This window comes from Bufo gargarizans, chromosome 6, assembly GCF_014858855.1.
Source record: "Bufo gargarizans isolate SCDJY-AF-19 chromosome 6, ASM1485885v1, whole genome shotgun sequence".
Classification (NCBI taxonomy): Eukaryota; Metazoa; Chordata; class Amphibia; order Anura; family Bufonidae; genus Bufo; species Bufo gargarizans.
This window is the reverse complement of record NC_058085.1, coordinates 326,947,678-327,091,856: the sequence shown is the minus strand read 5'-3', so window position 1 is coordinate 327,091,856 and position 144,179 is coordinate 326,947,678. Positions and strand designations below refer to the sequence as shown.

At 43.5% G+C, this 144,179-nt stretch overlaps 1 protein-coding gene across 2 annotated transcripts; it reads left to right on the top strand.

Annotated features, from left to right (window-relative positions):
- Positions 1–34,721: 34,721 nt before the first annotated feature.
- On the top strand, positions 34,722–123,665 carry TRIM8 (tripartite motif containing 8). Of its 2 annotated transcripts, none has more exons than XM_044300209.1 (7): positions 34,722–34,907; positions 35,605–37,239; positions 110,886–110,981; positions 115,694–115,927; positions 119,427–119,458; positions 120,648–120,763; positions 121,539–123,665. In XM_044300209.1, the coding sequence occupies exons 2-7, from the start codon at positions 36,670–36,672 to the stop codon at positions 122,144–122,146; spliced, it is 1,656 nt and encodes a 551-aa protein (XP_044156144.1). In that variant the 5' UTR covers positions 34,722–34,907; positions 35,605–36,669; the 3' UTR covers positions 122,147–123,665. The 2 variants fall into 2 exon arrangements, with proteins under 2 accessions (XP_044156144.1, XP_044156145.1); XM_044300210.1 differs by having other exon boundaries at positions 34,722–35,160.
- The last annotated feature ends 20,514 nt before the right edge of the window (positions 123,666–144,179 follow it).

Genomic DNA, 144,179 nt, shown 5'->3' with positions numbered 1-144,179 from the left:
CGCAGACTATGCATCTGGATCCAATCGGGCACGTCATACGCATGTCGCCGTGTGGTGACGTATGCGATGACGTATGCGGACATGCGCATTGCCGACTAGGGGACGCTGGATGGACGGATGACTGTGCATGATGACCCCACACAGGTATGGATTGCGATTCATTGCAGCTGGCTTATTTGCCTCATCGTGTCAGTGCTCATTGATTATTCATACAGGTGTGTTACACATATACTGAGACTCCATTGGTTACTTAGCGGTGTGGGTTGGTTTGTCATGTGCTTTTTATAGGCTGTGATTTTAATTGCTAACATGCTTGACAAAGGCTATCTCTAGCCGAAACGTTGCCGCAAAACATTTTGTATGCCTTGTTGTGAGGTGTGATCCTGAATAAAGAAGATTATTGGCGATACGCTGCTGTGGCCCTCCATTTCTATGCTCAGGATAGGTCATCAATATCAGATCGGCTGGGGTCCACCACCCGCCACCCCCTGCTGATCAGCTATTTGAAGAGAAGGCGTGCACCGTGCCAGTGCCTCCTCCTCTTCGATGTTTACCTGCTCGCCGTTGCATCGAACCATTGAAATGAATGGGACGGCTTGGGTGTAATTACACTTGCTCACCGCTGCAGATGCAATGGCGAGCAGGTAAACAATGAAGAGGCGGCAGCGTTGGCATGGCGCGCGCCTTCTCTTCAAACAGCTGATCGGCGGGGGTGTCGTGTTTCGGACCCCAGCCGATCTGATATTGATGACCTATCCTGAGGATAGGTCATCCTGAGGATAGGTCATCAAAAATATAACTTGGACAACCCCTTTAAGTAGAGATTAGAAGGGAGAGGAAGATGTGATTTGTGTGCCCTCTTTTAGGCTCAAAAAGCTACAAAGACTAACCGATCTCTGCATGATCTACAGAAGAAGAGAAAGGATAAGACAAAGGAGAAAACTAGAAAGTTTTGCATGGCCAAGCACTGGAGTCAGTAATGTAGTCTACTACCAAAGGCTGTTAAGACTTTTCTGCAGTGAGGGACATTGTTAAGACACCCATCACACATGAACAAGACCTGGCCAATCGTATCACTAAAGCCTTGTATCGCTCAGTGGACATTACAGTCACCATTACAGGAGTATGATTGTCCGCCATCAATTCTGCAGGAAGAGACTTGAGATAGATAGAGAGGGAAGAGGGCCACAACTCCCATCCTTGCCTAAATCCATACATCTTTATTTGGGAAGAATTGCACTGTGTACAGTTGGAACTGTGTTTTGCTTTTGTTGGGAGTACTACAACACCTATTTTGCACTTCAGTAAGACATCTATTCAAGTAAAAGACGTTTAGTCAGCTACATTTGGCCTGGTTACTGACTCCTGCACCTTACTCCGGCCATTGTACTCTACAGTCCCTGCCTTACACTCATACAAACACTTAAAGGGGTTGTCCATGTTCTGGTTACTGTTGACCAATGTGTTTGTTAGATAATTATATGACACTTACTAATATAACCTTTGTTGAAATTCTATACCATTTTCTATATTTCATACGGTATGGCTCCATGTTTGCCAAGACTTTTGTGCTGTCCACATAGAGGTCCTATCCTGATCATGTGACCAGGCAAATCACCTTCATATGATGTCTCCTCAATTCAAATGCCCTGCTCCCGCCATCTGTACTTTTTCTGTTGGGAGTTTAGTGCAAGTGCATTATGGTTGAATGGAGGAGACATCACATGGAGTTGATTTGCCTGGTCGCATGACCCTTCATCAGTGGCCATTTTATAGACAGGACCTCCATGAGGACAGCACAGAAGACTTTGTAAATAAGAGGGCATACCTTATGAAATATAGAAAATGGTGCAGAATTTCAAGAAAGGTTATATTAGTAAGCATCATGTAATCCTATCACAAGTACATTGGTCAACAGAAGCCGAAAAGTAGACAACCCCTTTAACATCACAGACACACTAACTACCATCAAGAAGGAGCCCTAGAACCAGTGTGTGCCCCGGGGAAAGAAAGGGTCCTACTGCCACATAAGAAAACACTAATATTATAAATATTATAACTGGAGGGGCCAGTTATAGATTTTTGTATTGGAGTCCTGAAGCTTTGTTACACCTATGGATACACATATATCTGTGGGAAAGATGGCTGACAAACTAGTCATCTATTTACATTACATTATTACATTATTATCAGAAACTTTAGCTATGACTGAGTCACTGAGGAAGGGACATCAAAACTAAATGTCACTCTATATAAGTGGGTCTTTGTAAATCAGAGAAGCCTGAACGCCCCAGATCTCAGGTGACAGAACTCATCTGTAACACACCTGTGCTCCAGATAGAGGTTATGGAAAAATAGAACAGTCTCTAGGCCCTAAGCACCAGAGCTTTGAATGGGAACCTAGTCCTTCACATTCAAAGTAGACTTCAAGTCAAGGCTCTCTATAATGTGCACAGAATTTACATGGCAGAAGTTTTTCTGCTCGGCTTCAGGCAGTCACACCGACTTTGGTAAATGTTGATTATTAACAAATGACTGATGAGTGCACAGTGTATGAAGATATTCCAGTCACTTGATAGCAGCCAGCTTTTGTTATTTTAACACTAGTTCAGAAACTGGTAGAACAGGTTGAGACCCTGGCAGGTGAGCACTGAGGTTCTGCACCTGTGTAATGTCCTGAGAGATGGGGAGCTGTCATTGACTTTAGGACAACATACAGCTCATGTCAGCAGCTGTAGACTGGCTTCGATAAACTACTTGTTATCATTGCATTTAGAAAATAGAAAAGAGTTCTACAGTACTACTAACTATAAACCTGCTATTACAAAATTACAGGGGTATGAAGATAATTCCTGATAAGGGATGTACAGACTAAACTACAGGTGCACGGAATGGACATGCTCGTAAAAGTACATGCATTGGATCCATTTTTTTACCCCAGGGATTCTCATATATGGTTGTATGATATGGCGAATTAGCCTGAGGAAGAGACCGTCATTGCGTCAGTTACAAATATACCCAATAAAGTGAGTTTATGTGCAATATGAAGCATTGTGGAGTTCTTCACCCAGCAGCACTGCCCGGTCAGATCCTTCACTTTTTTGCATCCTCTGCACATGTAACATTTCATGCTCAGTATGGAGCCACACAATTATTATAATCTTTATTCATATAGCGCCAACATTTTCTGCTGAGCTTTACAATTGGGGAGACGGCACACAAGTAAAGCGACAAATCATCACAACTAATGAACAAATAATGAGACAAAATTAGAGAGGCCCCTGTCCAAGAGCTTACATTCAAACTTGTATGGGCACTGTATTCAGGATACATGTAGCAGATCCTGGATATACGGTTGTGTACATGCGACAGATCTTAAACACAGCCGTGTATACTATCCTGGATATGGCGGTGTGTACATGTGACAGATCCTGGATATGTCTGTGTGTACATGCAACAGATCCTGGATATGGCTGTGTGTACATGTGACAGATCCTGGATATGACTGTGTGTATTTGTGACAGATCCTAAATACAGCCGTGTATACATGTAACTGATCCTGGATATGGTTGTGTGTGTACATGTGACAGATTCTGGATATGGCTGTGTATTCATGTGTATTCATGTGACAGATTCTGTATTCATGTGACAGATTCTGGATATGGCTGTGTGTACATGTGACATATTCTGGATATGGCTGTGTATACATGTGAGATTCTGGATATGGCTGTGTATACATGCGACATATTCTGGATATGGCTGTGTATACATGTGACAGATTCTGGATATGGCTGTGTATTCATGTGACAGATCCTGGATATACCCGTGTGTATTTGTGACAGATCCTAAATACAGCCTGTAACGGATCTCCTGGCGCCCCGACCGGGTACCTCCGTCGATGGATGCTCCTAGCGCTTCCCGAGGACTCCAAGCACTCCACTCGACACCTTAAGCACTGCAAACCCCAGGAACCGCCGAAGCTTGGTTGAGGTCTCGCCGTCTCCTACCCACTCTGGACCTACGACAAGGCTCCAGGCTCCAGTGGGTGAACCTCTCTTCATTCAGAGAGCGATGCAAGAACAAGTAACTGAAACAAGCTCTTACAAGAGCTAGTAGTTATAACCAGGGGAGTATAGCAAATCTTCAGCGTATAGCAATCCCCAGTGTCGATCAGTTACCCAAACACCAGCCTCAACATGATGAAGGGTAAAACAGCAACTCTTTATTGAACACACAAGCATTGACTTATACATATTTTCCAACAAGGTTACCACCCACAGGGTTTGTAAAAACAACTGAAATAAACATCCAGCAAATTGGGATACATGTAATAATGATGGGTTAAGTATTCAGAATTGATCAGGTCCAGCTATAACCTAACCCTAGCAAAAATATAAATGAATAACGTTTATTATTAATTACGACAAACACATTGTCCACTAAATGTCCAGGCGTACACCAGACCACCCAGATGATTCAGCCTTAGGGGATGTTGGAGACAGCCCTAAACTATAATCTCTAACACTAGGCCCTGAGCCCAGGGGCGACTCCTGATGGTGGAGGCCCCCTGTCCTCGAACCTAACTGGACACTCCTGATGTGCCCTATCAAGCAAAATGGTTGGGAGTCAGGATTAAGTGTGGTGGGCTGGTGTAGGCGTGGACAAAGAGGATCAATAACACGCAATGCACAGTGTATACAGCCCTGTTGATACAACTGACCAGCAGGTACACGGTGCAATAAACTACAATTAAATGAAGACACCAAATAAGTGATAATAAATAATGTCACAGATCTAGTCTGTGTAAAGCCCCCTGTGACTAGTTAGTAAATGTCCTTTGTGAACAAAGGAAGCATGGCTGATTAGAGGGCCCATAATCCTGGGGCAAGAGGCTGGCAATCAGGCCTCTCCACCACCCAGTGGCGAGGTTGGTTTCACCACACAGCCGTGTATACATGTAACTGATCCTGGATATGGTTGTGTGTGTACATGTGACAGATTCTGGATATGGCTGTGTGTGTACATGTGACAGATTCTGTATATGGCTGTGTGTACATGTCACATATTCTGGATATGGCTGTGTATACATGTGACATATTCTGGATATGGCTGTGTGTACATGTGACAGATTCTGGATATGATTGTGTATACATGTGACAGATTCTGGATATGGTTGTGTATTCATGTGACAGATTCTGGATACGGCTGTGTGTACATGTGACAGATTCTGGATATGGCTGTGTATTCATGTGACAGATTCTGGATATGGCTGTGTATTCATGTGACAGATTCTGGATACGGCTGTGTGTACATGTGACAGATTCTGGATATGGCTGTGTATACATGTGACAGTTTCTGGAAATGGCTGTGTATTCATGTGACAGATTCTGGATATGGCTGTGTATACATGTGACAGATTCTGGATATGGCTGTGTATACATGTGACAGATTCTGGATATAGCTGTGTATTCATGTGACAGATCCTGGATATACCCGTGTGTATTTGTGACAGATCCCCAATACAGCCGTGTATACATGTAACTGATCCTGGATATGGCTGTGTGTACATGTCACATATTCTGGATATGGCTGTGTGTACATGTGACAGATTCTGGATATGGCTGTGTGTACATGTGACAGATTCTGGATATGGCTGCGTATACATGTGACAGATTCTGGATATGGCTGTGTGTACATGTGACAGATTCTGGATATGGCTGTGTATACATGTGACAGATTCTGGATATGGCTGTGTATTCATGTGACAGATTCTGGATATGGCTGTGTGTACATGTGACAGATTCTGGATATGGCTGTGTATACATGTGACAGATTCTGGATATGGCTGTGTATTCATGTGACAGATTCTGGATATGGCTGTGTATACATGTGACAGATTCTGGATATGGCTGTGTATTCATGTGACAGATTCTGGATATGGCTGTGTATACATGTGACAGATTCTGGATATGGCTGTATATTCATGTGACAGATTCTGGATATGGCTGTGTATACATGTGACAGATTCTGGATATGGCTGTGTAATCATGTGACAGATTCTGGATATGGCTGTGTATACATGTGACAGATTCTGGATATGGCTGTGTATTCATGTGACAGATTCTGGATATGGCTGTGTGTACAAGGCCTCAGATTGTGAATTCTCAATTGTTGACATAACAATGAATGTATTTTTAAGTTTACAACTATGCACATAGAACTGACTTTCATTTTCAATATCATTCCAATCAGCATCTTATACCCGACCACATAATACGAAGACCACATAATAGATTCGGGTAGACTCGTCATTATGCCACTAGAGACAGTTTTCTGGCATAAAAAAAATTCACAAATTAAGGTGCAAGCAGGTTTGTAAGCGCGGTTTCATGAAAGGTCATGTTCCTCCATGACCCAAAATATTTGCTTTAATATATGCCAAGCACTGGCACAAATTTTAGTGCAAATATATGCCAGCTCATAGCCTGTGCCTCAATAAACTTGGCGCTCTTAATCCAGTGCACTTATGATTAAGACTGACATAACACTGGTCTTAATTCCCTCTGTAATATTAGCATTTAAATACCTTATAGGCACCAGCAGAAGAAGATGAGGAGGAATATGCTATTATGCCAAGTAATACTGCAACAATGGCCATTGTTATATTCTACAAGCAGATTGATAATTAGCAAAATGGCCAGTAATGTAACTAGTAATCAGTTACGGCGACATTCTTAATCATTAATGCTGGTATTAGTAATACTGTTTTACATTAACTGTAGTAATCGTTGTCTAGTGGTAGTGATCACACTGTTCTTCCCGAGATTGTCTGTTGCTGCCCTGGCTAGTGTTTCGGTGCGTCCTCTCTAATCATATAGCATGAGATTTGCCTGTAAAGATGGCCATGTACACCAGATAATGACCATGTGGCTGACAGCAGTCCTAACTCACTCATCAATATGGCTAAATACAATGTTTTTATGGTAGATCATAGTTAATAAGCAGAAGCAAGACATTTTTGACATCACTTACCTCCAAGAGAATCAATAGGTTTAGAAAATATACAGTAACACCAAGAAACATTAGATTGGCCAACCAAGTTCTTGTAGGCAGCATCGGACTGGGGTTCCTTGGGCCCACCAGTGGAAATTATTCTAGGGGCCCAACCGTTATATCATCTATAAAGTCTAATAAGTTTTGAATCAAACAGGCAACTGATTATCTCCAAAGGCAGCTCTAAATGTTTTTTTTTTTTCCATCATAGACCTTTGAGGCCAACTATAGTGTGAGAGCCTGGGCCCACCGAAGGATCCTCTGGTACTCTGGTGGGCCAGTCCAACCCTATCTGTAGGATTCTTTGGCAAAAACCTATTGGCCCACATTAACTAATGTGAGGACACATAGATGGTGGCTCAGTGGTAAGCACAGGTGTCTTGCAGCGCTGGGGTCCTAGGTTCGAATCCAACCATGGACAATATCTGCTTCCAGTTTATATGCTCTTCCTGTGTTTGTGTGGGTTTCCTCCCACACTCCAAAGACATACTGATAGGGAACTTAGACTGTGAGCCCCATTGATGATAATGTCTGTAAAGCGCTGCTATATAAGTGAGCAAAATAAATACAAAAATAAATAAATAGGTTTAAAGAAATTAGGGTGTGGATTAAAGGGAAAGGAGTGTGGCTTCACAGCAATGGAATGAACATGCACCAAAATTGCTTCACAATTCTGGTGTAAAATTCTTTCTCAAACTAGGCCAACCAATAGTAAGACAAAAGTATCTAGCCGTGCACCACATTTATCATCCGAGCCACTGTGAAAAATGTCATGCAGCCAAGAGTAACAGACTACCTGAGATACTATATCCAGCATAACCAGATACCGCCTCACGTGGCGGTATTTGTCCAGCCGGAAACCTGCTGGATCCCCATCAGATCTCATTATAGTCAATGGGGATCTGCAGCAATGTCAATCTGGTAGTCTGTTCTTCTGCTAGAACAGACTACCAGATTTACCCACCAGAGATTTGAATTTAATCTAACAAAGTGCTGCAACTCTAATAAACCACTTGGGTTTTATAGCAAGTTACATTTTTGGTCATTATAGCCTACCTTACCTTTCTTCTACAGTTTTTCTTTTATAGCCGTCTACTTATTAGTTTGTATGGTTGACTGATCAGTTGCATTAAAAGTTCCTCAAAAGATCATGACCTTCTAAGCAACCCTAGACAATCTTGAAACTTTAACATATGGTATGACAAAGCCGCACAGTCAGCGTCAAATCTCCAGCTGGCACTGCCCTAAATTAGCAATTTAACTCTACACCCCACACCACACATATACATGCTACTGAGGCAAACAGTTGGTAGGTAAATAGCAGCTGGCAAAAGTTGATGTCCCAGGGCACTACTGGCTCATGGAACTTCCTTGTCGCTCATATCTCAAATACAGATCTGTACATTATGATGAATATTTTATTTGCATTGTATAATTGGAATCAAGTACATTAAGGCTAGTTTCACACTTGCAGCATGAGTTCCCGCAGGCTGTTGCAGCAGAGAACAGCCTGCCGGGGCTCTCTGGATCTGGCATTGTCAGACAGTACTGTAATGCCCGCCGGGTAGCGGCCGGATCTCCACAATGTAGAGTTGCTTTCAGGCTTATTTAGATGTGTATTTATCTTGTGAACTTTGCACTACTGACAATGGGTGCTTTTATCATACGATATATACAGTGCAATAAAGACATTTTAGCCGATTTCAGGGTGGGGGTCTGATTGGGCTTGTTCTGAAGATAAGTCAGCCTGGAAGGGGTTTATTCCTTTCTCCTCATTGAAATAAACATGCACATGCAGCTGAATGTTTGACTGACCACTGTCCATCGTGTGTTGCCATCTTCAGTTTCCATCTTTGCAGACACGTTCTTATTGGGAATGCACAGAATGATAAGTCCACAAAGATGCAGTTATGGTCCTCTGAGTTTGCAGGTCACCATTAGACAACCATTTACTTGATTCTGTTGACCCTGTTTTAGATTCTTCTAGCTGTTCTGTGCATCCTTCTCTATGCCTAGGTTGTATGGTTATCACAAAAGTTAATAGTCCCATACCAGTTCTAATGCTACTCACTGACTTTTATGGAGCCGTGAATCACAACTACTACTAATAATCTTTGGAAAAAGAGAATACATGTGACGCACTGGACTAACTATTGACCCAAGAGATGCACTCAGTCGAGTGGACTCACCCAGTCCACTCAAAAAGAGAAATATAATAGAACAAAAGTAACTGGGCACTCTCAGGATATCTGGACCATTTGAAATTTATTAACATATAATAGCATGAATAACTGTACTTACTGACAATGATAATATAAAATGTAATCTAAAATACCTATCTGCTACACCATAAAACACAACATGCAGCAAATCAATATGTCAAAAGGAAAATAGTATATTAAAATATAAAATACTAAAATTCAAGGAATAAAATTGAATATTCGATAATAACTCGTATGAATATTCGGCAAATATTCTTATGGGAAAGTCTTGTATTAAAAATTGCGATAAACCAATGTCCTTTATGTACGTCCCTTTTGATATATATCAGGGATATCCGAAAATAAGCAAAGTCCCAATGAGCAATCAAAGAACAAACACAAGCGGCGTCCCGCTAATAGCATCCACCAGCAGCGTCCCACTGGAATAATAATGCCGTTTTTAAATCGCTGGATATTAATTGCTGGATAAAATCGAACGGTCTTACCGTCTCCTTTGATAAGTCGACAAAGATGCAGTTATGGTCCTCTGAGTTTGCAGACCTATATTTCGTAGTAAACTCGCACATCGGCAATTGTTTGGCACATGTAGTCAGGCCTTCACCATGGAATCAGGCCTTGCACATTCTTTTCTAAGTATGCCTTTCGTGTGGCAGATGATTTTTTCTTTGCGACTTTCCAGTCAAATCTCCAGCTTCCCAAGTGGTCCAAATGTTGGGGTCCTGTCTAGGCTAGACGCATTTCGGGGTTTAGAAGTACCCCTTCTTCAGTGCTATTTGCCGAATATTCATACGAGTTATTATCGAATATTCAATTTTATTCCTCGAATTTTAGTATTTTATATTTTAATATACTATTTTCCATTTGACATATTGATTTGCTGCATGTTGTGTTTTATGGTGTAGCGGATAGGTATTTTAGATTACATTTTATATTATCATTGTCAGTAAGTACAGTTATTCATGCTATTATATGTTAATACATTTCAAATGGTCCAGATATCCTGAGAGTGCCCAGTTACTTTTGTTCTATTACTGATAATCTTTATTTATATAGCGCCAACATATTCCGCAGCACAGTGAGTGGGTACATTTATAGACAAGACTAGACAAAGTAATAAACTAATCAATAATGCAAACAATTGGAGCGAGGTCCCTGCTCGCAAAAGCTTGCAATCTATGAAGAAACTGAGATGACACACATGGTAAAAAGTGCTTGTTTTGAGTGCATGGTGTGTGGGGGAAATATTGGATGAAGGGATGAGGTTCTAAGGACGAGTGTTAGGGGGGGATAAGAGAAAATATTTATGTTAAGGGTGTGCTTCTTATGGTGGTTGGTCTGAGTTAACCCAATTGTCTGAGGTAGTGCAGTACCCCAGACAATGGTCACTGCAAAGGGTTAACTGATGTAATGTTAAGTGTTGTGCTTTACTATATTTGTGTACCTAATAACACTGTATAGACAAATAAGGGTTAAACCTGTTGGGTTGATGGGGAGACATACCCTCGGTCCACCCCTCAGAGGAGTGTAGTCTAAGCAGAGGAAGAAGATAGAAGTGTGTGAGCAATCTCCTCTGAGCTATGTCTTAAGTCCCAGGGAACCAACATCTCTAAGACTTATATAGCAAAAGCACATCTGCTATAACACAGTACTGCAGAGAGAGGGAGAAGGAAGTTAGAAGATTCAAAATCTAAAAAGCCATACACTGGACTCAGCCAGCAAGGTATTGTGCATGTTTATGGTAGAGAGACCTTACTGCTGTGAGAGGAAACATTGCCAGAAAACCCTCCCACACTTTGAGAGGCCAGCCGTATCTCAAATCTGTACCCCTCAGCCTAGGAATTTGCAGAAGCATTTAACAAGAACCTAATTGACTACCTACGTTTCTGCATAGAAAGACTTTAGAGAGAGGCAATGATAAGGAGCCCTAGAACCTCCATCATTGCTGCTGTCCATACACTGCTATTGGGGAAGGATTGCACGTGGAACTGGTCTTGTAATTGTGGTATTTACTAATACTCCTATCCTGCTTTTTAGTAAAAAGAGACGTAATTATTGGTACCAACTGGCCTGGTTACTGACTCCACAATTCGCCAGCCACTTCACCTACTATCCTGCTTACACCCAAACATCTAACACCAAGGGCACCGTAACCACCACCAGACAGGAGCCCCAACTCCAGGGAGTGCCCCGAGGCAAGAAAACATGCACCCTCCCATCACTGCACAGCCCTAGGCAGCACTAGAGGGAGGACTACCACTGTGAACTCTGAGTACTACTCCTCCTCTCGAGCCCCATTACCACTCCCACCCTCCACATAGGCTGCTACGATTTTAAGCTGGCACCATCGCTATGTTGACTAAAGTAGCTTATTTCCAGGACTCTTCTTTTTACTTAATTTTGTTTAGTAGTTTTGATGTAAAAGCGATTTTTATATTATGCTAATTAGGGTCCAAGGTGCCCAGAGGGGCGTTTTTCTCACTCTCCGGTGCCCAGTGACGCCTCCTGATCATCAAATAACCTCCCACAGCCCGGCAAACCGTTCCGCCCCCCCCCCCCCACGTCATAGTGTACCTTATAGAAATGCCCCGTCCTTCTTCCTGTCTGCGGCCAGAAAACTCGCGCAGACGCAGTACCGCCTGCGGCCTGCGCCTGCGCGATCATCAACCTCCTGAGGGCAACAGCCTCAAAAGTCTCACTGAGCGTGCGCTGAGCCCAGTGATGTGACCTGAGCGCTGTTGCCCTCAGGACGTTGATGATCGCGCAGGCGCAGGCCGCAGGCGGTACTACGCCTGCGCGAGTTTTCTGGCCGCAGACAGGAAGAAGGACGGGGCATTTCTATAAGGTAGACTATGACGTGGGGAGGGGGCGGAACCGTTTTCCGGGCTGTGGGAGGTTATTTGATGATCAGGAGGCGTCACTGGGCACTGCAGAGGGGCGTCACTGGGCACCGGAGAGTGAGAAAAATGCCCCTCTGGGCACCTTGGACCCTAATTAGCATAACATAAAAATCGCTTTTACATCAAAACTACTAAACGAAATTAAGTAAAAAGAAGAGTCCTGGAAATAAGCTACTTTAGTCAACTTAGCGATGGTGCCAGCTTAAAATTGTAAAAGGAGGTGACAGAATCCATTTAAGAGAAGTCTTGGAGAAGGGAGTGGAAATTTGGATTATGTGAGATGTTAGTCTTAGATCACTGGCAGAATGTAGAGCATGGGTGGGGTGGTAGACAGAGATGAAGGAGGAGATGTAGGGAGGTGCAGCACTGTGGAGAAATTTGTGGGTGACAGTGAGAAGTTTACATTGAGTTGTATATTGTGTGGGAACCAGTGTAATGTTGTCACAGAGCAGAGGCTTCAGTGTAGCGGTTAGAGAGATAGTTGAGCCTGGCGGCTGCATTTTGGATTGAGTGGATAGGGATGAGATTAGCGGGGTGAAGAACAATTAGTAGTGAATTACAGTAATCAAGAAAGGAATGAATGAGGGCATGAGTTTTTGTTGTTTCCAAAGTAAGAAAAGGACAGATTCTGGAGTTGTTTTTTGAGGTGCAAGAGGCATGAGCAAGCAAATAATTGAATATAGGGGATGAAGGAAAGATTTAAGTCTCCAAGGAAAGATCCCATACCAAAATGACCACAAGACAGTGGATATACTGCCTTGAATTTATGGTAGTACCACACACTAATATAGAAAAATCAGGTTTAGTTATCTTAGAGGGTGGTGTAAACACAAGAGGGAGATTTATGATCCCAATACTCCTTGGTGTGTGACTTTTTAATTTTAATTTGCACAAGAATTTGTGGGTGAGGCGGAGTAGCGTGCGGGTGGTCATCAGCCCTGACAGATCTATCATCATTCACACTATTTTTCTGTTATAAATGATGACTGAAATCTACACCAGCTACAAGCAGGTATAGATTTCATTCTAGACCCATGGATGAAGTTTTTGAAAAATTCGGTTTCAGATAGAGAGAGGACATGATGTTAGCAACAGTGGACAGTCACTGGTGATGTCATGGGATGAGCGAATTGACTTCGGATAAAACATCCAAAGTCGATTTGCATAAAACTTTGTTCTAATACTGTACATAGTATAAGAATGTGTTGGCTCTGATAAGCCGAGGTTATTGCTTTGCGAAGTCTCGCGAGACTTTGCGTAATAACTTCATAAATAAATTTGCTCTGTAAGAAAACATTTCCCGAACTCGGGTTTGGTTCCAAGGTACCACTTGGAACCAGACCCGAGTTCGGCAAATGTTTTTTTACAGTACAAATTAATTTATGAAGTTATTGCACAAAGTCTCGCAAGACTTCGTGAAGCAATAACTTCGGCTCATCGGAGCCAATACATTCTAAAACTGTACAAAGTTTTATGCGAATCGACTTTGGATGTTGCATCCAAAGTCGATTCGCTCATCTCTAGTCGTCAGCATGAAAATGGTACTGAGAACAATATCTGCTGATGTGGTTTAAACAGTCTAAAGCTCAAAATCACAAACAGTTCATACAGCTTGGACTATGAACTTCTAACCAGGCCTAAGGTTTCTTTCACACCACCGTTAGTAGTTCTGGCAGGCTGTTCCAGCAGAGAACAGCCTGCCAGAGCTCTCTGGATCCAGCATTGCCCATTGTTAACAGAATGCCCGGCCCTATTGACTATAATGGGGTCCAGCGGAGATCTGGCCTCTAGTATAACAGTCAATGGGGTCGGCAGGCATTCTGGTAAAATCTGGCATTGCCAGATCCAGGGAGCTCTGGCAGGCTGTTCTTTGCCGAACCAGCCTGCCAGAACTACTAATGGCAGTGTGAAACTAGCCTTAGAGAAGATCATATATTTTTAAAATTATTTTTTGGTTGCTTACATAGCACCAGCAAATTGGGCAGGTAGGACAAATTAACCCCACGTAGATGTTGCTATTGGTATCTTGTGAAAGCAGGACCCTAGTGCTGCGAGGCAACAGTGCTAACCACTTAATCACTGTACTGCCACTTCAGCTACCATCTGATCGGGGCACTTTTGGGTGCATTAAATCTTCAGAAGTGTCTTCTGTATTTATTGGAATCCATACATGTATTCTGTTCCCACCACTGCACTATGAATCCGGATATCTGCTTTAGGAATCTAGCCTTCTAATGAATTTACCAGTTTGTTAGGGAGAGTGGCAGAATACTGGAATTGATAGTCTGGCTGCTGTCACTAGGTGACACAGGAGACCTTTTTCTCCTAAATTTTAATTTTAAATGGTTAAAATTGATTTAAAAATCCCTTTGTGGTCCTCTGATGTGTTGGCAGGTACAGTGCACAGGTTTGGTGATGTTACTATGTCTAGTATCATATAACAAGATCTCGTACACTTGTACTTTGTCTATAGATCACAGGAACACCAAAAGTAATGGTACTTTGAAATAGGTAAATGACCCATCTTGGTATAAACCGTCTTAATATGCCCATACACCTTCAATGTGTAGAGTCAAAGTTATCCATGAGCTCCTGTGCTCCCAACCCACCTGCTGATGATTGGCAGTTCTCTTCTAGGGAGAAAAGTAAGAAGAGAACCGCCAATCATCAGCAGATGGACGGGGAGAGCAGGAGATTATAATAACCAGGACTCTTCTCAGGTAGATTTGACTCTTTTCAAGGCCTGGGCTGCAATGATTATGATGCCGGTTCTCAGCAACCACTTACTTTTAGCTCTCGAGGGACACACCGCTGACATCAGTATTTCTGTCACTACTTTATGCTGCCCTCAGTGAGTTCTGCAAAAAAGAATAACAGGTTCCCTTTAAAATTGAACTTTCCTGATCCTTCTTTAATGTTTTTTCTGGTGAGACCGGAGGCCCCCATACACATAGGATAGTCGGCTGGCCACACAGAAATAGCTGAATTTGGATGATGATGATTTCATTTGTATGGGGGCCTTTAAGGGTATTTTCCAAACCTGTTTGGGTAGGCCGAGTCAATAGGAACACCCTTCTAATAGCTAGAATTGAATGTTCAATCCATTGCATATGTGTGTCCATTGTAATAAAAGGACATCAATTGATTCTATGTAATGCTTTATTTTCCCTCCGACGCTGCATTTATCTTGCAGCTCCTTTAATCATGTTTTCTCCAGAGAACTGGTAATTGGAAAATGCCACAGAGCGATAATGTGCATAGTACGGATGCGGCAAGTAACCATAGGGCTCCACAAGAAAACTTGGAATGAGGCACCATTCCGTTCTTCCCTGCCCCATCCATTATGTACACCTCTGTGTTGGGGTGGCCCCTTTGTCACTTGGGCTCCAACAGATACTGGAAAAGAAAGCTAAACTCCAACCACTGTCGAACTCAGGTTCAAATATAGATTTATTTGAATATGTCCTCCAAATGTCAACTTTATCTCTCTTATTTCCACCAGTGTTTTTATACTCGCCAAGGACATGACCTTCATAAGTGCAGAAAGTATCACTATCTGTCCCATCTTATCCTAACGACGGTCTGGAATTTGTTGCTCGTTTCAGTATGGTGGCAGATAGGATTTATACATTGCTATGTCTAAACAGGGGACAGACAACAGACAAAACTATGTTCATCGACCATGCACCTTTTATGTGTCTGACACAGAAAAACCCCAAATAAATTATTGCAGAGAGAGTGACAAAGAAAGAAAACTTGAGAACAGAATAAAAACTTGCATAAAAGCAGCCAAAATGAAGCCTAGGCTCAGTAGATAAGTGCAAACTTGTAGACTTCCTGCAGATACGTCTTTTATGAGATCAAAAACAGGAAACTTTCTGTCTGTTCTGATAAGTCTCTGAGACGGGGCTGTGTTTTTGAATGCTAATAAAAGATCTTTATGAAGTGACTTCTCTCCTTTAATGGAGTAATCACAACAAATAGTTATTTTGAGGCCACATGGATATGGTGGATATTACGCACAGATTTTCTATGCAGATTTTTGTGCAGAAGATCTGCAGTGTACTACAGTAAAATCTAAGTAGATGAGATTTTTAAAATCTCATTGACACAGGACACAAAATTTTCAATTGTTTGTCCACGTTTTCAGTGCAGATCTCACCCTTTGCAAATCAGGGTAAATCAGTAAACACATGCAGATTTTAATGCAGATTTGGCACGAAAACGGATCACTGGTAACCCTTTATCTTACTGGTGCATCCCTGGTTAGTAAGCATCCGGTAGAGGGGAGCAGGGCGGCCAGAATCTGGGCTGAGACTTAGTGCTACACACAAGGATATAGGCAGAAAGCCAGTGTTCCTGTACACTTACTGCAATTAAAAGAAAAAAGATACACTGCATCACATAGCGCGTAAACTGTAGCGGCAGAGAAGGGAAAGCTATATTATGCTCACCTTGTGAGCAGGCAGAACGCTGAACAAACATGTAGAAGTGTAAGGAGAATCAGCTGCAGCCAGGTATGAAGTGGGACATCAATGATGAGTGCTGAATAATATATCAAGGGTGCAGAAAAAGAACCAGCGCTGCTGATATTCCAAATTTCCAGATTTATTGAAGAAAGGATACACGGCAACGCGTTTCAATGTGGACATCACATCTTCCTCAGGCCATAAAACATGCCTGTTTTATGGCCTGAGGAAGATGTGATGTCGACATTGAAACGCGTTGCTGTGTATCCTTTCTTCAATTAATCTAGAATTTTGGAATATCAGCAGCGCTGGTTCTTTTTCTGTACACTTAGGCCCCTTGCACATCGGCGTCACGTTTTTTTTTAGGATGTGTTGCGGGTGCATTGCGGAAAACCTGCGCGAGTAGGCATGCAATTTCAGTCTGTTTTGTCTGCACGAGTGCAATGCGTTTTGCATTTGCGTGATATAAAACTGAATGTGGTACCCAGACCCGAACCCGGAGTTCTTCACTGAAGTTTGGGCTTGGGATCGGTGTTCTGTTGATTTCATTATTGTCCCTTCTAACATGGTTATAAGGGAAAATAGCATTCTTAATACTGAATGCTAACTGAAATGTCCATTGAGGGGTTAAAAAATATATATACAAATTCACCTCATCCACTTGATCACGCAGCTGGTATCGCCTTCTTTCTTATTCCTGCAGGACCTGCAAAAGCACCAGCGCTGACGTTATCGCGCTTACTCCGTGGTGAGCGCGATGACGTCAGTGCAGGTCCTTTTGCAGGTCCTGCAGGAATAAGAAAGAAGGCGATACGGCTGCGTGATCAAGTGGATGAGGTGAGTTTATATATTTTTTTTTTAACCCCTCAATGGACATTTTAGTTAGCATTTTGTATTAAGAATGCTATTATTTTCCCTTATAACCATGTTATAAGGGAAAATAATACATTGAATTGGATTTAATGGGGTCTGGGGTTGCTCATCCCTATTTACTAACATCATCTACTAGCAACCACACGTGAAAATAAAACCACATCCGCACTTGCTTGCGGATACAATGTGATTTTCACGCAGCCCCATTCATTTCATTGGGGCCTGCATTGCGTGAAAAACAAACAACGGTTATGTACACAGCCCCATTGAAATTAATGGGTCAGGATTCAGTGCGGGTGCAATGCGTTCAAATCACACATTGCACCCGCGCGGAATACTCGCCCGTGTGAAAGGGGCCTTACTGTCAGCACTGATCCCTGGAAGCCCCACTCCTTTCTTCCGAACACTCACTAAGTAACTAGGGACACCCCCAGCAGAGCAGAGTAGAGCTACCAGTGATGGTGCAAATCGCAGGAGGCCTTACTAAAAACTACAGATAAGCAAAGTTTTAAAAAATTCTATTTGGTCAAATCGCCAAAGTTTGCCCAAAAATTAATCACAAATCGCTATAAATCAGGTATATCCGGACGTCATGGTGGCTGAAGGAATGTATGGAGCGGGCTGCTGCAGTGAGCCGCTCCATACGTGTCAGTGACAGTAGTGCCCCATGAAAAAGGAAAAAGTCTGGTGCCCTGTTAGTCAATAGAAAACTAGTTTAGTCCTCTCATTAAGAGAAACAAAATAAGAGTATTGCAGGTTTGATACCTTTTAATGGCTTAAAAAATTTGAAGTAATGATGTTACATAGCGAGCTTTTGAGACATCACAAGTCCCTCATCACGATTCGCTCAAAAATAGTAAAAACCATTGTAAAATATGATACTGTACATACAAGTAGGGAGGCAGCGGCTAAGGCAGGGAGAGGAGGGGCAGGCTGAGAAGCCTACTTCTGCTTTATACAGTTAGCTGTCTTCCGTGTACAATACACCCTGAAGATGGATTCTCCTTTTCAATGCTCACTTAGAGTGTTGCTAAGGGGACCCTTTAAATGCTGCATTTTAATAAAAGTACACAAAATTTACTTAAAAAGTTATTAAAATCCCTGTCCATACACCTTATTTTTAAAATTGAAAATTAGAGTTACACTTTAAAATTAAGTTGTAAAATCATAATAAACCTAAACTATCCCTGTTCTGTTCTTTTCCATTAAAGGGTAACTCATGTTTTCATAATTTTTTATTTATTTTTTAGCATATGTTACTGCTGCAGCAGCATTATGCATAAAGCAATCTTTAGTTTCTTCACACCACTGTTTTACTTAAGTTTTTCCCTTAGTTACGGCTGTTTAAACATTTAAAATATGAGGACCTTCTCAAGATGGCTCCTCTGCCAGTTTTCTGAGGCCAAAACTGCTTTCCCTCACTATCCATACACACTTGCTGTATCCAGCAGCTTCCTGCCAGCCAATCAGATTGGATTACTGAGAGACACGCCTCCTCACTCTGAAGCCTAATGCAGGCATGCAGTGTGGAAGGGCCGCCCCTCCGTCTTCTGTTTATACTAAAGAGAAGACAGACAAGGCATAGCAACGGTCTTTTAAGGGACCAGTGGAAAGGGACAGGGGACATTAATGAAAGATGTTATTATAAGGTAATTACAGATCTTTTGACTAGCATTGACAGACTAACTCAGCTATACATGCCTAGCTCTAATAAACTAGCAAATAAAAAAAATATGACAGTTACTCCTTAATTAATATTGATGACCTATCCTCTGGATAGGTCATCAATATCAGATTGGCGGCGGTCCAACACCCAGGACCCCCATCGATCAGCTGTACTCCATAAGTGCAGCGGCCTCTTCCTACGCTATGTGAGGTCACCATACATCAGTTACATGGCCTAGTTGCAGCTCAGCCCCATTGACGCTGGGTTCACACCTGAGCGTACTGGATGGAGAGCTCTGTATGCAGGATTCTACGGGTGTCTCACATACGCGGCTCCTGTGCAAGCGAACGCCCATTGTCGTGCATTCCCGGAAGCCTATGTACGGAAACGCGCGACACTACGCCCCAAAGAAGCTCCTGTACTTCTTGGGGCGTAGGGCGTTTTACAGCGCATTCGTACGCGCTGTAAAACGCTCAGGTGAGAACCATTCCCATAGGGAATTATTGGCTCTTGCCTGTTGAGCGTTTTACAGCGCATAGGAACGCGCTGTAAAACGCTCAGATGTGACCCCTTCCTTAAATGAATGAGGCTGATCTGCAATACCAAGCACATCCGGCAGACTATGTTCGGCGCTGTGCTTGAAACGCTTGCTAGGAGCCTGCGCGCTCACCAGAGGTCCGGTGACTGAGCACGGCGGCTCCCTGAAAGAACTGATTGGCACGGGTGCTGGGACTCGGACCCCACCAATGTGAAATCACTAAGACATTATCCATGCATAATACTAATACCATATTTGCCAAGTTTTAGAAGTTGATTGAGGCAGATGAAGCAACTAGCATTTAATGCTTTCTGGGAGAATGCAGTCCTCCATGTACTGTACAAGAGATTGACCAACTCTTGTGGGAGTCCTCGAAGTCTCCCTTTTTTCTGGGAGAGTTAGCAAGTATGAGCAATACACTATTGATGTACTGTTGCAGCACTGATGATTAGAGTGAGATTACAAAAAGAAAAGTAGGGGCGCTCCCCTAATGTAACTCCTTTTAAAAGTAAAATATCAGTCCCTGATACATAAAGCTCCTTATTGGAGTAAGGTGTGCCCCACGAGCTCAACACCGGATAATGGCAGAAACATTCCTTCACAGAGAAAGACCAGACTGCTGCATCTTCCTGCCGGAACCATCCTTCAGGGACCGGAACAGAATAGGTAAGTATAATAAAAACACTGGTGTCTTGTAAAATGGTATTTATTTGTAAAAACCATTAACAAATGTACAATTTAAAGAGCTACGCGTTTCAGCAGCATCACCTCTTTCCTTAGGAATCACCCTTTTTATGATTATTGTGTAGAGAGCTCACTGATTATCTTCTATGTATTGTGGCATCGCCTACACTATAACATCACTTTGTTTATTATTCTTGCATTATGATTTGTATTGTGAAATCAGTTAAATATTATTATCCTATTACATCACATGACATCATCATGAGTCGGCTGACACGCTGCTGTTTGTTAGGACATCATCGTGTTTATTGTCTCTTAATGTGACATCACTGTGTTGAGTATCTCTGCATTTCTGTACTATGACATCACAGTGTTTATTATGTGTACTGTGACATCACTGTGTTTATTATGTGTACTGTGACATCACTGTGTTGATCATCTCTATACTGTGACATCACAGTGTTTATTATGTGTACTGTGACATCACTGTGTTGATCATCTCTGCACTGTGACATCACAGTATGTATTATCTATGTATTGTGACATCACAATACAAATTTTCTCATCTAAGCTGGTCTTCTGCACAACCTAGTAAAGCAATACATTACTTTTTTTTTTGCCATGCTGAGGTCTCCAGTGGCAACTGCACATTCAAAGCACAAACCCAATAACATAGTGGATTTATTTAAAGGGCATCTGTCAGCAGCTTTGTACCTATGAACCTATGGCTGACATGTTACATGTGCACCTGGCAGCTCAAGGCATCTGTCTTGGTCCCATGTTCATATGAGCCGCATTGCTGAGAAAAATGAAGTTTTAATATATGCAAAGGAGCCTCTAGGAGCAACGGGGGCGTTACTGTTACACCTAGAGGCTCTGCTCTCTCTGCAACTACTGCACCTCCTGCACTTTGATTGACAGGGCCAGGTGTGATTACATTTTCACTGCCAGGCCCTGTCAAAGTGTAGAGAGAGGACAGGACAGCTGCAGAGAGAGCAGAGCCTCTAGGTGTAATGACAACGCCCCCGTTGCTCCTAGAGGCTCATTTGCATATATTAAAACATCGTCTTTCTCAGCAATGCAGCTCATATGAACATGGGACCAACACAGATGCCTTCAGCTGCCAAGCACATATGTAAAATGTCAGGCAGTTTCATAGGTACAAAGCTGCTGACAGATGGGCTTTGGCTAGTAACTACAGTAAACTAGGTGGGTATACAGTGAACAAGTCATTTGTAATTCTGCATGGTGAGGACTAGGACGAGTAGGATGATGGTTATTCTTAGCAAATGTAATGGAATGCATATAAAAGGTTATTAAAGGAAACACTACTGGGTTTCAATGTCATTTTTGCAGATGGTAAAGTGTATTTTTAACGTCCTCTGGCCTGTGTTGTTATCGCCCCTCCAGCTCCCCTTCATTCTCCACATAGTATGAATATTTATGGTAAAACAAGTGAGATTCCATGTGCTGCTTGTTTATTGCAGGATAGACCACACATAAGATATAAGTAATATGGGGGGGGTGGGGGGGAATAATAGTCCAAATCACTGTCAGAGGTAAAAAGAATAGCTGCCCATAGCAACCAATTAGACTGCTACTTTAAATATCATTCCTACCCTTGATAAATGAGAGCTGGGAATTGATTCGCTGTTATAAGCAATACTTCTACTATTTGCGCTCGTGCTATAAATGACAGTAAGTTTGTCTGCGTCCCCTTTGAAAAAGCTGGGAACCCCTTTATGATGCCGTGCCTGAAATCTGTCTCACAAACCCTTCTTCAGGACACTGAGTGATGCGGCCGGTGTCACCGCTGATAGCTAGGTCGTCTGAGCGACACCATGGATATACTTGAGCTGATATCTAACAAGCAGTGGGCCCTGAATACTATTCACCAAGCGTCCTTCATAGCAGGTTTCTAGGAATTAAACATCTATTCTCAGGATAGATCAACATCAGATTGGTGGTTATCTGACTCCTAGCACCCCTGGCGATCTGCTATTGAAGGGGGTCGTGGTAGTCGGACAAGTGCTGCGGCCTCTTTATAACGCACCAAACACAGCGTCATACATTATATAGCGGTTGTGTGTTGGTATTGTGCCATGTGACTGATGGATGTGATGTCCCAGGCCCAGGTGCCACATCCCTTCCACAGAGGGTGGGTCAAGAAACGGATACCCACCAATCAGATATTGATGACCTATACTCTGGATAATAAGGATCTGTCACCTCTCCTGACTTGTCTGTTTTAGTAACTACTTGCATTTGTCGTGTAATTACAGTCCTGGATCATCTATTCTTATGACTCCATGATGTGCTATTACTTTATTATTCTCTGCTAGAATTTATGAATGAATTGCCAGCAGTTTGCAATTAAGGTCCAGATGGTTGTTACCAGTCGTGGGTGTGTCCCTGCGCAGTCTGACATTATCCAATCAGAGCTGCCAGTGTCAGACTGCGCAGGGACACACCCGCAACTGGTAACAACCAGATGGAGGTCCTTCATTGCAAACTGCTCGAAATTCTTCATGAGCTCCTAGCATGAATAATGAAGAAATGGCACCATACAGTGTGATAAGAATTATGTGGGGAATGCAAGTAGTTACTAAAACAGACATGACAGGAGAGGCGATCGGTCCTCTTTAAAGGGCAACTGTTTTTCTGGTTTATTTTTAATAGCATATAGGGAACATTTTTACAATATACTTCATTAAGTAAAGATGTTTCTTTGTTCAATAAAATAGGGTTTTAAAGAGTCTTCTTACGACAGCGCAAAGGGGGCATTCACACAGCGGCTTTTTCAGTGGAATTTTGGAACGGGCATGTTTCTTCTCTGTGCGGCCACCGCGATCCTCAGCACTGCTTCCCATTGAGCTGTATGGGAGGCAGAAAGGACGCAGCTGACAGCGGGTTTTTAGAGAAATTGTGGTGCAGCTGTCTGTGCCACAATTCCGGGGAAAAAGCTGCCGTGTGAACATTCCCTAACAGTGTTACTAAGGAGTCTGTCTTCAGTTCTACTGAGCACTGAAGATGCCTGTGTGTATCATACAGAGGCTTCCAGCTGACTTTTGTCACTACCCCAGTTGCAAGAAAAAGTATGTGAACCCTTTGGAATGATATGGATTTCTGCACAAATTGGTAATAAAATGTCATCTGATCTTCATCTAAGTCACAACAATAGACAATCACAGTCTGCTTAAACTAATAACACACAAATAATTAAATGTTACCATGTTTTTATTGAACACACCATGTAACCATTCACAGTGCAGGTGGAAAAAGTATGTGAACCACTAGACTAATGTAATCTCCAAGAGCTAATTGGAGTGAGGTGTCAGCCAACTGGAGTCCAATCAATGAGATGAGATTGGAGGTGTTGGTTACAGCTGCCCTGCCCTATAAAAACACACACCAGTTCTGGGTTTGCTTTTCACAAGAAGCATTGCCTGATGTGAATGATGCCTCGCACAAAAGAGCTCTCAGAAGACCTATGATTAAGAATTGTTGACTTGCATAAAGCTGGAAAGGGTTATAAAAGTATCTCCAAAAGCCTTGCTGTTCATCAGTCCACGGTAAGACAAATTGTCTATAAATGGAGAAAGTTCAGCACTGCTGCTACTCTCCCTAGGAGTGGCCGTCCTGTAAAGATGACTGCAAGAGCACAGCGCAGACTGCTCAATGAGGTGAAGAAGAATCCGAGAGTGTCAGCTAAAGACTTACAAAAGTCTCTGGCATATGCTAACATCCCTGTTAGCGAATCTATGATACGTAAAACACTAAACAAGAATGGATTTCATGGGAGGATACCACAGAGGAAGCCACTGCTGTCCAAAAATAAACATTGCTGCACGTTTTACAGTTTGCACAACAGCACCTGGATGTTCCACAGCAGTACTGGCAAAATATTCTGTGGACAGATAAAACCAAAGTTGAGTTGTTTGGAAGAAACACACAACACTATGTGTGGAGAAAGAGGCACAGCACACCAACATCAAAACCTCATCCCAACTGTGAAGTATGGTGGTGGGGGCATCATGGTTTGGGGCTGCTTTGCTGTGTCAGGGCCTGGACGGATTGCTATCATCGAAGAAAAAATGAATTCCCAAGTTTATCAAGACATTTTGCAGGAGAACTTAAGGCCATCTGTCCACCAGCTGAAGCTCAACAGAAGTTGGTTGTTGAAACAGGACAACGACCCAAAGCATAGAAGTAAATCAACAACAGAATGGCTTAAACAGAAGAAAATACGCCTTCTGGAGTGGCCCAGTCAGAGTCCTGACCTCAACCCAATTGAGATGCTGTGGCATGACCTCAAGAAAGCGATTCACACAAGACATCCCAAGAATATTGCTCAACTGAAACAGTTCTGTAAAGAGGAATGGTCAAGAATTACTCCTGACCGTTGTGCACGTCTGATCTGCAACTACAGGAAACGTTTGGTTGAAGTTATTGCTGCCTAAGGAGGTTCAAGTAGTTATTAAATCCAAGGGTTTACATACTTTTTCCACCTGCACTGTGAATGTTTACATGGTGTGTTCAATAAAAACATGATAACATTTAATTCTTTGTGTGTTATTAGTTTAAGCAGACTGTGATTGTCTATTGTTGTGACTTAGATGAAGATCAGATCACATTTTATGACCAATTTGTGCAGAAATCCATATCATTCCAAAGGGTTCACATACTTTTTCTTGCAACTGTACATGTGCCCTAACTATCACTGCCCATCTTCCTGCCTATCTGACCTGTTACACACCGGCCTCTTTAACGCTCAGTAAAATGATGAAGACTGAGTCTTCTTAGCAATGCTCAGTTTGAGCTTAGCTAAGAAAATTCTTTAAACAAAAACAACAGTTACACTATTACCGTAAGTCCCATGACAGTCCATTTAAGGGGTGAATTCAATAGTAGCCATAGGCAAAAAGATACGTGCATATTTATAGTAACATAGTTGGTTGAAAAAAGACCGAAGTCCATCAACTTCAACCATTTAATACTTACAAACCAAAGATGATCCAAGTTATCCAGAGCCACTATAGATTGTAGAGACCAAATTAGCTGTAAAGTGGGAAAAAAATCCTTTCTGGCCCTGGCTTGCAATAAGACAGATGCCTGGATCCACATTCTTAAAGCTATCCACACTTTCAGCCCGACCACTTCCCATGGAAGCAATTCTTTACAATTCGGTCAGTAAGTTTGTGATTAGGGCTGCAACGATTAATCGATGTAATCGATTATATTCGATAACTGGATTCGTTGTCGACGAATCCAGTTATCGAATAATCGCCGATTCGTTGCTATTCGGGCGGGCGGGCGGCCGCTGCATCTTTATTTTACCTTTTTACAATGACGCTCCCGCTCCTGTAACAGCCAGGCAGAGCGGACGGCGGCGTAACGTCACTCACTCACGTGACACGCCTGCTCCGCCTCCTTCATTCATGAAGTGGGCGGAGCAGGCGCGTCACGTGATTGAGTGACGTTACGCCGCCGTCCGCTCTGCCTGGCTGTTACAGGAGCGGGAGCGTCATTGTAAAAAGGTAAAATAAAGATGCAAGCATCGGGGCCGGGGCTCTTAGGGGGAAGGGGGAGGGGGGATCTGTCTATGGCACTGCTATGGGAAGGGGGGGTCTGTGTATAGCACTGCTATGGGGAGGGGGGAGGATCTGTCTATGGCACTGCTATGGGGAGGGGGGGTCTGTGCACTGTTATGAGGAAAGGGATCTGTGCACTGTTATGCCAATAACAGTGCACATATCCCCCTCTCCATAACTACGCCGTCCACAGATCCCCCTCTCCATAACTACGCCGTCCACAGACCCCCCTCTCCATAACTACGCCGTCCACAGATCCCCCTCTCCATAACTACGCCGTCCACAGACCCCCCTCTCCATAACTACGCCGTCCACAGACCCCCCTCTCCATAACTACGCCGTCCACAGACCCCCCTCTCCATAACTACGCCGTCCACAGACCCCCCTCTCCATAACTACGCCGTCCACAGATCCCCCATAAGTGTCGTCCACAGATCCCCCATAAGTGTCGTCCACAGATCCCCCATAAGTGTCGTCCACAGATCCCCCATAAGTGTCGTCCACAGATCCCCCATAAGTGTCGTCCACAGATCCCCCATAAGTGTCGTCCACAGATCCCCCATAAGTGTCGTCCACAGATCCCCCATAAGTGTCGTCCACAGATCCCCCATAAGTGTCGTCCACAGATCCCCCATAAGTGTCGTCCACAGATCCCCCATAAGTGTCGTCCACAGATCCCCCATAAGTGTCGTCCACAGATCCCCCATAAGTGTCGTCCACAGATCCCCCATAAGTGTCGTCCACAGATCCCCCATAATAGTGTCGTCCACAGATCCCCCATAATAGTGTCGTCCACAGATCCCCCATAATAGTGTCGTCCACAGATCCCCCATAATAGTGTCGTCCACAGATCCCCCATAATAGTGTCGTCCACAATTTGTTTTAATATGGCCTTTGAACATAATTTTTCAAGTAAGATCATATAAACCTCTTTTTTGTAATTTTGTCGTTTTTTTCCGATTAATCGATTAATCGTAGTAATTAATCGGCAACTAATCGATTATTCAAATAATCGTTAGCTGCAGCCCTATTTGTGATCGATCTATACTTCCTTTAACCGTAAAGTTATACCCTTTCCTGTCTATAAGGAGATAACTTACAAAATTAGCACAACCCATTCAATTGATATCAACTTTTATTTTGGGTTAAACAAAAAGAAATAATTGACCAATGTTTAGTTACGCTGCTAACTGATCTCCAATAATCGAGTTACGATGATTACAAAGATACCAAATACTGTTTTGTATTTAATAGTAAGTATGTTACAAAAACACATTTATTGGCATGGTTCTTGTGTCATTGTTTTGTTTTAGTAGGAGTAGTGTATTCAAGCAGGTAAGTACATTATGCAGGTAGGCCAGTATTTGCTCCTTGCAGTCTTGCTGCTGAGCTAGTTTTTGGAAAACCTCTGGCAGACCCATGCGAGGTGGGCCAGCAGGGTCCATGGGCTGAGCTTACTGTTACGGACAGTGCCAACTAAGCAGTTCGACTTTGAGCTAATCCTAAGGCCATTGTCCTGCTGGTCCTCTGCTATTCACCCTTTTAAACTCTGTACAAGGATCTGGACTTCACTGTAGGGAACCAACCAGGCCGCTATATCTTGGAGTAGTCCCGGTGTAGTTGGCAGCTGACCCACAAGGATCAGAGGCACCGGTTTGTAGCACCAAAGGATCATGCTGTACTTTTAGTCATAAACAGGTTGTGGTTCGGCTGGAGTGGTTTGTGCATGTCCATGGAAAAAGCCTGAGGTTGAAGCAGGCAGCAATAGGGCAATTGGGTAAATATGCTAGGGTCAGAACAGGTGGCGTGGAACAGACTCAGTAGTCAGTCAGAAGTTTCGGTACACTGGTAGTCAGACAGATAATAGCACCTTCACTTAGTCAACAAGAGACCAGGAACTTAAAGCTTAGACACCAGGCACAGCTGCAGTAAGCCGGATTTGGACTAATGCCCACAGGCGCAATAATAAGCACTGACTGGGTCAGGTGTAGGTAATAGTTAATAGTTTTTGTTTGTGACGCCAATTGCAGGGTGCTCAGGCTTTAGTCTCAGGGCCCTTTAAGGTGTTGCAACTCACGTACCAGGTGAGGAATGCCAGAGTGGGGATAGTGTCTCTGTGTAATGTCAACGGTGTCTCCTACCTTGGTACGGCTGGACTCCTGGATCCTGGCTCACTTGCAATAAATTGAGTGCTGCTAGTAGGAAGTAGTTGAGGAATGAATGAGATCCAGACTTGTAGTATAATTTGGCTTCTCCTGGTCTCTGGATATGTACTCACAGCTAAGCTCACAGGGGATGCTCTTCCTGGAGGCTGGAGGTGACTGTTTGCTTGTCAACCAGCTGATGCTGAAGGCTCAGACTGGGAATGTTCTCTGGTCTCAACCGAGACAGGGTCCTGGTTTGGGATCCCTAGAACTGGGAGCTTCTACTAACACAGCCTTCCCCCAGAAGGGGTGGCTGGTACACTAACTATAACTTCCTCTCCTCTTCATGAGACAGGACATGGGACCAGCCCACTTCTGCTCACAGAGGGGGGAGCTAAACTGGAATGTACTATTCCAGTCTAGCAATACTAAACTGTCTAAGGTCCTGCTACACATTGCTGCCACCTGCTGGTGTACATAGAAATTACAGCATAATACATGAAACAGGCCTAGAAAATGCATATAATGACAATAAATCATACAGACGGACAATACACATACACTTAACATGTGGTAGCGGGGAAAAGAGTTTGGTAACATAACTCCGGGATGTTACACAGCCAGCCATAGGTTGAGGAAGAATTTGGATGTGCATGCTTTGTCCTTTTAAATGGCAGAGAGCGAGCATGTTCCCTAAGGGAGATGCCAGAATGCCTAACAGGAGAGAGCAGGCCATAGCCTGCAGCTGACACTCAGGAAGGCTGACCAGAAGGAGGAGCAGGTCAGCCGTGGGACAGAGGGTCAGAGCCTAGTTGAGTAGCATGGCGCATGTGCCTGCAAAGAAAAGGAGGCCAGTGCAAACAGAAACATTAACTGTGCAAAAAAATATAATTTTAATTTTCCATCATTTCTTTTACTATAAAAGAAAAGTTAGAAATTAAAAGCTCCATTTTATCCCGCAACTAAATACATTATTTTACAGGTCTGTGTTGAGAATTGAACCCCAGACCTTCTATGGGGTAGGCAGCAGGTTTACCACTAGACAACAGAACCATACCTACCTGTAAAGGCAGGATCTTCTTTGCCTAAAATAAAATTATACCTGTGAAGAAAACATTGATTTATTATTTAGTTATGAATACTGCTGTTCAGTTTTTACAAAGGAAAATGAAGGAGAAGGACCTCAGTTAGGAAGGAAGACTAATGAATCTTTGATGCATGTGTCTTTACAGAGGAAGAGGTTCTAAATCAGCTGTCTAAAATTAATACAAATAAGTCACAGGGGCCTGATGGGATACATCCAAAGGTATTTACAGAGCTTAGCGTTGAACTAGCAAAACCATTAACAGATTTATTTAACCAATCACTGGTAACAGGAATCAGAAGATTGGAAATCAGCAAATGTTGTGCCCATTCACAAGAAAGGTAGTAGGGAGAAATCGGGCAACTATAGGCCAGTAAGCCTGACATCAATAGTGGGGAAATTAATGGAAACTATACTCAAGGAGAGGATTGTGGACCATCTAAAATCCCATGGATTGAAAGATGAAAGACAGCATGGGTTTACTTCAGGGAGATCATGTCAAACTAATCTTATCGATTTTTTTGATTGGGTGACTAAAATAATAGATGTGGTGCAGTAGACATCGCTTATCTAGACTTTAGTAAGGCTTTTGATACTGTCCCACATAGAAGGCTTATCAATAAATTGCAGTCTTTGTGCGTGGACTGCCATATTGTTGAATGGATTAGGCAGTGGCTGAGGGACAGGCAACAGAGGGTTGTAGTCAATGGAGTATATTCAGACCATGGTCTTGTTACCAGTGGGGTACCTCAGGGATCTGTTCTGGGGCCCATATTGTTTAATATCTTTATCAGCGAAATTGCAGAAGGCCTCGATGGTAAGGTGTGTCTTTTTGCTGATGACACAAAGATTTGTAACAAGGTTGATGTTCCTGGAGGGATACACCAAATGGAAAAGGATTTAGGAAAACTAGAGGAATGGTCAAAAATCTGCCAACTAAAATTTAATGTTGATAAGTGCAAGATAATGCACCTGGGGCGTAAAAACCCAAGAGCAGAATATAAAGTCAGTGATACAGTCCTAACCTCAGTATCTGAGGAAAGGGATTTAGGGGTCATTATGTCAGAAGACTTAAAGGTAGGCAGACAATGTCATAGAGCAGCAGGAAATGCTAGCAGAATGCTTGGGTGTATAGGGAGAGGAATTACCAGTAGAAAGAGGGAGGTGCTCATGCCGCTCTACAGAGCACTAGTGAGACCTCATTTGGAGTATTGTGCCCAGTACTGGAGACCATATCTCCAGAAGGATATTGATACTTTGGAGAGAGTTCAGAGAAGAGCTACTAAACTAGTACATGGATTGCAGGATAAAACCTACCAGGAAAGATTAAAGGACCTTAACATGTATAGCTTGGGAGAAAGACGATACAGCTGAGATATGATAGAAACTTTTAAATACATAAAAGGAATCAACAAGGTAAAAGAGGAGAGAATATTTAAAAGAAGAAAAACTGCTACAAGAGGACATAGTTTTAAATTAGAGGGGCAAAGGTTTAAAAGTAATATCAGGAAGTATTACTTTACTGAGAGAGTAGTGGAGGCATGGAATAGCCTTCCTGCTGAAGTGGTAGCTGCAAATACAGTGGAGGAGTTTAAGCATGCATGGGATAGGCATAAGGCCATCCTTCATATAAGATAGCGCCAGGGGCTATCCATAGTATTCAGTATATTGGGCAGACTAGATGGGCCAAATGGTTCTTATCTGCCGACACATTCTATGTTTCTATGTTTCTAACTTTTAGTTGCTATTTTAGTTAACTTTTTGATGTAAAACTTCAATTTTCAACAATAACCTATAAAAAAAATTCTTTAGTAAGTGTCTATGTGCTTGGAGAGGGCCCCTAACAAACCCACAAAGCTTCATTAGTATTTAGTGCACCAAAGTAAATACCAATTAAGGTAACCATCTCACAGACCAGAATGGCTGGGTCTCCCAGCTTCTCCAGGTACCTAGCTTCAGTACTGACTTTTGGTGGCCCTGCTTCTCATTAATACAGGGAGCTTAGCAGGTGGAGACAACTGCTACCCACTTCTCTCTGAGGGTCATCGGGCATAAAGTCAGGAAAAAGTGGGTGAGGAAGGTGCAATAAGAGGACTACTAGAGGGCACCATTAAAAGGAGACCAAGAGGAGGGGCATAATTTAAGGGAAGGCCAGTACGGACAAGCTAGGGAGCAAGGCGTGAGCAAAAAGCTAGACGGGCAGCATGGATGGTTAATTAGGATATGGACAACAAGAAGGATACTGCAAGGGAAGGAAGAAGTGCATAAAAAGGTGATAAGGGAATAGCTAGCATTAGAAGTTTGTCTGTTCCTCCACCTTGAAGAAAAGACAGGAGTGGGGAGAAGTAAGTATACTGAGGGATCTGAGATTTATTCTTTTTCTTCTTATCTGAGATTTGATTTAGGGTACCTTAAGAAAAGTTAGTACCTCCCTTAATCTGTGTCCAAGGTATCACACTCAGCCTGCCAGAATCCTACTCCGCAATGATGCTGGGAAAGCCCGCAAAACAGCTGTCTGAAATTAAATATATGGCTTGGCTATTTTCCCTTTTCATGTGCTTGTTAAAAAGTTGGACACTGACTAATGAGCCACTTCCAGAAGGTGGCACTAATGAGATGTTTCTATTTCTATGGGAGATACCTCCATTCCATAAAGTGGCATTAGCAAGACTTTCTCATTTAAATACCTCCATTCCAGAAGGTGGCACTAGCAAGATGTTCTCTTTCCCTTCGATATCTCCATTCCAGAAGGTGTCATTAGCAAGACAGTTTGCTTTCTTCGTGAGACACCTCCATTCCAGAAGGTGGCATTAGCGATATGGTTCTCTTCCTATGGGAGATACTTTTATTCCATAAGGTGGCACTAATGAGATGGTTCTCTTTCTCCTTGTGATACCTCCATTACAGAAAGTGGCACTTGCAAGATGGTTCTCTTTCTCTGGGAAAAACCTCCATTTCAGAAGGTAGCTCTAAGAAACAGCCCTCCATGAGTTCTAAATGTATGTGGTGCCAGGATGCGGAATTATAAGCACAGCCCTGTTGTCTATACTTGTTCTGAAGGGGTGGCCTACATTGGAAATGTGTGCAGCCTTTGAAAAGAGGCATGCCCACACGCTGCAATCTCCCACATCCCAACTTCACAAAGTCTGCCTTAAAAGGGTTGTCCAGGATTTTACCCAGCCCCTGGAGTGTATGGTACCCAATGAAAAAATGTATACTCACCTGCTTCCGATGCTCCATTTGTCGACCTCACGTTGTTTTTTTTAATATCCTGTGAAGGGGGCATATATGGCCATAACTTCTGTGAGGGGCAAATATCTTGTCATAACTACTGTGAGGGGACACATATCTGGCCATAACTACTATGAGGGGGCACATATCTGGCATAACTACTGTGAGGGGCACATATCTGGCATAACTACTGTGAGGGGGCACATATCTGGGCATAACTACTGTGAGGGCACATATATCTGGACATTACTGTAAGGGGGCACATATCTGGACATAACTACTGTGACGGGGCACATATCTTGGCATTGCTACTGTGAGGGGGCACATATCTTGCCATAACTACTGTGAGGGGGCACATATCTGGCCATAACTACTGTGAGGGGGCACATATCTGGGCATTGCTACTGTGAGGGGCACATATCTGGCCATAACTACTGTGAGGGGGCACATATCTGGCCATAACTACTGTGAGGGGCACATATCTGGCCATAACTACTGTGAGGGGGCACATATCTGGCCATAACTACTGTGAGGGGGCACATATCTGGGAATTGCTACTGTGAGGGGCACATATCTGGCCATAACCACTGTGATAAGGCACATATCTGGGCATTGCTACTTTGAGGGGACACATATCTGGGGATAACTACTGTGAGGGAGCACATATATGGGCATACCTACTGGGAGGGTGCACATATCTGTCCATAACTACTGTGAGGGGGCACATATCTGGCCATAACTACTGTGAGGGGGCACATATATGGCCAAAACTACTGTGAGGGGGCACATAACTAGCCATAACTACTATGAGGGGGGCACATATCTGGCATAACTACTGTGAGGGGCACATATCTGGCATAATTACTGTGAGGAGGAACATATCTGGCATAACTACTGTGAGGGTAAAACATATCTGGGCATAACTACTGTGAGGGGGCACATATCTGGGCATTGCTACTTTGAGGGGCACATATCTGGCCATAACTACTGTGAGGGGAAGCCATACTCGGGGCACATACTGGATACTACTGTGAGGGCACATCTCTGGCATAACTACTGTGAGGTGGGCACATATCTGGGCATAACTACTGTGAGGGCCCATATATTGGACCTTACTGTAAGGGGCACATACTCTGGACATAACTACTGTGACGGGGCACATATTCTTGGCATTGCTACTTGTGAGGGTGCAACATATCTTGCCTAACTACTGTGAGGGGGCACAGTATCTGGCCATAACTACTGTGAGGGGGCACATATCTGGGCATTGCTACTGTGAGGGGCACATATCTGGCCATAACTACTGTGAGGGGAACATATTTGGGCATAACTACTGTGAGTGGGCACATATCTGGGGATAACTACTATGAGGGAGCACATATCTGGGCATACCTATTGGGAGGGGGCACATATCTGGCCATAACTACTGTGAAGGGACACATATCTGGCCATAACTACTGTGAGGGGACACATATCTGGACATCACTACTGTGAGCGGGCACATATCTGGCCATAACTACTGTGAGGGGGCACATATTTGGCCATCACTACTGTGAGGGGGCACATATCTGCATATCCGGGCATTGCTACTGTGAGGGGGCACATATTTGGCCATCACTACTGTGAGGGGGCACATATCTGACCATCACTACTGTGAGGGGGCACATATCTGACCATCACTACTGGGATGGGGCACATATTTGGCCATAACTACTGTGAAGGGGCATATATCTGGGCATAACTACTGTGAGGGGGAACATATCTGGGCATAACTACTGTGCGTGGCCTAGTACGAAATAAATTGCCCTCTGTGGGTTTTTTTTTTAATTGAGATGAATGCCTACAAGACCACTACAGTGGCTCAAGCAGGACATAAAGGTGTCACCCAGCTTTTCCAGAATCGGATTGTTTTGTCTGCTGTATTGCCTCCTGCTCCCCCTTTGTCTTTATAAATCTCACTTCCTTATTTGTGTATCTTCAGGGAAACCGGGTCATGCTGATTAAAACTAGACTTCTTCTATTTTCGGATTCTTTCTGGATTAAAGTTCAGTTTTGTTTGTTGAAGTATTTTCGACAGGAAATCGCTGCAGACTAAATAAACCCGGCTGCGCCTTTAAGTCATATATATATCTATATATAAAAAAATGCTTCGTTAGAACTGAAAGTAAAGACAGAGGGCGCTGCAGAGCCGCACAGGCCGCGCTCAGGAGAGAAAGAGAGCCGTGACGCAGGCAGAGCAGAGGTGGGCGGAGCTCGGGGGGGAAGCAGTCTGCTGCTCGCCACTCTCTACAGACAGGCTGAGGCGGTGACACGGGTTCGATCCCCTCCTCTGGATCTTGTTTGCCCCTGGCCTGGGGGGCTCATCGTGAAATCCCTGGCCGTCTCAGAGGGTTGTGCAGAAATCACCGATTCTTACAAGGAAGCTGCGATCTTTCCCCCCCTGGACACAGAAGAGGTGCCTTCATGTACAGTACTGGCTGGAGGGGGGCTCTGTGGAACCGGACTGGGGGCATTTAAATAGCAAGGAAGCAGATGTGGATTCCCTTTCAGGATCCAACAAGGGGCTGACAATAACTGGGACTGATGACTGTTTAGCTCATCCTTTTTGAGGCAGGAATAATACAGATGCAGCTTTGCTCTGCCCTATTGACATTACAAGGACCTTAAAGACTGGGAATTATTATTATTATTATTTGCCAACATTTACGGTAATTTGATAAATTTCAGATTTTCCTAAAATCGTAACACCCCCCCCCCCCCACCTGCTGAAAAGAAGGGATCTACCAAAATATAATGATCCACTACTGATCATGAATCAGGAAGGGCGTAGTGCATTATATATTTTTTAATGCTGGCATGCTCGACCCAATGTAAATATTTTATATGAAGTATATTTTTATTTATGATCTGGCCTCTTTTTTGTACCGTCTCTGACGTTTTGTCAAGCTCCTCGGTTCACCATTGAATAGGCTGATCTTTTTCCCCCCCTTAAATTAAAAGACTAGAGGGGGTGTGGGGAGGACATAAATCCCAGATAAAAATATACTTTTTACATTATTGGGAATAGGGGGAAAAGAGATCTTATTAAAGGGATTAAGAAACAAGATGGCTGATGGTAACTGTGTGTTTTTTTTGTTTTTTTTTTGATCTAGTGAAAATGCTAAAAGGTCCAGCAGCTGGAAGATCGGCTTGAAGTTTCGAGCAGAATTAATCTACAAATAAAGGGGGCATAGTCAGGGGGGCGCCTGGATTTAGGTATTCATTTAGATACGTAGTGTTTCTCCACCCCCCATCCTTTTTCCTGTTTTTTTTTCTCCCGTGGTGGGTTCTACAAGTTTCGAAAACAAGAGCACTTGAATATTCATGGTAAGAGTGACATTCTTTAAGAAGGAAATGTGTTAATTTTCTGTGACTGTTCTCCCCTCTCGGCCCCACTGTCACTGCCCCTGCAGATTGGATGTAAAATCAGAAATAGCTTTCATGTCAGGAGGAGGGAGACGGAAGGGGGAGGGCCGCGATTAGCTGCTGAGAAATTCCTTTTCAGTTTGATCAAGGCATGCAAAGCCTAATCCACTGATCGACACCCAATTCTTTTTATTTTGCTCTGTTTTATTTAGCTTTTTGTTTGGGTTTTTTAGGTTTTTTTTCCAGGCGAGCTAAGAAATATCAGGTCCACAGGCTCAGTTTATGGTCAGGGTAGACATATATTTTCTTTGCAATCGGTGTAGATCGTAAAAAAGGCAATTTTTCAAAGCTCTTTTTTTTTTTCTCCTCTTATTTGCGAAACAAGGAAGAGGTGGGAGGGATTTTTCGCTCTAGGCTGGAATTTGAGCTGTGAGACTGAACTGTCTCTTTCAGAGCCCCATCCAGGATCACTCTCTATGGAAACAACCTCAAGAATTTCAAGGGTGGCTTCCTAGATTTTCAGCAGTCTGTATGAAATCCCCTTCTATTTTTTTCTCTTCTGCCCCTATGTGTCTATTTTGAACAAATTCCCATAGTACGGAATATGCCCTGTGAAGACATTCGCACATGAACAGATTTCCTTGGTATTTGTTTTCCCTTTTTTTTTCTTCATGAGCTGTGATTAAAGAAGATATATTTTAGTTTTCAAGATATTTTTTAAAGGAAAGCAGATTTGATCGTCCGTTCGATTTTGTAAAAAAAAAAAAAAAAAAGATACAGAACGCGAGAAGCGTTACTCTGCCAAACTGGAGATGGCGGAAAATTGGAAAAACTGTTTCGAAGAAGAGCTGATATGTCCTATATGTCTGCATGTGTTTGTTGAACCCGTTCAGCTTCCGTGTAAGCACAATTTTTGCCGAGGTTGTATAAGTGAGGCCTGGGCGAAAGAGACAGGCCTGGTGAGGTGCCCTGAGTGCAACCAGGCCTATAATCAAAAGCCTAACCTCGAAAAGAACCTTAAGCTCACCAACATCGTGGAAAAATTTAATTCTCTTAACGTGGACAAGCCACCGTCTATCCTGCACTGTGTATTCTGTCGAAGGGGTCCACCGCTGCCTGCCCAGAAGATCTGCTTGAGATGTGAAGCGCCGTGCTGCCAGTCCCATGTCCAGACTCACCTACAGCAACCTTCTACTGCTCGTGGGCACCTCCTGGTAGAAGCCGAAGACGTTAGGGCCTGGAGTTGTCCACAACACAATGCTTACCGACTGTACCACTGTGAAGCGGAGCAGGTGGCAGTGTGCCAGTTCTGCTGCTACTATACCGGTGCCCACCAAGGACATTCAGTATGCGATGTGGAGATACGTAGAAATGAGATCAGAGTAAGTACCTTCATGATTTTGTTGACATTTTATTATGTTTTTATTGCGTTTTAAGTCATGTGTAAGTTATGCAAGGTGGAACCTAGGAAGGCTTTACGAATGGCAGGTATAGTCAGTGGTCATGTTTTAGAGTTGACCATATACATAGCCCAACACTTGGCTTGACTCCAGTCCAGTAACATCTCCCTGGCTTGACTCAAATGGACAGGCCATGTGATTGGGACTTTTAGTCCCTGGTATCAAAATGGAAGCCACCTCTTATCCTATAGGTCAACCTTATTGCTTAAAATTATAAAATTATACAGTTTGGTTCCTGTCAGTTCTTCATCCCTTTGATTAATAGCATTGGATCAAGAAATGTTGCATAGTGCATCATGAAGAACATTTAGGAAGTGCATGTTTGACAGTACAAATACTGGCTTGTATGGCTGCCAAGTAGCCTTGAACACAAGCAAGAGGTAACCTACGAATGCCTTTAGGAATGTTATTTACTGCCACTCTCATTTTTGTGTGTTTTTCAAAAAAAATTCCAACATAATTAGATGATTGCATCCGTCAGTAATTTGCATACTATCAATTTGTACTTTATTCTACTTCTATGAAAAAAATTGATTTCCTTTTTGTAATTACCGGTAGATAAACCATGGCTCTGCTGCCTTTTGTTGCTGTAACTCCTGGAGCATTCTGGGAAGTGGGTCAGGCTCCAGTTTCCTGAGTTTGCTGTATAGGACTCCGCCATTCCTAATACAGCAGTCTTAGCTTAGAAAATCCTGAACAGGGAACTATCTTGGTTTTATCAGTTTTGACTTTTAATGTAATCAGATTCCTTTGGTGACGTTATGTGTAGGCCAATAGAAATTGATGTGGATAAACCCGGTAACCCCTGCAGGTTCATATTACGGTGCTTTTAGCTGTTATTGTGCCACGATATGATTCCTCCGTGAGACACAGAATTTTCCCCCTTAGAGTAATGACTTCAGGATAACTAGGTAATAAAGCATTGCATTGCCACACGGCACAATACTATATCAATTTAGCCCAGCATCCAGTGGTTCGAACTGTCCAATTTGCGTATTTTATTAAAGAGTTCCGTAAAATGTATCATGTAATAAAGACGCACATTGCTTATGTGTTTTAGACCTACTGTGGCCCATATCATAGCATTAAAAGTGTATAAGGCCTTATACACATAGCAGAACTACACAGTCGAGTCACATTATTATGACCACCAGCTACTATCCAGAGTAAACGCCATGTGCAGAATTGACAGCAGCTAAACGGGCTGAGGGAGACTCGATAAGGTCCTGGTAGGTTGTCACAGGTATCTGGAGCCATGCTGACTGCAGTGCGTCCCACAGCTGCTGAAGGGAGCGTGGGGGAGGATCCATAGGCGAACACGACCATCAAGGTGGTCCCACTGATGCTTAATTAGGTTAAAGTCTGGGGAATTAGGGACCAGGGTAGTACTTGGAAGTCATGGTCATGCTCTTCCAACCAATGTTAGACATTTCTAGCCATGTGACATGCTGCATTGTCTTGCTGGACGATCCCATCCGCCCCAGGGAAGGCAATAATGTGTATGGGTATATGTGATCTGCAAGGATGGATTCATATCCAGGTAGATTGAGAGCGCCTTCCATGTGGATAAGTGGGGTCAAGAGAATGCCACAAAAACATTCCACAGACCATAACAAATGTGTTTTTCCATCAGTGGTTGCAGGGTGTTTGTTCCATAGTGACACCACAGAAGCATTCAAGATTTCTGCCTATGATTATGGATCCCTTCTGCACATTATAGTCAATGGGTCCATAAAAACCAAGGACACAACACGAAGGCCATCAGTGTTTGGTCCATGGTTTGCATGGGTCATTGTTAGGATAGCCTCTGGAAATACATTTTCAGCCTGGCAGTATAGGTGGATAGGGGGGGAAAAAATGGACACAGATATCTTCAAGGATGAACAGCACCTGTTATCATGGACACGAATCATGTGAAATAGGCCTAACTAACAGCTCTCTCTCCCGACTCCATACCATGTGTTCTGGGAAACAATAGGGTAAACAGGTTAAAGTTCAGTTTGCCAATTTCAATAATGGCAAGACATGGGGCCATAGACTTGCGAGTACTGGAGGATCCCACCAAAATTGTTGGTATCCACTTACAAAAATGCAGACTTTATCGGCTTCTATAGGGAATGTGACCAAGTGGAAACCCTGTCAATCAGATAACATTTTATTTATAATCGCCCTGTCACATGGAGCGCTTTAAGGGTATTTTATCAGCTCTGTTGTGATAGCTAGATCCAGAAAACAGGGAGTAAGTAGAGTCTAGACACGTAAAACTCTACTACTGTTGCATACCTCCCCCTGCTCCGATGCTGCCCCTTTAAATTCCATAGAGTACACCATAATGGCACTGCTGCTTGGTGTTGACTCTATCAGCGTCTGTTTGCCTGATAGCTGGAGGCTAGTCGATCAGCCTGTTTAAATAAAGCAAGGGCTTCCTGCCCCTTACCTTCAGTATCAGTAGCCATCCCTGACTGCTGCCTCTCTAGCACGTAACTATATTCTTAAGTCTGCCTGTGTTAGACCCTATGGTTTGTGTGCATTGGATTTGTTGTCATCTGTCTCTCTAGTTTACCATTGGCATGGACTTCTTACTCAGCTTTGCCCTTTGGATCTCATCCAGTTCTGACCCATGACTACCACCTGACTGTTCCTCATCGCATGTTTCGCTGCAGATCGGTGACTGTTCAGTGGACTGTGACCTGTAGATCTGACCGGTTAAAGGGATCATCCAAGCTTTGAAAATAGATAGCCTGTCCTTATTTTTTAAACAGCTGATCTGGAATCAGACCCCGATATTGACTGCCTATCTGAAAGGCCCTTCCTTATCACTGACCCATTATTGGCCTGTGTAAAGGGGCTTCAAGGATAGACCAACTCTTTGGTGGGAGGTTGTTCCCTGGTGAAGACCACGATGATTCCTTATACCCCGCACCTTACTTTTATCGTTAACTCAAATTTTTTATTTTTTAGTTTAAGTAATATTGAAGCTAAATAAGAAAAACATCAACTATGTGCAGTGCAAGATTCAACTTTTCCAGATATGCCCTCCTAAAAGTGACATTAAATAATACCTCTGTTTCCACACAACCTTTTATTTTCAGTAACTTTAGCGCTTGCGTGTTCTGGATCAATCCTCCTTTATTTACCATGGAGCATGTCTGCCTTCTGCGTTGTACTTAAAAGAGAATGAATAACATGGCGGCCCTGAAGAATGTCTATCTACCATGTTAGTAATGGATAACGCTGGCGGTTACACAAGTCTTTCAGGGTATTTGACTATGGAAATGTGGTGTTGACTCTCTTGGCTGGGGTGGTGACTCTGCTGAGAACCCTAGCGATTTCTCAGGTTTATCTCAGTAACATGAATGATGCAATTCTGTTTGCTTATAAATTCCACGGACTAAGGAATGAAATATGTTTTCCCATACCTTGATTCATTGTGTGAAGTCTCCCAGCTATCCTTTTCCAGAAGGGAGATTCCAGTTCCAGGAATATGGTTCTTTTCACTTAGAATTTTTTTTATTTTTTTCTTCTTCTTCTCTTAGTGTTTTATTTCAGATGTGAATTTGGCTCGGTCCTGTATACAACACTGGATGAACGGCCTGCGATTTTAAGTGTTGGAAGAAATTTCTCTTTTGGATTTTTCTCTATTCCCACACAGCTGTTATTCTCTCTGCAGAATGAACAGTAGACTACTCTGTTTTATCAATTAGGAACTGGAATTTTCTTTATTGTAGATAGCGCAGTTGTTTTTTCATTGTGTTGTATTGTCATAGCACGCACTACTCTTCATTGTGTAGTGAATGTTAAAGGGCCACCTCTGAAGACAATCCCTGCCCAAATGCCCATTTACAAGAGCAGGTTATCTAGCTGATTATCGGGAGTGAGCGTTCATGTGAATGCTCATTAGAGATGGCCTTGCGGTTCGCTCCGGCGCTCGTTTCGCGGCAAATGTTGCGCGTTCGCCGAATATGCGAACATATGGCAATGTCTGCCATATTCTTTTGCATTGCGCTGAACTTTGACCCATGACACATCCATCAGGTGGGACATTAAATCCAATTGAGATGTTTCAGCAGATGGACACAACCCCACCCTATCAAGAACCCGATCTGGCAGTCATTTTACATTCAGTGTTTTGCCAGTGTAGGGAGAGGTTGCTTTGTGGAGCAGGGACAGGCTGTTAGGGACACCAAACGCTAGCTAATAGGGCCACAAAAGTCCTTTTAAGGACTGGGATGGGTGTGCTATCGATAGATGTGATATGCTTATAATATACTTTCTAACATAGAACGTATATTATAGTGCATTTGTATTGTGCAGCAGTTGTGTGCGGTTCTGCTGCGATACCGCAGCTATATAGAGGGACATACGCTATTGGAACAACTAATTGCAACGGGTGTGATATACCTGTTGCCCCCAAAAAACTGATTGAGGTGTGTGATATACCTTCTTCCACAAAATACTGATTGATGGCTGCTATATACCTGTTGCCCCAAAGAAACGGGGTGGTGTGATATAACTGTTGTGTCAAAAAAAATAATTGAGGGGTGTGATATACCTGCTTCCACAAAATACTGATTGAGGGCTGAGATATACCTGCTTCCGCAAAATACTGATTGAGGGCTCCGATATACCTGCTTCCACAAAATACTGATTGAGGGCTGAGATATACCTGCTTTCACCAAATATTAATTGAGGCCTGCGAGATACCTGCTTCCACAAAATACTGATTAAGGGGTTCAGTATACCTGTTATCACCAAATATTGATTTAGGCCTGCTTCCACAAATACTGCTCTTCTCTAGGGACTTAGGCTTAGGGTCGTTTTGAAAATGACAGGCAAAGGAAGAGGCAGGCCGTTCCGCAGTCGTGCTAGTGGTCGGGCAGGTGCACCAGGCCGGAGCCTAAGTGGGAAGTTGGAGAAGGCTCATGCGATTACTTCAAAGGGCGCACCAGAGTTGGTTGAGTGGCTCACTCACCCTTCCACCTCTGCACCCTCCTCACTCTCTGCTGTGTGCACCCCCAAATACAGCACCACCACTATAGCCCCCCCCCCCACTCGAGTCAGAGGAATTATTTTCCTATCCATTCCCAGACCTTACAGATGTGCAGCCATTCTTGATATCGGATGAGGAAGAGGAGGTAGCAACGGTCGCCTCCCAGCAGTCTGACGACAGAACCTTGATCGGCCCAAGGAGGGAGGTCCCTGCTGTTGCTGCCTACTCCAAGATCTCAAATGCCAGTGGTGGTGAAGGTGACGATGATGACGTGTCGATGGACGTCACGTGACCACAAGAGAGGAAGAGGAGGGGAATTCAGAGGGAGAGACGAAGCAGCAGAGAGGGAGGAGAAGCAGGCAGAGCAGGCATCGGAGGCAAAAAGCAGACTGCAAATGTATCTGGAGTGAGCCATCTACCATGCACAGTTACTTCTGGTGCTCCCAGGACGTTGGCACATGGCTCCAAAGTGTGGGCTTTTTTTTTTTTAACGTGTCAGCTGCTGACAATAGTGTTGCAATCTGAAGCCTGTGCTGTCAATGCATAAGTTGCGCTAAGCCCAACACTCACCTAGGGATGACCGTCTTAAGAAGGCACCTGGCCTCCCATCACCGAGCCCAGGGGGAGCAACGCCGTCAAAACCCATAAAGCCACACTCCCGACACTCCATGTCCTGCCTCTTCTCCTTCTCCTCTCTCCTCCCATTTGTCCTCCACTCCACCTTCCACCGTGCTGTCGTCGTGTTCATCTGGCAGAAGGCAGGCTTCCGTGGTCCAAATGTTTGAGCGTAAAAAGTTAATGACGCCGGATAACCCCCTTGCCCAACGGCTGACCGCTGGCTTGTCAAACTGCTAGCCCGCCAACTACTGCCCAAATTTTTGACCATTTGCACACTGCAATGGAAGGTCCCCGGAAGGAAATATTTCTCCCAGAAGGGCATCCCAAAGCTATATGGCAACGTTCAGTGGCAAGTGAATATATCTCTGGCACACAGTGTCGGTGCGAAGATACATCTGACCACAGACACCTGGTCTAGCAAACACGGGCAGGGAAGGTACATAACTTTTACTGCCCACTGGGTGAACCTTCTGATGGTCGTTAAGCATGTAACCCATCCTGTTTGGATTTGGTGTTATCGCCACGGAGTGCATGCAGGCCTGCCTCTTCTTCACCTCCTCCGTCTCCTCCTCGGCTGACTCCTCCTTTTCCACTGCTACTGCCTATTCTGCTGAACCTCTTCGACATGCCAGGTGAAAATGTGACAACAGTGCCAATCTGCTGAGCGCGCTGAAACAGGGCAAAATTATACGCATGCTGTGCATGGCACACGTCGTGCAGCGATTCTTTGCCAAATGCCCCGGGGTCCAGGACGTCTTGCGGCAGGCCAGGAAAATCTCTGGCTATTTTAGAAGATCTCACACTGCCATGGCTCGCCTTGGTGACGTTCAGCGGTGGTGACACCTGCCCATCAGACGTCTGATTTGTGACAGCCCGACGCGCTGGAACTCCACCTTGTATATGCTTGATGGGCTGCTCCAGCAGCAACGTGCCGTTAACAACTACCTATACAATCTCTGCAGCAGGACAGGTTCTGGGCAGCTTGATTTTTTTTTCACCGCGCCAGTGGATGCTGATGCGCGACGCATGTAGACTTCGGCCATTTGATGAGTCGCAGCCAGGGTGACATCAGTGACATCGTACCTTACGCCTTCTTTCTGGAGCGTGCATTGCATTGTGTCATTGATCATGTCTTATGTATATACAGCGGCATAAAAGGTCTTTTCTGTCAGGTGAATGCTTAATTTTTACGGCCTCTACTCCAGTGGCCTACAGTTACATTTTTATCCAGTGACTGCCTAATGTAACTCCAGCCACATAATCACAAGTTCTTTTCAGTCAGGTGAATGCCTAATATTTGGGGCCTGTACTCTGTGGCCTAAAACAATATTTTTCTAGGCTCCAGCAGGGCACATTTTTGAGAGTTTCCCTTTAAGACGCATAAAAATGATTAAAATACATATTTTTGGTGGGAATTTTTGCCAATGATCCCCCTCTGGTATGTCACTGTCCATGTTGTGGGACTATTTGCGCACTTCTAGTAAGTATTTGGTGGCTACAAATTTCAGGTTCGCCTGCCATTAAAGTCAATGGGGCCTGCTGTGAACGCGCGGTTCGCTAACATTTGAGCATTTTGAACCGTCCCGGCCTATGTTTGTCCATCACTAATGCTCGTTTCTGATAATTGGCCCATGTAAATGTGCTGATGATCACCCAGCAACAAGCTTCTTCATCAGGTGATCCAATCTTTCATGCAGACCAAAAAAAAAAGAATTGTTCGTCGGCAGCATGTCAACCTGTGTGAACAGGAATGTCCTTTTGACAAACCATAAAATCGTATGGGAACAAACGATCATTTTAACGATCATTCCTCCCCATATAGGCCGGATGATCACTGCATGCTCATGAACGGACAGCGATTGGGAACAAACGTTCATATGAACACTCGTTCTCAATTATTGGCCATTCATGTCAGCTGGGCCTTAAAGGGAACCTGTCACCGGGATTTTGTGTATAGAGCTGAGGACATGGGTTGCTAGATGGCCGCTAGCATATCCGCAATACCCAGTCCCCATAGCTCTGTGTGCTTTTATTGTGTAAAAAAAAAAAATGATTTGATACATATGCAAATTAACTTGAGATGAGTCCTGTCCCTGACTCATCTCACGTACAGGACTCATCTCAGGTTAATTTGCATATGTATCAAATCGGTTTTATTACACAATAAAAGCACACAGAGCTATGGGGACTGGGTATTGCGGATGTGCTAGTGGCCATCTAGCAGCCCATGTCCTCAGCTCTATACCCAAAATCCCAGTGACCGGTTCCCTTTAAGGGCATATGCATCCCTATGAGTCAGAGTCTAGAGACACGGTTTAGGCGTCTCCCATGCTGGTATACCTAAGCCTGTTTCCGCATTACCCGGATGACTATTCATAGGGCTTGACTTCATGAGACTATTTCATTTGAAAGGGGGTCTTTTCTTTTGATAATCCCTACTTGTTAGAAAGGTGCATTGAACACAGGCTGACCACAAAATGTCTCCTTACTGGGAACCTCAGCAATCTGCTGTGAGAGAACTTTGTAATAAAGTGTTTAAGTTCTCTGCAGCGCTATCACTGGGGAAATTAAGTCCTACACATTGCTAATTCAAACTAATGGGTGGTAAGGTCTTCCAGACTGAGATGCCAAGAAACAATGATATTTAACCTCATAATTCCATAATATTGTAAAGGAAATTAGTTTTTTAAACTGGTCAATTTCCACCTTTCCTTATTAAAAAAACATCTCTGAAGAAAAGAGTCCCTGCTGCTTGTAGCATCATATCCCATTTTTCCAGTACAGAAAATGAAAACTGAACTCTTGGTTGCATTGGCAATGTGGACATTTTTTTCTGAGACATTTTTTTTTTTTAAGGTCTTTGTATCTCTTTTTATTTTTGGTAAGGTGTTGTCTGCTTACGAGGTGGTGTTAGTAGGCATATAATGGACTTTCTCACCTAACAACCAACATTGGGGCCTAGATGGAAGGCAGTTACCAGTGGGAATCCAGTTTCTTTCAGTTGTTTAGACATGTTAGCCTAGAGCTGGAATATATGACCCTACTCCAAGCCTGTCATTGAAATTCTGTATTCACATGTGGCGGCCATGAAATGATAAAGTGTAGTTTAAAACCGTGAACTTTTTAGGACCTGGTGGCTTTTTTTTTTTCTAAATCACAACAGTCTCCCATTGACTTCAGTAGGGGAAAAGCATGATGTCATAACCTGATGATCCTACAGAGATAAGTGGGGATACGTAGACGATATCTTCCTGCAGAACTAGTCTGTCACCGACTGCTGTTGTGGAATTTTTCGGTGCCACCACACATCTCAAGTGCTGCAGACCTACTGTCTTAAAAAGGTACTCAATGAGGAACACAATTTTCCCCCTTACTCTTAAAAAAGAAAAAAGAAGTCCACAGAACTACTAAATGATTTCTAACGGTCTATAAATTGCAACCGAGGGTACAGTATCCCATATATAACTTCTCACAAAGGGTGTGTGTTATCTGTACAAGGAAAATCACCTATACTTATATATGTGGGCTGGGGCGATTTGCCTGTCAAGTCGATCTTTTAATCCCAGGCTGGCCCTGTCCTACCCATTACCACAAACTCACTATACTTATTTCTTCAGTGATGTAATTCTACGTATACATTTCTGTGGTGAGTAAATTGAGTAATAGTATTATTATTATTATTTTTTTTTTTAACAAAGGCTCATATGTGCAATGTTTGCCTGACACACTCCTTTGGTTGCAAAGCAGTGTCCCAGCTTTGAGGGTACTTTTAGTGAATGGGCTAACCAACGTATGGTTGTGAACATTGCATCCATCTTAATGCATACACCCATAACTATGAAAAGGGCTTTATAGCCTTAGTTATGGAAGTCCTATCTTGTCCATTACCACTGGTGTCCGTATGATGCCTAAGCCGAAGTGACCTTGTGCCTGTAGTGGTATAATAGGTGACCTCTACTGGCCATAGTGACATTTCAGCTACAGTGATGTCCTGTGGTAGCCATACCTCCGTGATATCCTTTAATCTAGTATGCTTTTACCAAGAATATAGCAAATATCACTCAAATTTGTCCAGGCAACAATGGAACCAAAACACTTTTTCTAAAGGTTCCCCATTGTGTTTCGGAAGCCTTAGAATAAGCTCAATCAAAAGAGGGAAATGGGAATAATGTGGCTGTCAGAACCCATAAAAATCCATCAATGCCCTTGGATCTATTTTATTATATATTTTTTTAACATCCAGTTAAGTAAGGAATTGTTAAATACTTACCTAATGTGGTGCTAGGTCTTGGGTGGGAAAGAATGAGGCCATAATGACATTAGAGCCCATTTTTGCCGAGCACTCAAATATAGCCAGATTACATCTTTGTGTATTTTTATATCCTGCTGTGTGAACAGACTTTGCCCATTGATATTCTGTCAGTGTCCAATTATGAAGGTTGGAAGAAAATCTTAAGATGGACATTTCCTGGCCACCTCTACCTTCATTGTGTTGATTGAACTTCACTTTGAAGCCATAGGCTTCAGCTTCTTTGTGATGGAGTATACGGTTAGGTTCCTGGATTTCTAAGGAGAGACTTTTTAGCATGCTGTCTGTTTCTTTATTTTCTAGAAACCAGGAGAGCTTTGTACCCTGTGGAGATATTTGATTGGAGATTGCCATTAGCCTTCTCAGTACAGCTGACATTGTGTGAAGAGTATCATACGTGAAAGAAAACTAACAAACACGCTCTGCAATTTACATGTTGGTTATGAAATATTTTTTCTTAAACTAGTAAAAGCTCAAGAAGCTGGTCTGTATTTATCCATATTCATCAGCACCACTTTTAACCTTAAAGGGAACCTGTCATCAACTTTGTGCTGCCCATACTAACGGCAGAATAAAGTAGATTCAGGTGAGTTAATTTAAGCGGTCAGTTAAAAGTAAGTGGTTGCCGAGAACCAACATCACAATTGTTGGAGACTGGGCCTGGAAAAGAGTCATGGCCACCTGAGAAGAGTCCTGGTCATTCATGAATTCCTGCTCTCCTTCCCACCTGCTGATGACTGACAGTCTTCTACCTAGTTTTCTCCCTTTCTCTCTAGGAGAGAACTGCCAATCATCAGCAGATGGGCGAGAGAGCAGGAGATTATGAATAACCAGGACTCTTCTCAGGTAGATTTGACTCTTTTCCAGGCCCGGGCTGTAATGATTATGATGCTGGTTCTCAGCAACCACTTACTTTTAGCTCATGAGGGACACACCGCTGAGATCAGCATTTCTGTCTCTATTTTATGCTGCCCTCAGTACGGTCAGCATAAGGTTGATGACAGGTTCCCTTTAAAGGGGTTGTCCAGGTTCAGAGCTGAACCTGGACAGCCCTCCATTTTCACCCCAGCAGCCCCCCTGACATGAGCATCGGAGCAGTTCATACTCCGATGCTCTCCTTTGCCCTGCGCTAAATCGCGCAGGGCAAAGGCATTTTTCTGAGTTCCGGTGACGTACCGGGCTCTCTATGGGGCTGACAGGAACCCCGGTGACGTCACCGGCACTGATGGGCGGGATTTGGCTCTGCCCTAGCCAGTAAAACGGCTAGGGCAGAGCTAAAGCCCGCCCCTCAGAGTCGGTGACGTCACCGAACACTCTGCTGGGCGGAAGTTACCGCCCGGCAGTGTGTTATTGAAAACACAAGAGCCTGTGCCCTGCGCGATCTAGCGCAGGGCACTGGAGCGCATCGGAGCATGAGATGCTCCGATGCTAGGCTCAGGGGGGCTGCCGGGGTGAAAATAAGGGTATGTCCGGGTTCAGCTCTGAACCCGGACAACCCCTTTAAAGAGTATGTCTACTCCAAGGAGATAGGCCTTGAATATCTGATCGTCAGGGGTCTGACACCCCGCACCCCTGCAATCAGCTGTTTCAGAGTACCGATTGGCACCAAAATGTCATAGCTCGATCCAGTAGACAGGACTTGTGACTCCAGTGCTACTCCCATAATTTATTTCAATGGGAGCAGAGCTGAACTTACCTGCTCTGTCCACTGTACAATTAATGGAGCTACACTGAAACAGCTGATTGGTGGGGGTCCGGGGTGTTGGACCCCTACAGATGGTATATTGATGGCCTATCCTGAGGATACGCCATCAATAGTAAAGTAGTGGATAGCCTCTTTAAGCTCAAAATGCATATTAGATTAATGTTTGCTGAACCCACCGATTTTAGCGGGACCATCCAGTGTGTATGGAGGCCTCCTACCTCCCCCTAGGAGTTGGATTTTGACATGCCCAGTCCTTTTGTTCTTGGGGTGTCTGGCAGCTGCTTGCTTCCCATCTCTCACGTAAGAGAGCAAGGTCAGGAGAAAGAAGTCAGTTCTAAACCCATATTCAGTTGTCAGTTGTCTAAAATATACGGTCCATTTATTCTACCTCTAATGGGTGACAAATACCATCATTTACACGAAGGGTTAGTTTTGATTTCCTGCTTATTAGTCTTGAATAGTTTAGTACAATGCATTATTTTCAGAAGCCCTGCTTTTATATATCACCTCTCCTACGCAGAGTGGGACATCAATTAGATCAAATAAATAAAGATTATTAGCAACGTTTGTCAAGGACCAGGATCCTAGTACCCAGTGGTTGCCATACTGTCCGCATCCATAAGTCCGTTCCACAAGTTTTTTTTCCGTATTGTGCACATGGAAGGTATCTATATTTTGCATATCTATGGTTTGGGGACTGCATTACGGACAGGATTGTGTGCATGAGGCCTGAACAAAAAGTTGGAGAATTCCATGTGTCTACTGGTCATGTTACAAAATGTTTCTTCTATATAAGAAGGGTCTTTCCACATTTCCACCGGAGACTCATATAAGGAGTCACGACAGATCCTCAACTAGTCAATTTTAAGTGAGTGGGGTCTGTTGGGCGCCATTGCTGTCCATCATAGGAGGAGTCCAGCGCTCCGTTTTGCTCGTTTTTCTGCTCCTGTGACGGGATAAACATCATGGGAATGCAGTTGACTAACCATTTATGTGATGCACGCTACAGTGCTGTGACTTTGATAGATTTCTTATCTGTCTCCTCTGACTTTTTGCCTCCACTAACAGATGTAGATTACAGGAACAACTTTTCATCTTAGTTAATAATTCAACATACGCTATATAAAAACTACAGAACAGGTGCACATAAGGCCTAGGAATTATCTCCAGCTATCTCCCCATACTTGAATTTACTCAACTGTTAAAAAGGTATTCCAGTTTTAGGGATTACATTTATTTGTTAAGGTAATAGAATGTCAAATCATTTTCTAATATATATCTATTTTAAATTTTGCTTGCAGACCCTTATTATACCCTCGTAGTATCCTCTCTCTAAAGCAAAACAAATGGTATGGCCTGTTTTGGTCCTGTAGAATGCATCCATAGGGAGGAGAATAAATATATTATATACAGTATTACTCCATGCAGCATCTCATCATGTCTGTCATTGTCTGTGTAGAAGCAGATCTCTAAAATGTATTAATACATAACATCACCTAGAGACAGGCAGCCATTTTAAGAGGCAGGCACAAACTGATGCAGTTACTGTAATAACCACAATAAAAATTATGATTTCACCACTAGCCCTATTTCCTTAAAACATAAATGTGTCCTGTGTGCTGACCCACCACATGAACGTTATGAAACACTGTTGCTTACTAAATATCAGGGTGTAAAGGGTGCCACATGACAGAGGCCACCTTTAGACCATGGATGCATTACATAGGGCTGATACCATTCTTCTGCATATAGGGGTCAACCACCTGACATAAGATAGATATGCATGCAGAATTTTAAGAACATTTTATTATTTTCTATTATATAAACCAGAATTCCCCTTTAAGTGGTTGGTGCAGCCATGCTTGATAGCAACGAATCCAGTTTAACCCAGCCCAAAAATGACAGACTCTTAGGGCGCATTTACACAAACGGCTTTTGCAGCCCCATTGAAATGAATAAGTCGGCACCAGTTCCGCAAAATTGCGGAACCGATGCAGACTCATTCATACGGCCGTCTGAATGAGCCCTTAAAACCAGCCAAATGTCTACCTGGGTTGTATTATTTTGTATGTGAGCGTCCTTCTGTTTGCTATGACTAGCATTACCTAGTCATGGGATTGAATGACTCAGTTTTGTCACCTGGATTTACAGTTTAATGAAATCCTGTTTCTGCCATTCACTTGACCTTCTTCAGCCCATGAACACGGCAGGCCTGCAGATTTTACTGCATGGAGGCTGACTTAAATGTAGGAATTTGAACACAGGAAATTTCATTTGTGAGATGGAAGGAAGCTGAAGCAGTGCTTAGACAGGGCCTTTGCAGATCAAGCAATGGAAATTCTTCTCTCTGAGCAAAACAACCTACACTGTACAGCTGCGTTTCAGTTAACCCTGTCTAAACAAAGGATATGGTCAGGGTTGTGTCAGTGTCTTATCGGTGGAAAGCACCCACCAACAATCCGTTCTTTGTCTGAATGTTTTCTGCTGCAAGCTCCAGATTAGCTCTGTTGTACTTGTTTGGATGTAAGACTTACCATATTACCGATATTTTATGATGATACTGATTTTAGAACATTGTCAAATAACATGCCTATATACCTCCAAGAAATGTGGAAGTACCTTGTGTCAGTGAGTTGTGCCATCTCAATGTGGCATAGGTCTGGTCTCAGCACTGTAACCTGCATCTTATAGACCAGTGTTTCTCCATGTTCCTAAGCCCCCTACTCTAAAAACATTGCGTCAGATTTCCCCATATAGCTATGATCTATACGCCTTACTGCCTGGTAAAATCACAGTATTAGCACAGACTGTGTATCTCCAGGGGTACATCTACCACAGTTGAGATTCTAGGCCGTAGACCAGTGTTTCCCAACCAGAGTTTGCTGGAACTTGTTCATGGCTTCCCCAGAAGACAGCAGCAGGAAGACCGGTCACATGTAAGATGGCCATACACATTGGATCAGGGATGGCCAACCTGCGGCTCTCCAGCTGTTACAAAACTATAACTCCCAGCATGCCTAGACTGTCTACAGCAGGGTATGGTGGGAATTGTAGTTTTACAACAGCTGGACAGCCGCAGGTTGGCCAACCCAGCAATTTCTGTGGGATCAAACGTTCATCTAATGTGTATGGGGGCCTTCAATTCTCCATTTACAGCAGATGTTGGGGGTAGAGAAGGTTAGCCTAGTTGGGATTTCAACAACTTTTGTTCCTGAAGAGATAAGCCCCTCAACAGAGGTTTCTGACAGTAGCTTTCTCCCCATTCCATTTAGAACTCGTGCAGGCGTAGCCAAGTGTGCATGTGTGTTGGGGGATCAGGGGACATAATTGTTGGCCTAGCTCTGACCAATTTCTCTGTCTTAATATAGCTGTGAGCTGACAGATGTTCCTCTCAACCCCTACATGCTCATGCGCATTGGGATCGGTTGAGTGTGCATGTCTTCTGAATGGGGAGTAGGTCACAGCTAGACATCTCTGGCAGAATAAAAGATTTGGGCATGTTGAAATACACCCTGATCCTACTTTCCCCTGACATCTGCCATAAGGGAAAAGTTGCATGTATGTTCGGCTGATCCTGCCGAAATCATTAATAATGAAAATTCTGGGCAAGAAAGATAGAATCCTTTAACCGGCAATAGGGGTTCTGTGGGAGATATAAAAACTTTTGGGGTTCCTTCATCCTATTTTGAGTTTGAACCAGGCCTAAATACTGTCTGGCTCTAGCGTTCAGCAGGTGTGGATGCACTGTTTGACGGCACACTCTCCTGTCACCCATGGTACTAGGCAAACGGAACATATTTTCTTACGTTCATCTGTATCCAGCTGTGGAAACAGAATAGGTCACGACCAGCGATCCCGTGTGATAAATTCCAACTCGCGGGCTATAGGAGGAACAGTGACTGACCCTCCCATGTTACACAAGCTTAGCCCCTGTGGCTCTCTTCCCAGTGAATGTTATTTGCTGTAGTTTTGAGTTATGTTTTCAATTAGTAATATTTCTGCTGTCCCCAGTCTAATATTAAACTGTAATAAGAATAATTTATGGCCTTAATTGAATTTTCATGTAATTTCAGTTCTGCTTTAGCTTTGTAATTTTGGTAAAGAATAAAAGGCTATATTACGGACGGGGATAGAGGCAATCCATAAGTCTGTCTTCCATTTACTTTCTCTATGGAGATAGCTTGGTTTATAGGAACACAATTCTGAAAACCAGGAACTGGGCAGACTGTCATATTTAGCATTTTATGTGTGCAGCAAACAACATATGGGCGATAGACATATTCTTATTTATTAATACTAATATTGAACTGATTTATAGCTATCCTTAATTTATACATGGGAGCAAAGTTTTTTTATTTTTTTTGTTTTTTACTTTTGTTCTCATATGCATAAAAAGCCTGCAGAACAACTGCACCTCTAGAGCTGTTTTCTTCAAAGAATTGCATTAGATCTCCTCCACCTCACAGCCTCGTTTTAGGCGACGCTCTTCCTGTCGTGCAGTATCGTGAACATATTGCTACAGAATGTCGAAATCTTTTTGTGCCTTTTTAAATGCTGAAATCTAGTTTTCTGCTTGCATTTTGACGCCACACAGGCTGCATGGTGAGTAAGTGCAGATTTTGCAGTAGGTACAGATGGTACACCCCACAAGGGGAATATCGTGATACAACTTTTTGAAGTCCGGTTTGATTTCACTTGGGGTGTATGCATTATGGGGTGTTTAGTATTATGCGCAGAAATTTTTTAGCAGAAAATTCATGGCATAATACAGTGCCCGTTTAGTAGATTTACACAATCCCGTGTCCACTGTGCAAAAATGTTGAAAACCTCAGCAGCTTTTGGGTCCATTCACACGTCCGTAATTTGGGTCCGCATTCGTTCCGCAATTTGCGGACCCGTTCACTTTCAATGGGGGTGGAATGGATGCGAATCCACATTTCTGGGATCCGCATCCATTTTTTTTTCTGGATTCGTTTTTTCGGGATCCGCAATTCCGTTCCTGAAAAAAATTGAACATGTCCTATTCTTGTCCGCAATTGCGGACCAGAAAAGGCATTTTCTATTATAGTGTCTGTGATGTGTGGTCCGCAAATTGCGGATCGCACATTGCAGGTGTCCGTGTTTAGTGCATCCGCAATTTGCGGATCCGCAAAACACTTACGGACGTGTGAATGGACCCTTTCAGTGCATATTTCACCCTTTGCAACTCTGGGACAAACCTATCCGGTGTCATAATTGGCAACAAAATCCTCAAGTAACACATGCGGACTTGGGTGGCTAAACGCAACGAAAATCCACGTGGAAAATCTTCATGGACTATGCTGCAGTTATTTGCATGTACCTTTATACTTGGCAAAAGGTGCGCCAAATTTATCAAAAGTTGCAAAATGTGTGTCATAGGGAAACTAAAACTAAAAATGTTAGTTTTCCTATGCCACCCCTAGCTTCAGAGGCTCACTGCGCAGGGGCCGACTCACGGGCGCAAGCTAAGCCAAGTACACTACCGTGGAGCTCAATGCACAGGCACAGGAAACAAGATCATATGGCTCAGGCACGCGATCTCCCAGAGAATCGTGCATAAAGAAGAAAAAAAAACAAGACCATCGATCAAACGCTAACAGGCTAACAGACAGGAAGGGGTGCGGCAAGCTTGACTTCATTTGTATACTGCGCGCGTCAGAATAACAGTAGTTTTCCTGCCATCTTAGGCTACTTTCACATTTACATTTTTGCTGGATCTGGCAGGGATTAGTAAAAACGCACCCTTTTTTATAATGCCACCGGCTGCATCCGATCAGGACGGATTCGGCTGTATTATCTCTAAAATGAACAAGACTGATCCGGCACTAAAACCATTATAAATCAATATGCACCAGATACGTTTTTTTTCCATGTCCGAAAAAATGGATCCGGCACCATTGACTTGACTTGCATTGTGTTTCATGCCGTCTTGATCAGTATCCCATGACCCACACAAAAACTCTGCTTGCAGCGTTTTTAGGTCCGGGATGGGAAGGCAACAAAATGGAACGGAATGGATTCCGGTGTACTCCATTCCGTTTTGTCCCCGTTGACAGTGAATGGGGAAAAAAACTGAAGCGTTTTCCGATCCTCTGACGGATCTCAAAACCGGAAAGGGAAACGCAGATCATGCACACGACAGTATGTTTTCACGGTCTGCAAAACAGGGTTCCGTTGTCCAGTGATCCGTTTCCGTTTTTGTTTCCGTGTGTCTTCCTTGATTTTTGGAGGATCACCAGACATGAAGGAGTCGAGTTTGCCTTGCAAATGATAGGGAAAAAAACGGACACGGATCCGGACACGGATGACAAACGGTGCATTTTCCGAATTTTCCACGGACCCATTGAAAGTCAATGGGTCCGCAGAAAATCACAGAACACAACGGTCGTGTACATGAGGCCTCAGGCAGAGGATCTCAATACCAGAATTAAACGGATCTGTTTTGATTTTGCACATCAGGACGCATCCGTTCCGTTAGGATGCAGTTGTGTAAAATCAAAATGGGAAAAAAAACGGATCCGTCAATAAATACATTGAAAGTCAATGGGTGAACAATCTGGTTTTTAGGCTAAAAAACTGATCTGTCAATGTTGACTTAAATTTTCGGTGCCGGATCGTTTTTTTCCGCTTTTATGACCAGACACAAAACCGCAGCTTGCAGCGGTTTTGTGTCCGGTCACAAAACGGAATGCTGCCGGAGCATCCTGAACGGATCTCTCAGAATGCATGATGACTAAACAGATTATTTTTTTTCCGGTATTGAGATCCTAATACCGGAAAACAACAACGCAAGTGTGAAAGTAGCCTTACCCATCATTTAAATTAGCCAAGGACATTATTAGAAACCAGATGATTTCAGCTGCGAGCTACTGCTGCGGGCGGTTTAGGGGGCATTTTGGTGGTGACAGGTTCCCTTTTAAGTGGTTTATATATGACCCAATTACATTGGAGGTCTGTGCACCTCAAAGCCCACGAAAACAAGAATCTGAAGTCTCCCATGAGCGTTTCTTGCCATGTGACTGTACACAAAGACCTGAGTAGGCGTGAGCCGGAGGGGGGAATGCTTAATAGTAGAACAATATATTTAGTTCTGCTGTAATTTAGGCACTCTGCATCTGCTGTTGCCACAGGCTCTCTGGCGCAGTCACATACAGATTTAGCACTCGCACTAGAGAAGGTGCACACATAAATAGGTAACAGGCAGCACCTATTTCTTTATTTCATATTGCTCATCCCTCCTCTTACAGTGTACAGTGTTTTAAAGTCTCCCATTTTGCACATCATTGTGTTGTGTAATTATGCAAAAAAGGAAGGTTTTTGTAATTTATCATTTTATTGTTGTTTCCGTCCTCAACTAGGGGTAAAAAGGACATTACTGTTTCTAAGTGTCATTGAAGCCCCCTCCCCCATTCTCCGTGTGCAGTGGTCTGTTCCACAGCACTTACAGCAGCTGACTGCATAGAACGGACCATTGCACAAACATAGTGGGGGAGGGGTGTTTTGAATACTACAGGGTGCAATGCAAGGCATTAGGCAATGATAAATAGATAAACTAGAACACTTTTTTTTTTTTTTTCTTTTTCTTTTTTTATTCTTGTATATGTAAAAGATGAACCTGCACTTTAATTTATAAATAACAATTTTAGATTTTATGGTCATCAACTTTTTTTCTGAATTGACCGAAGTGCATAAAAGCAGCAACAGTTACAGCACAAAATGACTAAGCATAGTGGCTAGACACATTGGATGAACCCGACTTTTTCAGTGGGACCGACTGACCATCTAATGTGAGTGTCCTGACTCCCCTCATGCATGACTATGGATCTTGGAGAAAGAAGGATCGGGTAGTCGGATTTCAACATGTTAGAATTTTATGTTCAGGGGTGATAAGGTGAGGTGTCAGGCAGTGGTTTACTCCCCTCTTCCTATTTGGATATATAGTATCCCAGGAATCCTGCCCGAGGCCTCTCACCCAGTTCTCTGCACTGATGAGGGGTAATCACCCCGAAAAAGCTATCTGCAGATGAGATGCTGGCTTAATTATTATCCAAGTTATGTCTCAAGGTCTGTTTAAAAGTTCAAACATTGACTTATAGGATAGCTGCCTTACATCTGGTGGCATTAGAGGCAGAGCTTGTTAAGAGCTGATTTATATACCCTCTTCCCATTTTTCCAGAGGAGCGCTGCCTTGCCTATAAGACACCTCACGCCGATTAGGCACTCTCCATAAGAAGATATAGTGTCCCCCAAATATTGAGAACATATGCACGTAGTGTTCGACTGAGAGCTAGCCAATGTGCGTGGTGAACCCAAGGGTTATATACACAGTATGGGGAGAAATCCATTCATTAGACATTTGAATATTAATCATCCTCTTTGTTTGTATGGGATTGCTTCCTTCCACATACCTGTATCTGATTCCTATTGTCAGGACGTCATTAGCAGTCATTTTTGGAAACATTTTTGCAGATTTTCCAATGACGTAAGTTCCCTTTTTCCCTCCTATGTCATTCGTTTGTGTGGATGAAAATGGAGGCCTGGTTCATACTAGACAAAGCCATAAGTTTTTGTATTTTTTGATCTGTATTGAGGAATGTTGAGGTCATCAGGAGCTGCAAAGAAGACAAATTGCAATGTCTTTGTATATGGGGAAGCATCTTCTGGCCCCCCGAGCTTTATAAATTACATGAGATGTAAAGGGGAATTCCAGTTTTTGCTTCAAACTGTTTTCAAATTAGTTGAAATATTTGTCATCTTTTGACACCTCATTGAGACATCTGTGGAGATTGTAAGGTGGCAACACACCAGTTGTAGGGGGAAGATATGGCACTCAAGGCTTCCAAATTTCCTCATCTCTAAAGATTTTTGTAAAGCTAGCCATACACTCTTGATATATGTTGGCTCTCCGCTATCCTCCATGGCTGCTCCATAGACATGAGTGCCGATTGACCAGCTGTAACTCACAATCTTCAACTTGGCCCTTTATCAGGATAACCATCACTTTCCATGCCTCTTTGTACGATGTGCTTTGGAATCAAAAAGGTTAAATTCAAAAAGAAAATAAGTATGATATATTTGATAGTCACCACGTCTTTAGTATTAAGCGTATCTAGAAAGTTATAACGTGCTCTTAAAAACAATACCTTTATTGTACCTTATTGGGTAAATGGAGCAGAATGCTGCTCATATAGTGATCGAGACTCAATACTATTCGGTTTTGAGTCTTTTTTACACAAACTCCTACTTAGATTTGGATGCCACAACACGATTAAAAAATAACCTGATAAAGAGGGAAAATCTACAGTCAACTAGGTAATAAATCCAAAGACAGGGATTGTGGGGTATCAGACGGGAGGAATTCACTCTCCCTAGATGTCCCTGACAGACTAGGCCCTCAGCCCAGGGATATCCCCATATGGTAGAGATACCCTGTCCCCGTGCCTATGACTGTAGTTAACCTAATAAAGCCCTACCTATATAGATGATAGCAGGTTGCAAAAAATAATAATAGTGAAACGAACCCCGACGCGTTTCATCTGCGCCCGGCAGATCATCAGGGGGTGATAGACAACCCTATTTTGTAGGGAAAAGAATTTAATATATATAATGATGTAACGGATATGAATATCTGATACTTAGCTCCTATTGTTGATCAGTGGGGGTATAGAGATACTAGGTCCTGTCAGTAAGTAGGTAGCCTGTAGAGGGGTGAACAGAAAAGAGAAAAATCGATACAGATCCTGACAAAATAAATAAATAAATAAATAAATAAATAAATAAATAAGTACAGGTTCTCATTCAATTTACTTACTGCGCAGGGCAATCCCACTGTCATATTTAGATACTCATCATAGGAGAGCAGATGTGGCCGGTTTACTTGTTGCCAGTGCTCAGCTTATAAGCACCGGTCTTACTGTTACTTCCGGACGCTGAAAAAGCCAGGCATTTCCGGCTGGTGAGACGCATGCAGAGTTGCGATACGTCACTTCCGGTTGATGGCACGCATGGTGAAACGCATGCCACCGGAAGTTACCAGCTTCAGGTTCCGGTCTTTGAGCCGCATTTTTGACAAATATCAAACGATGGATAGGGTACTGATATTTATTCATTATGGTCTAAAACCGTCCCCCCTATGTAAGGAGAAACCGGAGACATATCTCTTTTTTAAATAGTAACGGTATTAGTGATATGTTTATGAAACACAGCAGTCCATTATTATATATTACTATAAACCGGCTATCAATCGTAAGTGGGAGATTGAAAGGATGTGGCTCTGTTTTGAAGCCCCATCTTCATTTTACAAAAGGTCCACCCATCTCATAGGTGGTCCAAAAGTAAAAAATAGTTAGGATAAGGGTTTAATGATAAAACTATCCCTATTTCTTATGATACTTCTCGTATCAGCATGGTCCAATACTAGGATATTGGTTGTTTAATAAGACAGAGGAAGGTCAGTTTTGGACAAAAATTACCAGTTAGATAAAACAGGTGTATGTTAATCTTTCGTTCATTCCTCCTGGTGACTGGGATCGGAATCGATAAATCCATTCAGTTTCCTTCTGGAGTATCTTCCGGTCCCAGTCACCCTTCCTGGCAGGCATTGGAACCACTTCGAGGGCCGAAAAACGGATACATCCAAGATCGCCATTATGACATTGATTCATATGGTTAGCCACGGATGTGTCCTTCTTTTTCACAATGTCATTGACATGCTCGCATATTCTGCGTCTAAGTTCTCTATATGTTTTCCCTATATAGTCTTTAGGACAGGTACATTGACCTATATAGATAACTCCTTTCGTTTTGCAGTTAACAAACTTGCCTATGGTGTATAAGTCTTTAGTCATGGAGCAGGTCACTGTTTTTGTCTGATTGATGTATTTACAGGCCTTACATGTCCCGCATCTAAAGACTCCTTTAGGCTGTCTGTCAAGCCAGGTACCTTCTTTTTTTGTTCCTGTATAGTGACTGTGTACAAGTCTATCTCTAAGGCTCCTCCCCTTGCGGTATGTAACTTGCGGGAAGGAAGAGATAGCCTTCGAGAGATCCCCGTCCATCATAAGGATTGGCCAGTAGGTTCGCAGAATCGCCAATACCTCTCTATTAGCTGAATCATATGTAGAGATTAGACGAATAGGATTTTTTTCCACGCTAACTTTTGATCTTGGTATTAGGAGATCCTCCCTTTTGCTGTTTTCTGCCACATGAAAGGCCTCCTTTAGGATGGACTGGGGATAGCCCCTTTCTGATAGTCTCTTTTTCAGTTTCCTGGATTCAATGTAGAAACTTTCCCTCCCTGAACAGTTTCTGCGCATGCGCAAATACTGTCCTTTGGGGATGCCCCTTTTCACTGCAGGGGGGTGGTGGCTACTCCAATGTAGGATATTATTTGTAGCAGTCGGCTTCCGGAAAACTGTAGTAGTGAGACTGTTATCCACCAGCCTCACTTCTACATCAAGGAAGGTAATACACCTAGAGTCAATGACACTTGTGAATGTTAGTCCGATGTCATTATTGTTTAGAGCTAACACAAATTTGTTGAACTCCTCTAAAGTACCATTCCAGATCAAAAAGATATCGTCTATATAACGGGTCCAAAAGATGACCATGTCACCCCACCAGGTAGCTTGGTCAGGGAAAACATATCTATCTTCCCACCAGCCCAGGAGGAGGTTGGCATAAGTCGGGGCACAGGGACTGCCCATTGCCGTCCCCCTGAGCTGGTGGTAAAAGGACCCGTTATATAGAAAATAATTGTGAGTAAGGGTATACTCCAGTAGATTCATAATAAACTGATTATGATTCTGGAATTGCGTCCCTCTTGATCTCAGAAAATATGCAGTGGCTGCCAGGCCTTTATCATGCGGTATTGAGGTATAGAGTGACTCCACATCTATACTGGCGAGATAGCAGTGTGGATCAAGTGATACAGTTTCAATCTTTCTCAAAAAATCCATCGTATCTCTCGTATGTGATGGTAAACAAGATACAAAGTCCCTTAATACTTTATCAAGATAGATCCCACAGTGATGGGTGAGTGAGTCTATTCCTGATACGATAGGGCGACCTTTTAGGGGATTTAACCCCTTATGGATTTTTGGGAGGCTGTAGAAGGTCGCCAATTGGGGGTTTTTTGGTAGGAGAAACTGATACTCAGATTTATTAATAACTTTTTGTTCCAGACCTAGTTGGAGAATTGTCCTTAATTGGGACAGAAAAGTTATAGAGGGGTCACTAGACAGAATATGATAGCTATTCATGTCTTTTAATAGATCGAGGCATATTTTCTGATATTTAGAATGATCCATTAGCACCAAGTTGCCTCCCTTATCCGATGGTTTAATAACTATAGAGCTATCGGACTCAAGTTGTCTGAGGCTGGAGAATTCACTTCTAGAGAGATTATGTTCTCTATTTTTTCTAATGTCCAACCTCTCAAGGTCAGCGCTAACCAGCCGCAGAAAGATATCTATATGCTCAGAGTTCATCGGTGGGGGCAACTTGGTACTAGTCGGATGTAGATCAGTAAAAGGGCCGTCCCCCACTGTTCTTGTTCCTTCTTCCCACAGATCCATCAAGTTCTGAAGATCTGGGAAGTCCTCAGGGTTAATGCCCAGATCCCTACACGTTTGACTATTATAATTCTGATAGAATTTGTGCCACCTAAGTCTCCTGCAAAACAAATTAAGATCCTTGATCCACGTAAATTTGTTAAAGGTGGTTGTTGGTACGAACGAAAGACCTTTCTCTAGTATTTTGGTTTCAGTGTCAGTTAATGGTCTGGACGATAAATTGATGATTTGTAGACTATCTGTTACGTTCGATTGTCGACCGCCTTCGTACGTTCCCTGAGCTGATATGGGCCTTGACTGTTTGCTAAAAAAGAGACCTGGGGTTGTGGTGTAGGAATAGGGAAGGAGGAAGAAGAGGATGAGGAGGAGGAGGGTGGGGGATATTGTTGTGATACACCTCCTCCAGCTCGGCTTCCATACCCTCGTTGTCTTCCCCATCTTTGCCCCCCACGCCCAGTTCTGCGGGTTGGATTAAATCCGCCCCGACCCCTGTAGATGTTTTTTGACAACCCAGACGTGTCCGAGTCCGAAAACTCTGTCTCTGAGGAGGAAATCTCGGACTCGACCTGGATTGGTGTTTTATTTTCAAAATTGTATGCTTTGTTTTCACGGAACTCTGCTAAATCTTTTAGAAATTGCCTGTGTTTCCTCTCTTTTATGAGCCCCTGAAAGCGCTCCACCGATGTCTGTAGAGAAGATTCTCTTTTATTAAACTCGGTGTCTGATTTATATTTCAGAGCGCTTTCAATGAGCTCCTTTAGTTTGGATGAGGTTTGTTCAAAGACCTTTCGTTCTTCTTCAAGAAGAATGGTCATCAAACGGAGGGAGCTATTGGTTAATTCCGATTCCCACTTCCCCAGCAGTTCCTCAGAGTTAATTCGGGCTGCGGGTTTAATGGGAATACGTAATCCCCTCGGGACAATTTTGTGTTCAATATAGCTCTCCAGAGACCTCACTTCCCACCACGATTTTATGTTTTCTTTGTAGCCGGAATAGAGATCTCTAAAGGCTATCTTACATGAAGTAGTGGAGGACAAACCTGGCAATTCTTTATCCGAAAAGATGTCTCTGGCCTCCTGAATTAGTTCCTCTGTAAACAGAATCCCAGATAGAAAGTTGGCCATGCTATATGTAAATCAAATTCAAAAAGAAAATAAGTATGATATATTTGATAGTCACCACGTCTTTAGTATTAAGCGTATCTAGAAAGTTATAACGTGCTCTTAAAAACAATACCTTTATTGTACCTTATTGGGTAAATGGAGCAGAATGCTGCTCATATAGTGATCGAGACTCAATACTATTCGGTTTTGAGTCTTTTTTACACAAACTCCTACTTAGATTTGGATGCCACAACACGATTAAAAAATAACCTGATAAAGAGGGAAAATCTACAGTCAACTAGGTAATAAATCCAAAGACAGGGATTGTGGGGTATCAGACGGGAGGAATTCACTCTCCCTAGATGTCCCTGACAGACTAGGCCCTCAGCCCAGGGATATCCCCATATGGTAGAGATACCCTGTCCCCGTGCCTATGACTGTAGTTAACCTAATAAAGCCCTACCTATATAGATGATAGCAGGTTGCAAAAAATAATAATAGTGAAACGAACCCCGACGCGTTTCATCTGCGCCCGGCAGATCATCAGGGGGTGATAGACAACCCTATTTTGTAGGGAAAAGAATTTAATATATATAATGATGTAACGGATATGAATATCTGATACTTAGCTCCTATTGTTGATCAGTGGGGGTATAGAGATACTAGGTCCTGTCAGTAAGTAGGTAGCCTGTAGAGGGGTGAACAGAAAAGAGAAAAATCGATACAGATCCTGACAAAATAAATAAATAAATAAATAAATAAATAAATAAATAAGTACAGGTTCTCATTCAATTTACTTACTGCGCAGGGCAATCCCACTGTCATATTTAGATACTCATCATAGGAGAGCAGATGTGGCCGGTTTACTTGTTGCCAGTGCTCAGCTTATAAGCACCGGTCTTACTGTTACTTCCGGACGCTGAAAAAGCCAGGCATTTTCGGCTGGTGAGACGCATGCAGAGTTGCGATACGTCACTTCCGGTTGATGGCACGCATGGTGAAACGCATGCCACCGGAAGTTACCAGCTTCAGGTTCCGGTCTTTGAGCCGCATTTTTGACAAATATCAAACGATGGATAGGGTACTGATATTTATTCATTATGGTCTAAAACCGTCCCCCCTATGTAAGGAGAAACCGGAGACATATCTCTTTTTTAAATAGTAACAGGATATCCCTGGGCTGAGGGCCTAGTCTGTCAGGGACATCTAGGGAGAGTGAATTCCTCCCGTCTGATACCCCACAATCCCTGTCTTTGGATTTATTACCTAGTTGACTGCAGATTTTCCCTCTTTATCAGGTTATTTTTTAATCGTGTTGTGGCATCCAAATCTAAGTAGGAGTTTGTGTAAAAAAGACTCAAAACCGAATAGTATTGAGTCTCGATCACTATATGAGCAGCATTCTGCTCCATTTACCCAATAAGGTACAATAAAGGTATTGTTTTTAAGAGCACGTTATAACTTTCTAGATACGCTTAATACTAAAGACGTGGTGACTATCAAATATATCATACTTATTTTCTTTTTGAATTTGATTTACATATAGCATGGCCAACTTTCTATCTGGGATTCTGTTTACAGAGGAACTAATTCAGGAGGCCAGAGACATCTTTTCGGATAAAGAATTGCCAGGTTTGTCCTCCACTACTTCATGTAAGATAGCCTTTAGAGATCTCTATTCCGGCTACAAAGAAAACATAAAATCGTGGTGGGAAGTGAGGTCTCTGGAGAGCTATATTGAACACAAAATTGTCCCGAGGGGATTACGTATTCCCATTAAACCCGCAGCCCGAATTAACTCTGAGGAACTGCTGGGGAAGTGGGAATCGGAATTAACCAATAGCTCCCTCCGTTTGATGACCATTCTTCTTGAAGAAGAACGAAAGGTCTTTGAACAAACCTCATCCAAACTAAAGGAGCTCATTGAAAGCGCTCTGAAATATAAATCAGACACCGAGTTTAATAAAAGAGAATCTTCTCTACAGACATCGGTGGAGCGCTTTCAGGGGCTCATAAAAGAGAGGAAACACAGGCAATTTCTAAAAGATTTAGCAGAGTTCCGTGAAAACAAAGCATACAATTTTGAAAATAAAACACCAATCCAGGTCGAGTCCGAGATTTCCTCCTCAGAGACAGAGTTTTCGGACTCGGACACGTCTGGGTTGTCAAAAAACATCTACAGGGGTCGGGGCGGATTTAATCCAACCCGCAGAACTGGGCGTAGGGGGCAAAGATGGGGAAGACAGCGAGGGTATGGAGGCCGAACTGGAGGAGATATATCACAACAATATCCCCCTCCACCTTCCTCCACATCCTCTTCTTCCTCCTTTCCTATTCCTACATCACAACCTCAGGTGTCTTTTTTAGCGAACAGTCAAGGCCCATATCAGCTCAGGGAACGCACGAAGGTGGTCGACAATCGAACATAACAGATAGTCTACAGATTATCAATTTATCATCTAGACCACTAACCAGTACCGAAATAAAAATACTAGAGAAAGGTCTTTCGTTCGTACCTACAACAACCTGTAACAAATTTATGTGGATCAAGGATCTCAATTTATTTTGCAGGAGACTTAGGTGGCACAAATTTTATCAGAATTACAATAGTCAAACATGTAAAGATTTGGGCATTAACCCTGAAGACTTCCCGGATCTTCAGAACTTGATGGATCTTTGGGAAGAAGGAACTAGAACAGTAGGGGATGGTCCCTTCACTGATTTACATCCGACTAGCACCAGGTTGCCCCCACCGATAAACTCCGAGCATATAGATATCTTTCTGCGGCTGGTTAGCGCTGACCTTGAGAGGTTGGACATTAGAAAAAATAGAGAACATAATCTCTCTAGAAGTGAATTCTCCAGCCTCAGACAACTTGAGTCCGATAGCTCTATAGTTATTAAACCATCGGATAAGGGAGGCAACTTGGTGCTAATGGATCATTCTAAATATCAGAAAATATGCCTCGATCTATTAAAAGACATGAATAGCTATCATATTCTGTCTAGTGACCCCTCTATAACTTTTCTGTCCCAATTAAGGACAATTCTCCAACTAGGTCTGGAACAAAAAGTCATTAATAAATCTGAGTATCAGTTTCTCCTACCAAAAAACCCCCAATTGGCGACCTTCTACAGCCTCCCAAAAATCCATAAGGGGTTAAATCCCCTAAAAGGTCGCCCTATCGTATCAGGAATAGACTCACTCACCCATCACTGTGGGATCTATCTTGATAAAGTATTAAGGGACTTTGTATCTTGTTTACCATCACATACGAGAGATACGATGGATTTTTTGAGAAAGATTGAAACTGTATCACTTGATCCACACTGCTATCTCGCCAGTATAGATGTGGAGTCACTCTATACCTCAATACCGCATGATAAAGGCCTGGCAGCCACTGCATATTTTCTGAGATCAAGAGGGACGCAATTCCAGAATCATAATCAGTTTATTATGAATCTACTGGAGTATACCCTTACTCACAATTATTTTCTATATAACGGGTCCTTTTACCACCAGCTCAGGGGGACGGCAATGGGCAGTCCCTGTGCCCCGACTTATGCCAACCTCCTCCTGGGCTGGTGGGAAGATAGATATGTTTTCCCTGACCAAGCTACCTGGTGGGGTGACATGGTCATCTTTTGGACCCGTTATATAGACGATATCTTTTTGATCTGGAATGGTACTTTAGAGGAGTTCAACAAATTTGTGTTAGCTCTAAACAATAATGACATCGGACTAACATTCACAAGTGTCATTGACTCTAGGTGTATTACCTTCCTTGATGTAGAAGTGAGGCTGGTGGATAACAGTCTCACTACTACAGTTTTCCGGAAGCCGACTGCTACAAATAATATCCTACATTGGAGTAGCCACCACCCCCCTGCAGTGAAAAGGGGCATCCCCAAAGGACAGTATTTGCGCATGCGCAGAAACTGTTCAGGGAGGGAAAGTTTCTACATTGAATCCAGGAAACTGAAAAAGAGACTATCAGAAAGGGGCTATCCCCAGTCCATCTTAAAGGAGGCCTTTCATGTGGCAGAAAACAGCAAAAGGGAGGATCTCCTAATACCAAGATCAAAAGTTAGCGTGGAAAAAAATCCTATTCGTCTAATCTCTACATATGATTCAGCTAATAGAGAGGTATTGGCGATTCTGCGAACCTACTGGCCAATCCTTATGATGGACGGGGATCTCTCGAAGGCTATCTCTTCCTTCCCGCAAGTTACATACCGCAAGGGGAGGAGCCTTAGAGATAGACTTGTACACAGTCACTATACAGGAACAAAAAAAGAAGGTACCTGGCTTGACAGACAGCCTAAAGGAGTCTTTAGATGCGGGACATGTAAGGCCTGTAAATACATCAATCAGACAAAAACAGTGACCTGCTCCATGACTAAAGACTTATACACCATAGGCAAGTTTGTTAACTGCAAAACGAAAGGAGTTATCTATATAGGTCAATGTACCTGTCCTAAAGACTATATAGGGAAAACATATAGAGAACTTAGACGCAGAATATGCGAGCATGTCAATGACATTGTGAAAAAGAAGGACACATCCGTGGCTAACCATATGAATCAATGTCATAATGGCGATCTTGGATGTATCCGTTTTTCGGCCCTCGAAGTGGTTCCAATGCCTGCCAGGAAGGGTGACTGGGACCGGAAGATACTCCAGAAGGAAACTGAATGGATTTATCGATTCCGATCCCAGTCACCAGGAGGAATGAACGAAAGATTAACATACACCTGTTTTATCTAACTGGTAATTTTTGTCCAAAACTGACCTTCCTCTGTCTTATTAAACAACCAATATCCTAGTATTGGACCATGCTGATACGAGAAGTATCATAAGAAATAGGGATAGTTTTATCATTAAACCCTTATCCTAACTATTTTTTACTTTTGGACCACCTATGAGATGGGTGGACCTTTTGTAAAATGAAGATGGGGCTTCAAAACAGAGCCACATCCTTTCAATCTCCCACTTACGATTGATAGCCGGTTTATAGTAATATATAATAATGGACTGCTGTGTTTCATAAACATATCACTAATACTGTTACTATTTAAAAAAGAGATATGTCTCCGGTTTCTCCTTACATAGGGGGGACGGTTTTAGACCATAATGAATAAATATCAGTACCCTATCCATCGTTTGATATTTGTCAAAAATGCGGCTCAAAGACCGGAACCTGAAGCTGGTAACTTCCGGTGGCATGCGTTTCACCATGCGTGCCATCAACCGGAAGTGACGTATCGCAACTCTGCATGCGTCTCACCAGCCGAAAATGCCTGGCTTTTTCAGCGTCCGGAAGTAACAGTAAGACCGGTGCTTATAAGCTGAGCACTGGCAACAAGTAAACCGGCCACATCTGCTCTCCTATGATGAGTATCTAAATATGACAGTGGGATTGCCCTGCGCAGTAAGTAAATTGAATGAGAACCTGTACTTATTTATTTATTTATTTATTTATTTATTTATTTATTTATTTTGTCAGGATCTGTATCGATTTTTCTCTTTTCTGTTCACCCCTCTACAGGCTACCTACTTACTGACAGGACCTAGTATCTCTATACCCCCACTGATCAACAATAGGAGCTAAGTATCAGATATTCATATCCGTTACATCATTATATATATTAAATTCTTTTCCCTACAAAATAGGGTTGTCTATCACCCCCTGATGATCTGCCGGGCGCAGATGAAACGCGTCGGGGTTCGTTTCACTATTATTATTTTTTGCAACCTGCTATCATCTATATAGGTAGGGCTTTATTAGGTTAACTACAGTCATAGGCACGGGGACAGGGTATCTCTACCATATGGGGATATCCCTGGGCTGAGGGCCTAGTCTGTCAGGGACATCTAGGGAGAGTGAATTCCTCCCGTCTGATACCCCACAATCCCTGTCTTTGGATTTATTACCTAGTTGACTGCAGATTTTCCCTCTTTATCAGGTTATTTTTTAATCGTGTTGTGGCATCCAAATCTAAGTAGGAGTTTGTGTAAAAAAGACTCAAAACCGAATAGTATTGAGTCTCGATCACTATATGAGCAGCATTCTGCTCCATTTACCCAATAAGGTACAATAAAGGTATTGTTTTCAAAAAGGTTAAATGCTGTAGCTCACATGCTAGAAGATAATTTAAAGGGAATCTATTCACCTGATTAAAACACTGTTTCTCTTTTGTTGATCCGTTGACGAGTTATGATACTTTTTCTTAAAATGCTAATTAGGCCTTTTGGTGCAATGAGGTTGTCACTGTTGTTCTTGTTGCACCCAAGCTCCGCTCCTTTCTGTGGTCAGGCCCCTGCTTTCCTGTCCGCGATGTGGTGCGGAGCAAGACGGATCCATCATGACTCTTACAATGTAAGTCAATGGTGGTGGATCTGTTTTCTCTGTCCCCCATTGACATCACAGCTCATCTCCTCCCTCCTGACCTTTGCACAGGTCGCAGAGCATGCCTAGAAAACTCTCCCATAGAAGTCAATGAGGTCCTCTCCTGTCCATTGTGTCTATGGCCAGTGGTGGCTGCTGTAAAGCCTCTCTCTAAATGCTGTTAAGAACAGCTGAGGCAAGATGGCCGCCCGTATAATCATGTTCAGGAAATAGAATAAAAAAATCTACAATTAGAAAATAAAAACAGGTTATGTGTCACTATCTAGTTTTAAGTGGCAGAAAAAAATTCCAAATTTCTGTTGACACATTCCCTTTAAGAGAAAGAGGGATAAATATATTCTGTAAACAGAGAAATTGCTGAAAATGTTCTAAAAAAACATTGAATATTTGATGTCCGTCTTTTCTAAATATGCAGGATTAAGTCACATGCACAGGACCGTTTCTCTATTTCGCTGCGCAAACCACAGATCCACAAAATACTGATACCTTCGGTGTGCGTTCCGTATTTTTCTCGCTCCCATCAAAAGAAAGAGATCTTCTCATGTGCTGTACGGACAAGAATAAGACATGTTCTATCATTTGCCGAACCGGCACACGGATCTGCAGAAATGACAGATGTCTGCATGGCCCCCTAGAAATGTATGGGTCAATGTGACCCAAATAATGCGGATAGCACACAGATGAAAAATACACCATCTTTTGCAGGATCCAGCCCAGGAAAACCTATTACACCAATGTTCTATATAGGAAGTCATTGCTTCCCTGCACTGCCAGGATCACCGATTCAAGAATGTTCCATCTCCTATACCGAGCCCTTATCTGCTGATTTATGTCACCTCTAATGGTCTTTTCCATGAATATCATTTGTGCAGTGCTTTTTTTTTGTTTGCTCGCCCCTCTTCCTCTTGGAGGTTAAAAGCCTATAATATGTTTGTAAGTAAGCTGAATAGCCCCTAATCCTTTCATTTCCCTGCCTTGGCCATTATTTTGCAGATGGGAGAATTTGAAATTACCCTTAATTTGGCCTCTAGAGTGATGCCGGTTCCCGAGCAGCAACCGGTGACCTTTGTATCTTGAAGAGGGACGCGGGCACACTGTGAACCTCCTCTGACATAAAATATTAAACTCTTTCAGCCGTGGTCTCTCGGTGACCCCTTCACTTCATTATTCGGCCATGTATGCATTCCTGAGATCATGCACAGCGCAGATGAATTCGTGGAACGATAGGTGTACAATTTTTAAAAAAAATAAAAAAACGTTTCGATGATCCGCTGGAACAGCCAAATGCTGTGAAATTCAGACAAAGGGTTTCTTTCTCTGTTCATATCCCTTTGTTCTCCGCTGCCAGCACAGGGTTTTGATGGGGGAAAGTTAATTTAGCTCTGCTTTGAAACCATCATTGCTTTTCTACAGACGATTTCATTAGAACTTTTATTTTCCGCATTTCGGGGGCTTAAATACCAAACAAAAGACGGTTTGATGGACGTCTGAAAAACAAACCTGTTTTTTCTTAGTTAATAATCAGAGGTTTTCACATTATTTGTAGCTGCCTGGAATAAAAACAGTAAATGTTTTAGGCATTTAAGCTGCAGGAATTGGGAATGATGATTTCATGTGTGGAGAATTTAAATGTGATTTTTTTTCTCTTTTTAGCTTTTTGCATCGAAGCCAGTAATCGTCAGAGTCTTGGTATAGTGGTGTTAATGGGTACATGAAGGCTGATAGGTTGCAGCTAGAGATGAGCGAATTTCATATTTTGAAATTTGTTCACACTTTGTTGGTAAAAGGTGAATTTTGTTATGGATTTTGTTACCACGGACCATAACGCAATTCTATGATGGAATGCATAACAGAATGCCTTTAGAGTCTATGGGCTGCAAAACGGATCCGCCCCGTTTCTGTTATGCAGGGGAGTCCTCTCCTGATCCTGAGTCCTCTCCTGATCCTGAGTCCTCTCCTGCATAGCGGAAACGGGACGGATCCGTTTTGCAGCCCATAGGCTCTAAAGGCATTCCGTCATAGAATTGCGTTATGGTCCGTGGTAACAAAATCCATAACGCAATTTACCTTTTACCACCAAACGAAGTGTGAACGAATTTCATAAACGGAAATTCGCTCATCTCTAGTTGCCGCACTTGGATAAACCAGGTGCATGGGCGTAATTCCCACAGCTGCGGGCATAGCAGCTGCTAAAGGGCCCAACATCTCAGGGGTCCTTGTCCACGCAGACATAAGGTGCAGCTAGTTATATCCCTGGACTGTGACATCATTATGTACATCACTTATACTGTGACATCACTGTGCACATTATCCCTGTGCCCTGAACTCACTGTGTACATTATCCCTGTATTGTGACATCACTTAAAGGGAACCTGTCACCGGGATTTTGTGTATAGAGCTGAGGACATGGGTTGTTAGATGGCCGCTAGCACATCCGCAATATCCAGTCCCCATAGCTCTGTGTGCTTTTGTTGTGTAAAAAAACGATTTGATACATATGCAAATTAACCTGAGATGAGTCCTGTACGTGAGATGAGTCAGGGACAGGACTCATCTCAGGTTAATTTGCATATGTATCAAATCGTTTTTTTTTACACAATAAAAGCACACAGAGCTATGGGGACTGGGTATTGCGGATGTGCTAGCGGCCATCTAACAACCCATGTCCTCAGCTCTATACACAAAATCCCAGTGACAGGTTCTCTTTTAATGCATTATCCCTGTACCATGACATCACTGCCTACCTTATTCATGTGCATTAGGCTACTTTCACACTAGCGTTTTTCTTTTCCGGCATAGAGTTCCGTCACAGGGGCTCAATACCAGAAAAGAACTGATCAGTTTTTTCCCTATGCATTCTGAATGGAGAGCAATCCGTTCAGGATGCATCAGGATGTCTTCAGTTCAGTCATTTTGACTGATCAGGCAAAAGAGAAAACCGTAGCATGCTACGGTTTTATCTCCGGCGGAAAAAACGTAAGACTTGCCTGAATGCCGGATCCAGCATTTTTTCCCATAGGAATGTATTAGCGCCGGATCCGGCATTCAGAATACTGGAATGCCGGATCCGTCCTTCCGGTCTGCGCATGCGCAGATAAAAAAAAGGTGAAAAATGTAAATGCCGGATGACACCGGAAAGACGGATCCGGCATTTCAATGCATTTTTTTTTTTTTTGACCGATCAGGCATTTTTAAGACTGATCATGATCCTGATCAGTTTTACTACTGCCATCAGTTGGCATACGTTTTGCCGGATGCGGCAGGCAGTTCCGGCGATGGAACTGCTTGCCGGATCACTCTGCCGCAAGTGTGAAAGTAGCCTTAGATGGCTGTAAACTATGGTAAGATTTCCATCTTCTGAACTTACAACTGAAGGGAGTTATAGCGGAAGATGGCTTTGCTATGGAGGCTATGCCCTAGATTTACTTGTGTACAGAATCTATTACTGAGTCTTCATGGCATCTAAACATATTTGATGCCAGTCGCATTATGCTGCATAATGGTAAGTGACTCATAATTCGGGATGGTGCTGCGCGCAGTTTGTAAAAAAGCTTTTGCCACAGTGTCCATTCATGCCTGTGTATGCATCCATCTCCGTCCTTTTCATAAGAGTTGCCCCCCAGTTTCGTACCCCCATTATATGCTATGATTGAGCTGTTCTCTGACCTCCCGCCCAGGGTCGACAGCACAGCTCTGCCCATATAATGCAGAGAACAATAGAAAACTTGTTTGAAGTTTCGTTCATTTTTCCATCCCAACCCAACAATAGTTGATGAAGCTTGGGTGAAAGTGGTGGGCAGAGGCGTCCAACCTTTTGCAAATTCACACGCAGCCAAAAAAACGGTAAACCTCTAACCAGAGACTCTAAGAAAAGAAATGGATGCGTCTGTGATTATATTGTAGCTGCAAGTGCTCGTAAAGACCATTCTTATTGTCATTTTACAGTTCACAGTAAATGTGGCGAATGGGTTCGTATTATCATCCTGCCCTTTAATAAAAAAAATTATATAAAATATGCTGGCAGATTAGATGGACAATTACTGGAAGCAGATGTTCAGATGAGCACTTGTTCCTGATAATTGCAATATAAATGTGTCTCCGTTCACCTGGTAAGGCCTCGTGCTCACGGCCGTATGCATTTTGCGGTCTGCAAAATATGGATGACGTCCGTGTTGCATCAATTTATTTTGCCGCCAAGAATAGGACATATTTCTGTAGAAATGTATGGGTCTGCTCCCCCCCCCCCTCCCTTTACATAGTTTGAATTTTTCCCATCCACATATAAAAAAAAAAAAAAATTGTCTTGGGCCCCATTCACACAAACGTAAGGCGTCCATGCGGGTGTTGTGGATCGCAAATAGTGGTCCGCAATGCATGGGCACCAGCTGTGTGCACTCCTTATTGTGGTGCGGACCCATTGACTTGAATGGGTCTGTGATCTGCAAAATACGGCAAAAGTTAGGACGTGTCTTATCTTTTGCAATGCGGAGGCACTGACCCGAAAGCCCATGAATGCGCTTCCGAGTGTTTCCATGGGCTTCCGATCCGTGCCTCCTCTCCGCGAAAGATAGGGCATGTCCTATCTTTTGCGATATGTTGCGGATCACGGACCTATACAAGTCAATAGGTCCGCATCCACAGGACGGAGTACACGCGACTGGTGCCCATGTATTGCAGACCCGCCTTTTGCAGTCCGCAATACTGGCACAGGCGCCTTACATTCGTGTGAATGGGGCCTTAAATCGCTCTGATCCGGGGAGGGAAGCTTGCTAAATGTGCTCAATTACTACCCTGAACCATTCCATATGGTATTCCCTGTTTACCAGTCCAATCTACCACATTGCACCGGATATAACTTTTGGGAATGTTTTGATATTTGCTTCGTATTTGGTTATATTTTAGTTTCTTGAGCTTCTGAATAGGGGAATTCAGATCAGTGCCACTTCCGCAAAAGGTTCATTGTGTTAAACGCCTATGCAAATAAATGACGTTCTGTGCTCATGATACCCTGGAGGCATCGTTCGTGCAGATTTTCCCATTCTAATGACACTTGGGTGAGATGACTCACTGACGTAATAAAGTGTGATTGAACGTTATCTCCATTTTGTACTTCTGAACTGTATAGTTGACTTGTTATCTTAGAAGGAGGTGAATAATAGCAATGTGGATATTCTCTTGTGGCTGGTGCGAGAGAACGGAGCAGCACAGTATGGCGAGGATAGTAGAAAAGGTATGCTGGACACAAAGGGGAGAATTCACATAGGCCAGCATTTTATGCCAGTCTATGATATCCCCTGCGCTGCCGGAGGAGGCGCTTAACACACTTGCGGCCTAGATTTAGGTGCAGTGGCGTTTAAAGAGTCTCACACACATGAGGTTTGCAACTTTTTATGCTTTAAAACTGGTTAAAATGTGATAAACTACCACCAAAAGGGTTTCTGAAAGGAAGAACAGATATCCTTATCTTATCAGAAGCAAGAAAACACAAAGGGGGAATGTATCAAGCCCTGCAATCCAGAATTCTGACTGCAAAAAGTCTGGGGCTTTTGCAAGTTTTTGGAATTAATTGCGCAAAAATGTGTAACTTTTTTTAATTTTTTTACACCGCTCTCCAGTTTTGAACACTGTGTGGAAAATTAGCTGTGGCTGGCTATGCAATAGGCACTGGAACTTCACAGGTCCATCCAGTGCCTATTTCCAGAGCTGCTGAAAAACAGCAGATTGGCCTCTTTCACAGGAGCGTATTGAAATCTGTCAGTGTCCTGGCTCTGAATTCTGCACAGATTCCTACTGATATGTCATCAGTATTGCTTCAGGATTTACTTGCCTATTCTTTCCTCCCTGTATTTTTGATGCACTCCCATAGACTGCAAAGTGTGCATTTGGAAACAAATACGCACAAAATTCAAATGCGCTACGGATTTCAAATAGCAGAAATTATACGCCCATGTGAATAGCTCTATTCATTAACATTAGCAGCGGATTCCGGTACATATAATCTGGGCCATATATGGATTGCAAATAGACTGAAGCCAGTAATTGGCTGGGGTGCTTGGAGATGGACCCACAGTGATCAGATTCTGATGACGGATCAAGTCCTGAAAAACCCCTTTAATGCAGGCGTATGCAGTAAATGGGGGTTTTCTCTCCATGAACGCATGCTTAAATGGCAATTACCTGATTTAGGTGTTTTTTTTGTTTTTTTTTATTAGCTGTTAGGCAGTATCAGGGAATTAATCTCCTGCAGTCCTGCACATTTTTAGCATTAGGCTAGTTTTACACTAGCGGCAGGGGAGCCCAGCAGGCTGTTCCGGCGGGTGAACAAACAGCCTGTCGGATCTGTCCTGCCGCTAGTTCACGTGTGCCCCCGGACTGCTGCTCCGTCCCCATTATAATGGGGGCAGGGGCAGAGTTCCAGCGGCAGCACGGCAGCGCATGGCGAGAGGCAGCCGGACTAAAAGTACTGCATGTCGTACGTTTTGTCCGGCTGCCTCTCGCTGTGCGCTGCCGTGCTGCCGCCAGAACTCCACCCCTGCCCCCATTATAGTCAATGGGGACGGAGCGGCAGTCCGGGGGCACATGTGAACTAGTGGCAGGACGGATCTGACAGGCTGTTCACCTGATGGAACAGCCTGCCAGACTCCCCTTCCGCTAATGTGAAAATACCCTTAAAGGGGTTCTCCGGAAATTAATAAAATTTGAATACTTAAATATTTCATTATTATAATTAATGAAAGATATTTGGGAATATGCTTATAATAATTTGTTTTGTCTCTGGAACCACCATTATGAGAAATAAAATGGCCGCCGTCCTATTAGTATCACACAAAACGTGTCCTAATCACACATGAGCTATAGAGCTGCTTCAACCTCCTCTCTGCTCTACTTGTCAGGGATTATGATCCTGAATACAAATGATAAGATCTTCAGCTGAATCTATGTGGGAATTGAGTTCATGAGGAGACATGAAGTACAGAGAGGAGGGGTTGGCTGAGCAGCAGCTCCATTACCACCACTATAGTCTGTCCTGTCCGTCCTCTCTGTACTTCATGTCTCCTCATGATCTCCATTCCCACAGAGGTTTTGTGTGTATGGACGGTGGCCTTTTTATTTCTCCTAATGATTGTTACCGGTGAGGCAGCTCTTGTCCTCCTGTGTGCAGGGCCGGCGCCACCCATAAGCAGAGTAGGCCACCGCGTAGAGCGCACTCTGCCTGGGGGCGCCGACGCTCTGGATTCCGAATCCCGAGTACTATTAGCCGCCGCCGTGCCACGCCCCCTACTTGTGAGATCCATCCATCTAAGTGACTAACATCTTCTTCCAATTCCTAGACGCCGCCCGCGCCACGCCCCCTACCTGTGATCCATGTCTGACATCATCTGCTGCTCTGCATTAATGATCTGTGCCGGCTTCTTGACTCCTCCTGTTCGGCTGTTCCTTAGTTGCCGCCGCCGGCCGGATCATGGTGGATGTGCTGCCCCTGTTCAGTCGCTTCAGCGTGAGATCCCGCGAGACTGGAGGAGGTCACGGGTCTTGCGAGATCTCGCACCAATACACCTGATCCTATTGTCATATCCGGGGGACGTCACAACAGGAAGTGACGACTGAAGGTATTCAAATATTACGGGGGTAGGGAAAGATCACTAGACAAAGACACCCGCGGCAAGTACAGGAACAGAATCATCAGCGTCAGCGAGCGACACAAGTATGTACGGGGGGGGGGTTTTGGCGGCAATTTCAAATTACATAATGGAGCCTGTGATTGAGTCTGTGCACTGTCTGTGGGGGCAGTTCAGTATTGGAGGCAATGTGGGGGCAATATTACTGTATGTGGGGGCAATATTAGTGGGGGCACTGGGGGGGCAAATTACATAATGGAGGGCACTGTATGTGGGGGCAGTATTACTTAGTGGGGGCATTGGGAGCAAATTACATAATGGAGGGCACTGTATGTGGGGGCAGTATTACTTAGTGGGGGGCACTAGGGGGCAAATTATGTAATAGGCAGTGTGCACTGTCTATGGGGGCAGTATTACTTAGAGGGGCACTGGGGGGCAAATCACAAAATGGAGGGCACTGTGCACTGTATGTGGGGGCACTATTAGTGGGGGCATTGGGGGCAAATTACATAATGGAGGGCACTGTATGGGGGGGCAGTATTACTTAGTGGGGGCACTGGGGGGCAAATTATGTAATAGGCAGTGTGCACTGTCTGTGGGGGCAGTATTACTTAGAGGGGCACTGGGGGGAAATCACATAATGGAGGGCACTGTGCAATGTATGTGGGGGCACTGGGGGGCAAATTACATAATGGAGGGCATTGTGCACTGTATGTGGGGGCAATATTACTTAGTGGGGGCATTGGGGGGCAAATTACATAATGGAGGGCACTGTGCACTGTATGTGGAGGCAATATTACTTAGAAGGGCACTGGGGGGCAAATTACATAATGGAGGGCACTGTATGTGTGGGGCAATATTAAATGTCAAGTAAAATGTTGCATGCAATAGGTGGCCGAAAAAGGGGGCGGGTAAAGGGGTGTGGTCAATGGGCGGAGTCATGGGGCGGCAAAATTACCTCTTGCCTAGGGTGGCAAAAATCCTTGCACCAGCCCTGCCTGTGTGATAGGACAGGTTTTGTGTGTACGAATAGGACGGCGGACATTTTATTTTCCCTTGATGATTGCTCCCCAGACAAAACAAGCCATTATAACTAATGAAAGGTATTTAGGAATATATTTATAATAAAGCAATATTTAAGTATTTCCATTTTCTTAATTTCCGGAGAACCCCTTTAACAATATTAGTAACATAGTAACATAGTACATAAGGCCAAAAAAAGACATTTGTCCATCCAGTTCGGCCTGTCATCCTGCAAGTTGATCCAGAGGAAGGCAAAAAAAAAAAAACTGTGAGGTAGAAGCCAATTTTCCCCACTTTAGGGGAATAAAAAATTCCTTCCCGACTCTAATCAGGCAATCAGAATAACTCCCTGGATCAGCGACCCCTCTCTAGAAGCTATAACCTGTAATATTTTTACGCTCCAGAAATACATCCAGGCCCCTCTTGAATTCCTTTATTGTACTCACCATCACCACCTCCTCAGGCAGAGAGTTCCATAGTCTCACTGCTCTTACCGTAAAGAATCCTCTTCTATGTTTGTGTACAAACCTTCTTTCCTCCAGACGCAGAGGATGTCCCCTCGTCATAGTCACAGACCTGGGGATAAATAGATGATGGGAGAGATCTCTGTACTGACCCCTGATATATTTATACATAGTTATTAGATCTCCCCTCAGTCGTCTTTTTTCTAAAGTGAATAACCCTAATTTTGATAATCTTTCAGGGTACTGTAGTTGCCCCATTCCAGTTATTACTTTAGTTGCCCTCCTCTGGACTTCTCCAGCTCTGCTATGTCTGTATTAAATATAAAATTAACGGGGGCTTTGCTTTTAGCTATCTTTTTTTACTTACAAACATGTCGTGATAAGGCAATTACAGGTTGTGTTAGCATTAGATTCTTTGGGAAGATTTCTGGTTTCTCTTTATAATTTGATTTGTTGACCGTGTCCTGTCTTTATACTCCATTTATCACACACGGCTTGAAGGTCCCTTTTGATAACTTCTCACACAAGTCTTTTTTTTTGCATTATTCCCAAGTCATTAGCTTTTTACCAGGACAGTTCATTTCTGTTTTGTATGATGTGTTGGTAAAACTGATTATGCCAACAACCCACTCCTCCCAGGTTCACAGAAAGGTAAAATTGAAGAAAAGACCTTATAATCCACTAATGAAAAATTCATGGCTGGCTGGTTAGAAGGTTTGGACTTCGATGCGTGAGTCAATGTTTTCTTAAAGGAATTATAAACAGCGAGATGATTAAATATGATATTCGGATACATCAGACTGGAATTAAGCCAGGCCACCAAGAAGGACGCGTTCTTATTTGGAGCCCCGCCTCCCATCAGTCAGACTCGCAATTTTATTTTTATTTTTTACTTTGTAGTGAAGTGTGCCGGCGGGAAACCATTGATGGGCTTCTGCTGTGCTCCGGAGGTGATGATGGTTTTATTTACAGGTAGCTGATTGGTTGGATGCAACTGAGCTGCTGATCAGTACTTAGCCCAGATTATGCCGTAACTTCCTGTGCAGTTCTTAAAGGGAGACTTGACCCTGTTACGGATGCAGAGACGTCACAATGTAAATTTAGTTATAAGTCCTGGTCACTCACAGTGAATTCCATGTGCATCTGGGTGCAATCTGTGGTAGTCCCAAAATAGCTTTTTTGAGTACCTTAAATGTTGTTGACTTATTGGCATAGATAGAAGATCGGGCACAGTTTGATATCCAAAGCCTCCTGTATTTTAGAGGATCAATGCCTCATTCAGTTCTTACAGTAACAGTATTGCTAGATCTGCCACTTCCCACTAACAGTCATCATACAGTACATGACAACCTCTTTCTAACACCGCTAGAACCAGCCCTGTACCTCACATGGATCCAGAGATCTCCCCATTCATAGCTCTACTAGATTTATATCAAGCTGGAGGAGTGTCTTTTCTGCTGCAGCTCAGGGGGCGTGTCCATGCTCCTCCTATCACAGCTCAGGGGGCGTGCCCATGCTCTCCCTATCACTGCTCAGGAGGCAGTTGAAGATTAAAACTGAGCATGTGCGGCCTTTTATTAAAGAGTTTGTCCCCCTAAAAATATTCTACAGTTTTCAAACCAGCACCTGGATCTTAATTATTTTGTAATTCTCTGTAAATACAAATCTAGTCATTAAATGAAATGTACTGTATCTGTATGGCGCCACCTGCTGTTTGTTCTTTTCCTTATTTATTTGTCCAGCTCACTGAGTTGACCGCACATCCTTCAACTGCCTCCTTGGCCGTGATAGGGAGAGCATGGACACGCCCACTGAGCTGTGATAGGGAGAGCATGGACACGCCCCCTGAGCTGCAGCAGAAAATACACTCCTCTTGAGCTAGCTTGATATAAATCTAACAGAGCAATGAATGGGGAGATCTCTGGATCCATGTGAGGTACAGGGCTGGTTCTAGCTTTGTTAGGAAGAGATTGTCATGTACTATATCAAGTCTGATTTTCATTTTTTACATTACTCATGAGATAACCCCCCAAAAGAACGTGTTTTACACCTTCATTTTAAACATGGAGAAACCAATTTCAGGTTCTGATAACACTGGAAAACTGCTGAAGGCTAAACAGTGAGAACATCAAGGGCTGGGTATATTTGTCTCTGCCAGAATCCTCTCCCTCCTAAGCTAGTTGGCCAACAATTATTAAATTGAAAGAAATAAAACATCCTAGTATGCTCAGAATTTGTTATCCCTTCCAGGTGTTAGGGATTCCTCTAGTAGGGAAGGGCACCGTCTGTTATTTCAGGTACTTTTAAACCAGGGATGCACAACCTGCAGCCCAGGGGCCACTTATGTCCCTTGATATCATTCTGTGCGTCCCCCATCCAACTGGTAACAGACATGTATGTCTATGTCTTGTTGTTGCTCACATCTTTCATGTGTTATCCTATTTGATGGCAGTACTAGAAGTGTAACTAGACATTTATGATATATACAGTATGTTCAGTATGCCATAAGTACAATATTTTAGTTGGTAATACCTCTTTAGGTTTTATTTTCGGCCATTGGAATTGGTTCAGGCTGACAATGTGGCCCCTAACCAGGAAAGGTTGTGCACCCCTGCTCATGCCTTCTGTTTGACCTTGATATTTTATTTTTACTTCACTCCTATTATTTGGCCTCTCTGTCTAGAGGCCCACATTCGACTATTGTCAGCAGAATTCGCCATTTTTGGGAGGGGCAGCCGACATCTAACATGTATGAGGAATTAGGAACTCCCCTTTAAAAGACGATACTGGGGAAGAGAAGATTTAGGCGTATTGGATTTCAGCACCGATCCTTCTGTCTTCCTAGGAGTTATGCCGCAGCCAGTGGTGTTTTTGGTGCTCATCTTTAAAAGGGTTTTCTGGGATCTTTTTACTGATCACCTATCCTCTGGTCATTAGTATCTCATTGGTGGGGGTCCCACACCTGGGACCCGCTCCGACCAGCTGTTTGAGAAGGCATTGGCGCTCGCAGTAGCACTGCGTCCTTCTGTCTGCTCACCAAGCACAGCACCGTACATTGTATAGCAACTGTGCTTGGTATCTCAGCTCAGTCCCGTTCACTTCAGTGGGGCTGAGCTGCCCCTAGGCCGTGTGACCGATGAACATGTTGTCACTTGGCCTGGTCTAAGATGAAAGAAGGCCACACTGCTACTGCGAGCTCTGGTGCCTTCTCAAACAGCTGATCAGCGGAGCTCCTAGGTGTTGGACACCCAACGATCAGATACTGTTGACCTATCCTGAGGATAGGTCATCAGTAAAAAGATCTCGGAAAACCCCTCTAAGCAAACCATGGCAGATTCTGGTGATATCCTTGTACATTTGAGATATGGAAACCATGATTGATATGCAGTTCATGGCTTCCAGCTGTGGTACTAAGTTAACACCAGTATTTTGAGTAATCGGACCACTTAAATTCTAGCAGCCTGAACATTTGAATTTTTTTCCTCTTCTTTCTTGATCCTTCTTGATCACAACGAGCTCAATGTTTTTACAAAGTAGTACTGCAGTCCTCCCCGTCCTCTGTGATGATATATAGAATACGTATGCACAATAGCTGCCATGATCTAGCATCAGCCAGGAGAACCCCCACGGTGGTTTAGCCACAGCTAAGTGCCTGCTTTAGAGAGCTGTTAATTATTATTTTTTGTTTGAAATAAAGTTTATTTTTTATCTTACGGTATTTAGTAAATGTATTTATTAACACCTAGCCCTTTCTTAAAAAATAGATCCTTCAGAAGACCGACCTTCCTGCTTTGCATTGATATTTCCTCGTCTGGCAGTAGACATTAGGCCACACTGTCGTTGCCATGGTTACAGTCCAACATGTAGAAGCAGAATATCAGGAAGTGTCTGAGCGGCAGAGTAATTCCTTGTGACATCATAAAAGAACTGCTGTTTCCTGAAAGCTCAGTCACGGGGGACAGGATGTCATTGTTCATTTCAGGAGCGCCGAGCTATTAGTACGGTCACTGTATTAACATGTATGTTAACACAGCCAGGAGACAGAAAGGAAAAAATGGAAGAAAACTGAACCTATTTCTATCCTTGTACTATATTTGAGGAAAATCTGGTTAATAACTCAACTTCCAGCCTGGTTTACAGAATATTCAGTAAAACCGTAGCTGGCTGATTCTCCGGGAATCTTGGCACTGAGACCCCTACCAGTTGCTAGAAGTAAGCAGTTGGTAGGGTGACATGCTTCGTTGGTGCCTATTAGTTTTGCTCGAGGGGAAAAAGGCCAATGTGCACTAAAGAGCATTCGCCTTCCAGAAAGTTATGTCTGAAAATTCTTCACAGCTATCTTCTATTTGTTTCTGTTTCTTGGTCTCCATCTAAGCTTCCAGAGGGGTCTTTACTCACCTTTTCCAGGTATCTGAACAGCCAGTCTTCCTTTTTTCATGCAGCAGTCCATGAGCCTAGAGGTTCTTTTTATATCTCGTTGATTGTATAGCACCAACATATTCCACAGCGCTGTACAAACACTCTATCCTAGTTATACGATGCCAAATAACCTATCAATATATTTTTGGGAGGGAGTCAAAAGAAGTCCATGGAAAATAGGAAGAACATACAAACCTGCGCTGATGCTGTCCTTGGTTGGATTCGAACATAGGACCCCAATGCTGGCTGACAACCCCTGTGCAAACTATAATGGTGGTCATATTAGTTTTAATCCAACTTTTTCCAAAAAAGAAAATTATGAAATGGTCCGTTAGAAATTTGACATCTACAGAAGTGCGCTCAAGAACATGCTGTGTATTTGGGGTTGTCCAGGTAGGGTGAGGATAATTCTTTATAAAGCACTCAAAATGGGATAAAAATTAAAGGGTTTCTACCACTTGAATTTCACATAATTAGGTGTCAGACACTAGCGCTCCGTTAGTGTCTGCTCTGCCAAACTATCCTGCTATAATAGCTTTTGGGGCAGCCGTTTACCTAAAAAAAGAACTTTTATGAATATGCTAATGACCCTCTAGGTGCTATGGGGGCGTCATTAGCACCTAGAGGATCGGTCTACCTTCTCAAGATGCCGCCGCTCAGCGCCTCCCTCCAGCCCGCCCATCTGCTTCGGAATGCATCAAACGGACGACTTCACGCGCATGCGCCGTGCGCGGCTGTATTCGGCGCATGCGCAGTGAATGTCGACCGCTTCCCTGCTCAGACATCTGCGCCTGCGCCGATGACGTCATCGGCGCAGGCGCAGTGGAGATGTCTGAGCAGGGAAGCGGTCGGACATGCATCAAACGGACGACTTCACGCGCATGCGCCGTGCGCGGCTGTATTCGGCGCATGCGCAGTGAATGTCGACCGCTTCCCTGCTCAGACATCTGCGCCTGCGCCGATGACGTCATCGGCGCAGGCGCAGTGGAGATGTCTGAGCAGGGAAGCGGTCGGACATTCACTGCGCATGCGCCGAATACAGCCGCGCACGGCGCATGCGCGTGAAGTCGTCCGTTTGATGCATTCCGAAGCAGATGGGCGGGCTGGAGGGAGGCGCTGAGCTGCGGCATCTTGAGAAGGTAGACCGATCCTCTAGGTGCTAATGACGCCCCCATAGCACCTAGAGGGTCATTAGCATATTAATAAAAGTTCTTTTTTTAGGTAAACGGCTGCCCCAAAAGCTATTATAGAAGGATAGTTTGGCAGAGCAGACACTAGCGGAGCGCTAGTGTCTGACACCTAATTATGTGAAATCCAAGTGGTAGAAACCCTTTAAAAGAAGAGATACCCTCAACACAGAAGTTCCCCATCACTCTCGTTTGGTGGCTTACTAGGTTCCTGCTGGCATCTACTTCCTGGTCCCGTCTTGACACACAGGAAATGCCTGTAGGTGTCCGTTTAGCCAATCACTTGGCACAGTGGTGACCTGCCTTGATTGGCTGAGCAGGGATGTCCAGGCATTTCCTGTATGTCAAGACAGAACCAGGAGGTACAGACCAATGGGGACCCGGCAAGCATTAGAATGGGAGTGACAGGGATCAGTGTGGGTACCCCTTTTTTAATCCCACTTTGAGGCCTTTCTGATGAATTTCGGACAATCCGTAAATAATTGGACAACCCCTTGAAGGCTCATTGTCCATAGGTTCACTGGTTTCTCTTATAGATGTGCTTGAGTGTGCAGACCATATATACTTTAGTGTAGTGAGTGCTGACTCTGTAAGAAGTTCCTTGTTTTCTTCCAAAACATTCTCAAGGTTAATAATAAAAGCCTGTATGAAGGACATGACGATGTTTATGTTTTTCTATGCTGTGCATGAATGACTGGTCTCTGCTTTTTTTACCGCTGACTAGGCTGGCCTCTAATTTTGTTGTAAGGGTAAATTGAAGGACAAATTACAGCCTAGCTTTGACATGAACTATATAATGTTAGCACTCTGTTCTAGAGACTGTAACAGAAATATATGGACTTTGTTGTTCTGAGGTTGTCAAGTTTAGCAACATGTAAAACCTTTATCGGGATCTGTTTAGTAGTTTATATAATATTTAAGGGGATGTATTAGAATAGAAAAACACCACTAGAATAGAAAACCAGTGCCACTCTGGTCCGTAGATTGTCTGGTACTGCAGCTCTGCCCTGTTCACTTGAGTGGGACTGAGCTGGTGGTGGATTTTGTGAATAGAAGCAGCCATGTTTTATGGTAATCTCCTACAATTTCGTTATGTTAAAGGACATCTGTCAGCAGATTTGTATCTATGAAACCGCAGCTGAAAGCATCTGTCTTGGTCATATGGGTCAGCAGTGGCGTAATTAGAGTGTTATGGGCCCCAGTGCAAACTTTGGATTAGCCCCCCCCCCCCCCCATTTATACAAAGAAGCAGCAATTTTTTTTTCATTAAGCCCAATGCTTCTCCTCATCCGCGTTGGCGTGATGTCCACTGGATCCAGAACAAGGTCCCTGTGGTGATAGAGAAAAAAAGAATAATCACAAGGGATGGTGAACTGCCCCTGTAAAATCACCAGCAGGGGGAGCTGTGCTGGCCTGTAAGACTGAGCCATGCCAATGTATAGCAGGGTAATCTAGGATATTTACCCTAAGTGCTACCACACAGTACTAATGCCCAGATTGTGGCCCCTTCACAGAATTTATGTTCTCCTTGTAGCCCTTCACAGCAGTTTTACCCACCTTTGTTCCTGTCACAGTAGTTATGCTCACTTTTGTGCCCCCTCAAAGTAGTTATGCCCAGATATGTGCCTCGTCACAGTAATACAAGATATGTTCCCCACTCACAGTAGTAATGCTTAGATATATTCCCCACCCACAGTAGTAATGCTTAGATATATTCCCCACTCACAGTAGCATGCTCAGATATGTGCCCACTCACAGTAGTTATGCCCAGATATGTGCCTCCTCACAGTAATTATGCCCAGATATGTGCCCCCTCACAGTAATTATGCCCAGATATGTGCCCCCTCACAGTAGTTATGGCCAGATATGTGCCCCCTCACAGTAGTTATGGCCAGATATGTGCCCCCTCACAGTAGTAATGGCCAGCTATGTGTCTCCTCACAGTAGTTATGCCCAGATATGTGCCCCCTCACAGTAGGCCACTCCCCTTGCACTAAGTCCCACTCACTTTGCCCCCAAAGTGGTGAGATTGGCAAAATAACTGAAAACCTTTTTGCACAAAATACGGCTTATGCAAATTCAGTACATCAGAAAACTAGCTTTTATAAGTTCATTCCAATGATTGCCATATAATAAATAGCAGAAGCGGCAATGCCACTGCCTGTATTGGACCCAGAGACCATGTAATTAATGGATGCCCCCTGGCATGGCAGTGCTAGAATAATGCTACTGCCTCTGTTACACTCTGTTACATTCAGTGATCAATGGGTGCGCCCCTGGCATGACATTATTGCTGGGGCTTAGCTCTGTCAGTGACTGGTGACAGGACAGGGACTGGTTTGGCCTGTAAGTGGGGCTCCTCTTGATGAACCAGAAAACTGCAAAATGACGATATGATGGAGAGACATACTGGCCCACATTTACCAATGGTAACGACTAGTCTGTAGTGAGGAAGGGTGGGGACAGCAGGAAATGGAGAAAATGGGAGCCAAGGCCGGCCATGGGGGTGTGCGACCTGTGCATCATTCCCCTGCTATGAAGGGGCACCACAGCACATGGGCAGCTGCTGGGTTCACAGCCGGCTCAGAGTGGCTCTGCAGTACACACACAGGCCTGTCCTTACCCTCTCCGCTGGGGAGTCTATTTGGAAGAAGGCAGCCATGTTTTTCCAATCACTTCAAACAACTTTGTTAAAAGGGATGGCCACTTTCTGGTTATTGTAGACCAATGTCTTTATGAGATGATGTAATTTAATAATATGGCTTTTGTTGAACGTCTGCACAATTTTCTATATTTTATAAGGCTTTCCCCTTGTTTATAAAGTCTTTTGTACTGTCCACACAGGGATCCTGTCGATAAGATGGCCGCTGATGGAGGGTCATGTGACCAGGCAAATCACATCTGATGCCTCCTCCATTCAAATATATTTGACAATCACAAACGCATTGGTCAACAATAACCAGAAAGTGGCCAACCCCTTTAACCCTTCCTTCTGCAAATGATGTGGAATGAGCGTACGGCCGACCGTCGGCTTGTGCAAAGGGACTCAGTGGCCAAAGAAACGTTCATATGAATGTTTGTTCCTGATCGATTCAACGAGTCCAATGATCGGCCAACAAAAGAGCTAAAGTTTTGATTGTCGTTGATCGTTTCTTTTATTGGGGCATAAAATACGTGTTTGTCAGCAGCACATCTCCCTGTGTAAACATGGGATCAGCTGCCGACAACCAATATACTCTATGAAGGAAGAGGTTTGAAGAAAAGATCATAACGATCGGTCATTTAGCTCCCTCCCGATAATTGCTCAGTGAAAAGTAAAGTAAAGGACCGCAGATCAACAAACTATATTGTCGATCTGTGCTTGACCCTTCAGATGGCCATACACATTAGATGGAAGTTGGTTGATGGTTGAACATGAGTTGAACCATCATCTGGTGACCGATCGGTTCGCAGATACAGCCATACACATTTTTATTCAATAAAACCAGGTGACGGATGAAAGATCTTTCTGGTAACGTTCTTTCAAAGGAAGATTATTCGTCCACAAACAAGCTTTCTTTGAACGAAGGTTCTTTCGTCTGATATTGAACATGGACGATTTCATTTTAATCTTTAATGGTCTATCATTGGTCAGTCTATCATCATTCTTTGTTAAATCTCACCTGACGAACCATCGTTTTGGTTGAAATCATCCATTTTGATACACTTTAGACGAATGTGTGGGGAGAGACAGTACAAAAGAGTCTTTTTTTTTTCTGGAGTACCCCATGCATCTATCAATATAAATCTAAATAGGGTTCTGCTGTAGAGTGCCTGCATCTGGACCTCACAAGACTAGCTAGTCATGGTACAAACAGAAGGGGTTGTCCAAACCAAGCAACCCCATTAGTAAACATAACTACGGGAAAAAGAAGCAAATAGGAGAAGATGAATTTGATGTTTTAGCATGATTGGGTTTGAATCCTTTGTTGCAGTTTCTTTTTACGTTTAGCTTTATAACCAACACAAAATTCCCCCATGTGTCACACTGGCTCCCACGTCCAACACTCCGTTTTGCTTACTGTAGACAGATGCTGTTGGCAATGTTACCGAACAGCTGCTACATTGAAAACTCTCTTCAGGCTCCTTTAACGATGGGATTCATGAAGATTACAATGTACTCCTTTGGAATTCTCAACAACCAATCAAACTAAAATGAGAAAATAAAATCGCTTCATCCAAGCAGTTTTAGGTGCCAGCTGAAATCACTTACAGAAAAGAGAGGGGGAAAAAACGGAAAACTCATCCTTCTTTCATTGCCAATAACGCCACAATACTTTGTGTGTCCGCGTTTTCTACTTTCTACATGAACTGCAGGTTAACATACCTATCATTTGCATAGCCTGTCTTGTAGGAGGCTACTTTGATGTAGGTTTCAAAGTTCATAGTAGGTGACATTGAGCAGTTCACACTGTTTTATGCAAAGCATGGGCTCCAAAAGCGTTAACTGGTAATTCTGTGCTTAAATTATACCTAGAGAAACCTACGGTAGAACTGGTGGTAACTTCACAGATAGTTCTTTGAGGTTAGGGCCAGTTTCACATGCTGTAATGTAGCAGCAGCAGCAGCGCCTAGACTTCCTCTGTGGTCCTACTCAACTGATCTCATTTTTTGCTAATCTAACGGTTGGTTTAGTAGAACTGTGGAGGGTCTCGGTGTCATGGTAGACGAGTCGCTTGTTCTATATCTGTAGAGTATCAGTGGCACCCAATCCTTGGGATAACCACTGACACTCCTTTTTGTGGATCGGAAGGGCCTTGGCGGTACCCACCTCCTCTGGGACCTCCACATAGTTATCTTATCACATAGCACACGGTGTGCTGTCCGCATTTTTTTGCGGACCCATTGAAATGAAAGGGTCCGCATCCTATCTTCCAAAAAACCGGGACTGACACGGAAACAAAATAGATTTGTGTGAATGTAGCCTAAAAAATATAGGTTTTGATGGCTTTCAGAAAACCCTGGCTGCTTTTTTCCAAAAATGGTGCCACTCCTGTTCATGGGTTGTGTCTGGTATTGCAGCTCAGCTTCTGTGACGTGATGGGGCTTAACTGCAATGCCACACAAATGGTGGCAGATTTGGCAATGATATTTATGTAATTCATGGCAACCCCTTTCAATATATGCCTTTCTAATGTGAACCTAAGGAACTAACCACCTGTTTTGTGAAAAAATTATATTAACTCCAGTGACCTCCATGTTTTGTGTGCTGTTGTTCCAAAACTGGACAAATCTGTAGTGCACATCCAATTTTTACGTTCTGTGTTACGTTTTTTTTTTTTTTGTCTCATTTCAAGCCAAAGCCATTGTATTTTATTATCCACCATGCATTGCCAGACTTCTTTCATATAAAACGTGATTGGCTCTGACATTTGCTCCACCTTCGCAATATAAGCCGCTTCTCTCTTGCTTCACTGATAAATAGGATTTGAAAATCTTTTTCCTGGATCAGTTTGGATTTAATCAGTCCATCGCACAAATATTAAAGTTGCCACGCACACCAGTTGTCTCCTTCAGATGCTCAGCGCCCCGTTGCCTCCGTGACACTTGTGCATAAGCTCGTGTTTCTTTGCTATATGACCAAGAATGAAAACCTTGCCTTCCTGTTGCCGACCGCTTCTACCCACGGCACTGGTGGACAGAGAGTTTGATTGAGCTTGGCATTTGTGAAATGCGTCTTCAGCTGGATTGGGATAGACAGAGAGCTGTGAACTGCCAAGCCAACAGATGCAGCAAGATTAATAGCAAACTTGGCAGCCTCCTGTAGTGGGGAAACCTGCATTAGCAGATAGACTGTCTCTTCTACCAGCGTGTGTCTGCAGGCACAAATGGAAAGAAGGAACTAGGACTGAGCAATGCTAGGACTCACTTTTACATATGGCTGTTCAGCCACAGACGGAGGAGTTCTACTTTTGCATGCTTTTTTTACTGCAGTTTGTCAAACCGATTGTGCTGTGCACGTTTTGAGTAAATATTCTGTAAGTTTGCTACATGGTATGGGTGGTTTAATTCTTGTGTACTAGGAGTAGATACCTCACAACCTCTGACTGCCCAATGCCCAGCTCTGTCCACAGTAGTTATGCCCCCTTAGTTCTCCAACCCTCTACACGGTAGTTATGTCCCCTCAGTGTCCCCTTACAGAATGAACGCCTTGTTTGTTCCCCCACTTAGTGCCTTCAAACAGAAGTTATTCCCCCCATACAGTAGTTCTGCCCCCATGTCCCCTTACAATAATGTTGCCCCTTTAGTACTCTCACACAGTAGTTTTGCCTCCCTTACAGTAGTGAAGCCCCTTAGTGTTAACGAAATAAGAAAGTGATTCTCACCTGGCCCTGTTCCCCCGATGAACGAAGCACATGATGCCCGCTCTCCACAGCTTTGCAGACAAGATGCCATTATCGCGTCATGCCTGCTGCTGGGGAATGGTGCAGCGGGGTGCACGGCATCCTGCTTCACCATTGTGTCCAACAGGATACAGTTGAAATTGGGACATTCCTCAGTGATCCCCAAACCGTGGGACAGAGCCGATATGCAGGACTGTCCTGCTGGGTCTGAGATGTTTGGGATATTTGGGATTGCACTGCATTTGCTTTCTGTTCCCTGCCCTGTACCATGACAGTTTAAAGCATTGTGTCTACATGCAGTGACTTCCTGGCTATACCCTTCGCATTGGTATCTATTTCAGTGGCAGGATCCAAAGGAAGCCAAGGGGAAGAAATGGAAGTACCTGTATCTAATGTCAGACCCCACACCCTTCCCATAGATTGAAGGAGGAAGCACATGGGGTGACATGTGTCACTGTGCACTTCCAGCACTCGTCCTCGTCCTTCTTTGTGGAAGTGATGACTTTCCGATAATAGGAAGTGTAGTTGTATTATTACCTTTTTACTGTGGCCTTAAAGGGACACTAAACCCTTATCTTCATTTACATGTTCATGTGCATGTTTTGCTAATCAGCCATTCTGGCTAGGGAGAGGCAAATGTGTCCTGTAGGAGCTGTACTGATCGTGGCAGTTGGGGTCTCTTTTAAATAGATATAATAGAAGGCTACCGTACTCATAGCAATACAACTAAAAGATGATCAATCAATACTGTTATGTGCATGTTAGACTAGTTTCTCACTAGCGCTTAGTATCCAGCAGGCTTTTCAGCAGGGAACAGCCTGGCGGATCTCTCTGCATTCCAGCATTGCCGGACGCTAAAACGGCATCGTCCAGCCCCATTGACAGCAGATATGGCGAGCCGTAAACGGACGATTCAACGGACGATTCTCTGCATATTTGCCGAGTTGAGGCCGGATCTCTGACGTTTTAGCTTCCGGAGAGATGCAGCAGGCTGTTCCTTGCTGGAACAGCCTGCTGGATGCTCAGCGCTAGTGTGAAAAAAGCCTTTTTAAGAGAACCAACTGTTCATGGTTTGGAGCACTTATCTTGGACATGTTATTCTTAGGCATAAAAAATGTTTTCCATGCAGAGAACTGAATCATGGCAGTTATTTGTCTGTGCCCCATGAGTTTTCCAATGGAAAAATATCTCATCAGCTTTGGCCAATCTGCACCATTTAAGGTCAGCTAAATAAGCAATGGAGCAGAATTTTTAAAAATTTTAAAATTTTTCTTAATAAGCCATTGTACTTTGGAGACCCCAAGGTTATGTGCCTTACTACAGGAGGTTTGAGAATATGATTTAAATACTCTGCCTTGCATTAGAGTTAATTTCTGAGTAATATTTATGATATTGTATTGTCTATTTTTGAAGAGTGGTTTCTGCATGATTGCGGATATTTAGTCACAGCCCATCATTTTTCTGTATTGCAACTGTTCCAAGATCACATTGCATTCGAATTGTTCTTAGAAACATTGGTTAGAATAGACTGCCCTAAATCAGGGAAACTGCTAAGCTGGCTGTCGTGTAATCTGCCTTCTAAGGGCTCATGCACAGAGCCGTTGTCCCGGCGGGTCCGCAATATACGGGGCACTGGCCGTGTGCACCCAGCATCACTTGAATGGGTCCGCAAACCCGGAGATGCGGTGCGAAAGCACGGATCGGAACCCCGGCCGTTCCTCCACACCACAAAAAAGTAGTGCATGCATAGGGGTTAAAGGGTGAGACTGCCAGGACAACGCCCTTTGGTTTAGCCCAAAGCAAAACCTATACAGGGATCTGTAGTGAAGTCCAGATTCCTGTATAGTGGATTAAGGGTGAGATCACCAGGACAACGCCCTTATGTTCAGCCCAAAGCCAAACCAGTTAGTGGGTCCATTCCCACTACCCGTTACAATGTTCTTCTTCTTTTGAATATTAGGACCCTTGCTTATTGCAGAGCCTTGAGGATTCGGCTTGTACCTGTACCCTGTGGCTCTGGACTGTGGAACCATTGGCACTCTTTGTTCTGGTCCAAACAAGGGAGAGTAGATAGCGGGGTGGCACTGCTTCCATCCTACTTATTTTATATATGTCTCACATAGATACCTTCCATCCCAGACAAGCAATCCAAACTTCGGTTGTGCTCAGCCTAATAAAGTCCTTGAGATAGTGCGAATATAGAAGAAATGGATGGCACTCACCAATTCGGGCTAAAAACGCCTTCACCTTTATTTCAACAAACTTGCGGTGAAAACATAAGGTTGTGGGGCGGACAGCAATCTCACACACATTATGTTGTCGAAATAAAGGTGAAGGCGATTTTAGCCCGAATTGGTGAGTGCCGCCTATTTCTTCTATATGCGCACTCTTTGTTCTGTTGTATGTTTCCCTATACAACACAGATGCATATGAACTAAGGATGTTTTTTTGTCAGATGCTGCACAAATTGAACATACTAAAATGATCGCATGGTCCATCAGATGCTGTATGTATTGCTTCTAGGGAAGAATATATCTGTACAGATGCACATCGGGGCTGAAATGCTCCTTGCACAGAGCTCTGCCATGTACATGAGCAGAATGCAATTGAACGTAGCACCTCTGTATGAAATTTTGCCCTAATAATGCGTTACTGTGATGCATCTCAGCAATACGTAATTTTTTTTAGGGGAACGGTTGTAGAAGAAACATTTTTAAATGATGATGATAATCCGTCACTCTCATATGGGATTAGCCCTGGTGCTCTGACTCATAAGTGCCTGGAGGTAAGCTATTTATGGGGCCGCTAAAACTAATATTTATCGCTCACTAGGGTATTGTTTGGACGTTAAACAATAGCAGGTATCAAGCCGAGTAAGAAACCTACCAAATCTAGTAACTTAAGTCCAAGAGAACCTTGACATCAGATTCCATTTGCATAACTAGTGCTGATAGCATGTTGCTGTGCAGAAATACTCGGGATCCTGACTCAGACAACAGCTGTTCTAGGATTCCGGGAATTATGACTTACCAGCAGCTGTCATCACTGACGTATAATACAGGTTCACCATCAACCGGGTGGGGTAAAATGGTGACCTAATAAGGAAAGGTACCCCATCTCCTCCCCATACAAATGTGTATTTTGAAAAAAATAGGAAGCTAATATCCCTCGTCCTCCAGTCACGAGATTTATTATCCGGATTTATTATCCGTGATTTATTATCTGTGTATCTTCCTACGTTCTTTATTTACAGGCCTTGATTGACCATGAAGGCAACGCCTGCAGCACAAAAGTGTTTTAATATCCTATATAGCAGTGGTGGCAAACCTATGGCACGGATGGCAGAGGTGGCACTCAGAGCCCTCTCTGTGGGCACCCACGCCCTGGAAACAGTCTATGGTGTACCAATATACCTTAGACTATTCCTACCATTCATCAGCGCAGGGCGCACTATGAACAGCACAAGCAGTGCACTGAATGTAGGCAGGCTATGATAGCTAAATGATAAAGTACATGGAAGATATACTATATTGGACTGTAGTATTCAGGTTACATTGCCGCGTTGACACTTTACGATAAATATGTGGGTTTTGGGTTGCAGTTTGGGCACTCGGCCTCGCAAAGGTTCGCAATCACTGCTATATAGTATCCGCTGTGCTGAAGTTCCAAGTTGAAAAAAGACAAAAGTTCATCAAGTTGCCACCTTGGTGGTCAGAGTTCGATTCTATAGAATCAGAGGGTCCTGATCTTTAGGCGCTTCAATCTGAATTTGGCCTTCAGCACATTGAGTGTACTGGTTCCATGGCTAGATTAACACTGCTCATTTACGGTATGTGCTGGGAATGCTCCTGGTGGATATGTCAAATATATCCATAGGCTTCCATCAATAGGCCCTCGCAGGCATCCTTTCAAAGTCCTGTTTTTTTGTTTGTTTTTTTAGCTCTGTGGACTGTCACAGTCATTCATTGGAGGTATCAAATCTGCCTGACATATACCTCCAACATATACTGCATATGCAGTGTGAATTAAAGGGGTTGTCCAAGTTTTTTATTTATTTATTTTACTAAAATGCCAGAAGGTCCTATCCAGCGCTGCCACTTTGTCCTATTGTATGGCTGCAGCAGTGACATTCTGTAAACGGCTGCAGCCAATCACTGGCCTCAATGCTTTCGTGCATGCACTTCTGAGGCCAGTGATTTGGCTGCAGTGGTATACAGACAGTTGCAGAAGATGACAGATCCGCGGCGTTGAATCAGATTAGGAAAAAGTGGTAATAGTTTTACATGGCTCTTGGCACTTTACAAAAAAAAACTAAAAACTGGGACAACCCCGTTGAACCTTGCTAGCAATCATTTTGCTTGTGGTATTACCAGTTATTGTGAAAATATTTTATTTTTACTATGAGATGTTGCATCTATAGAGAGAGTAACATTTCTCTCATTATTCTAGCAGTACTTGGTATATGGAATGATTTTCACCTGCTTTGTGAGTCGACCGCTTTGATCTGAGCCGAAATGACTTTGAACGTAAGAATTCTGTGTATGGGAGAAGCCTGGCTCATGGGGTCTGGCACTATCGCCCTCCCCACCGAGGAATATTTCTCTAGCGGAATAGCAGAAGAGACAGGCTTCAGATGAGAGGCCAGCTGAGGTGTCTGCAAGACAATTCTGGGGCTGATTAGAAAGTCAGATGTGCTCTTTTGGCAAGTTGAAAGGGGACACGTCAAAGCAGTGACATGAGCTGCGGCTCTGGCACTCCCAGGCCTTGCCTCTTTGTGCAGGAAGGAAGGATGATCGTTTGGGAACCCACTGATGATTGCGCTTAAACTGTTAACATACACGCTGTGCTTTCTTCTCCGGCAGCCTACACAGTCATGTACAGTACATTGGTGTTCTTTGTAGTTGCATTATTGTAATATTATCTTCCCAGGCCAGAACAGAAAACTCACCTTGTACAGTGTTTAGCCTGTAAGCCGAGGACGGAAAGTCAAAAAAAGATTTGTGAATTGAAAATACATTCTATTGATTTTCTGTTGCTTGGGTTGTAGAAACAAAGACCTGAAGAATTGATCTGAATATGTAGTGTAATTTCAGAAGAACCCGAAATGTCATACTAGCATTTACACTGAAAAAAATGTGTAAATCAGAGCAGCGATCAGGCTGAAAAAATAACTGATGCAGAATCTGCTTCAGGATTCTGCTCGGTTTGGATGTTTGTTTTTTGTTCCCAGAAAAAAGAGCTCAGTAAGAATTAACATGCGAACTCCCCATTGGAATCAATAGGAATGATTTATATGCATTCTTTGTGTGGAGTTTTCACCAAAAACTGTTTGTGAACCTACCCTCACATTGGATGGTGCTGTTTGCAGTACCCAATGTGTAGTGCAATCCATATTCATGGTGACCAAATTACACTTACTTTCATTCAGTTGTCTAGGTAACTAAGGGCTATGCAAAAATAATGTACCGTTCATTGTCTATGTAATAATGCTACACAGTACCTAAGTGAATACCACCATATACTGCTCAAATAATACCAACACACAGTGATCAAATAACAGCTCCAAACATAAAGTAATCTAGTAACAGTGCATACTATACAAGGACTTGGTGCCTAAAACACCAGGGTTAACTGATTGCACCATGCATGACCGCACTGGTCCTGTACCCCAAAGGCCGACCCTTAGGCTCCTTTCACACGGGCGTTGCGGGAAAATGTGCGGGTGCGTTGCGGGAACACGCACGATTTTTCAGCGCGAGTGCAAAACATTGTAATGCGTTTTGCACTCGCGTGAGAAAAATCGTGCATGTTTGGTACCCAAACCCGAACTTCTTCACAGAAGTTCGGGCTTGGGATCGGTGTTCTGTAGATTGTATTATTTTCCCTTATAACATGGTTATGAGGGAAAATAATTGCATTCTGAATACAGAATGCATAGTAAAATAGCGCTGGAGGGGTTAAAAAATAAATACATTTTTAACTCCCCTTAATCCACTTGATCGCGCAGTCGGCATCTCCTTCTGTCTTCATCTTAGCTCTGTGCAGCAACAGGACCTGTAGTGACGTCACTCCGGTCATCACATGATCCATCACATGATCTATTACCATGGTGATGGATCATGTGATGACCGGAGTGACGTCACCACAGGTCCTAGAAAAACGGAGGTCACCACAGGTCCTGTTCCTCCACACAGCTAAGATGAAGACAGAAGGAGATGCCGGCTTCGCGATCAAGTGGATTAAGGTGAGTTAAATATATTTATTTATTTTAACCCCTCCAGCACTATTTTACTTTGCATTCTGTATTCAGAATGCTATTAGTTTCCCTTATAACCATGTTATAAGGGAAAATAATAATGATCGGGTCTCCATCCCGATCGTCTCCTAGCAACCGTGCGTAAAAATCGCACCGCATCCGCACTTGCTTGCGATTTTCACGCAACCCCATTCATTTCTATGGGGCCTGCGTTACGTGAAAAAAGGCACAAAATTGAGCATGCTGCGATTTTCACGCAACGCATAAGTGATGCGTGAAAATCACCGCTCATGTGAACAGCCCCATAGAAATGAATTGGTCGGGATTCAGTGCGGGTGCAATGCGTTCAACTCACACATCGCATCTGCGGGAAATACTCGCCCGTGTAAAAGGGGCCTTAGACCGGTTGTTTTAGAAAGTTGGTCAGTTATGTTCTAGATTATTATACAGTTTTTTTTCTTCATTTGAGATGCAAAGTTACAACCAGCACCCTGTTGCTGTTTTCTGCAAAATGGAAGCCACAACTGAAATAAAAAAATGACAGTACTTCTGTGAGGCATTATTCACACGTCTGTGATTCACGGACATGTGCTGTCCATGTTCTCCATCCTTTCATTTTAAAGTGAGTATTCACTCATCCGTGTTTTAGTCTGGTCCATGGTTTTAACATGGAAGCGTGCTCTATTTTTGTCCGTGTTTTATGGATCCATCACGCCCATTATAGTCTATGGGTCCATACAACAGAGACCCGACACGGACACCATCCATGTTTCATGGACCATTTATAGGAGATGCTCTGAAAATTAATTTGCAGTTGTGCCGTTTCAGGCAAACGCGGACGACACACGGATGAATGACTGACAATCTTATCACGGATTTTATTAGACATGAACCTGTGAATAAGGTCTTAGGAAAAGAAACTTCTGATCTAGGGCTCATGCACATGACCGTATGTATTTTGTGGTCTGCAAACCACGGATCAGCAAAAAATAACGAGCGACATCGTGTGACGTGCGTATTGCGGATCAATTGTAATAATGCCTGTCCTTGTCCACAAAACGGACAAGAATAGGACCTGCCCTATTTTTTTGCAGAACGAACTTGCAGACATACGGATAAGGAATGCACAAGGAGTCATTTCCTTCTTTATTTTCTGCCCCATTGAAATAAATGGTTCCACATACAGGCCGCAAAAAAACCCGCAACGGACATGGACAAAAAATATGTTTGTGTGCATGAGCCCTTACTGTGCTTCAGATCCCATGAAGCTTCCGGTCAGTTTCCTCCGGTTTTGAACCTTGATGCCTCCCTGAGGCGATGCTTTCTATACGGCCTTTGGTGTGCAAAAGTTATATCGAACACTTGCAGTGATAATTTGGGCAGAATAAAGTAGTGTTTTTGGGAGGGTATTTTGTGGTGCCGTTAAATTTTGTAATACGTGTAACATTTTCCTAAAATGAGGCCAAAAGTGGGTAATGTCTCGTCTGCCGCACTACCGGCTGGGTAAAGGGATGGCATTTATCAACCATTGAATCTGTAGAAAGTATATTTTGACCTATTCTATTGATCTGTCTGACCAGCAGAAGGACAGGAGCTTCATGTAATGGTGCCAAATACATGGAGGAGCCTGCAGTCTGGATGGCAACATGTAATACCTGCATAGCAGTGGGCTATCCTACACGACTTGACGCCATGTGGCATTCAGTGGCCCATAGACTGTAAAGAATTACATTAACAGGATGCGTTTATCCGAACCACAAATGTTCCCTACAATTTCTACTATGTCATGCCAATATATGCAGTCTGGACCAAAACGGTTTAGGTAGACTGAACTGTATAAAACGCCAAGAGGAGGGTATACCCCGTTACACCCCTTTTCTGCATCACTGCTAAAATTTTAGGTTGTTTGCAGTCATTTTTTTCAGCCTGTGTGAGTATGAGGATATGAGTAAATACTATTTGTATTCCCCATAACACAACTGGGATTCCACCTTGGAATGTATAAATACATTGATGATTGGGTGTTGCCACTCCGCTTGTCAAGGGTTGTGTCCCTACACACTGTCAGCTGTGATTGGACAGCGACTGTCTGTGCAGGGGCACCCCTTCTCCCTTATAACGCCCAATTGTCAATGTATCCATATATTTCTAGAAGGAATTACAGGGGAAAATCTCAAGGCAGAGTAGGGAGAAAAGATATTCCAGAATTGTTATATCATAATAGTTAGACCAGTTTCACATATGCGGCACAGAAATCTCTGCCGGAACAGCCTGCCGGCGTTCTCTAGCCAGATTGTGCCACGTGCCCATTGACTATAGCTGGAACCGGTGGGGATCCGGCCACTTCCCGGCATAAATGCCAGGATTCAGACGGAGAAAAAACTGTTCCGAGCAGAAATTTTCGACCAGCTGAAAACCCAGCAATTATGCCGGGGAGCGGCCAGATCTCCACTGGTTCTCATTATAATCAATAGGGTCCGGAGGGCACATGGCACTATCTGGCACTCTGGCAGGCTGTTCCGGCAGAGATTGCTGTGCCATATGTGTGCAAGTAGCCTTACTTGACAGATATGTCAGGAGATGACGGATCCTCTTGAAGCTTAGAAATTGTTTTTCATATTTAGCTACATGATAGGAGAGCAGCAGAGGGATAAGACGGTGCCCGCTCTTGGCAGCGCCTAAAGTTTCATATCTTACCCCGTTCAACAACAGGCTCTTATCTTAACCATTTATTGCAGGCCATGGCAGACATTCGTTACTCTTCAGACGTGATTTAGAGCCTGTTTTTATTTGGCGTCTCATTCCTTGTGCGAGGGGAGTTCAGAATCTCATAACAACAGGGTGGAGGATTATTTGGCCCATTTCCTGTACTGTTCTCTTCCTCTTCTTGGTCAGAATGCTTGTGGCAGACTATGAGCCGTATGTTCGTTCTGTTCTGCAGCACGGTCTAGTGAGATATAGAAAAATAGCAGATGCTTACAATAGCGGAGCTTTATATAACTTGGATGGGCTATTTTATAATGGCGTTATTTTTTTGAAAATGTATATTGCTATTTAAAGGGCATGCATCACACCTTGTATGACATCTTCCATCTTTCTCTTATATGTCAGGAAGATCTTCTTGTTTAATTAAAGTTAAGACTAAGGCCTCTTTCACACAGGCGTCGCGTGTGAGGGCCGGATAGGATGCGGGTGCGTTGCGGGAAAATTTGTGATTTTTCCGCACGAGTGCAAAACGTTTTAATGCGTTTTGCACAGGCGTGAGAAAAATAGGCATGTTTGGTACCCAGACCCGAACCCGGACTTCTTCACAGAGGTTCGGGTTTGGGATCAGTGTTGTGTAAATTTGATTATTTTCCCTTATAACATGGTTATAAGGGAAAATAATAGCATTCTTAATACAGAATGCTAAGTAAATTAGCGATGGAGGGGTTAAAAAAAATTTTTACATTTTTTTTACTCGCCTTATCTACTTTTTCGCGCAGCCCGGCTCGTCTTCTTTCTTCTTCTTTGATGACCTGGGGTAAAAGGACCTTTGGTGATGTCACTGCGCACATAACATGGTCCATCACATGATCCATCACCATGGTCTACTTTCACACTTGCGTTTTGTGTGGATCCTTCATGGACGGATCCGTTCAGGTAATACAACTGTCTGCATCCATTCAGAACGGATCCGTTTGTATTATCTTTAACATAGCCAAGACATCTTGAACACCAATGAAAGTCAATAGAGGACTGATCCGTTTTCTATTGTGTCAGTGAAAACGGATCCGTCCCCATTGACTAACATTGTGTGCCAGGACGGATCTGTTTGGCTCAGTTTCATCAGACGGACACCAAAACGCTGCATTCAGTGCAGCCAAACGGATCCGTCCAGACTTACAATGTAAATCAATGGGGATGGATCCGTTTGAAGTTGACACAATATGGCTCAATTTCAAACGGATCCGACCCCCATTGACTTTCAATGTAAAGTCTGGACGGATCCGTCTGACTAACTTTCAGACTTAGAATTTTTTCTGAAATATAATGCAGACGGATCCGTTCTGAACGGATCCCATTGTCTGCATTATAGCAGCGGATCCGTCTGTGCAGACACCAGACGGATCCGCTCCGAACGCAAGTGTGAAAGTAGCCAGTTATACCACTGTTCACCACTGTCAGAGGCAAATACTTCATATTGACTGCAACACAATAGCGCCCCCATCTCTAATGTTACTAATGTCCAATTCAGTCAACCCTTTGCTTTTGAATGGCCTGAGCTGAGACACAATTTATGATGACATGGTTGCCTCATTACTAAAAGTGAAAATATTTTAGTTGCAATCCCTTCTTTAAAAAACTGTGTATATATGTAAGTTTATACCGTATATTTGTCAGGCCATGTTCACCACGCAAATTTTTCACACCAAAAAATCAGCCACGGACCCCTGCTGACCTTGATGGAACTTGTTCCCATTTTAATACATGTAGCTACATGTACTAAAATGGTATTCACCCGGAAGTAAGGTCAGTAGTTGCTCGACAACTTAAACTCAGACAACAGACAGAATAAACGAATAGGTAGCTGCGAGAAATTAACCTAGATTTGGGCAGTTAATTAAAGGGGTTAATCAAGTTGTTTAAGGCCTAGTTCACACGACCGTATGGCTTTTATTGTTTTTTGCGGTCCGTTTTTCACGGATCCGTTGTTCCGTTTTTGGGTTCCATTGTGTTTCCGTTTCCTTTCCGTTTTTCCGTTCCGTTTTTCCGTATGCCATGTACAGTATACAGTAATGTGCACTTCCGTATGTGTTCCGTTTTTTTTGCGGACCCATTGACTGGAGCCACGACCCGTGATTTACGGCCAAATATAGGACAAGCTCTATCTTTCAACGGAACGGAAAAACGGAAATACGGAAACGGAATGCATACGGAACACATTCCGTTTTTTTTGCGGAACCATTGAAATGAATGGTTCCGTATACGGACCGTATACGGACCACAAAAAAACGGCCCGTACACCCGCAAAAAAAACGTTCGTGTGAACTAGGCCTAATACTGATTACCTATCCTCGGCATAGGTCATCAGTGTGTGATCAGTGGGGTCTGACTTTTTGAAGAGTTCCTAGGCCATGTGACCTCATGTTTTTTGGTCACATGTAGTGTTGAGCGAACTTCTGTTTTAAGTTTGGCGTCTAAAGTTCGGCTCCCGGTTAGCGGAGAATCCCGATATGGATTCCGAATACCGTTGTGGTCCGTGGTAGCGGAATCAATAATGGCCGATTATTGATTCCGCTACCACGGACCACAACGGAATTCGGAATCCATATCGGGATTCTCCGCTAACCGGAAGCCGAACTTTAGACGCCGAACTTAAAACAGAAGTTCGCTCAACACTAGTCACATGGTCTAACCCTGCTTTCACACCTGAGCGTTTCTCAAACGCGCGTTTTTGTAGCGCATTTTTATGCGCGTTTTTTGTAATAGTAAACGCGCGTTTGACGTGCGTTTGTGTGATTGACTGCAGTGTCCTATGGCCACAAACGCGCGTCAAAACGCCCCAAAGAAGCTCAAGTACTTGATTATGCGTCGGGCGTTTTACAGCGCGATCGTACGCGCTGTAAAACGCCCAGGTGAGAACCATTCCCATAGGGAAGCATTGGTTTTCATGTGTTGAGCGTTTTACAGCGTGTTTGAACGCGCTGTAAAACGCTCAGGTGTGAACTTAGGGTCAGAGCAGCTCAGGCCCATTCAAATGAATAGGGCAGAGTTGCAGTACTAAGCACAGCCACTATACAATGTATGGCGCTGTGCTTAGTAAGCTGCGAGGCGGCTGCCGTGCTCGCAGTCTCTTCAAACAGCTGATTTGGTTGGGGTGCCAGGAGTCAGACCACACCAATCAGATACTGATAACCTATCATGAGGATAGCTCATCAGTATTAAACATTCGGACAACCCCTTTAATCTGTGTGTATCCCATTAGTGAGACGATGAAAATCATAAAACGGGGTATTTTACTGCACAAGCATGTACAGCTGGCTGGGTTCATCCACATTACACTGCTTGTTATCTGAGGTGTCTGATATTCCATTACTCATCCCTCCAACACATCGATTCATATTTTATTAGACAAAAAGTAATAAAGCGTCACTTTCTATTATGAGAATATTGCCCATTCCGTGTGTATGATTGATTCTATTAAATATTCTATAGTGTCTTAAATATGCAATTGAATATTAATGCAAAGATATTCTGCTGAATTATTTATTGAAATACTGAGCTGTTACAAAGTATTTGATGAATCGGTGAGCAGATATTGCCCGTTTCTGTGACAGGAGGCCCTTTTTGCATTGTCTAGTTTGGAGAAATTAGAATTTCTCTAGGAAAATCTCTCATTCTGTAAGGAGTATTTGTTTCCAGATATCAGACGGTGTTCTGTGCCTTCAGGTAATTGTAGGCATACTGTGAAGCATGAAATCAGAAAATGGCTTTCGGGCAAACACAGACGCTCCACTTTGGAGCCACGCTAAATAATGGACTGGGGTCCTACTGCAGGAACATTCCAGTAATAACATGCCGGGGAAATGTAAAATTCTCCATGGCTGCCCCGCTGACCTTTTAGCTGAAGGCCTCCTACACAGAGCTTGCACAGAGGTGCAAGTATGGTACAACAGTATGGTATGTCTGTATGGTGGTGTGTTAGGATGATCTTCTCCCCGAGAGAAGATTCCTCTGTAATAGGGATCTAATGGAAGCCCCCCTAAAGGGAACCTGTCACCGGGATTTTGGGTATAGAGCTGAGGACATGGGCTGCTAGATGGCCGCTAGCACTGCCGCAATACCCAGTCCCCATAGCTCTGTGTGCTTTTATTGTGTAAAAAACCTGATTTGATACATATGCAAATTAACCTGAGATGAGTCCTGTACGTGAGATTAGTCAGGGACAGGACTCATCTCAGGTTAATTTGCATATGTATCAAATAGTTTTTTTTTACACAATAAAAGCACACAGAGCTATGGGGACTGGGTATTGCGGATGTGCTAGCGGTGATCTAGCAACCTATGTCCTCAGCTCTATACCCCAAATCCCGGTGACAGGTTCCCTTAAAGGGTGTGGTCGCACATTACGCATTTGCCTATGACAAATCTGACGCATCTTTGCAAGAGGGTTTGCGTCAGAAATCCGAGGCTGACAATGAGATTTCTTCTGCAGATGTGCAGTCATCGGGTCGTCAGAGCCACACATTCAATGAGGCTAACACGAGGAATGAACATGCTATTTTTGGGTGTGGACGATTTTTTTTTCCATGGCGTAGACTAAAATCCACGCAGATGTCTTCCGATGCATGTGAATAGAGTTACAAAATTCCCATTCATTTGCATTGGAGGCGGCTTGTGAGTGTATTTGATGAGGATTACAGTGCAGAATCTGGGCAGAAATCCTTGGCAAATCCAGAGCTTGTGAAGGGGTCCCTTGAGGGGGGTATTTTAAAGGGGCTGGACACTTTATTTCCAATTTATACATGTGAATAGTGATGTTCATAATATGGCTATATATATTTCATGTTTGGGGCATGTTCCTAGATAATTGAAGTCATGCCCACCCTGCTTTGGCTAACCTCCTGTCCCACTCATTTAGCACTTCTGTCTATGAAATGGCTGCAGAAGGAGGAGCATGTGACCAAAATTGTTATCATGCCTCCTCCATTGAGACACAGTGTACTGGATGTATATTGACTGTCAAAATGTTGGAATTTTTCCTGCCTATTTTGGGCAAATTAAAGGGGATGTCTACAAAAGAATTTGTGCCTCTACCAGCGGTATCTGTAGAGCAGTCATGCTCAACCTGCGGCCCTCCAGCTGTTGCAAAACTCCAACTCCCAGCATGCCCGAACAGCCTACAGCGGGGCATTGTGGGAGTTGTAGTTTTACAACAGCAGGAGGGCCGCAGGTTGAGCATGCCTGCTGTAGAGTATGCCATACACACCAGATCCCACTCCATTCTGGGTACCGGGCTCTTTTCACTGGATATCCGGTTCTTGTCTGCCAACTTCTCTATGGACAGGGTCACATGTGCAACTGCAGCCATTGACTGGCCTCTGCGGTGACGTATCTCTCTGTTTGGGGACATGTCACTGCTGAGGCTGCAAGGGCACACAACCCTGCCTGTGCAGAGGATCAGAAGTCCATTGATGAGAGCCCAGGAACCTGAATGGAGTGACAGGGAGCAGGTGGGTATGGATTTCTTCACAGGTACTGCTGGCTTGGGGGCAAATAAAAACAAAAAAATCTGAACACCCCCTTTAAGGGTCAGTGATTCTGGAGAGTCTGGATTAGACCCGAGTGACCCGGATGGCCCAGAAAATATTTGGTGTCTGTCTAATAATGGATAATCTGGACAGATTAATAAAGATGACTGTGGCCAATTATCTGCCGTTCAGTGCCTGTGTGTGGTCATGCATGTGTTATTTTAGTTTATTAGTCAGATGAATGTAATTTATAATATCATGGAGCTTGACAGCTTGTTTTTTTTTTTTAGGCTAGGGCTACACGGCGACATGTGTCGCACCAATGTTGCGTGACATTTATTGTAGTGATAGTCTGTGGTGTCGCAAATAATCCATCCAAGTCACAGTGCAACATGTCGCAGTGCGACAACATAACTATCATTACAACAAATGTCCTGCAACACATTTGGCTATGTAGTTGTATCCCTTTTGTCGCGTGACAAATGTCGCTGTGTAGCCTTAGCCTTACTCGGATTCATACAGGGGTACAGTGAAAACTGGACTTGTTGCCCATAGCAACCAATCACAGGGGAGAGTTCATGTGTTCAGAGCACTTTAGGAAATGAAAGCTGAGCTTTGATTGGTTGCTAGGGAAAACGAGGCCTGCTTATCTGATAAATGCCTCCTGCTACTTTACTGCAGTTCTCATTAAATTCTCCAGCCTTGCTCATCACAAATGCTGCATAAACACTTGATGAAATTATTAGGCATCATTTATAACTGACTCCTTAGTGACTCTCTATTCCTCGTTTTTTATAACATACTAGATAACGGGTCCAGGAAATGAAATCTCTTACCTGTACTTGGCTTGTAATGATGCCAGTACTTGTATCTTCCAGCTACACATAGAGAGGCATGTTTAATAAGGGATATGTTGCTATGACAACCATCTTTCCAGTCTATTAATTTAATAAAATAACGTGGGGGGTTCCTTATGAAAGATTCCTATTTCAATGACGTTGCACTGAGATGAGGATGTTGCCTAATGAACAGATTTTGATAAAGATAGGAGAATATTAGTTGTAATGTGTATTTGCTGTATGGTGTTTTAATATAGAATAACTAGCGTTTAGCAGGGTATTATAATACCGCCAAACAGTGCCACAAATAATGCAGAAAATAATATTTTTTGCGCAGTAATAAATGTAACGGCAACTGTTCAGCTTCTTATATCTGGTTGAGCTACTTAATGCAGCTCATTTTTACAATCTGCTTGACCCAGAGTAGCCGCCTCTAAGCAAGTCTCTAGTTAAAGCAGATGTCCTGAGCTAAGCAATAGAGTTAATACATATTGCTGTATTGGTACTGAACAGGCTCCTGGAAGACATTACTGTAAAGGATATAATGGAGAAAAAAACATGAAAAACATGCAAGAAAAAGAGAAAAATTAGCACAAATGAGAGAGATTTTAGCTGGTATTGCATATGGCTGTATACTGAAGGTTTGGGGAGATATTTGAGATTGAGAAGAAACTGATTTGTAGCCTAAAGCTGTTCATACAAATGCTCGTTCTGCAGACAGCCATTCCCTCAGCACCCCCTTCCATACTCACACTGTATATGCTCAGATTGGCCTCTTGCACAGGACCGTTGTTCGGCCATTCCGTGCAGTGGGGACCCCCTGTTTGCAGGCTGCAATACCGGCCGTGTGCATGAGGCCTAAGGGGAATAAGCTGCTGTCAGTGTCATTTTTCTTTACCCCAACTTGTACTGTTGGGGGAGAATCAAGACACCCGCATACACATTAGATAGTCATCCGGTCCTGAATGACCGATGTTTGGCACACGTTCCTCTAATGGAGGGGTCAGCAACCTTCGGCTTTCTAGCTGTTGTGAACCTACAGTTCCCATCAGGCTCCGTTGACTTCTATGGGCGTTCTGAGAAGAGCAGGGAAAGTATGTATGCTGGGAGTTGTAGTTTCACAACAGCAGCAGTGCTGGAGGTTTCCTACCCCTGCTCTAATGTATATGGCCATCTCTATCTGTATAATATATTCAGCAAAACTTTTTTAATCTTGCTTCCGATAACCCAGAACAGGTCTGATTATGTGGCACTTGTTTCCAGCACTGAATATAATGTGGAATTCTAGAAGACGGGAAGCAAAATACTGAGCAGGGAAAACCATTTTTTGGATTTTTTTTTTTGTTAAAATATAAAGTTATAGGGTTTCTTACTGTAGGTCTTTTACCTTTTACAAGTCAGTATTTTTATTTTCATCAGTTATAATACATACCGATATATATGCAGTACATACAATGCTCAATATTTATCTGCCGCTGGTTTTGTTTCAGGGTAGTAACATATTGACACAGTTATTTTAGGCAGATTTTAAATGCCACAATGCACCCACTCAGAATATTACTTATTTAGTGTTGGGGAGAGCATTTGATTTCTGGTGATCCCCCTCCTACATACAGTACTCATGTTGCATTATGCTGGCCATCTTGTGGGTGGATGTTATTAGTCAGTTATATTGAGAATAATATAGTTACTCTAATGTCTTGAGGTTTCTTTTTCCAATAACCCTATCACTACCTCTTCTAAGACATGGAATTCCTCATAGCGTCTCATTACTTATTCTGCACTCTTTTCTAATATGCTGAAGAATAATTAAGTTTACAGAAGTATTAAGTTACCCAGGGTTGATGAAATCTCAGAAGCCCGAAACCATACTCCTGGCCCCTAATTATTCCGAATAATTTTCTGTTAATGGGATCACATATTTCCTGGGTTGATAATAGGTCATACTGGCTAGGAGACTGGGCTGAACAGCTTCTGAATTGTATGTCATTTTGTCTAGTTCTTGAGTTGGATTTACACTGCCCAATATTCGGGCAAATTATCGGTAACAAACGTTCCTGCGAACACTCGTTCCCGACAATCTGCCTGTCTTAATGTGTCGCCAGTCATGTGATGAACAAGTGAAACGCTCATTTATTGGGTGAACCTGTTATTCGTGCAGCCACACTTATTATCATTTCTGGGCAGCAGATTGTGCTGTCTAAACAGCGATCTGCTGCCCAGAAACAATGATTCTGTATGGGGATGAGTGATTGCAATTCCTCATCCTTTTACTGTGGAGGAGATCACTGAATGTACATGCAGCTTTCTCCTTCACTGGACAAGCAGCCGACTGTCTGGAAGGAACACTTCCTTCCCGACAATCAGCTGTTACATTTGGACATGTAAACCCGCCTTAAATCTTCATGGGATAGGTAATCATTATAAGATTAGTGGGGGTCTTACACTGAGCACCCCCACCCTTAAGCTGGAAATAACATACCGTGGTATTTTTGGCACTGGCAGCAGCTGTGCCAAAAACACCTCTAAAAATCCTCCAGTTCATTTCAATGGGAAGCAGCGTGCTCTATCTTGGAGCAGGATCCGGGCTAATTCTCCCCTTGAAGTGAAAGGGAAGCTGGAAAAAAAAAAACGCATTAAAACCGCACATAAAATCAGCACAAATTCTAATGATTTTTTTCAGTGCGTTTTCAAGGCTGAGTTTTTTTATGCATTTTTTTTGTGCCACCGGTAAACCGGTATGTGTCTTTTACCATTGTTTTACCGCTGTATTTGCTTGGAATGGAATTGCTTTCACTAGATGGTTATAGTGTTTTCAAACTCATCAGCTTTTAAGGCATTTTATTTTTCTGATGCGGTTTTCCCAGTGGCTCCAAATATGTGTAAAAGCTGCAAGTGTGAAACTTCACCCAAAAAGTTTTTACCATTGAAACACACAAATCTGGTTCCTGAGAGCTGATCTCCGTTCTTAGTTTAGGAGGCAGAAGATTTTATGAGATGGGTAGCTTTAGCAGTATTTACCACATTTCAGTTAATTACTTTACACGTGATTTCCTTGAATACTGCAGTGGTGACATAAATGGTTTATTATAATCACTTTGAACTTCTCCTAGGCCAATTTCACACAAGCAACTTTTCCATCCGGACACGTTCCTTTTGCAAACGCCAAGACAACACTGATTTTGGTTTCATACAAAACCATCAGTTTTTCACTGAACACATCCTCATGCGAAAGAGGCCTTACAGATAGTAGCTGTTACACATCTATGTTTTGATTATTATTGATTTGATGCAAAATTTTTACATTTCTTTTTCCACAATTATTGAGTATTTGTCATGATGTTGTAACACTATGCCCACTATATGAATCAGAAACTCTTACTGCATGTCAAGGTGTTGGTCAAAAGATTTAGCTTTCCACAAGTTATATCTGTAAAGAATAAATCAAGGCAACTCGACTTACTGTAGATTTCTTGAAAACGTTTCACTCGTTCTTCCAACGAGCTTTCTCAGGAGAATTGAGAAAGCTCGTTGGAAGAACGAGTGAAACGTTTTGAAGAAATCTACAGTAAGTCCTGTTGCCTTGATTTATTCTTTACAGATATACCATGACCTGGATGAATGAGAACCTTCACAGACACTTTCCACAAGTTATCTTGAATTTTCCAGGAATGTATTAGAGACCAAATGAACAGAACAGTAGAGATGCCTATGGTATGGATAAGATAGAAAAGGGGCTGACAAGAATTAAAAAACATTGCTGCCCACATCCTAATACAGCTTTGAACCTATCCTCAGAATGTGTATGCTGTTGTAGCTCAGCCCGAGGTATGGCACAGTTTTGGGAAGAATAGCCCCTATAAGCAAAAATATAAAATAAAATATTGCAGACCCCCACGTTCAGCTCTCAGGAACCATTGTTAGGAGGTTCCCCTTTGAAATGTTTTCCAGATTCCTAATTTTTTTGCATTACCAATCACATTACCAATAACGTTTGGGACAGCTTTGACTTTGGTGCCAAAAACTCAGTTTTTATCATGGAAGTTTTTCCTGAGCTTGGATCATTTACTGTCCTTAGTGAAGTTCACAAAGCTGGTATTTTTTGGCACATTTTCCCTTCCTCCCCCCTATTCTCGCTATTGATGTTATTCAGGCATTGCTGTGCCTCCAAGGGAGTAACATTCAGTGTAGGTTGGAGTGCCCTGAAATGTTAACCCTGAGAATGTTTTCACAGGGCTCTGCAGAATCAGCTATGGGTGCTGTGCCGTGAAAGACTTTGGCTCCAGCTGGAGCTGATCCCGATCCATGACTGAGGCCTACACTCTATTGCGAAGAGCCTTAAAATAAATTAAAGGGCTATGCCTTCAAGCCAATGAAAGTTCTAATGGAAATAAAGATGTTGAGTTATGTCATAAACTTGTTTGAAAAAATTGCCCTCTGCCAAAACTTAATCTCAATATGAGCAGGATCCGTGTATTCAGGAAATTGTAAACTTTGCTGCATTTCTGAGTTTTTGTTGTTGTTTTGTTGTATTATTAGAATTCATACATTCTTTGGTGACAGGCGCTGCTATGCCTATAGCTTCACTTCATGGAGACCATTCCCACGTATATGGATAAAGAGCAGATGTCTTCCTTCATTAGATCCTGTGATGGGATCTTCCTCTTTCCTTAAATTGAAGCCACAGCACCAGTTATCTGATCACCACATGTTCAGCTTTTTTTTTAACCCTGAACCATTGGGTGCTCTAAATCTGCCAGAAAAGAAGCTACTTGTTGCAGCAGCTTTCCATTGTAGCTCAGTGTTGTCTTAAGCCCTAATAGGGTGTATGTGAAGGGGATATTCTGGTAGGTCAGCCTCTTAGATCAGGCATAGCATAGAATTTGGTGTAAACTCTATCAGGAGGAGCCACAGAGGGAAGAAGAGAGCAGGGGCTGTGCATTTATGTAAAGCCTGGGTGACTGTGTGAAAAAATGGTGGCTCCATAGTTGCTGCTATAACTTAGCTACTTTCTGGATACCGCTTTCGAATGAAGAAGAGGTCATTGTTTTAGGTTTGTCTTCCAGCTTTGCTACAAGTTGGGTAAGCAGTGACAGGGTCCTTTCTGGTAATAATGACAGAAGTAACGCCCACTTATCATGCACTGAACCTTTCCATAGTGGGGGACTATATTTTCAGTCATCTTGTGGCTTAACGACTTCAGTCATATTTAACCTGCCACGTTGTGACTCACTAGGTGGGGCTTTAGTTTTATGTAAGCCACAACTGTAGAAAGCATGACAAATAATCTGTTCATACTTTTATTAGATAAAACTGTTGTATAGTTTTGCATGTTAATTCTTTGCTTTGCACTTGAATATCTGATGCAAGCCTTGTCCCTTTTTTCTTCTAATGTTTGTACCTTTTTGATTTACAGAAAATGCTCATGAAACAGCAAGATCGCTTGGAGGAGCGGGAACAAGATATAGAGGATCAGCTGTACAAACTGGAATCTGACAAGAGATTAGTGGAGGTGAGTGTAAGTCTACAGCGAGCCTTGGAGATAACGGAAACATGCGCTGGTGGATTTTGCCAATTTGAAAAACAGTGGTTGCTGTTAAATGGCTATTTTCTGTTCAAAATGGCCTCTGGGTTTTGGGGCAGTTTGGCATCGATGATCACCTTAGGATCTGCCAGATTTGTTGTACAGCGGCTCCTAATGACGCCTTACTGATTGGCATACACCCAGAGGCTCTGTTCACACTGGGGTTGGAGGCCTTGTTCCATCTGCAGTTCCATCACCTTTCACAGTGATCCTTACTCGGTACATTCTTATATGGTATTGCCAGAGATAGCAGTGCACTGTACCCAACCTCCACTTCATTCATTTGAAGTAATTGGGTCGTCTGTTTATGATCAGTGGAGTCTGACCCCCTTCAATCAAATGCTTATCTTCTAGCCAGTGAATAGGTGTTAAAGGGATTGTGCCATCTTGGACATTAATGGCATATTGCCAGGATATGCCATAAACCTCATATAGGTGCTAGTCCCACTTCAGGAACCTGGTCCTATATCCGGAATGGGGCCTTGAAGTGATGGGAGAGCAAGCATACACAGCCTCCCTCTAATAATTGCCATGGGAGTTCCAAAAATAACTGAGCATGCTTGCTCAGCTAATTTTGGAAGTCCCATAGTAGTGAATGGAGACGATACACCACATTTGTGCTCTTTTTTTTTTTTTTTTTGGGTGGTCTCCATTCTGGAGATATGAGTGGATTCCAGAGATGGGACCTGCACCTATCTGACATTTCTGGCACTACCTAGCATTGTGCCATAAATGTTCCAGACAGGACAACCCCCTTACGTTTTGGTCCCAAAAAAGCAAAAATAGCATCATACATTCTGTTCTAGAACTGCCGATGGATGCTCAGAACGGAGCCTCCGACTGCGGTATGATGATTTTGGTTGATGAGAATTGTAAACTGGTCAGTAACAATAATGAACACTGATCCTTTAGTATTATAAAATTGGGAAATAAATAATTTTGGGGAGCTGCCATTTGTTCCATTAATATAATCCCATATAATCACTGCTTTAGAAGCCAGTCTCCTCTGCCTTGCCAGGGTGCGGTGATAATAACATTCCTCTTCCAAGACAAAGGTGATTGATTGCATTAATTTATTGCATGGATTATATTCCAGTATGTTGGAAATCTCCATGTAGGATCATGAATGCTTCCACGGATCAGATCTGCCCATTGTCCCGTAATCTCATCCTTACCTCTCGGTCTGTCTAGTGCATGCAGAAGACTGCTGTGTATGGCTTTCCTTACAGTAAATCTCATATGAGGCATTTTTTTATGGTCCCACGACGACTTATTTTTATTACTGTATACGTTACATATTAAAACTTGCCGCCATAAATCCAGATTTGGTTCAGTATACCTAGATGTTGCTGTTTGCCTGACCAGACTCTTATATGTCCCGACCTCTACCACCACCCCTATATTCACATACAAGTTCAAATCCTACATGTATTATCCTTTCCTTTGAGCAATACCCTTATTATTTCCATTGTTTAGATCATCATCCTTCATTATCGTCTGTAATTTGACAGCAGTTTAGAGCGGCAGACTATTATCTCAAGGAACAGAAATGGGGCATCAGCAAATTTGCTATTTAAATGAATGCGTATTGGAGAAAAGCAATTAATTTAAGCTGTCACTGGCTCAATGAGGTGATTGGAATGGCTGGCGTTAACACCGGAAAGTGTTTGCAGCCTCGGTAGAGAAGAAAATGTAACTTCTGGGTTACCCTGCAAATCCGACCACCGGGCGCAGAGGTCCCTTCACAGACCATACGCTGCATTAAATGGGGTTCTAATGTGGAAATAGGGTGACGTGGTACTGTAGGAACATATGGGGAGCTCCCACTTTGTGATTTACACATTCAGAGTGGCTTCTGAATGGGGGATGGAAGGTGTGAAAGGCTGTAAGACAAAGCTGTTTACTTATAAATCCACTACAATATCTAAACTATTAAAGGGGTTGTCCCACGAAAACCAGCACCTGGATCTGAATACTTTTGTAATTGCCTGTAATTAAAAAATTTATACAGCCACAGAGATAGGCCTCATGCACACAAACGTATTTTGTTTACATTCAGTTTTTTTTTTTTTGCGAATAGGCTGTGGACCCATTTGATTCAAGTGTGCTATCCGCATCCGTTTGTCGGTTTCGTAGCCCTGCAAAATAAATAGAACATGTCCTATTCTTGTCTGTTTTAGGCATTGTTACAATGGATCCGCAAAAAAAAACAGATGCCATCTTTTTTTTTTTTTGGATCCGCAATTTGCAGACCGCAAAACACATACGGTCGTGTGCATGTAGCCTTAGTCAGTAAGTTGTATCCGTATTAATCAATAAAATGTGTCTGAATAACTCCATCTACTGTTTGTTCTTTTTCTGATTTCTCCGTCCACCTCACTGTGGTGGTCGCACGCTCTCAGTTTAAATACATGTATGATCCTGCAGACGCCGTGAGCTGCCTATGAAGCAATAAAACACACAATATAGAAATAAAGGGTAGCTGTGGCAGAAAGGAAATGCACCAGAAAAAGGACTCCCCCTACCCCTGAGCTGCCAGCCTAAAATAAACGTAGCAGAACAATTGGAGCAATGAATGGGAGATCTCTGGATCCATGTGAGGTACAGGGCTGGTTCTAGCTTTATTAGTAAGAGATTGTCATGTACTAGATGATGTATTATTTTCATTTTTTACATCAATCATGACATAACCCCTTGAGGGTGTTGACCGCTATATATTTATTTTAACAAATGCGTTGGAAACCCATTTACTGATATGTAGTTATTAGAAGATCAGCGCTGATTTCTCCCTTTGGGAATTGCTGCACAGCCTTCTCCACGGACTGCATGGGGCACCCCTACTGGACATGGCCTCTGATTTAGGACTTATGCACATGAACATATTTTGTTTCCGTGTCCATTCCATTTTTTATTTTATTTTTGCGGCCCGTATGCGGAACCGTTCACTTAAATGGGGTCGCAAAAAATGGAAATGACTCCGTGTGCATTCTGTTTCTGTATGTCCATTCCGCAAAACAATAGAACGTGTCCCATTAATGTCTGCATTACTAACAAGGATAGGACTGTTCTATTAGGGGCCAGCTGTTCCGTTCCACTAAATACAAAATGCACACGGACTCAAAATACATATGGTCGTGTGCATGAGCCCTTAGGCTCATGTGACCAGACACATCTATCAGCCTCCTCCATAGGATTCCCATGTGCAGGCTTTTTCCTATGGAGGAGGCTGGACATGTCCGGTCACAGAACCCTCCATCGGTGTTTAGGATGGTAGCACCGTGATCCTGCAGACGCTGTGAGCTGCATATGAAGTGATAAAACGCACACTGTATAGTATAGAAATACATCGTAGCAGCGTCACCCTTGTCTTATTAGAAGCTGCTCATCCGGCTCTCCAGCAGCTCAGGGCTCAGATCACTCTGCTGCTCCTCCTGGCAGTAGCAGGAGGAGCAGCGCACGCACTGAAGACTGAGCACAGTGATCTGGGCATCCACTTTACAACTGGTGAATGTAACCCAGGATAACGAAGTCAAAAAGTGACTGCCCTATTGATTAGGCCTTGTCAGATAACCAGTCAGCCATGCCTATGCCTGATAACGTTTTTCCGGATATACTGAAATGCATATGGCCATTTCATTTCGCAGAGGTTATTAGTATATAACAGGTGTCTCTCTGACGTGTCTGTGTTGATCACCCAGCCAACTTCCACATTCACATATGGCTTGACAGACCCCTACTGCACCGGGACTGACTATCTACAGGGCAGGGCATTTATCGGGATGACTACATCTATGACGAAGTTTATTCCCAGCAGATTGTCCCATCTGCATCCCTATGCAAATAAGGTGATGATGAGGTAAGAGCGATATGAAGCAGCTTGAGCAAACAGTGAGATAGCAGCATTAGAAATATTAAAATACTAAGTATTACTGTGTGCATTCAGCTATATATAATATAAGGCATATAGCTCCTTTGAGTTTTTTTTTACGGAGGTGGAAAGTGAAGTCATTGCTGAGCTGACGGGCCTAGGATTCCGTTTTTGCACTTACTTTACTTAAAGGGGTTTTTAAGGGTCCTGATATTGATGACCTATCCTCAGGAAAAGTCATTAATATCTGATCTGTGAAGGTCCGACACCTCGTACCCCCATGATCAGCTGTTTCCTGCAGCCTCCAGAACTAGCACTTTAAATGGTGTAGGAAACACAGCGCTGTTCAAAGTGTAGTGGCCGTGCCAGGTTACTGCAGCTAAGCTCTCATTCACTTTATCGGGAGCTGAGCTGCAGTAACCCAGTAAGGCCACTACACGTTGAACAGCGCTGTGATCAATCTTCCATTCAAGAGCTTCGGCTTGCATCGGAGGCTGCTGTTCCCTGAGTCTGCCTTGTGGCCAGGATAACCTACCTATAGTTTTAATTTAGCCTGACAATAACATCACTATCTAGTTGCACCAAAGCCAAACTTACCTATGCCAATAATTTTCCATAAGCTTCAAGGATGTGCAGCTGCAGTCAACATCTACCTGTAGCCTAGTATAATAAAACATGGCGTTTCCTACTACTGAGTACTCTGCCAGTGTTCTTAGAATGACTCTGCACAGACGGGTAAATCACTGTTGCTTTTGGTCTTTCCTTCACTCAGGAAAAAGTTAACCAGCTGAAAGATGAGGTCCGGCAACAGTACGAGAGACTGCACCAAATTTTGGATGAAGACATGAGAAAAACGATGGATATTTTGGATAAGGCTCAAGCCAAGTTCTGTAACGAGAATGCAGCCCAGGTTCTGCACCTGAACGAACGTATGCAAGAAGCCAAAAAGCTCCTGAGCTCTGTGCAGGTCATGTTCGACAAAACAGAGGACATTAACTTCATGAAGGTAAGGTGGACCTCACATATAGAGATAGTCAAAGAGGATCTGTGGTGGGGAACTTTATTTTGGAATGATGTATGTGCTACTGGAGTCCACAGATTCAGATCTGGTTCTTTAAGCTGTGCTATATGCTGAAGATTATAAGATTTGTATGATGGTTTCATGACCTTGCATAGTCTAGTGGGTGGATGCAGTAAAGCCAATGACTTACAGTACATAGGTAGTTGGTCGTAGTAAATTTACATCCATCTTTGGACACTGGCTTCTAGCCGCTGCGAGAGCAAAAGTGAAGGTTAAGGATGCTTCATTATTATATACATTTTCCTCCTGTTTGCATGACCTATAAGGGCATTCTTAGCATTTGGAGAGAAGGGGGTGGTTTCCTATCCTGGGATGTTCTGGTTGCTTTCAGCAGCGAGACCCCACTACCCACAATCTGCAGATCTACATTGGAGTTATCCCTTTAAGGCTACATGCACATGACCGTGTGCCCCCCATGGCCGTATCACTTGAATGGGTCTGCAATCACGGACACGTGGAACGGAGGCACGGATCAGAACCCTACGGAAGCACTACGGAGTGCTTCCATGGTGTTTCTGGCCATGGTGTTTCTGGCGCATGCACTACTTTTTTGCAGTGCGGGCCCCATTTAAGTGAATGGGTCCACAATCAGCATGCGGCTGCCCCACGGTCTGTGCCCGTGCATTGCGGACCGCAGTTTGCGGTCCACAGTACCGGCACGGAGCCCTAACGTTCGTGTGCATGTAGCCTAAAGCAGTTGTCCCATTACAGGAACGTGGCCGCTGGGGTTCCCACTGATCACAAGAACGGGGACCCGTGCTCCCCTATTAGAATGGCGAGGCGGTCACAAATGTGTACTGCCGCTCCATTAAGCTCTATGGGGCTGTTAGAGATAGCGGTGTACAAGTGCTTGGCCCTCTCCGGCAGTCCCATAGAGTGGAATGGAGTGGCGGACGCTCATTCAAACGTGGAGCTGGGGCCCCTGTTCTTGTGATCAGCGAGGGCCTCAGCAGTTAGACCTGTGACGGTCAGACTTCAGGTTGTTGTAATGGGAAAACCCCTTTAAGGACATGCATGGGATATTCAATCAGTCTTGTTTAAATAAGGTTTAATCATTGCAAAGGTGAAATTTGAAAAATTAGAATATGGTGCAAAGTTCATTTATTTCAGTAATGCAACTTAAAAGGTGAAACTAACATATGAGACTCATTACAGGCAAAGCGAGATATTTCACGCCTTTATTTGGTATAATTTGGATGATTATGGCTTACAGCTTATGAAACCCCAAAGTCACAATCTCAGGTACCCTTTGCTCAGGGGGTATGGATTAATTAGCTGACTAGAGTGCGACACTTTGAGCCTAGAATATTCAACCTTTTCACAATATTCTAATTTTAAGTTCCATTAATGCAACTCATTTTAAGTTGCATTACTGAAATAAATGAAGTTTTGCACAATATTCTAATTTTTAGAGTTTCACCTATATAAGGAAAAGTTACAAAACGTATAATTTACATACTTATCTGTTAATAACCCGTCTTTGGTTCAGCGGCTTAAAACATAGGCGCATTTCGGCGTCTTATCTTGTGGATCCTATGCTAATAGCTGTCACTTGACTGCAGCTGAGCTAGGCCTGTCTAGGTTTTCAGCCTCTTATACAGTTATTAAAGGGATTGTACCATGGAAAATATTCTACATTTTTCAAACTAGCACCTGCATCTAAATACTTTTGTAATTGCATGCAATACATTTTTTTGTATAGCCAATGAGTTATTCACTGAAATCTCTCTGTACAGCGCCACCTGCTGTTTGCTCTTTTTCTAATTCCTCTGTCCTCACTGAGACGGAAGCACATGCTCAGTTCCATCCTTCAACTGCCACCTGCTGCAGTGGAAAGGACACGCCCCCTAAGCTGCCAGCTTGAAATAAATCTAGCAGAACAATTGGTGCAATGGGGAGATCTCTGGATTCATGTGAGGTACAGGGCTGGTTCTAAGTTTGTCCTGAAGAGGCTGGCATGTGCTATATTTCAGAATATCATTTTCTACATTAATCATGGGGTAACCCCTTTAAACTATATTTACATAAGATTGGAATACCCCTTTTAACCGTTTAGTGGGGCATTTAAATAGGTCTTTACCTGACAACCCTTGCTTTCGGTGTTCGCTGTCCTGGCAGCTGAACCCAGTCCAATATTTGTTGTTCAGAAGCAATATTACAAGAGCACCTTGTACAAGCCAAAAGGCTCCTTAATGCCCACTAATGACTTAGAAAAGCACTCATTAATGTAAAACCATAACTGCTACTTTTTCCTGAGAATGTAATAACAATAATAATACCTTTTTTTATTAACAGTCATTTAAAAAAAAGTTACTTAATGTATGATTAACATTTTTATTAATTTTGACCATAATGCCGAAATGCATTTTTATGTAGAAAGCAATATTTTCATTTGAAGTGGTTTTTTTAATCAGGAATAATGAGTGCACTAAAAAATTTGTAATTATCTGTTATTATCATTGAGTATTAGTAAAATGGGTATCACAAGCGGTAACTCTAAACTGAAATAGCGTACATTCTTCCTTAGGGGTCCATGTACTGTATTTGAAATCTGTGTTCATGCTTACTTTTTTATAATTTTTTTGTTGTAAATATTGTAATGGATCTCAGAAGGAGAAAGGTGCGCTTCTACCTCCTGGAAGGGGTATTGGATCTCACATGCACCTGGGTGAACAAGTTTAAAAGGGGTTTTGTTATCTCAGACATTGTCACCTACGGGAACCACTCCTATCTCCAGAAGGGGACCTCCAAAGTGAAGGAGAGTGCACCGCTCCTGCAAGCACGCACTCCATTCATTCGGGAATTCCAAAAATAGGTGAACCATCATGCTAACCTATTTGGTGAGCATGGGGAGCGCACAGCACATGCAAGGCCACTCCATTCACCATAGCGATGAATGGAGAGTGGCCGCACTTGAGCGGTGTCCTCTACTTCACATTGGGTTAGTCCACCTTGAGAGATACATTGGTGGCATATCACTAGGATGAGATGAGACAACCACATAAAGTTCAAGTAACCCTTCAGAGCCCAAATTACATAATAACTAGGCTTACCCCTGCTAATACTAGATGGCAGAATATGTCCCTATGGATTCTACAGATTTACAAACCATACATTTTGGTCAGCGATGATTGTTCTACCCAAACCTGATCTACATGAACACCTATAGCAGTGCCCAACCTATGTCAACATTTTAGACGGGGCACCTTTCACTTTTGGTAAAACATATGCCCCATATCTCGTGCGCAGTAGACAAAATTTATTGAAATGCGTGTGTCCATCGATGACCTGGATGATCTTGGACTGGAGAAATAATACAATTATTCGTTACTGTTTTAGGACTGATACAGCTAGAGACAGTTTTCTCAGTGCACAAAATACCTGAACTATCAGCTCACTAACCTGATTTTTGTTTTCTTCCTAGAATACAAAGTCTGTGAAAATCCTGATGGACAGGTAAGATTAAAATTTCAGGCAGCGCCGTTTTATGCCACATATGTTGTTTACGGGTAGACTCCTAGGTAAAGTGGTTTGTTTAGTCTGGGAGATTAAGTACAGTGAAGGGAGGGTTAGAGGACTTGGAGATTGACTTTCATTGGGAATGTCTGGGTTTATGTAATCGTGGATAAAGACTTGTGCTAGGTACAGTTGCAATCAGAATGATTGGTTGATGGACTGTATACTTGTATCATTTCTTTGTACAATTGGAAAGATTATTACAGCGCCCATAATAGGAGAATATCTGGCCTACCAATGGCCTTTTGCAACATGGGGCATGTCAGTCTTCTCGGGTAGATGAGCACTTTAAGAACACCAAGAATCCAGAGCAATTTCGCTCTTTGCTTTTTTTTTTTACAGCCATTTTCACAAGGATAATAGCCATATCCTTTCGATTTTCACACTGGCCACATCCACAACCAAAGACTTGTGACCTTATGGACAAACCACCAACCAAAGTTTCTTTCTATCAACCAGCCAATCACACAGGTCATGAAAACCTTTAAGGTTTCATTCACACCATCAAGTGAATTGTCGTAATTGGATGCAGTCAGAGGAAAAGAAGGAAAATTCCTCAAAGGGAAGATCTCCCTGCTTTCTTCTAAGGTGTTGTCAGACAGGCCATTCATACGAAGTGTGACTGAAGCCTTTAGCATGAAGAAAAACAGGTTCTTTGCAACAAAAGATCAATTCTGTTTTAAAAAAAGACCTACAGGAAACATGTACTCATTAATAAGCTTACCTTTTATTGTGGTCCAGTGACAAAGGAAACATTTTCTAATATACATTAGTTGAGGAGTTTGCTTTGTTATTATAAGTCAGCTGCAGATCTTGAATTACCTAAGAGTCTGCCTTGACCTCCATCATATTAGTCTTGTCTCGGTTTTGGGAGTTGGGGACAGTAATGCAAAGAAAATCAATGATGTTGCCCGTAGCGTCCAGTCATCATTATTATTATGGCACTTTAAAAATGATCTCCACAGGGCGACACTTTGTACCAGCATGAAGTAATCTGTTCTATCTACTGAGGCAAGGCGGCAGATGAGATGTGTCCATTTATTTAATTTAGACAGCAGTAAATGTAGAAAGGGCTTTAAATATACTGTGAGATATCTATATAATGGAAACACTGTTTTCTGTGTAACAGGACTCAGACCTGCACTGGAGGAAGCCTTCCACCACCGAAAATAGGACATCTGAACTCCAAACTCTTCCTGACAGAGATTACGAAGAAGGAGAAACAGCTGAGGAAAATGCTGGAAGGTAACGTCCATAAATGGGTTGTCTAAGTTCCATAAAGGGGTTTTCTAGTTTGTATGAACATCCTTTAAAATAATCACGTATGAAGGTAGCTGGAACTTTGTAATGTATTTATTTTACCTTTATTGCTCCTATCTCCCGTTCTGGGTTGTGGTCACATGACCATGTCCATGGAGTTCTTTCTTATTTCCTGTGATGTTATGTCCGTGGGCGTGTCAGTGATAGGGGAGTGTCAATGTAAATAGCTGGGTGGGAGGAGCTATAAACTAGCTGGGCGTGGTAAGGGTCAGTAATAGGGGAGTGGCTATGTAATTAGCGGGTGGGAGGAGCTATAAACTACTTAAGGTGTTAGGGGCAGTTCTGGAGCTGTGGTAGAGAAAGGAGAAGTGCATCATGGGTTTGGTTGGATACAGGAACAGAAAGCGCTACATACAGGATGGAAACAAACCAGAGGGATTGGTTTACATGGTGAAAATGGGTCAGGAGAATCCAAGTTGAAAAAAAAAAGCATGGGCAAGAGAAGAGGTACATGAGTTAATCAACTACATGAGTATATATGTTAAAAACCATCCCAGAAAACACCTTTTAGGCCACTGAGCAAAATAAAAAAAAGGCGCTATATTAAACTGTAGCTCAGGTCCTTCATAAATAGTATTATGGTATTACTGTGCTTTATTATAGCATATTCTGCACTTGTATTATTGTACATGTTTTTGCATTGTGCTTAATTTTTTTGTGTTATTCCAACCTAATTTATTTCTTCTCTCTGTTGCTGTAGGCCCGTTCAGCACCCCTGTGCCATTCCTCCAGAGCATTCCTATGTATTCCTGCAATGTAAGCAGTTCAGCGGGAGAGAAGCGCAAACATTCAGCTGCATTTCCTGAAAGCAGTTTCCTTGATTCAACCCCTGGAACTGTTAGTGGCCAGTACATAAGCCAGGGTTCTTCCACTGGTGAGGGTCAGTCGGCACAACCCATGGTGCCTTGCAGCTCTACCCAGCATATTGTAGGACTTCCTAGCGGCCCACAGCCTGTCCACTCCAATTCTGTCTTCAATCCTTCCCATTACCCAAACAGTTCGTCATCTCAGCAATCTGTCCTCTCCCAGTATGGGGGGCGCAAGATCCTGGTGTGCTCTGTGGACAACTGTTATTGCTCTTCAGTGTCTAACCACAGTGGCCACCAACCATATCCAAGATCTGGCCACTTTCCATGGACAGTCTCTTCCCAAGAATACTCTCATCCTCTTCCACCCACCCCTTCCGTAACACAGTCTCTTCCAGGACTCGCTGTCAGAGAATGGATTGATGCTACCCAGCAACATGGCCGTCAAGATTTCTATAGGGTCTATGGGCAGCCCGCCACAAAGCACTACGTCACCAGTTAACTTTTACAGCAAGCTAGCCTTGTTAAATATGCATACAGTAAAAGAAACCCCCAACACTCGGAACAGAACAACCTTAACCTTGTTTAGTGGTGGACAACCTTTTCACTTCTGAATTCGGTTAACACAGGATTGTTTTTATACTTTTGCTTTAATTCTGATAATTCTGGACAATGGCGTATGCCTTTTCCCCCTATCTAGAATAACAAACAATTAGTTATTTCCGTTTTTTTAGTTATATTTTTGTTTTATAGTGCTTTGAAGCTTTCGCTGGCGTTTCCTCATTTGATACAAACAATTGTTAAGGTTTTCTTTGTGTGCGTTTTTTTTCCTTTGTTTCGTATCAGTTTAGATAACTATGTTGCTTTAGAAATAACCATTTCTCGTGGTAGGAGTTTTAAGTTAAAAGGCCACTTATCATAGAGACACTGTTTTTTTTTTTTTAATTGTATGTTTTAGAAACGTGTAAATACACAATTATCTGAAAAGTGCAAAGTACACAAAAAAAAAAGGGAACGATAAAGTTGTGTTTGCAGGGAGAGAATCGGGCAACTCCCACAAATGTCTTATATCATGCAGTAAAGAGACGGACGTTGCCCTAGAGCGGAGCTCCGAGTGAAGCATTCTAATCTAGAACACCAATGCATTACCAGAACATGACATTTCTCTCTTCTGCACTTTTACTTGAAGTCTAAACCTATCAGATAAGGCTATTTCTATATTTTTATTATGTTGGAGATCAAAAAAAATAAATTGCAGGGATGGGGGAAATGTTAAATTTTGTATATAAAGTAAGAAGAAATACAGGGTAATTTTTTTCCCAAAACTTTGATCCTATGTAATACCGCTAAATCATAAAAGTTTGAAAGAATAATCTTTGCTCCATATACAGTTTCCATGGACCAAGGCTATAGTTGTAGATGATATATACATGGATATGTAAGGCCCAACATGGTAAATGGTCTTTTAGCTTAAAAAGTTTTTTTTTTTGTTAACATTCCAAATACACATTAAAAAGTGCAATTCAACATTTTTCACTTAAAAAAACAAAATAGAACATTTTGCTTTACAGACAAAATCGTTTCTGGAGTGCCACAAACGTAATTCTGAAAAAAAAAGAACAACAAAAAAATACAAAATGTATGTATGTACAGTATACGGTCCAAGCACTTTTTTCCTCTCTTTTTTTTTTTCTGCAGCATTAATTAATGAATCATTTAATGCCATATTGTAATATTACAGCAATAAGACTTTGTACTGTATGTTGCTAAGGGACTATAATGGCAGAAGGTTTGTTTGTGAAGGCACTTGAACAATGGGCACCAATGTGGACAACAGAGCAATGGATATAACAAGTACTGCATGACAACCAACTGATGTGCGGTATGCTCCTGTGTTTTCTTGCCTTTATCTATGTCAGTGTTGGATCTGGTGGTAGGCTAATACCACGCTCCTCTTAAAGCAGCAGTCCCGCTTACTTGGTCAAAACAAAAATGGAATAAAAAAATCTTTTTATAAACTACATGTTGTATTTTTGTCATCCTATTGTTGTAGTTGCATGCATAGAAAGCAATGAAAAATCACCCAGCCTCCAAAATGGCTTAGATTTTTGTGCAGAATTACAAAAACACAACGTCATAGATGTCCATAGGTTATGTCTTTTTTTTTTTTTTTTTTTTTTTTATGGGCTGATATGCAAAACCTCACACAATTGTAACCCTGTAGAACCTCTTTGAAAAAGTCATAACCTCTTTTCACTGTTCGGTTCTTTCTAGGCTGTTGATCCATTCAAGATTATACACATTTTGCACTGAGATTATATATCATATTTTTCGCTTTGTAAAACGCACCCGATGATAAGTTGCACCCCAGGGTTTAGAGGCGAAAAATAGCATCCTCAGATCAGACCCCCATAAAAGCCAGCCAGTCTACCTCCAAACTTGCGATCTGATGCCATTCCTGCCTCCATCTACCTTGCTGAAATACTGGTGAAGGGTTGTAAGCATGCTCCAAGGAACCCGTACAAGAAGTAACTGTGCACACGCACTGTATTTTCAGTACACGTATGTTCTTGAGTAGTTTATGACAACATCTACCTGGGATCTGAGTGGAGTAGTGGCTATAGGAAGGGCTCACCAGATGACAATGGATCACCAGATCACAATGGATCAATTAAGTTTGGTCCTTAAGATCTAGATATTTAGGGATTGTCCCAACTCAATGAATAAAGCCAACTCCTTTGGGTAAGTAATTAGTGGAATCTGCATAGTAGTTCATATACAGTGTCATTCGAGGTGGCCATGTAGTACATGGTCATGTTGGGTCACAGCCTAAGCCCCTCTATGCAGCCCATTAGGCTTTGATTATCATATGCAGTAGCATGCAAGCCTGTAGAAAATATGCCCGCCAGTATGACACATGCATTAAGGAACTATTGTGTAAACAGCGGGTGTAAAATTTTGAACGCCTTTTATGTCTGATCTGTGATTAAGAACAGACGTTAGGTTCATTCTAGAAAGCTGGTTGACTCGCTATGTATTTGATTAGGGTTGAAGCACCTTTTTGTTCTCATTCTCCCCTTCCGCCATGTGCAGGCTGCTTTGTAGTGGGTTCATCCACCCCAGTTGTTTCTCATTAAAACCAAGTTGTTTTTGGAATCCAGATTAGAAACTGAATCTCCTAAACAAGAAAAACCCAAACCTGCAGCCCACGTCTCCAATAATTCTGCGTAGAGTAGAGTAGAGTCGTGTGTGTCCATGTACTTGCTTTTAATGTTCATATGCGGTGGGTGTTCTATACGTCAGTGCTATTTAGGGAGCAGGTCTCTGTGCTGATTTCATACTTGATACCTTGACAAAGCCCTCGTGTTTTGTGAAGCAGCAGTAGGCGGGAATCTGTCATCACCTATAAATTTCATATGGTGCTTTAGTGCCAACTTGTATTAAACAATGTTTACTTCACTGGTCTGTGCCCTGGGCATATTTTTTTTACGCATTACTGTGCGCATGGGTTGCTGACACATTCAGGTAGGCTGGGTGCGTGTTTTGCAAATCTAATGGATATTCCAATTTATAGCCTCACTACTAACTACCTGTGTAAGTATAATTAGAAACTGGTTTCCGTTGAGTAAGGCCTCTTTCACACCTCAGTGACACGTGGACATGTGCTGTCCGTGGTCTCTACGGACTGCTCACGCATCCATTGACTTTGACGTATGTATTTATACATCATTGGTTTTCAACAAACCATGGAAGCATGCCCTATTTTTGTCTGTGTTTATGGATGCCTCACGCACATTATAGTCTATGCGTCCGTGAAAACCACGAACAAAACACAGAAACCATCCATGTTAGGTCCATGGTCTTCACGGATCATTGCTAAGAGATGCTCTGAAAGCCAATTATCAGCCTAGCTGTTTCCGTGCAAAACGGTTGACACACGGAGGACAAAGAAACAGACTAAACATGGATTCTTCACAGTCACGCATGTCATCACATTCACGGACTTGTGAAAGCAGCTTAAAAGGTAATATAGGTCCTATATAATTATGTATTGTTATTTATCTAGCAGCAGCATATTCAGTAGCATGGTACATGTATGGTAACCACTCACATTAGTCCATGTCTCCACTAGATACACACAGACACAAAGGCTATTTCAATGGAGTCATTTACAAAGAACAGCGTTTTACGGTCTTTGTTTATCCCTGGGCTGGCGGAGAAAGTGCCCAATCTATGATGAGGCTCCTCTTTTATGCCTGTTTGCGCACCTAAAACATAGTTAATTTCAATGGGTCCGCAAAAAAAACTAACGGAAATTACTCTGTGTGCATTCCGTATGTCCGTTCCGCAAGTAAATAGAACATGTCCTATTATTGTCCGCATTACGGACAAGGATAGGAGTGTTCTATTAGGGGCCAGCTGTTCCTATCCACAAAATACGGAATGCACATGGACGTCGTAGTTTTTGCGGATTGTGTGCATGAGCCCTAATAGCGAAGAGAAGGTGACCAACCTTGACTTTGCCCTCTCTATGTAGAGGCTCCATGGCAGGCATGTGGACTAAATTGTAACCTAGAAATGGAGCGTTAGACCTCGTTTGCACAGGGCCGTTGGTGATGTGCTGGATGCATATTACTCACCATATGGCCACATAATTCCATTCCTTTTAGATATTCCAATGCGGCGTAACTCCAAAAAATACCAAAGGGTTAACTCTTTATAGTGAATTAAAATGTGAAATATTAGCCTCTGGTAATGTGAGCGTGATTACATAAAATGAGCATGCCAGTGTTTGCAATAAAAATTCCAGTAATTATGAATGTCTAGACGGGTTACTTAGCTGTTTGTGGCAGTGAGACTTGCTCACTTCCTGAAATCATAAACCCCTTATCCTAAAGGTGTAATCATACTTGCAAGTCAATGATATTCAGAGAGTGCATTTACATAGCAGGCATCCAGAAAACGTGGATGGGCAAATGAATGCGCCTATGGTCTTCCGGGTAATGTTCAGAGTCACATTACATTAACCCTTGTGCTCAAAACTAATAGAACTGGATCCAGAACGAACGCCCATCTTATAAGCATTTGTCGCGCAGTTGAATGTTCCCCATTGTTCCCTGTAAACCGCCATTTCAGAATGGCAAGCGGAGGACAATAATATTAAGAGATTACTTACTGGAAGTCCACTTCCCCCTTAAACACTAATATAACTCGGGGTGGCGACCCGGCAGGTAAGTGACCCAGCCCGATAATTGATACAGGGAAGTCGGTACCGCCATTTACAGTAGGGATAATAATTGCTGGTAAGAATGTATGTCTGTCAACGCTCAGAGAGATCTCTTACTATCATTGGGCAGAGCGCTTTGATCTGCCCCAACGCAGAGTGAACCCTGTCCTTGTCATTGAACACCCTCTATTCTTAAATGGCATATGTCACCACAGGACACTATGTGAATCGTCGGCAGCTAACCCTCTGCACGTGGAAGACCAAGTCCCATCTTCAAGACTTTTTTATAATATGTAAATTACCCCCAAGGTGCAACAAGGGCGGTGCTGTAGCACCCAAAGGCAACCATCTCCCATCTTCCATGCCACGCCTCCACATCTCTGATGTATCGGCCAGGCAGTCCCTTAAGTCTCATGGAATTGCATTCTGTAAAGGGAAGGAAGATAGATTGCCCATCTTCCTGGCGGTCTCCATCCCTTCACTGCACATATTTGCTAAAGTGAGACAACCCCTTTAGACAGACTTGACATCTAGTGGGTTACTCACCAACCCAGGCCCAGCACGGCTACCGCTGCTGGGTTGCAGAGTGATCGTAACCCCTGGATATGAGCAGTGTATAATGCAATGAAAAATTAATCAAGCCAGCAAAGGAGGCAATATGGCCAATCACAATACATTAGTAAGTGCCTTCTATTAACTTTATATGATAAATGCCATTGGCTGAAGTGGGACAACCCCTTTTTATCTTCTTCACCACACTAGACCACCAGGGATTCTGATATTGACCCCTTAATTCCCAAGACCAGCAGGGATACTGCTGACATTAAGCTATGATGACATTCCCTACCTAGGGCCACAAGGAGTGCTTACATTTGTCCCTCCACTGTCCTAAACCACCAGTGACGTTGGTATTGACCCTGTTCAGTACCCTAGATTCCAGGGATACTACTGTATACTAAAATTCAAACTCCTAGTAACAAGCCAAAGGTGGCAAGTCGACCCTATTCATACATTCCAGTAGAGGGAACTTTGAAAAACATTTATGTACATAAAAGTCTGTAAAGAGCTTTGTACTTTTGGTTCCACACTGATTAAAATGGATGCATTATAGTGGTCCCTCAAGTTACAGCGGTCTCAACATACGCAATGCCACAAACAGTCTGGATCGGTGCCTCCTGTGATTGGAAGTTCCAGCCATTTCCAGCCAGTCATTTCCCTTGTAAAAGACCTGTACTATTCAACTACATGTGCTGATTGGTTACCTAATAGTGCCTCTGTACAGTATGGTACTGTATGGTAAGGCTGCTTCCATTTTGTTTTTCTGTCCCACTGTATATACTATATCCTGACCTTGACCCTAATGAAGATCCTGTCCTCAACATAGAAACTTTTCTGACTTTCATACATACAGTATTAACTTGCTTTATCTGAATTCGCCATTTGCCTAATTTTATTAAATTTTAATATTTTTAATATTTAAGGGCTTCAGAATCTGTTACTAGTTTTCAGAAAGTTGTGACCTCAGTTTTCAATAGTCACATGTCCGCCTGATGGCGTTTACTGGATCCGGCATTGCCGGATCACTGCCAGATCCCTATTGACTACAGGTCCTTCTAAAAAAATTAGCATATTGTGATAAAGTTCTTTATTTTCTGTAATGTACTGATAAACATTAGACTTTCATATATTTTAGATTACACACAACTCAAGCCTTTTATTTATTTTTTATATTGATGATTTTGGCATACAGCTCATGAAAACCCCAAATTCCTATCTAAAAAAATTCGCATATCATGAAAAGGTTCTCTAAACGAGTTATTAACCTAATCATCTGAATCAACTAATTAACTCTAAACACCTGCAAAAGATTCCTGAGGCTTTTAAAAACTCCCAGCCTGGTTCATTACTCAAAACCGCAATCATGGGTAAGACTGCCGACCTGACTGCTGTCCAGAAGGCCATTATTGACACCCTCAAGCAAAAGGGTAAGACAAGGAAAGAAATTTCTGAACGAATAGGCTGTTCCCAGAGTGCTGTATCAAGGCACCTCAGTGGGAAGTCTGTGGGAAGGAAAAAGTGTGGCAGAAAACGCTGCACAACGAGAAGAGGTGACCGGACCTTGAGGAAGATTGTGGAGAAGGACCGATTCCAGACCTTGGGGGACCTGCGGAAGCAGTGGACTGAGTCTGGAGTAGAAACATCCAGAGCCACCGTGCACAGGCGTTTGCAGGAAATGGGCTACAGGTGCCGCCTTCCCCAGGTCAAGCCACTTTTGAACCAGAAACAGCGGCAGAAGCGCCTGACCTGGGCTACAGAGAAGCAGCACTGGACTGTTGCATGTCATTCGGAAATCAAGGTGCCAGAGTCTGGAGGAAGACTGGGGAGAGGGAAATGCCAAAATGCCTGAAGTCCAGTGTCAAGTACACACAGTCAGTGATGGTCTGGGGTGCCATGTCAGCTGCTGGTGTTGGTCCACTGTGTTTTATCAAGGGCAGGGTCAATGCAGCTAGCTATCAGGAGATTTTGGAGCACTTCATGCTTCCATCTGCTGAAAAGCTTTATGGAGATGAAGATTTCATTTTTCAGCACGACCTGGCACCTGCTCACAGTGCCAAAACCACTGGTAAATGGTTTACTGACCATGGTATTACTGTGCTCAATTGGCCTGCCAACTCTCCTGACCTGAACCCCATAGAGAATCTGTGGGATATTGGGAAGAGAAAGTTGAGAGACGCAAGACCCAACACTCTGGATGAGCTTAAGGCCGCTATCGAAGCATCCTGGGCCTCCATAACACCTCAGCAGTGCCACAGGCTGATTGCCTCCATGCCACGCCGCATTGAAGCAGTCATTTCTGCAAAAGGATTCCCGACCAAGTATTGAGTGCATAACTGAACATAATTATTTGAAGGTTGCCTTTTTTTGTATTAAAAACACTTTTCTTTTATTGGTCGGATGAAATATGCTAATTTTTTGAGATAGGAATTTTGGGTTTTCATGAGCTATATGCCAAAATCATCAATATTAAAACAATAAAAGGCTTGAACTACTTCAGTTGTGTGTAATGAATCTAAAATATATGAAAGTCTAATGTTTATCAGTACATTACAGAAAATAATGAACTTTATCACAATATGCAAATTTTTTTAGAAGGACCTGTATATGAATGCATGCAGTGTTTTTTGTCCGCCCGCAGCCGCCACTGTACCAGAGGAACCATGAGGAGAGTAATGGTTCCTTTTCTTTTTTTTTGTAACCCATTCTGCCCCATATAGAAAAAAAAAATGTTTGATTGTTGAGGTAGAAAGAATAGGCGGCACTCACAAAAAAAAAATGTATTCCGGCTGGACAACCCAAATGAGTGAAAAGAAAACCAGGTAAAGCTTTCACATTTTGTTGTAAAATCAAATTTCACTTTTAGTTCCTCTATAGGACAACATACATTTTACTTTTCATTCAAATAGAGAGAACATTAAAGTCAGTCGTCAAGGCAACTGGGTATTTCCATCCATTTCTCTTACATTCTCTTAAAGAATATGCATCCATGATTAACATTTCAAATTCTATTTATTTTCTCTGCATTGCCACTTTTATTATACAGTGAGGAGCAGAAGTATTTGAACATCCTGCGGTTTTGCAAGTTCTCCCACTTAGAAATCATGGAGGGATCTGAAATTCACATTGTAGGTGCAAAAAATGTAAAAAAAAATCTGGAAGTCACATTGTTAAAGAACATAACTATTTGAACACCTGAGAAAATCTGTGTAAATATTTAGTACAGAAGCCTTTGTTTGGAATAACAGAGGTCAAACGTTTCCTATAGTTCTTAACCAGGTTTGCATACACTGTAACAGGGGTTTTGGCCCACTCCTCCACTTAGATCTCCTCTAGATCTGTCAGGTTTTGGGGCTGTCACTGAGCAATATGGAGTTTCAGCTCCCTCCAAATATGTTCTATTGGATTTAGGTCTGGAGACTAGCTAGGTCACTCCAGAACCTTGATATGCTTCTTACGGAGCCACTCCTTGGTTATCCAGGTTGTGTGCTTCGGGTCGTTGTCATGTTGGAAGACCTAGCCATGACCCATCTTGATTAAGTTATTGGTTATTTTCTCAGGGCCTCTATAATCCCCTTAACTTCACCATGTTCCCACCTCACCCGAAAGAAAACACACGTAGAGCCACCAGTCGGATTAAATCTGCCACAGCAGCCTTTTTTTATTAATAATAATAAATACCTCCCACCACCAACAATGCTCAGCTTGAACCCTACTACCCTAAAGCTTGCGCGTTCCTCCACAACCTTAACTCCCTCTCAATACCTCCCTGCAGACCCAGGGACCACAGAATGATACTCACTGCGTTGAGGTGCACTCCATCAGCTCTCCAAAATCCACCACTACCTGACTCCAACTTGGAATGCCTGACCGCCACATGAACTGGCCATGAACCTCCCAATTCATTTCCCCCGACATGTAACACTAAGTTGTCGGGGGGCCGATCCAAATGTGCAAAACAATGCACTTCCTGCAAGACACTACCCCATAACATACCTCTAGACCCGAGCAACCTTACTACCGCAACATCCCTCTCAAAGCCCAATTGGCGCCCGTTTGGCCGCACATCTGCCCTCAGAGCCCCCCAAAAAATGAATGAGTGCCCTAAAATCCAAACCAGCGCTGCGGGACCCCCTGAAACACAAAGACAAAAGTAGAACCAGATTAAACAACACCACTTTACAATTACCATTCCCCTAACCTAACATATGACTTGAAACAGGCCGATTCCCATATACCAATCCATTTAATCACTTTGTCGCTCATACCTTAGCCTAGCTGCTTCCGTTGCTGCACCGATCCTGAAGGAATGACCCATGAAATCCATGGAATCAATTTCCAAAGCTCGCAAGCACTTCTTAAAAACCGCAACAAACTGGAAGCGCAATAAGAACGACCCATCTTCATGCCTAAGCAGGGGGCCTGCAAACACCTAAACGGACATAACAAGCACCCAGGAACCGCAAATAAACTAACACTGCAACCTCTACCCTCCATATCTGTTTTAGATACTCGAATCCGTACCATGACCCTGTCATAATAAAGGTCTACATCCTCTCCATACAAACCACCCACACACCGAACATTTTTGCACACTAACTCACCCAATCAAAACGCCCCAAGGAACGCCAGTGAAAACGCTAACTGAAACAATTGCTCTTCGCTTTCAGACCTGCACACAGAACCCACCTGAAAACCAATCCGTAACAACAGTGCAGATGACACAGGCCTCCTTCTATCCTCCGCCCACTTCCCCCTTCTCCAAGCCCTCAATACTTGCCGAACCAGGAAGGTTTTAGTAACATCCGTCAAACCCTGTAATTTAAAAACAAAAGCCAAACCCGCCATACAGCTATTCAGCTGCGCTACCGACCAACTTTGTACTCTGGCATTCCCCAAAAATAGTAACAACGGGACTTCCCCTTCATCCACCCTCACTCCCAATTCCTTACACCACTGTTCCCAATTGCGCCACGCCTTAACATAAGCTGCCCATATACCCGCACTTAACGATTCCCGCAAAAGACCCTCTACCGTACCTCCAAGAGCTCCCACAGGGACTCCGGACACACCAAACTCTCTGTATCCTCTTCTGGGGCCAGTTGCCGAAACCTCTCCCACTGCGAACGAGAAAGTGCATCCACAATGCTATTAGAAACCCCAGGCACATGAACCGCCACAATCCAAGCATTGAGCGATATACAAAGTAAAACCAAATGTTGTAATAACCGAACCACTGGAGGTGATGAAGCGTTCAAACCATTGATCGCTTGCACCCCCCCTCCCTGTAAGTTACCCAACAGTGGATCCGAAAAAGGCCCATCCATCCCCCCCAATGAAACTTCCTTGGCCAATTTATCAAACACCTCCTCCGGGTGCTCTAACGCCGAGTCCATATTTTTTCTAACAGCAACTACCGGCAGTGGCGACTCTAGGAACAATATATAGGGGGGGCACAAAGATACCACAGTCAAAAATGGGGGGGCAAAAACAAAATAAGATTACAAAATACGAGAGAGTTGCGGTCTGCAGGGATACAGTTATAATAAAACAATTTACTTACAAAAGAAGCTATTCAGTCGTCTGCTGTGCTGTCCTCTGCTTGCTTCCACGGATTCTTTCCCCTTCTTTCTGTCTCTCGTCAGTGCACAGGCGCACTGTTATGGTGGATCTGTGGAAGACACACTGTTATAGGGGATCTGTGGATGACACATTATGCCTCTCATTAGCCCTCATTATGCCTCTCATCACTCCCATATCAGCCCCCATATAAGCCCTTATGCCTCATTAGCCCCCATTATTCTTCTTATTAGCCCCATTGGCCCCCATTATGCCTCATTAGCCCACATTATGCCTCTAATTAGCCCCCATTATGCCTCTTATTAGCCCCCATATGCCTCCAATTAGCTCCATATGCCTCCAATTAGCCCCCATATGCCTTCAATTAGCCCCCATATGCCTCCTATTAGCCCCCATATGCCTCCTATTAGCCCCCATATGCCTCCTATTAGCCCCCATATGCCTCCTATTAGCCCCCAATTAGCCCCCATATGCCTCCAATTAACCCCATATGCCTCCAATTAGCCCCATAGACCCCATATGCCTCCAATTAGCCCCCATATGCCTCCAATTAGCCCCCATATGCCTCCAATTAGCCCCCAATTAGCCCCCATATGCCTCCTATTAGCCCCCAATTAGCCCCTATATGCCTCCAATTAGCCCCTATATGCCTCCAATTAGCCCCCATATGCCTCCAATTAGCCCCCATATGCCTCCTATTAGCCCCCAATTAGCCCCCATATGCCTCCAATTAGCCCCCAATTAGCCCCCATATGCCTCCTATTAGCCCCCAATTAGCCCCTATATGCCTCCAATTAGCCCCTATATGCCTCCAATTAGCCCCCATATGCCTCCAATTAGCCCCCATATGCCTCCTATTAGCCCCCATATGCCTCCTATTAGCCCCATAGACCCCATATGCCTCCAATTAGCCCCCATATGCCTCCAATTAGCCCCCATATGCCTCCTATTAGCCCCCAATTAGCCCCTATATGCCTCCAATTAGCCCCTATATGCCTCCAATTAGCCCCCATATGCCTCCAATTAGCCCCCATATGCCTCCTATTAGCCCCCATATGCCTCCTATTAGCCCCATAGACCCCATATGCCTCCAATTAGCCCCCATATGCCTCCAATTAGCCCCCATATGCCTCCAATTAGCCCCCATATGCCTCCTATTAGCCCCCAATTAGCCCCCATATGCCTCAAATTAACCCCATATGCCTCCAATTAGCCCCATAGCCCCCATATGCCTCCAATTAGCCCCCATATGCCTCCAATTAGCCCCCATATGCCTCCAATTAGCCCCCATATGCCTCCAATTAGCCCCCAATTAGCCCCCATATGCCTCCAATTAGCCCCATAGACCCCATATGCCTCCAATTAGCCCCCATATGCCTCCAATTAGCCCCCATATGCCTCCAATTAGCCCCCATATGCCTCCAATTAGCCCCCAATTAGCCCCCATATGCCTCCTATTAGCCCCCAATTAGCCCCTATATGCCTCCAATTAGCCCCTATATGCCTCCAATTAGCCCCCATATGCCTCCAATTAGCCCCCATATGCCTCCTATTAGCCCCCATATGCCTCCTATTAGCCCCATAGACCCCATATGCCTCCAATTAGCCCCCATATGCCTCCAATTAGCCCCCATATGCCTCCAATTAGCCCCCATATGCCTCCTATTAGCCCCCAATTAGCCCCCATATGCCTCAAATTAACCCCATATGCCTCCAATTAGCCCCATAGCCCCCATATGCCTCCTATTAGCCCCCATATGCCTCCAATTAGCCCCCATATGCCTCCTATTAGCCCCATAGACCCCATATGCCTCCAATTAGCCCCCATATGCCTCCAATTAGCCCCCATATGCCTCCAATTAGCCCCCATATGCCTCCAATTAGCCCCCATATGCCTCCTATTAGCCCCCAATTAGCCCCCATATGCCTCAAATTAACCCCATATGCCTCCAATTAGCCCCATAGCCCCCATATGCCTCCAATTAGCCCCCATATGCCTCCAATTAGCCCCCATATGCCTCCAATTAGCCCCCATATGCCTCCAATTAGCCCCCAATTAGCCCCCATATGCCTCCAATTAGCCCCATAGACCCCATATGCCTCCAATTAGCCCCCATATGCCTCCAATTAGCCCCCATATGCCTCCTATTAGCCCCATATGCCTATTAGCCCCATATGCCTATTAGCCCCCATATGCCTCCAATTAGCCCCATATGCCTCCTATTAGCCCCATATGCCTCCTATTAGCCCCATATGCCTCCTATTAGCCCCCAAATATGCCTCCAATTAGCCCCCAAATATGCCTCCAAATGCCCCCATACATCTCCAATTAGCCCCCAAATATGCCTCCAATTAGCCCCCAAATATGCTTCCAATTAGCCCCATATGCCTCCTATTAGCCGCATATGCCTCCTATTAGCCCCCATAATGCCCCCAGCAGCCACATTTTTTTATAAAATTAAAAAAAAAAACACTTACCTCTCCTGCTCCTGGACGGACGCCGCCTGCCATTTTCTCCCTCCTCAGTCGACTGTGCGTGCTCTAAACTGGCGCGCACAGCGTGAGGTCACAGAGCGACCTCACGCTGTGCGCAGCCCTGCACAGCCGACAGCCGAGGACCAGGAAGTGGTGAGTACAGAGCGTTCACCACTTCCTGGTCCTTCTGTACTATTGAGAGCTTCCTTAATGGAAGCGCTCATTAGTATTCACTCGGGGGAATCAGCGGGGGGGCACCTGGGGGGGCAAGGAACAACATAGGGGGGGCAATTGCCCCCCCTCGCCCCCCTCTAGCGACGCCACTAACTACCGGCAACGGGGTCGACGGGATACTAAACCCCCACATGAAACCTCTCTTTAAAAAGTCAGCCGCTTGCTGATCAGGGTATCTACTTAGATACCGCTCCATCCCTTCCACCCGAACTGGAGGCAGTCCCTTTTGCAGCGGCCTCACCCCCTTTTTGTCTGCCACCTTTGAAGCAGCAGCTGGCCCAATGACTTCCTCTGCATGACGAACACTCATGCTTGAATTTGCATTTAGCCCTGAACTTGCAGCTCCCTTCATTAAACAGGAAGCACAAGCCCTTGGCAAATGCTGCTGCAAAACTGGACTGACCCGACCCTCCCAGTTCCCCCCCAAAAGGACTGCCCAGGTCTCACCAGCGCCGTTACCCTCATCCACAACCAAATGTCCTTGTGGTCCCACCGAATGCTAGAGAGTAGCGCCTTCCTTTGTGAAAATTGCTTGTCATTCCTGAGCCAATCCGAACTCCCATAGACCCTGTAAGCCTTCCCTATCACATCCAAATAGCAGAAAAGTGCGGAACAATATTCCGGCGACTTTTCCCCAATCACACTTGTTAAAATGGTGAATGCCTGCAACCAATTCACGAAAGTGCGCGGGATCAAACAATACCAATGCTTTTCCTCGTCCTCCTTTTTACCCTCATCCTTCTTACTCCTATTTAAATTAAAACGCTCTAAGAGGAGAAGAGAAAAAATATCTACATATTCCACTTTCCAAATCCGCTCCCGCACTTCCTGCTTCAAATGCGCCCCTAATGGGCCTTCAAAGCAGACGTACACTTCCCTTCTCACTGCATCGTCCACCCTAGGCCTGTCGTCCTCCCCGCCTGCCTGAGTCTGTACTGATACCGAACCCCCAGCGCTAGGTGCCGAACACCCTGCCGCCCCACTGCTCCAACACCCCATGCCTGTAGCGGAGTTGCACCTGACACCCCTAACCCAGAACCCCAACCCGTCAACCCACACAATTAATTATTTTTGCTGCCCCCCAAACCGCCACCCCTGGGCAGTTAACTAGCGAAATGAGTGACCCCAATGCTGTCTCACCTGGCTGCCCGGGCGCTGTGAACTCCACAGCCGATGGTCCTGATTCCTGCTGCTCATTACTGGACCCCATAGATGCATTACTTCTGGACGACGTCACACTGTTGGCTAAATGCATCCCAGCCTCCGCCATGCTGGCGACCCACCCCCTCTAACTGCTCCTTTAACTCTTTACTGGCTGGCCCTTCGCCCCAAAACCCATCATGTCGGCCTCCCCTTACTAAAGTCCTAGTCCGGCCTCACTTCAATGCTCTGACTGAGCGAAGGAGGTTGTTGCTCAAAATCTCACAATAAATGGCACCATTCATCCTCTCCTTACTACAGTGCAGTCATCCTGTCCCCTTTTCAGAAAAGCACCCTCAAAGCATGAAGTTACCACCCCCATGCTTCACAGTAGGGATAGTGTTCTTGGGATGCAACTCATCCTTCTTTTTCCTCCAAACACGACGAGTGAAGTTTAGACCAAAAAGTTTTACTTTGGTCTCATCTGACCATATGACTTTCTCCCATGCCTCCTCTGGATCATCCAGATTGTTATTGGCAAACCTCAGATGGGCCTGGACATGTGATGACTTGATCGGGGGAACTTCCATGCAATGCATGATTTGAAACCATGACAGCGTAGTGTTCTACCGACAGTGACATTTGAAACTGTGGTCCCAGCTCTCTTCATGTCATTGACCAGCTCCTCCCTTTTAGTTCTGGGCTGATTCCTTACCTTTCTTATCATCAGTGATAGCCCACGAGGTGAGATCTTGCATGGAGCCCCAGTCCGAGGCAGACTGACAGTCATCTTTAGCCTCTTCCATTTTCTAACAATTGTTCCAACAGTTGATCTATTTTCACCAAGCTGCTTGGCAATTGCCCCGTAGCCCTTTCCAGCCAATTTTGTCTCTAGTGTCTTTTAACAGCTCTTTGGTCTTGCCCATGGTAATAGTTGGCGCCTGACTGACTGTGGGATGGACAGGGGTCTTTAAAGAGCTCAGACAGGTGCTATTAAGTTAGATTAATGAGTGGAGTAGAGGTGGACTAACAGGTCTTTGAGAGGCAGAATTCTTGCTGTTTCTATGGTGTTCAAATACTTATGTTAAGCAAGACAAATAAATTCTTAAAAAATCATACAATGTAATTTCCTGATTTATTTTTATTTTTTTAATTCTGTCTCTCAGAGTGGGAATGCACCTACAATGTGAATTTCAGATCCCTCCATGATTTCTAAGTGGGAGAACTTGCACAATCGCAGGGTGTTCGAATACTTCTGTTCCTCACTGTATATAATGGGATACATTAGAGCTTTGGAGCTCGGAACAACATACTGTGACACAGTCCTGATCAAAAGTTTAAGACCACTAGAAAAATGGCAAAAAATCATATTTTACATTGTTGGATCTTAACAAGGTTCCAAGTAGAGCTTTAACATGCAACAGGAAGAAATGAGAGTAAGACAAAACATTTTTGAGCATTCAATTAATTGAAAATAAAGATTAAACTGAAACAGGCTGTTTTTCAGCTGATCAAAAGTTTAGGACCACATGCCTTTAAAAGGCCAAATCTGTGCAAAGATGTGTATTCATTGTCATTTTCTGTCAGGTAGTCACACGTTGTGATGGCAAAGGCAAAAAAACTCCCTTTTTGAACGTGGTCGGCTTGTTGAACTGCATAAGCAGGGTCTCTCACAGCGCGCCATCACTGCTGAGGTGGGACGCAGTAAGACAGTCATTTGGATTTATTTTTTTTTATTCTATTTTTAAATGAATACGGAAAACAAACCGTGCATCAGCAAAGTCAATATAGAACATCCAGTGTATCAATGACATAGCACAACATCGAGATCACCTTATACGCCAGTCAACATAACAATATCTAATGGCAATTGTGGTATAATGAGAGGAACCTCGTTAGAGCAGGATCCGTTTTGACTGATCAATGACCACGTCGGGCTAAAATAGTAAAAGCATAATCCTGGCCTAAAAACAGAACTACCAGGAAGAATGAGGTAGCTTAAGTGCACATATATTGGGGGGGTGCATCCACTAGACAAAAAACAACAGAAGGGGAAACAATACACACAGACAATGGACACTAAAGGGGGGAGGGTAATAGAGGGGGGACGGGACACCCACAGAGTACAGGGTAAGATCTGCAGCTCAGGCCAGAAGGTCCTGAAACTCCTGAGAAAAAAAACCAAGGGGCCCATGAATCAAGGAAGGCTTTATGCTTGGCTCGCAGCTGCGAGGTAAGTTCCTCCATTCTCCGGATCTCCTCCACCTTTTGGATCCAGCAACTAATTGTCGGAGGCGCAGAGAGCTTCCATCTCGCAGGGATACACGACCTAGCTGCTATAACCAGGGAGCACAGACATGACTTACGAAGCACACTCATTGGCAGATCCGAGAGGAATAATAATAAGAAACCAGGGGTGTGTGATATCTTAAATCGTAAAATTGAGGACAAGGTCTTATTTACCGACTGTCAAAAGGGACCAATTTTGGGGCAATCCCAGAAAATGTGCATCATGGAGCCCATAGCGGAGTCACAGCGGCAGCAAACAGGAGACGCAGATGGGAACATTTTCTGCAATCTGGTTGGAACATAGTACCATCTGGACATTACCTTATAACCCGCCTCCTGAAACCTACTCGCAATGGATGACCTGTAGAGCAGACTGAAAAGTTTTGACCAGTGATCAGGGGAGATGTTCACTCCCAAGTCTTGGGACCATTTAGCCACAAATGGTGGAAGATAGTCCTGTCGAGGGGCTACCAAGGACTGATAACACTCGGAAAGGGAATGTCTGTAGGCGCCCAACCCAACACAAATTTTCTCAAACGAAGTAAGAGCCCTATCATACCCCGTGGAGGTCGGAATAGAGGATAGAAAATTTGTCAGTTGCCTGGATCTCCAGAAACCCAAGGGGCAGGGATCTGTTATACTCAAAATCTCGTCATAGGTGAGCCATCTGCCTGAAGTCCTGAAAAAGGGAGCACGGGACCTACCATTAGCTCTCCACTGCAAGAACGGTCCTCCCCTGCAACCCGCTAGGAAGGTGGGATTCCCCAAGATGGGTAATAAAGGTGAGGGGGAGGGGGAGAGTCATTTGGAATTTCTTAAATGATCCTGAGGGTTATAGAACAAAAAAGTCAAGTGGAAGACCCCAAAAAAATGTCATCAGCACTGAGCCGGAGGATCCAATTGGCTGTCCGTCAAGACACTGGACGATCCTCGACCCAAATTGAGGCCTTTACTGGTGCTGACTGCAGCCCCATAACCATCAGTCGGCATCTGAGACTGAAGGGCTTCAAAAACAAAAAACATCATCAAAGACCTCATCTCCTTGAACGCCACAGAGCTGCTCGTTTGGATTATGCAAGAGAGCACCAAACATGGGACATTCAAAGGTGGAAGAAAGTTTTATTCTCTGATGAGAAAAAATTAAACCTTGATGGTCCTGATGGTTTCCAACGTTACTGGCATGACAAGCAGATCCCACCTGAGATGTTTTCTACGCGTCACAGTGGAGGGGGCACCATAATGGTCTGGGGTGCTTTTTCCTTCACTGGAACAATGGAGCTTCAGGAAGTGCAGGGGCGTCAAACGGCCGCTGGCTATGTCCAGATGTTGCAGAGAGCATTCCTCATGACTGAGGTCCCTCGTCTGTGTGGTAACAACTGGGTTTTTCAACAGGACAACGCTACAGTACACAATGCCCGCAGGACAAGGGACTTCTTCCAGGAGAATAACATCACTCTTTTGGCCCATCCTGCGTGTTCCCCTGATCTAAATCCAATTGAGAACCTTTGGGGATGGATGGCAAGGGAAGTTTACAAAAATGGACAACAGTTCCAGACAGTAGATGGCCTTCGTGTGGCCGTCTTCACCACTTGGAGAAATGTTCCCACTCACCTCATGGAAACGCTTGCCGAAGCATGCCGAAACGAATTTTGGAAGTGATAAACAATAACGGCGGAGCTACTCATTACTGAGTTCATGTTTGGAAGTTGGAGATCTGTTTTGGGGGGTTTAGATTTGTTTGGAGGTGTGGTCCTAAACTTTTGATCAGCTGAAAAACAGCATGTTTCAGTTTATTCGTTGTTTTCATTAAATGGAATGCTCAAAAAATGTTTTGTATCACTCCAATTTCTTCTTGTTGCATGTTGAAGCTCTACTTGGAACCTTGTTAAGATCCAGGCATGCTTAATATGATTTTTTGCCATTTTTCAAATGGTCTTTAACTTTTGATCAGGACTGTATAATGAAACACTGTTAACCTACAAAAGTCTATTTCTGTTCTTCCCAACACATCAGATGATTGAAGATGGACACATAAAGGGGTTGCCCAGAATAAAAAAAAAAATGGCTGCCTTATTCCAAAAACAGCCCCACACCTGTCAATGGCTTGCATGTGGTATTGCAGGTCTGTTCTATTGAAGTGAATGGGGCTGAGCTGCCATGCCAGGCACAGCCACTATACAATGTACGGCGCTGTGCTTGATAAGCACGGAGAAAGAGGCGGCGCTACACTGCCTTCTCAAACAGCTGGCTCCCGGGCTCCCGGGTATCGGATCTCCACCGATCAGATACTGATGACCTATCCTTAGTAGAAGTCATCAGTATCAAAATCTCAGAAAAACCCTTTAACAACCAGCTTTCTGAGCATGTGTTCTTAACTACAACTTGCTTGCAGAAATCACACTAGTTATTTCTTGGTGCTTATTTATTGCTAAGTGCCGAGCCAGAGATTAGAGGGATGAGGTGGAGGGTAACCTACAGAGGACTGTAATTGGTCTGGAAGATCGGTGACAACGTCCGATCACACAGGATCATGGAGATCTACAGTACTCACCTGACCAATGCATGGCCTGTTCTTATTCAGTGGGACATGCAACTTCCAACCTTTTATCTTACTGTATAATGCAACAGATTCAGACATTATGCTTTTAGATAAGAATTTACATGGTGTTTTCTAGTTGTCACAGCAATTTTAGGGGTTTTACTGTAGGTAATAAAAGTCTGATAAGTAGGGTCCAACTGCTGGGATCGTCACATTCAGTAAAGCTAAGAGTCCTTTTACATGGCCAAATTCTGGGCCATAATCAGGGGCGGATGCATGATAGGCCCGGAGCTGTCTACCCAACTCAGGCCACCCCTCCATTTTAGTTTTTTTTTTCTGTATGAAGAGGCTGCGGTGCTTCGTAAGCGCCAAAGTCTCTTCCTAGGCCATATGACATTGTTCACATGGTCTAGGTGCAGCTCCGTCCCATCTGAGTGATTGGGGCTGAGCTATAATACCAAGCGCAGTGCTATCAAATGGACAGCGCTGTGCTTGGTAAGGAGCAAAGAGGCTGCGGCGCTCACTGGAACATCGCGGTCTCCTCAAACAGCTGATTGGTGGGGGAGCCAGGAGTCAGACCCCCACCATCTCATAACTCTCTGAGTACAGTTTTGATAGATGTTACCTGCAGTCCTATGTAACACCCCACATAACACAGTGAACTATTGTGTTAGGTGGGGTGTTACATAGGACTGCATGGAACATCTACTACATTATCTGTACACAGAAAGTTATCAATGTTATCTGGGCTGTTACATAGGACTGCAGGTGACAAATTAAACACTGCCCCATATAGTAATTTCCCCCACACTGCCCCATATAGTAATTTCCACCCACACTATCTCCATATAGTAATTTCTCCCACACTGCCCCCACACAGTAATTTACCCCACACTGCCCCATATAGTAATTTCTCCCACACTGCCCCCACAGTATTGATTTCTCCACACTGCCCCCACAGTATTAATTTATCAACACTCCCCTTACAGTATTAATTCCCCCCCATGGTAGTAATTGTCCCCCACATTATTAATTGTCCCCCGCACTAGTAGTTTGCCCCCCCACTGTCCCTTCAGTAATGTCCCCCAAAGTTGGCACACACAAAAAAAAAAAAAAAAACGCTAATACTTACCTGTGTCCCAGTCGGCGCTCACTCGTAGATGGTGCAGACGCCAGGCGCACTGAGCACACACGTCAGTGTGATGCGTCCGGGCATAGGCGCCATAACGTCATAACGCCCGTCTGCGTCGGGATTTTACTATCACATAGGCTTCAGGCCTACTAGGCCTGAAGCCTATGGCGGTGATCGGTGGACGGCGGCGGGGCAGGGAACTATGCACTCCCGTGTCCCGCCGTATTTTGTGGGCGCTTGGGTCGGCGTTGGGCACCCCAGCGATGCCGGGCCCGGTGCCACAGACCCAAACACCCCAATTATAATCCGCCACTGTGTGTGACGTGGAAAGAAAATGATACATGGTTTTCAAAAAATGTTATAAATAAAAATCTGGAAAGCGCGGCATGCATATGTATTCAGCCCCCATGAGTCAATACTTGCAATTACAGCTGCAAGAATTTGGGGGTATGTCTCTAACAGTTTGCACATCTACAGGCTGAAATTTTTGCCCATAATTCTTTGCAAAATAGCTCAACCTCAGTCAGACTGGAAGGACAGCGCCTGTTAACAGCAATTTACAAGTCTTGCCACAGATTCTCAATGAGATTTAGGTCTGGACTTTGACTGGGCCATTCTAACACATGAATATGCTTTGATTCTAAACCATCCCATTGTAGCTCTGGATGTATGTTTAGGCTTGTCCTGCTGGAAGGTGAACCTCTGCCCCAGTCTCGAGTCTTTTGCAGCCTCTAATAGGTTTCCCCCAGGATTGCCCTGTATTTAGCTACATCCATTTTCCCATCAACTCTGACCAGCTTCCTTGTGTCCTCAAAGCATGATGCTGCTACCAGCATGTTTCATGGTGGGGATGGTGTGTTCAGGGTGATGTGCAGCGTTAGTTTTCCATCACACAGTGTCACCGCCACTTCTGTGAGAAGGTCTGACAGACATCCTTCTCTACCTATTGCATGATGTTCTTTGTTTTGGTTTCACTTTCTCATCTCATTTCCTTTTCCCAGGTGTCACTTATTTAGACTAATCCTCTTTCCTTTATATTCCCTCCCATACTGCCTCACTTTGCAGTTTATACTACTTCCTGGATTGAAGTGTTCACTGCTGGAGACTTCTGTTGCTGCTTGTTCAGATAAGTCCTTTCATGTATTGTGTTTCCTTACTGGCTTGATTCTAGGTGACCCTGACTCCCTCCGTATGAAGTGCAGGGAGCCAGTGGTCGTGTCCCCTCACTATTATAGGGTTTTCAGGTGTCAAACAGTCTTAGGTACGGGGGCATACAATCGTCTACCTTTAAGACCCTTGTATGTGCTTAGCAGTCAGGGTGAGCTCTTAGGGTTTTATAGGGGTCACCTATATGCTCCTTAGTT

What these genes read in the sequence shown, in the direction of transcription:
- TRIM8 (XM_044300209.1), top strand. Translation starts at nt 36,670, where the DNA reads ATGGCGGAAAATTGGAAAAACTGTTTCGAAGAAGAGCTGATATGTCCT. An exon ending in AGGACATTAACTTCATGAAG is followed by an intron (nt 115,928 to 119,426) that starts GTAAGGTGGACC and finishes TTTTCTTCCTAG; the next exon opens with AATACAAAGTCTGTGAAAAT. An exon ending in GTGAAAATCCTGATGGACAG is followed by an intron (nt 119,459 to 120,647) that starts GTAAGATTAAAA and finishes TCTGTGTAACAG; the next exon opens with GACTCAGACCTGCACTGGAG.